Genomic DNA, 143554 nt, shown 5'->3' on the forward strand with positions numbered 1-143554 from the left:
AGAAAAATATGAATTTTACATTTAGCCCCCGAGTTTTTTCATTAATTGAGCGCAATCCTTGTATTTTGTTTAGGCCACTAGTGCTATCGCAGCCACAATCCTAACTTCAACCTCGACCTCATTCAGGAGGGGGTTGCGGTAGTCGAGCTGTCGGAGGGTGAACTCCTCAAGCGGGGATCCGGAGGGACCCCCTTTGAGATTCGGCCGGGGGGATGATTCTGAATCCACTTCGTAGGTGAAATAGATGGGCGTAAATGAGATGCAGGTGGAATGGAATGATCGGATCCAGGAAGTAGTAAATGCTCAGGGGATTTTTAGACAGGTTCGGGCCGTACTGAGCGTAACACCCTACTCCTATGTGTATGCTATAAATGCTCTGAGAATGTTTCTTTGAGTATCTGCTGAGTTACAAGGATATTTGTCTAGTCTAGAGCTACGTGCTTCTTGTTCTTCGGCTGATCTATGCTTCTGGCTTGTGTTCTTTGAGACTTGTCCTCAGCTCAACCTTGACCCAGTTCGTACTCCACAACTTCACCTGTCTTTCTTCGGGGAGCCCGCCCAGCTTAAATACCAGCCGGGGCGATAGCGTGCCTAGAAAGGATGGCGCGAGTTCTGAGACGCCATAAATGGAAAGCAACCATCATGTGCTGCTGTGCGAGGTGACCGGGAGGGTTGAAAATGCGCCCCCCGTCCAGTCTTATTCGTCATCATGCCGTTTTTCAACGGGCGCCGTGGGGAGGGCCCACCGGGCAGCCACCGAGCAGCCCGGCGTGCCCGCCCGGTCAGAGCAGGTCTGACACAGCAGGGCGGCAAGCGGGGCGCCTCGAGCTCTACGACGTTATCCCGAGACGCGCCGGATGACGCGCGATGGGACCCGTGCATTAAATGTCCCCACGCCTCCCTGCCAGGCTGTGGCAGGGACTCACAGCAAGCGTGGGGAGAGCAGTTGGAAGTGACAGGCCACGCGCCCTCTTAAATGCAACATTGGGTCTCTCACCAGCTAGCACCTCATCGCTGGGCCTCTGTGGGGACCACCGGCGAAGGACCTTTCAGGCCCTCGGGGAACCGAGTGCTCGGAGGCCACTGTTCGCTGCCCCGAGCACTCTCTCCCGGTTATGCCCTTTCTTGGCTCTCGGGGAACCGAGTGCTCGGGGGCCACTGTTCACGGCCCCGAGCACTCTCTCCCGGAACTGACTGTTCGGGTCCTCGGAGAACCGAATGCTCGGAGGCCACTGTTCATGGCCCTGAGCACTCTCTCCCGGAACTAACTTCCCTTGGGTCCTCGGGGGACTCGGGTGCTCGGGGGCCACTGTTCACAGCCCCGAGCACCCTCTTCCCGGTACTTAGCTTTTCTTGTTGTCGGGGGACTTGAGTGCTCGGGGGCCACTGTTCGTGGCCCCGAGCACCCTCTTCCCGGTACTTGATCTTCTCGGGCCATCGGGGAACTTGGGTACTCGGGGACCACTGTTCATGGCCCCGAGCACCCTCTCTTGGGACTTGGTCTTCTCGTACCTCGGGGAGATAACCCCCACGGGAAGGTGCCATGTGGCACTCTGCTGTTCTGGCGTCGGGACTCGGGGACCCCTGGTTCCTGTGTCACTAACACGAGCCCATAACCAAGGAGAGACTGCAGGAGGAGTGCCAAAGGGCGGTGAACTATGTGGGATCCATCTTTCGGGTGGAGGCCGCCGAGGAGTAAATATCAAGCTGTAATTTAGGTTATATATTATGTTTGGATGAAATTTTTTTATTTCTCTGATGAGTTTTGTTGTTGTCGCCCTAGTCGCAAACACCCTAAAATGACTGAAATTCCCTCCCACTTTGAGCTCCCGATCGCACCTACCGACAACGCCCAAGACCAGTACAGGCTAGAAGAGGCATGACCAGAATTGGTCGACCCACCTGCTCACCCTGAACCCCTGACAACGATTATTGAAGATTCCATTGACCAGCGTATCCAGGAAGTGGTGGCCGAGTGTGAGCTAGGATTTGCGGTCGAAAGAGAGAGAGAGAGAGAGAGAGAGAGAGAGAAACTGCATGGTGTGTCGGTCCTACCACCACGTAGTCAAGCGTTAGTGCTAGGCTAGGTGGGTGAGACCCAATCGTCTAGCTTCTGTGTTATATGCGACCTATTTTCTTGACCAGCTTGCCGAGAGGAGCAGCTCGTGGCGCGGAGAGACCTGTAGCAGATGGTTAGAGAGAGCGACCAGCGGTGAGAATATTTCTATGATCACCTCATCCAAGCTTTTACACCTTTCGACTCGTTGATGCAGTCCACAGATGTATAGGTTTGTCCAACACCTAGAGGCACAATGACTGGTCATGCCGGCTAGTTTCTGATAGCTTCTGAGGAGGCGAGTGGCCTTAAGGACAAGCTATGCGTGGCGGTGGGCGACCATTTGTTGTATGTTAGAGCCACCGGTGCCTATCTTGCCCTAGCCTGTGTCCACAAGCACATTCCGGATACAGACCTCATCCTAGCAGTCTCCAAAGGCTTTGTCGGCGCCACGAAGACCATCGAGGAGCTCCATGAACTCGTAGACTCATATTTGCCCACTGTTCGCTCCCTTCTTTGGTCTATCCAGTTCAATTCACTGCCATATGTTTTTGGGTCTCGCGTGTACTGAGTAGACTATTTAGAGATCCATCCCCCAAGAGCTGCCCGGGTAGTCGCTTTGTAATGAAAGGACCAGTCTCCATGTAAACTTTTCTTATATTTGAGTGGCGAGTAGGTTCAGGGTGCTTGCTAGCAAGGTCCCTGCCCCTTAGGATGACCCTTAGATCGATGAGCCCTTCGGCGGCGACCAGCACTCAACTCGATTTAGGACTCGTGGCCTCGTGGTCGTCATCCCCCGGATGCTCATACCTTCGATACTGCGCAAGTAGCAATTTTGACTCCCATCCCAACAATATGATCGATCGGGTAGAACCAAACTTGTACGCTACACACAAACAAACTATAGATCCTAAAAGCTCTAGCCCCCGACCGTCTAGGTTGTCGAAAAACTACCGACCAGGCGGTCAATCTTGTGAATCAGAAAAACTTACAAGTCATGTTCCATGCTCGTCTAGAAGATCCTGCAAAATAGAAAAACAGGCTCGTATTCGAGCAGCCTTACACATAGAAACCATGTTCCACGAGTTTGTGTAATTTATGGTTGGCCTTTGTCCATGTCGACCGTGTCAGGTTAGGAAAAGCAGACCACTTTGTAGGACCCCTCCCCCTTAGGGAAGAGCTTGTCATGACCTGCCCAAGTCCTGGACTCGTCAGAGGTCAGGGTTGCCTATGACCAGTGTCTGCTTCTGCACCCTGTGGTCGCGGTAGATCCTGAGGCTCTGTTGATATCAGGCTGCCCGAATTTTGAGCACGTTCACGAGACTCTTGGCTCAGGTTTGTATTTTCCTCTCACCACGTCACCTGGTCGTTGTCCGAGTAGTTGGTCACTCAGGACGATTGAAAGGTGACCTCGGAGGGAAGCATTGTCTCTACGCCAAAAAACAAGGAAGAAAGGGGGTTTTAACCGTAGCCTTACTAGGGTCGTTCGCATCGACCATAATATTGTGGGTAATTCGTCCATCCAGCATCTTGAATAGCTTTTAAGCCAATCAAAGACCCGGGTTTTAATTCCTTGTAGTATCATCCCATTAGCCCTTTCAACCTGTCCATTGCTCTATGGGTGTGCCAATGGCGCATAGCAAATTTTGGTCTTGATCTCTTCGCAGTAGTCCTAGAAAGCACTACTGGCGAACTGAGTCTCGTTGTTCGTGATTATGTGATTTGGACTACCAAACTGTACTATCAGCCCCCGTATGAACTTAATCGTTGTTGCGGTGATGATCTTCTTAACAGGCTCAGCCTCTATCCACTTGGTGAATTTGTCGATTGCCATGAACAGGAATTCAAAATAGCCCGAGGTTTTTAGTGAATGGTATCATGATAACGAGGCCCCAAACAGAGAAAGAACAAAAGAGTGGTATGATTGTTGTGCTTGGGCCGGTACTTTGGCATATCGACCATGGTTCTGACATGATCTACACCGTTTCACCGGCTCGTAAGCATCCTCAGGGGTCGTGGGCTAATAGAATCATTACCGGAACGCTTTCCCGACCAGAGTGCGGTATGAAGCGCGGTGAGCACATATGCCTCCAAGAATATCAAGGAATGTTGTGCTCCCCCCTTCTTCAGTGATGTATTTTAGTAAAAGGTTATTGCTCCTTTGGCGGTAGAGGTGTGTCACACCCGATTTTAACGGCCAAAACTAGATGTGATTTATGTGTGCCCAAGATGTTCAACACACATAAGGACGTCACAGGTGAAGTAACAAAAGCAATACTTTTATAGAATAAACATTTAACTCTTACGGCAATTGACATATATTGTCTACTACGAAGATATCTACAACAAAATAGAAGCACTAGTGCCCAACAACACCGCAGACAACTGACCGGGAGACACACGCGTAGAACATGACAACCTCATCTTGACAGTCTTCAACATCTTCACTCATTAAGCAGCACCACATATGTCACATGGCATAAGAAAAATAGCAAGTGTGAGCACATGACACGCTCAATAAACATACATGAGAATAATGATATGCATGCTTATAACAAGGACAAGCTGACATAAGGGTTTATTTGCATAAATGTGAGTAAAGAAAACTATGTAGCTTTAAAAACATTGAGCAATTATTAAGCGAATTAACCCAATTAATCCAACCATTTAACTTCACCTAAGGCCAACCCTCTTGCCAACTATAATCACCTAGTACCACCAGTACTACCATACCATAACCATAAACATTCCATCATCATACCCAAAACCAACTAATCATGTGAGGATCCAAGTCTCCTATAACCGCAGGCACGATCGTTATAACAGTTTTACACTCTACAGAGGTGGTCCAACTTTCCTCACGAGTCGTGATTTCCATATTGCCATGTTTGCAGGACACTTAACACACGCTAGTGGTGTGCCGTCTGGAGATCACTATGAAGCATTGACCATTGGTTAGGTCCTGGTACTCCAATGAATGACAGTCAGGTGTCTAACCAATATGCTAAGCCTTACCCATATCAGCCTCATGGTTGGTAGTTCTTGGATTGTCGCTTCATGAACCGATCCTTATATGTGATACTTGGGCAAAGACTATCTAACCGGAAAATAACCAACAAAACCTAACACCACTGCTTGGAATGTATCCACAAGCCCACCACATGAACCACCAAATCAAACCAACACCATACCTAAGTCCTAGGGTTCCATGTTACTAAATCAAGTTCATCATCACCATTGCACAAGTCCACTAATCTAGTAAAAGAAACTTTCCAATATGCTGTCAGCATGGCTAAGCAATCCTACATAAAAGACCAATACCAACTACCATCTAGGCTTCAAGGGATGTGAAGGAAAAATTAGGACAAACCCCAACATAGGTGACTACCCATCAAGTTGACACTGCATGCAATTTTATAAAGCAAAATATTTAGGAACATAGGTTCAAGATGATCAAGAAGAACACTTGCCTTTTACCCAATGCTGCTCAGTGATGTCGAAATCTTGGTGTTGAAATCCCTCGAACAAATCCTAAGCGTTATCGACTAATTGCGGATTCTATTGACAAACAAAAGCAACATAAAATAAACACCCAATAAATTCCAAATTGCAAACACAAGAGAAGTAGAAATAGAATTAGGATCTTAGTTGAGCTAGGCAAAGAGAACAGAATTAACTGGACTTCTTTCGAAAAAAAATGAAACAATAGGATCTAGGGTTTCACATGAAATGATGGAAAAGAGTGACTGAAGCATTAATATGTGTGTCCTACAAAATAATATATTATTTTGATTATCAATTTATATTTGTAATGCAATGACATGTAAAGCTGATCAGGAATTATATGCGATTGTAACAAACATAAACTCATTAAAATAATCATCATGTTGTAGGGATTTAACGGTTAATAAGGGATAACCACTACAGAGATGTGAAAATGGATAGTTGAAACTAGCATGATTGGATAGATCTTATTTTTAGAAAAAATTGAGTGTAAGAATCACTCAAATTAGAGCTAAAACGAAAAAGATATGAGACTTTGAAGTTCCTGGGACTTATATGCAAATTTTCCTAATTTCCTGGAATTTTTGGAATTATTTTAGTACAGGAAATCCATGAATTATGATGTTGTGCTGATGTCATAAATATAAAGGAATTAAAACAAAAGGGAAGCTGACTTGGTAATGCTGACTAGACTGGCTTGCTGATGTGGCACGATGACAGGATGACACATCATCAAAGTTGCTGACATGGAAGGTTGTGGTGGCAAACTGAGATGACTGGATTATGTGAACACGTGGCAGCATTTGATTGGTGGTTGAAGAGGTAAGTTGATGATCTAATCTAGGCTTTTGATTTTGGATCCAACGGTCAGGAAGAGGTGGTGGCCGGAGAGAGCGAGTCCACGTCGGAGGGAGCTTGAGCTCGGCGGCAAACTCATCGGAGTTGGGCGAAATCCTCTTCGTCGGCCTCGGATTTCGACGGCGAGTGGCGGAGAAGCAATAGGGCGGCACAACCAGCTTACCTAGGGTACACGTCGTTGACAAGATGGCATGACAACAGCGAGGGGCGGCTAAAGATCTCGGAGCTCATCAGCAAAGACGCTCCAATGGCAGAGAGGTGAAGGCGAAAACATGGGCTTGCTCAAGAGGCAACGGTGGATCTTCTGGGTGTTCTAGCAGCGGCAATGCGACTGGAGGTGGCGAATCGGCTAGCTAGGCCAAGGTGCAGCAATGGCGGCGGTGTTCGTGTGCGAGTCGGCTACGACGTCGATTTCATGACGGGATGTTGGGGAAAAGGCCTGTCGTACTTTTGGAAGGGCATATGGCAGCTATATATAGGCGGTGAGGCGAGAAGAGGCCGGAATTAGGTTGGCTAGGGTTATGACGGGGGCGGCTAAATTCGAATTGATTTCCTCGTTCAAACTCGATTCGGTTGGAGATAAAGCCGACAAAAGGTTGTGGGGCTCACAGGGACTTGATTCGGCGAGCTTCTAGATGGTCTACCTTTCGGATGAGCGTGGATTTGGACGGCGGCGCTCAGGCACGGGAAGGAGTTTGGACTCCGAGTTGAGGTAGGAGACGGCCATGACAGGTGGGCCCATCCTGGCTGGTCATGGGAATCCTTTATGTGGTAAGGATCCTGATCGTGAAGATACAGATTGGTTGCACGATAGAATCCTAATCTGAAAAAACTCTTCTATCAACTGATATTGACCAGTATAAATCCTCAGAACAGGGATCCTCTATTCCATATACCGAAAATTGCTAAACCAGCGGAATAATGGTGATGTCACATTGGTTCATCTCTCCAAATGTCTGTGTAAGGCAATAGTTGACATATCAAGGTGATTTCGTCACGACTCAGAAATTTTTCTACACGTGTTTTGCTGGCTCATTTGTACACATTTCAATATCAATCCGTCATTCGAAATGTGATGATCGAGCGGTTAAAACTGAGAGCAAACTAGTACAACTAGCTGATTGAGTAATATCATAACAGTACGGTCAAGAAAACTATACATTTTGACGACCCACTCATCACTTTTTTTTGATAAAGAAAATTATATTTTATAGCAGCCACCCACAGTTGTCCTGTTAGAGAAATCGCAGGCGTCAGGGGTGTTGCAGTTTCCAGTAGGGAGTATTAAGTCTGCAACATTTTTTTAAAAGGAAAAAATAATAGGATGGAATACTATAACAATCACGAAAGTTCAACTAAATTTTAATGCTATAACATTTGTGCAATTATATTTTTTCATTTTTTTCATTTCTGTTTCATTTACAATCTTGTAACATTACAACATTTCACTTGATCAACTAATGCTATATTTTTTTAAAATCATCTTCACATTAGCTAAACTAAAATATGCTGAGAACTGGAGTTATGTTTTCAAATTACATTCATACAAAATTTCTACATATAAGAGTGCAAACAATAGTCAATAGGTACAAATATATTACCAAACATTTACTTGTCATTCTAAAATATTCATAAAGACATGCTTATATTTACATTCAACAAAAGAAATAGGAATATGAAGACAGTTCTTTAGATAAGGATTTTATTGAACACTACGATGACGCTTCCTCTATTTTTAGGATACTTTCCCAATATCACCGTTACACGTACGGAAATTTTTAAATCTAAAAAATAATGACATATATCACCCTTGTTAAATGATTTCGGAAAACTAAACAACCTCTTCTACAAAGGATGAAGCATTGTCACACCCGATTTTAACAAATAAAAATAGATATGACTTATTTGTGCACAAGATATTTAATAACATAAAGACGTCATATGTGAAGTAACAAAAGTAATATTTTTAAGTAATAAACGTTAACTCTTACAGCAATTGACATATAATATCTTCTATGTAGATATCTGTAGCGGAACAGAAGTACTGGTGTCCAATAACACCGTAGACAACCGACTAGGATACACGCGTCTAGAATGTCACAACTTTAACTTGATAGCCTTCAACATCTTCACTCATTGAGCATCACCATACATATCGCATGGTAAGGCAAATATAGCAAGTGTGAGCACATGACGTGCTCAACAAATGTACAGAAGAATAAGGATATGCAAACTTATATTAAGGACAAGCTAACACATAATATATTTGTATAAATATGATTAAATAAAATAGTAATGTAATTAAAAAGATTAAGTAGTTGTTAAGGGAATGTAACCCAAACGACCCAGCAACTAACATACGAGGCTAACCACCTTGCAAACTAAAACCATCTAGTACCGCCAGTATCATAACCAAAACCAGAACCACAACCAAAATCATCTAATCATGTGAGGATCTAAGTCTCTCATGACCGTGAGCACGGCTGATATATCAGATTTTACACTCGGTAGAGATTGTCTAGCTTTTCCCATGAGTCGTGATTTCCATGTTACCGTATTTGCAAGACACTTAACACATGCCAGTGGTGTACCGTCAGGAGATCACTAAAAAGCATGATCCATCAGTTAGGTCATGGTACCCCTACAAATGCGAGCCAGGTGTCTAATCAATATGCTAAGCCTTAAACATATCGGTCTCGTAGTTGGTACGATAATTCTTGGGTTGTCGCTCAACGAATCAGTTCTTAATTCATATAACATTTGGGCAAAGACTACTCAACAAGGTAATAACCAACGAAAAGCAGGAAGGGCAGATGTTATGGCCATCCTAACCAGAAAAAGAAGCATAACGGACGGGGGAGGCAGATGTTACGGCCATCATAACCAGAAAAAGATCTGCTTGAAACGTATCCACAAGCCAACCACACTTGCCATCATTAAACACTTTTAATCATCATCCTACCATTTTTTGCTCAGTCATAGGGTTCCATGTTACTATATCAAATTCACCATCATCGTTGCATATGTTCACTAATCATGTATATGACAATTCCCAACATCCCGACAGCATGGCTAAGCGATTCTACCCAAAAGACTCGTATCAACTATCACTTAGGTTTCAAAGAATGTAAAAGAAGAACTAGGGCAAACCTTAGCATAGGTGACAACCCATTTAAGTTGACATTGCATACAATTTTGTAAAATAAAATATTTAAAAATATAGGTTCAAGATGATTAATGAGTACACTTGTCTTTTACCCAATGTTGTCTAGTGTTGTCGAAACCTTGATCTTGAAGTCCCTTGAACGATTCCAAAGCGTTATCGACTAATCGTGAATTCTATCGATAAACAAAAAAAAACATCGAATAAACATCAAATAAAGTCCAAATTGCAAACATAAAAGAAAGAGAAAGATGTACTGGGATTTTGGTTGGGCTAGGTAAAGAGAATATAATTGACTGGAGTTCTTACGAGGAAGGATAAAACGATAGGAACTAGGATTTCACATGAAATTATAGAAAAGATTAACGGAAGCATTAACATTTGTGACCCACAAATTAATATATTATTTTAATATCATAAACTCATGTTTGTGGTACAATTACATGTAGTTCATGACCTATATGGTATTGTGACAACCATAAATTTACTAATAAAAATAATATCTTCATATTACAGGGATCTAGATGTTAATAAGGAATAACTACTATAAAGATGTGAGAACTGATACCTAAAATTGATATTGTTGGATAGATCATGTTTTAAAAAAAAATAGCGCAAGAATCACTCAAATTAAAGCTAAAACGAACCGGACCTAATTGCAAAATTCCATAATTTCCTGGAGTTCTTGGAATTATTTTCATACTGGAAAAGAGGAGTTATTCATTAGGATGACTTTTGATGATGTGGTAGGCTGACTGGACATGACACATCAGCATCTTTACTGATGTGGGACAGACATGGCAGGTGAGGTGGCAGACTGACGTGGTTTGGTGCTGACTCGTATTAAGATGGACACGTGTCGACTTCTTACTGGACACCAAAGGGGTATGAAATAGATCTAATCTCGACCATTTAGATTGGATCCCACGTGGCGAAGCTCTGGAACTGGCCGGGCTAGCTACGACGGTGGCGGGAGGGGAACGAGCAGCGGTGGTCTTGGGACATGGTGGCGGACTCACCGGAAAACAGCGCGAACCTCGTTGCCAGACTTAGGATGCAACGGCTAGTGGCGAGACACAGAGAGGAGGGAGAGGGGAGTCTGATTGGGGGGGTTACCATAGGCAATGCGGCACGGAAAGGTGGTCGGCGATGAAGGAGGTGGCGAAGAATCACAGGAGCTCGTTGGCGGGGACACTCTAGTAGCTAAGAGGCTAGAGCATGGGTGGAGGAAGCTTTCTTGGGTATTGACGGTGGTCCTGGATGCCTCGGTGGTGGCAATGCAGTGCAGAGGCGGTGAGTCAGCGAGCTCGGCCAAGGAGCACTAATGGCGGCAAAGCGGAGCTAGGATTTTCAGAGCGGGCAGCTCGGGAATCAGTCGATTGGGGCAAGAGGAAAAATAGAGGGCAACGGCTTGATTATGTAGGCGGAGAGAAAAGGGTCTCATAGCGGAGCAGGATTTGAAGGCGGCGGCAGAGTCCGAGTTAGATACGGTGGTGGGAGGCGTAGCCAACTTGGAGACGATGATGGTAAGATGGACCGGGGCACGAACGAGCTGGCCTGCGGCGCGGGAGTGGGCTGGGGTGCGGCCTAGGTGGAAGGGAAAGGAGGGGGAAGGGAGGGGAAAAGTCGGTTGGGTCGGTTGGCCAGCTGGGCCAAGGGGAGGGAGAGCAAGCCAGGCCAGAGAGGGAAAAAAAGACAGGGGGGAGAAATGGGCCGGTCGGTTGGGCTAGGATTAGTTTAGGATTTTCTTTTGCTTTGAAAATTTCTAGAAAAGAAGGAAAGCAAATAAAATACCAAATAAAGCCTAACGGAATTCAAGAAAATCCTAAGAAGCTTTTGAAATCATTTAGAAGCCAAATAAAAATATTTTGAGCTTATGGAAATATTTTGGTATTTTGGAAATAAAATATAACTCAAATGAATTCAAGTAAACTCCAAATGAGCTCGAATAAAATCCAATAAAATTCAGAGAAAACCAACAACTCAAAATAAAACCTAAATGCCTATTATTCAGCATGAATGCATTCAAACAACTATAACCTTATTCAAATTTGAATTTGAATTTAAAAATAAGATTTTTCCTATTCTAATTATTTAATCTATAATCTAATCTTGAAAATTTTAAATTTGAGAAATTTAAAAATCAGGATGTGACAAACATGTATGAATGCATGCCCCGGTGTACAAGATCTTTGGCCCAAGAGATAGCCCCACAAGTCCATCGATGCCTGCTCAATATTCCTGTTGGGGGAAATATTACATGCCGCAGATAATACTAAGGGGACGCCATCAAAAACTTCTCTGAAGCTCTCAGGCTCCGGACTCTATGCAGAAGCTTAGGCTTTCGAAGGTTGTGAACCTCTCAGTCCACTGCCTCTCGAGACATGGGAAGAAGCTAGCCTCCGGAAAAATATCAGTAAAAGAAGAACACCAAAGAAAATTAGCTTAACACAAAGTGACCAGCAGTTAATATCGGTGCAAGTGGTGACCACCCTGACCTCCCGAGCAAGTGAAGATCACTCTGACATCCAAGACAGTGCGATGTTGTAATTAACAAACGGCTGAGTAACACATCCCTAGGATCACTTACACTATTGTATTTGTCATAGCAAATAATGTCTTCTGAGCAGGGTAAAAATATTCTAACTAGGCCCGAGCTGTGCGATTCGGCCAGCCTAGATCATTACGATGTAGTGATAGCTTGTATCACTATCTATGTAGGGGTATACTTATATATTTACACTCTAAATAATACTATAAATACAGATCATTGGTCACCAGATTAGGGGACTCAATCTTTTTACTATCAACACGTTTTTATTCTCCCTCCTTTCTACTTCTTCTCCAATTTTGAGTCTACTATTTAGAAGAGTCTCTCGTCACACTTTATTCGTGAAAGACATCTTCACTTCCGTCAACTGTTCTGTTCTTTAAAAATAATCAAAGGCAAATAGAGTACAATTAAGATGAATCGGACAAGCATGCGGCGGATCCCATTTGCAGCTCTACCATGTCTGCAACATTAGAATGGATATAAAGTGAACAACTACAATCTCAATTTCGTCGTTGGACAACCAGATGCGAGACACTATATATGTACGGACGGGCAATTATACATCATGAAAAGAAACATGTATACGGGGGAAATGGAAGAATAAATGAAAGATTTCTTAGAGTAGGTATCAATGAGGTGAATCAACGATGCATTGAACAATTTTCAACATTTAGTGACAATTACGTTTGCTCATTTGATTTGGTAGGGAGGCAAGTAATGCTCTCATTTTGTGATTGAACAGATGGATGTCCCGCATTTTATGTGGGTCACGAATACGCATGTCCTCACATTTGGCTCTCATTTGATGCATCCCCAAAATGCTATATATACGGAAATGCAATAGATATTTTATTGCTGACGGCGTGCTTCCAGCAGCAACTAGCATTACCGAATCTACTCCGGCCATTAGCGAGCAACACAAAGAGACGAGTAATCATTGCGTCCACAAACAAGGGGTGTCCAACCAACGAGCAACACGCAATCGATGGCAGACCTGCATTCACAAATCGCATTGCAAAAAAAAAAAAAGTATTCACAAATTGACAGAGAAGAGCTAGCACGCACTTTCACTTCGCCGCCCAGTCTCTTTTCCTCTCCCCTTATGCGCGCGTGTGCATTTTCTGCCCTGCATCTGCCTTCTCCGCACGCTGGCGGATCCTCTTCGCGCGAGGCATGTGCGTGCACAGCGACACATGTCGTCAATGGCTTTGGCGCGCATTCGCCTTCTGAACAACCACCCGCCATTACGCCCTCCACCAACACAGGCACCCCCCATCTACCACACTAACTCCGCTGCTAGCTCCTCTCAGGCAACCGTCTATATATACACTTCAGCGAGCAGGCAAGAACATGACAGGGGCACAGTGGACTGAGCTTATTTCGAGCTTGTACGGATCGACGTACCTCAGCTCAGATCCACAGGCAGCTATCTATAAAATATAATGTATAGTAATCGCCACTGTGATAGCTGATGAGATTTGAGTTTATGACAGTGAGTCCGAGCTGAAGTGAATGATCGGACGAGCCATCACCGACGTAGGGCATGCTGCAATCCATCTCACCGATCTGGCCAACCAACCACATATACCATAAATGAATCAGCTGATCAGCTTACCAGAAAGATTGGAGATTGCCTGGCTAGCCCATCCGGCCGGGCTCAATAGATTGATGGTTGTGCATGCTTTCGGCGAATAAATAGCATTTGCACATCCAAATGAGTACACGCGCGGGGAAGATGCAACTCAACTGTGCCATCGCACAACATGCGAGAGGATGACCACGAGAGGCCGGCCGATCGATGGACGGATCGACCTACCCGTCTCGATCCTCTAATGGCTGCATCACATCAAGCATGTCAGATGATCTTGTTTGCTTGGTGGTGAAAAAAACCCTAAAAATAGGAATTATTCAGTTGTTGCTTCGTACTGCCACTTATATCAGAGGTGTTTCTGTCGGAAGGAGTGATGGGCCACTGTAAGTGCCCGAGGTAAATGAGCTACCCCAACTGGTCGGCCATGGTCATCGAAGACGCGACATGTGGTAAGAGCAACTCCAGCGCTTGCCTTATTTGCTTCCCTGTAGCTAAAAATAGAGAATATAGAAAAAAACTTACCTCCAGTAGCTTCCTCATCCGCTTTCCTATCCTCATCCTCCCATTCCCCAAATCTAGCAGATGAAAGACATTCCCTATCTCGCCGCCTCCACCTCCAGTGCATCGCATCCTCCACCTCGCGCGTGTGCTACCACCCCCATATGCGGCGTACGGTGCCATGACGGGAAGGCGACGCGGCTCAATGGGTGGGAAGAGGCGGGGCGAGTCGACGAGTAGGCCAGAAGAAGAAACGACTCGATGGGTGGGGCGGCTCAGCGAGTATATAGGTAGGCGACGCGGCTCGGGCGGGAAGAGGCGGGGCGGGTCAGCCAGCAGGCCAGGAGGAGGAGCGGCTTGACGAGCGAGGCTGGTCGGCTAGCAGACGGGTAGGCAACGCGGCTCGACGGGTGGGAACAGGCAGGGAGAGTCGGCGAGCAGGCCAGGAGGCAGAGCGGCTCGGCAAGCAGACGGGCAGGAAGAGGCCCGATGGGTGGGGCAGGTAGGTGGGGCGGCTCGCTGGGCGTGGCTGGTCGTGAGTAGGAGGGCAGGCGACGCAGCTCGACGGGCGGAAAGGGGTGTGGCGGGTCGATGAGCACATTGTTGCGATGGGAAAATGCTCGGTGAGAAGTCCTGCTCCTTGTGTCTGCAATTCATCTCTGAATTTGATGCTAAAATTCTTCAATTACTGAACTACTTTATGAACTTGATGAATGAGAGCAACAATCTTGATGACCTTGAACTGCGTAGTCCAATTGGGGAGCAAGAATCCCCGATTGAATATGCATCTCCCCCGTTAAAAAGAGTCAAAAAAGATCAACCAATTACAGTGAGAAGGAAGACGAGGCATTGGTGTTGGCATGGCAAAATATTAGTCTAGTTGCAGTCTATGGCAATGAGCAATCTCGTGCAACTTATTGGAATTAAATTCATGCTTACTTTCATGAGTGCAAGCAGTGTGAGTCTGAGCGTAATGTAAGTTTTCTCACTCATCGTTGGTCTATTATTCAAGAGTGTGTTAACAAGTTCGTCAGATGCTATGAGAAACTTGAGCGTGGGAGACAAAACGGGGTGACATTGCAAGATAAGGTAGTTCATATCTCTGTATTTTGCTTGTAAATTTATATGTTGGGTAAATTTATATGTTGACAATATATTTAATAAAATATATGCACTTGCATTGTTGGAATTTGTTGAAGCACAATGAAAAATGGATTAGTATGGCATCTGAGATGAATACAAAGAAACAAAAGACAACTACCAAGTCATCTCCTGATACATCTTCTCCTAGTAGTAATTCAAATAGTTGTGAAGGCCATCATGATGCACTAGATCTTGAGAATGAGACTGTGATTATGAGAAGACCAACGGGCAGGAAAGCGGAGAAAGAAAAGTTACGGCAAGACTATGATAACTTGTACAAGGAAGGTCTAGATCATTTATAGGCAAAGAAGATAAATGCGGAGGCCGTGAAAGAGAAGAAAAAAAAAGAGCGCTATGAACGAGCATATGCACTAAAATAAGAGAGGTTGGCAATTGAAGGAAGAGCTTATAAACTTGATAAAGAGAAGGTTGCAATTGAGGCAAAGGAGCCCTTTAAAATGTAGCCATCGGAGAAATATCCATTTGAATTATAGCTATTTGAATATTTGCCGTTTGAATTTTTATTGTTTAAATTATAGTTGTTGGATACAAATAAAATAGAGAACTCTAAGGGTGAGTTTTAGAGAAGCTGCTGGAGACTGGAGAGATATAAACTTGATTTTTTTTTATATTTCCTATATAGGAGATACAGGAAATATGATTTAAGGAAGCTGTTGGACTTGCTCTAGCAATGCATTTGGACATATCCAGAGAGGTCACCAGACATGGGCACTGCTGCAATGCAGCCTTTAACGTTTCTTCACTAAATCTTCCATGGGCCACCGCCGCGTAACATTCATCAGCCGATGCCAGCAGTAATCACTACCGGAAATGAGGCTTATGCCGAGTGCCTACGTGTATGCCGAGTGCATTATATCGGGTACTCGGCAAACAGCAACCTACGCCGAGTTCCCAACGAAAGCACTCGGCAAACAATATGACACTCGGTAAATTCATAAAAAAACACTCGGCAAAAAATAGCACTCGGCAAAAAGAGAAAAAACACTCGGCGAATTAGGACACTCGGCAAAACACGTGGCACGTGTCCCTCCGTTCGGCGTCTGACGGCGAGTCTCCACTTTGCCGAGTGTCGTCTAACGGACACTCGGCAAACATGTATGTTTGCTGAGTGTCCGATATTAGGCACTCGGCAAACTAATTTTTTTTCTTTATTTTCTTTTTGGTTTCCTTTTGTTCTCTTTTCTTTCTCGTAATAACAACCGACCAAGGGCCGCCACACATCGATTCCGGTACTACTGCAGTATGGTTTTAGGATGATATTGTTATGAACTTAGAGTTAGAATTCAGTCGTGCTTCAAGATTGAGATGCAGCAGATGTGGACTCCTGAGAGCGGCCCTTGGAATCAGTTGTGCTCTAAACATGTGTCAAAGATGCTACCGTGTGAAGAGTTGAGCTCACAAACAAAGGAGAATGACAATTCTTCTTGCTTGCCTTAAAAAAGGAATTTCTCTGCTATATATTATCATTCCAGCTGTCATCCAGACAAAGAAGGAATTTTCAATGCTTGCCAAGTGGAAGAAGCAAAAGCTGTCACGTACGATGCTTAGAAACCGAATCATCTACGAAAAAGAATCGTGATTTCGAGAGGGAACGGATCAGGTTTGAAGCCAAAGTGACGGTTGAATCATCATTTGACCTTGAAACTTTTTCTACATTTAACATACAACATAGAATATTTCATGTTAAACTTTGTTATTTTTCTGGGTCCGTTTACTATTTTTAATTCATTAAGTGCATTTCCTGGTTTTTAATGGATATAAGTCAAATTTGATCTGCAAGCACATGAAATAATGAACAAAAATGGGTAGAAAAATCATATTCATGTTGTTGAGTCTATTTTTAGGCCTTACCTAAGAAATGAAAAGAAATTTGAAACATCTGGGCGGCAACACTCAACCACCAACATGTAGCTTATTGGTTTTCTAATTCTAAAAAAAACAAACGAAGTCTGAAAAACATGAGACTTGCCATAGTGTCATAATATGATACGTAGAGGCTGTGATAAAAATTTGAGAAGGTTTCGCAAAAATTATCACGTACGACGCTTAGAAACTGAAGCATCTCCGAGGAAGAATCGTTGTTTCGAGAGGGAACAGATCAGGTTTGAAGCCGAAGTGATGGTTCAATCGTCGTTTGACCTTGAAACTTTTTCTACACTCAACATACAGCATAGCATATTCGATGTTAAAATCTGGTATTTTTTGGGGTCCGTTTGCTATTTTTAATTCATTAAGTGCAGTTGTAGCAGGAAAACAAATTCAGGTGTTTGCCGAGTGTTCTTGCATTTACACTCGGCAAACAAGCGCTTTGCCGAGTGTTCTATATTTGACACTCGGCAAAACCAGACACTCGGCAATTTCACGAATATAGGGTTTTCCATCCCGGCCGCGCGCGGGGACAGATCTACTCCGATTTTTCCATCCCGCTCCGCTGCTGCCGCCCGCCTCGCGCCGCCCCGCCCGACGCCGCCGCCCGACGCCGCCCTGCCCGCACCGCCCCCCTCCGACGCCGCTCCGCGCCGGCCGCCCGACGCCGCCCCGCCCGACGCCCGCCTCGCGCCGCCCCGCCCGACGCCGCCCTGCCCGCACCGCCCCCTCCGACGCCGCTCCGCGCCGGCCGCCCGAGGCCGCCGCCCGACGCCGCCCCGCCCGACGCCGCCCGACGCCGCCCGACGCCCGCCTCGCGCCGCCCCGCCCGACGCCGCTGCCCGACACCGCCGCCTGACGCCGCCTGGAGCCGCCCCGGCCGCGCCGCCCCCCTCCGACCTCCTGCAAATCAGCAAGGTAAGTTGCTTGCCGCTTTGCTAGCTCCGACGTCAACTTTGGGGTTTTGTCAGAAGCAATCCTGTAATTTCTTTTTGTCTCCATGTCAAAGTCCCCGAAGACCTGCGATTGACATTGTGGCATGGTGGTTACAGTGTATTAGTGTCTCCTGATCTATTTAATTGAAACTAGCAGTTCATTTCAATCTTGGATTAGGACTTAGAATACCCACATTTTGGATGATTTTATCCTCTTGAAGCACATAAGCTAGCTAGTTTGGGTGCTAATCCTGACAATATCCCAAATAATGTAAGTTCTCTTATGGCAGCAGACATTGTATCACCTTCTGGTTGATGGAATCCTCTATAAACAATTCCAGCGCCTCCTCTCCCAAGCTCTTCTTTGAACTTTCCAGTTGCTTCCCTCAATTCTCGATATGTAAACCGCCTGAACTGGTTTGTGATAATCCTGTATCCATCCTCCATTGATTTGGGTATGTTATGCTTCTTGAAGAAAAAGTACCAGCCTGCCACAATAACAAGCAACTCTAGACCTCCCAATATTGCAGCAAAGACGTAGAAGTATGTCCAATTTATGTTGTCCTTTTTTGTTCCATACATGCTTGCTGATCCTAGCATGACCTCAGAACCTGGGGGTCCGCAGGCGAGGCTTTCTTCTTTGTAGATTAAGGATGCTGAACTGTTTGAACTCTTTGGTACTTTCATATAGTTATCTCCAGGGAAATACGGGTATACCTGACCATTGTAGGGTAAATCTTTAGTGTAACACCAACCATCCCCACCCTTGTATGTGAAAGATAAGCAGGTGCTGCTGTTCAAGCAAATGTTCCAGCATGCTTCAAATGAGATGGATTGATTGGAGGACAGATCAAAGCCATAATAGTCAGCATGAGGTTGCTTGACAAATGTAAAATCCTCGTGTGCTCGGTTTTTGTCAATTGAGAACGTTGGTCTGCATCCTTTGTTCCAATTTGTTGGATCAACCATCACATATTCTGGAGGACACCTACATCGTAGACCACCAGAGTAGTCACAGAGCCCATTCTTTCCACACAATCCATGCACATAACACATCTAGAGTGGTTTAATCTTAATCACCATCATTTTACCTTCTTTTATTCAAATGTTTAGCCTAATATATGGATGACAAAAACTGAAACATTACGGCATTCTAAACTTGAGACTAATATATATGGCATTTGTATTCTATCTCATTTAGCATATTTCTTCCATTAATCTTTCATGCTTACAATGCTAAATATAGGTGCTGTTTTCCATGGAAATATGAGACTCTAGAGTGGTTTAGTCTTAACCACTATCATTTTACCTTATTTTAATCAAATGTTTAGTCTAACATATGGATGCCAAAAACTGAGATATTATGTCATTTCTAAACCTGAGACTAAAATCTGGTTTGCATGTACAACTACTCTATATTTGCAGCTGGGGCCTTGGCTGGGGCAGCTGCTGTCGTCGACAAAGCTGCCAAGAAGCTTGTTAAGGATATGCACTACGAGGCGCGCGTCCAGGCCGTGATCAAATTTCACGCGGAACACCTTGGAGCGAAGGTGACAAAAAAAGACGCTAGGACCATATCTCTGACCCGGGAGCAGTACCTGCAGGTAAAGTACATTAAAGCTTATTATTCCTTAGATTACTAACACTTAATTTCTTCTTCTTATATATTATGTACTTGATTATTTAGGTGCCTCCGGGGTGGTGCGCAGGAGACCTTCCGTGCTGGACGGTGATCGTGGAGAAGTGGTGCGCTCCCGAGTGGGAGGAGAGTCACAATGCTTGCCGGGAAAGGCGATTGTTGATGCCTGGCGCGCCACACCATCAAGGCAACCTCAGCCTGACTAGTTTCGCGGCTAGATGGGTATGCAATAGCATCTGTTGTTCCCAAGCTCAGTTCTCCTTAATTTCTATGCAGGCGTCCTCTTTATGAATGTTATTGCTTTTCTGTTGCAGTCGGCAAAAAATGATGGTCAGCCTCTCTCCCAGTTCAAGGCTTATGCTTTGGCCCATAAGTCAAAGGCGATGCACGGGGTTGCATATGACCCGAATGACCCGGCCTCAGCGTACAGCAACGAGAACGTCAAGGCTCGCCTGGATGGATACACATCGATGGCAAAGGAGGTCCACGGCCCAGACTTTGATCCGAGCGAGCATGATCTTGATGGGGAAGTGGTTATGAGGGCGGGAGGAGGCAAGAAACATGGCCGGTTCTGGATTGGCGACGGCACACTCGATACGGCCACCACTCCCTCTCTCTCTCAGCTTAGAGCTCAGAGCACGAGCTCAGGTCCGGGTATACGTCCTCGCCCAGAGCCTACACGGATTGCGATGAACGAAATCCAGGTTAGTTCTATTTCATTCATCCTCGACGATCTGTACATGCTTTGCATTGGAACGATGATGAGATTGCGATGACATACTGTAGGCCCAGCTGGATGAAGAAAGGAGGCTCCGGCACGAATTAGAGAGATCGTTCGAGGAGAGGATGGCGGCAGAACGATCCCAGTGGTACGCGATGATGACACCCCTTTATGCTGCAATGGGCCAAACTCCGCCACCGATGCCAACCCCTTCTCGTCCACTTGCTCCACATGCTCCACACACTCCTGTGAGTTAGTTTATAACCTTGTAATCACCATTATTGCCATTCCTACAACCATAGAGTGTTGTGCTAACTATATCCTCCTTTGTGCAGTATCCATCAGAGGGATCGAATACGCCTGGAGCTGGAGGTTCGCACATTGGTACTCCACCTCACTTTGGTTTGTTCTCCTCACTTTGAAAACTTACTTTTGTAACCCCATATCCATACTTAGCATTTCTGTTTACTTTCAAATGCATACTTCTTACTTAGTGTTTTTGCTCCTTGATTGATGCAGGTTAAGGTGGTAATCAAGTGTGGAGTCTGTTACAGCCTGCAACATTTCCTTTTGTTTGGACTATATTTTGCTATCTTGTCTCAACAATTTGTGATGTTTGTGTCACTTGCGATGTTTATGCGACAGTTTATGTGATGTTTATGCGACAGTTTATGTGATGTTATGCGACGGTTTATGTGATGTTTATGCGACGGTTTATGTGATGTTTATGTGAATGTGGTAATATGTGAGATATATATAAATTGTTTTGAATTGCAGCGACAGTTTTGAATCTGGTAGGATTAATTGGCCGTCTGGTATAGAATAGGTTGCCGAGTGTTACACTCGGCAACCAAGGATATGCCGAGTGTTACACTCGGCCAACATGACACGTGTCACAAGGCTGTTTAAACTGGCATTTTGGATGCCAGTTTGCCGAGTGTATACACTCGGCAAAGAGTGCTATCTCGGCTTTATTCTGTACTCCTTTTGCCGAGTGTATTGGTGGGTACTCGGCAACGTCGCGAGGTTTGCCGAGTGTATACATTATACACTCGGCAAAGCGGCGGCCGTTACGGGCCTGACGCCGTTAGGTCGGTTTTTTGGCCGAGTGTCGTATTTGGCTCTCGGCGAATATGTTTGCCGAGTGCTCGACATAAAACACTCGGCAAACAGCTGTTTGCCGGCACTGTGTATGCCGACAGTGTTATGCCGAGTGTTACACTCGGCAAACACTTTGCCGAGTGTTTTTAGCGCTTTGCACACGGCAAAGTATCAAAATCCGGTAGTGAATATCACCTGCAGCGTAAACAGCAGGTCGACATGGGTGTGGAAGTTTTGAACGGAGAGTGGTTCATCTCCTGAAGTGGTTCTATCAGATCAGGGGGCACACCCAAAGCCAAAGCAGACGACTCACGCGTGCTTACGGAATGTGGAGACGGCTACGGCAGAACCACACCACGGACACGAGGTTTTCTTCGGCGCCGCTTGGAGGATGTAAGGTACGGCTATATGAGTATGACTCTCCAGCGCTTCGAACGGTACCAAGTTCACGGAATAGATTGTTTATCTGCCTTGACTTCACCTCATGTACGGACCCCTACGATCTAGTGCTGTACGCCTGTATAACTGACAATCAGGTTTGGACACGTATAGCACTACTGAAAAAGGCTGTAAGTGTCCGGATGATAATTATTATGGGTCCGTATTCGTCATTATAAATACCTCGTTAATAACTTAGTAATAAATAATAGGTAAAAATACGATACCAATAAAATTATTGATAACGGGTCATAATTTAATCAGCCATTAATAAAGATTATAAGTGACGGGTCATAACAGTAACATATTACTTATAAAAAGTCATAAGTGACAGGTCATATTTACGACACGTCACTTATTACTGATGAATATTATTTTATATTTTTCATATATGAAAACAGTCAAAAAATATATTTTTTCACTCGAGTCATCAACATAATAGCCATCATCACTCACCACATGTCATATGCTATTTTCACATTATTTTTAAACTCTGTGTTTCATAGGAATTGAACTTGCAACCTCCGCTCGTAGTGTTGCTCATTACTATATCTCTTGTGTGTTCTGAAGGAAGCTGGATATTTTATTATTTTAATATTTTTTGTCAAATGTCATAAGTGACGGGTCATAACAGTGACTTATCACTTATGATTGCTTTTTTTTTATATATCAAAATGTAATTTGATAGAGACTCGGAGTGACCTTAGGTAAAATAAGCATAATTTTTACATACGAGTTCCGATTTTAACGTTTTTTTTACTCTACGGGTATTTACAGAAAAAGTTACATCCATTTCTCCTCACTCTACCGGGTTCGACGAATTTTTTTGGCCAAAAACGGCTTGAACGCCCATTAAAGTTTTTGTACTATTTTCGGAACGCATGTCTGTGTTCATAACCGTCACCCCGTACGATAAACTTGAGCAGAGATATATGATGGTTCACATTCTAGTGTTGCTGAGGTGAGAAAACATAAGAGAAAAAAATTATAGCATGATGTTGTATACATATTTACTATATAAGAAAAAAAATTATATAAGTTATGATAGAAAATTGATTGATTAATACATATAATGATTGATTAATTAAAATTTCTTTACTGCTTGTTTCATCAAACTAATCATTAATGACGGATCACAACTTAACCCGACTCGTCACTATTATCATAAGCGATGAGTCACATTACGATCTATCATTAATTTTATGTTCGCTTTGTTTATTTTTCACGTAGTATAGCTGCCTAACAGCAACTCACAATACGTACTTCGTATCTATCAACATTGTACCGGTGTCTGCATGAATAAGGAATACAAATATACAGGAGTAACAATTAGTGGAATAATAAGAGGGTGAAAATTGTACGCCTGACCTTTCATTGAATAACATGGGAATAGCAGTATAGCACTGCTTGCAATGGACCACTCCGTAAGGTGAATGATCTATACAAGTCCAAACAGATCGTTAATGGTTACTTTCACGCACTCAATGCGAATTCCAGGTCCACGTAGGGTACGTACGTACGTGCGAGACATCAACCTCTCGCTCGACAGTAGAAAGAGACGAATGAAACGGATACTAGTAGCAAAACCGACATGGAAACCTGAATTCCTTTCAAGTTTTAATCAACCACTCATGTATGCATATACATGTGCACTAAAAAGGTGACCAACCTGCTGCACAATATCTACTCAGCCGGAGTCCGGCTTTTCTGTATCCCCCTCGTCGGCATCAGTCAAGAAACCAAAAAAAAAAAAAGATGAAAAGAAACAAAAGCTACATCGCCTACAGGCAGATGCTCGATCGCTGCATGGTCACTATATTAATTGATCGGGTTGATTAGGTCCTCAGATCAGAAACATCTGGAGCCCTGTTACCACCTACGAGGTTAGCTAAGCGGGCAAGGCATGGTGTCCTTACTGCGGCGGCCGGTAGCCTCCCGGCGAAACTGCGCGACCGCGCGTAGAGGACGGCGCAGAGCAGCGTGCCGACGGCGCACGTCGAGCCCCAGATCACGAACGTCTCCTGGTAGCAGCTGGGGCCGATGCACCGGTGGCTGCCCCTGGCGCCGCGCTGGTAGAGGAACGCCGCGAAGTAGCCGAAGCACAGGGAGCCCACGGGGATGTTGCCCACCACCACGTTGTGGTTCACGCCGAAGTTCTTGGTGCCGAACAGCTCGCTCGTCGCCGAGACGGCAACCGACGTGATGGCGCCCGTGCACGTGCCGATGATGGCCGTGCTCAGGTACATGAAGAAGTCGCTCGAGTTGAGCAGCAGGAAGAAGGCGCCGGCCATGGGCGCCATCAGCGACGCCATGGATCCCGTTCTTGATATGGAGTAGCCGCTTCTGCACACCCAAATGAACAAAAGAAATAGTTAGCACACGTATGAGAGTAAAAAAACAGAAGAACCAGCTCTATATGTAGCAAGAAGTTCGTTAGCACGTCAATTGAAAAGACATCATCGATCTTGAAAGTTGAAACAACCAGGTCTTTGTCGACTGACTCCAAGATCTCAGGATACTAAATCAAACAAATAGACATACACTACTACTAAATTTCATAGTGTAGTTTTTAATTGCGAAGTGGTTTGAGCAGAATGCTTGATTGCTTACTTCGCGGAGTAGTAGTCCAAGAAGGCCGGGAGCAGGCGGCCGAAGAATCCAAACGAAGACGACAGGGAGACCAGCGTGGAAGTCTGCCCGAGCCCTCGCGACTCAGCGATCTGTCCCAGGTTGTTCAAGAAGACGAGACCCAGGGTGCCACTGAACATGTAGCTGAAGAAGTAGAGCCAGAAGTCCGGCTTCCTCAGCAGCCGGAGGCCCCCGACCTCCTCTTGCGGTTTCTCCGTGACACCTTCTCCCTCCTTGCTCTCGACGTCGGGTGCGACTACGACATCGATGGCGACGACCGTCTCCATTGCGTCGGCCTCGTCGGTGCCAAGATCGTGGATTCTGTTCTCCCGCTTGGTTTCCCATATCTTGTTCATGCTCTCCCGGACCCTGAGAGCCAGCGGGATAAGTATGGGGGTGGCCAGTAGCACGCTGAGGCTGATCATGTGCTCCCTCGACGACAGCCCGTTGGACGTGGAGCCTATGCTGCCGACAACGGCGCAGGCTCCGGTCGCGAGCGTGATGGAGAACATGACGAGGAATGCCGCGTCCGTGCTCGCCTCACTCTTGAGATCGACCACCCTGAGAGACGGCGCCACCACGACGGTGACGAGCATCGGCACGACGGCATTGAGGAGGAGGTACGTCTTCGCCTTGGAGTTGGCCAGGCCGGGTATGGAGTCCGCCAGGCTCGTGTAGACCTTGGCGCTCAGGCCGAGGTAGCTCGTGGCGAGGCTCACCGCGACGCGGCTGCTGGAGCCGAAGTTCCGGATGCAGAGGAGGTAGCAGACGGTGTTGATCCAGCAGATGCCATTCCCGGCCAGGGAAGTCAGCACGAACAGGTGCCAGTACCGGAATCCAGCACTGTCCAGGAACAGGTACTGTAAACCGTAGCCGACGAGGCCGAACGCGGCGCCGATGAAGGCCACGAGCCACAACGGCAGGTACAGGGCCGCCACCCCGGAGAACCAGCCGAAGAGCTTGCCCGCGTCGGAGGCGAAGGCGAGGAAGTTGAGCTGCACCTGCGTGATGTGCTTGAGGTCCTTGAGCTGCGACGAGTACACCGGGAAGTCGGAGTTGGGCCCGTTGATGGTCTGCAGCCAGATGCTCCCGACGAGGCTCAGCCAGTGGGCCGAGGAAGGGGAAGGCATGGTGAGGAGTTGTGTCCCGGTGGTGGTGGCACTTGAGCTGTAATGCCTGCGCGCGCTAGGTACTTATGCAGCTCCGGCAGTTAAACCGGCAATTAATGACCGATTAGGATGGCTGTGGCTGCAAGCCAGATATGTGGTTTGTTGTTAGCCAGTACGGGGTTAGCCTAAAGCACGATTAGTACCAAGGCCGGCCGAGATGTAAGTACCTTCGGCCGGTGTGAGAAGAACGTAGTAATTCAGTTCAGAGTTCAGGCTGCTGGTTGCATGTGAGCTGTTAGAGTAGTCTAGTCTAGCTTGTTATACCTATGAACTAGAATTCTCAGTGTATGTTTTAATAGGTCTGCTAAATGAGTAAGGTTAACCGGAGCGACGACTAAGATCATGAGTTAACTCGATTTAAAAGACTAATATTTAAAAAACTAGCCTAATATGTGAGAGACACTCCACCATTTAAGTTGTTTTTCTCCATCATCAATTTCTGAGGTGAGACTCAATTCAATAATCTCCCCTGTCACATAAGATCCAAACAATATCCCATATCACACACAAGACATATGACCCTAGAGACATTCCGAGTTTAACCGTAACTGTGTGACCCTAGAGATATTCTGTATTTATCGATCTTATATTCTAATACCACTTGATAGGGTTTAATAAAAACATCATCAAGATCAATAAGGCAAGTGTAAGATCAACATATCAAGATACGATGTTTCAGTCATATTATCCACATCATCAAGGCATAACTACAGACACCCATTTCCATATGTATCTATTTGTCATCGTTACGATTACATGGTAGTATCTAATATTATAGTCTGACTATAACTCTATCTCAAATACCATCTAATTACAAAATCAAGTATACTTATAACTGACTCCTCTATATATATGTTCAAGACATATCCCATCCTCTATATATATGTTCAAGACATATCCCAATCGGAGTCTTTCCTCTCTATATATATTCAAGACATTTCCTAACAGGAGCCTTTCAGCCCTGCCGTAGCGTGACATCTGTTGCTGCTTGCTTACTGAAAACTATGACCAGTTGCTGTATCTATTTCCTGGCCGGAAACATTTAAGCTGGTTATGGTGACCCTGCAGCCACGATGGATCAACAGGGGAATCGCAAGCACAGTCATTGCGATTTTCTTGTCATCAGAAGCTGCAGCGAAATCAGAGACTTCACTGGCCAAGAACACAAGTACAGAGTTGGACAAACCAGCACGTTAAGTGAGAGAAACCGACTGTTTAGGCGTTCAGCACCAGAACTAGAAGTTCCCGATCTGCGACGCCAAACAGTGTACAGCCTGCACGCGTATATAGCAGGGGTTCTTGGCCTAACTCAGGTGATCTGATCCGAGTAGGAAACGATAACGGAACCTGAGATAAACCACTTGTCCTAGTTCTGACCGGACCCGGGCAACCGGCAAACCTAACCCTGATCGGATTCGATCTCAACAAATTGCAGGAGAGGCATTCGTTCCGTGCTGCCGCAGGAAGATGCAGAAGTTTCTGGTGCCTAGCAGCAGTCTCTCAGCAACAGTTTCGCCCGGCAGCGCAAAGATCGTTTCGTTTCCCGGCATTTCAGCTCGGTCTGTCGACGTGAAGCGTTCCCCGCCGTTCAGCTCACTCCAGCTCCATGTTTAGAATATAGATACAATGAATCAGCTGCAGTGCCTGCTGTGACCTGTTCTCCGGATCTGAATCCATGGCTCGTTATGCTCTGACGGTCACGCTCAGGCCTCTTTCTTCTCGCCATCTCGCCACATGTGGCATTAGGCAGTTATGAGCCGTGGCGTCACGCCCCGCGTAAACAAGGCACGGTTAACTCGCCCTCGCCGGGATGCTCACCCACGTCTGGCCACCCTCACCGCTGCGGTTACTATCAGCTCGCCTTGGCGCCATTAAAAACAGAGACCAGATCACCACGATCGACAGCAAACGGAGATGTTAGGGTGCACAGAAACAAGCATGGATTCGTGTACGCATTTCTAACCATGTCTGCAACAGAAGCCCACCAGCCGGCACTCGCATTCAGACTCTCAGGCCGCCTTCAACGTGAAGCTGAAATGCTGAATTACCGTGGCCATAAGGTCACGGCGACATCATGCGGCGCAGCAGAGCAGGAGCTGATATCTCGGACTGCTGTACGGAGTGCAATCTGACCATACCTGAGACCTAATTCTCTGAATCCTGCATTCAGACCGCTGCCTTGGAGTTGAAACTGAATCGCCATTGTCGTTCGACAGATGGTGGCATCATGCCGAGTCTGACTTGCAAATGGAAACGTATACTCATGCCCAACCACGCTTTCCAAGATTCCTGAAGCCGAGGACTGGCGTTCAGATCGATCACCTTTAAGTTCAGATATGAACCAAGATCACTCCGAGGTAATGCTGATTTCATCTTATGCAAGATTAAGATCACTATGCTGCTCGTATGTATACTGTCATTTTCTTCTTTCTGTGAAAAAGATAATGGAAAGGGCAAAAAGGAGACCAATAAGTTCGATGCCACGATTTGTGAAACACATGCACATGATAACACCCGAAAAAGCAGCAACATATTCTGCTCACTGTCATTTGAAGAACTGGTTAGCAGTCCTGTCAGTTGAATCTCCGATTAGGATCCATGTGCAACCTTAGAGGATGCAGTGATGTAGCTTTGCTCACAATGTAACACCACGTTCAGAATTCAGAAGTTAGGCAAGACGAGTGTGAAATTGCTAAGATGCTCTAAAGTGAGCCACTGGCTCAAACAGGCCTGTGTTTAGCCTATCTATTATCTCCATGCTGCTAGCATGAAGAAACAAAACATATTTGGAGATGCCAATTATGTGTGTCGAATTTAAAATTCAATCAAAAGCTCCATGGAAATTGTGATGTGACCGGCTCCTCTTTCACATATTGCTTCGGTCTAGGCAAAAAAATACCAACGGTCAGACCGGAGTGCGTGTGACCGTGAGACTCTTGGAGGCCATCGATGGTTCAGACCTAGCCGAAACCTTGTGGCGGTCTGATCGGTGTGTTGGGCGATCGGACCGCCCGAGCGTAGAGGCAAAATGCCTTTGGCGGTCTGATCGGGACTTTGACGGTCTAACTGTTGGAACATGCGATCTCCAGACTTAAACTCGAAGGGGTATTCTCCCGACGAGTACGAGTTCATTTGCAAAAAGGAGAGTTCTTGTGTGAGAGAGCTAGGGTTAGAGAGAAATGAGGAGAGTGTTAGATCCACCAAATTCAACCACTCATGAGTGAGATTTGTGGGAAATTTAGAGCATCCTCTCTCTTGTTGGCTCCCACATAAGGTAACCATGCATTCCGGTTTCGGCCAAGTGTGAACCATTTCTGGCCTCTAGGAGTCTGATCGTCACACGCACTTCGATCTGACCACTGTTATTTTTCTGCCTTGATCGAAGAAAGATGTGAAAGAGTAGTTGGTCACATCATAATTCTCCATCTCAACGACAATTGAACTATAGAGCTAACACATCAAGTGTCTTGATGTATGGCTAGTTGGCATACGAGGGAGGATAGTGTTTTTTTTTTATATGTTGATGTTGGGATCATATGGATTGATGTTCTAGTGAGTTAATTGATGCCGATGTATGTTTGTTGATGTATTGGATAGCTTGTGGTCGAGTAATTTGAAGCTTAGAGTTTTGTTCTTGTTTATGCACATAAGGTGTTCGATAAAATACTTACGACACATTAGCTCACCAATTTGCCGCACTTCCTCTGCCTCTCCGCGCTCACAGAAATAATCTGCAAACAGAGCTAAAGGAATCGTGTCACCCTGGGAACGGAAACTCAGATCCCTGAAATAAAAAACTGCTCCATAAGAGTCCCAGGGATTGATAAAAGATGAGAAATTGGATACACTGCAACAGCTAATTTCTATGTGACATAGGCTAACACTTTTTTTTTTTGAGCAGATGATATAGCAGTGTACCTAACTATGCATCGCTTCTGCATGTGGTCTTAGCCTAACTTCTGTTTCTGAATTTTTCGCGCTCGCCTAGCCGTTGTTAGGCAAAATGCTCCGACTTGTTGCCGTGCTACTGAGCATTGTTCATTCGTTCCAATCTAATGAGATGACGCTAACATTTTGCGTGTTCGAAAGAAAAACTACGCATCCATCCTGCATGATCTCATTCGCAGACGAGCTTGCTTACGCGACACGACGTGCCTCTTCTGAATACTAGAATTTCAGTTTCATGGAGAGAAGGACACGGTGTAATATGATGCCATTTCTACAAGCAGGTGACAACTCGAAAACTCATCGCGTCCGTTCACCGACTGACAAAAGTCCCGGCAGTAGGGAAGCGATGAAAAGTTCAACACCAAGTCGAAAGCGAACAGACATTGCAGACATAACGAGGAATTCACCGGGGTCAAAAACCAAAAAAAATGTGTGCTTGCGAAATGACATCTCGAAGGCAGCGCCCGAGACGAATCGGCCTGTGCGCAAGGAGAATGCCACTTACTGCGGCTGCCGGCAAGAAAGGGGAAGCCCTATCCGGCTGCCGGCGGCCAAAGGCAGGCGGGGAATCCCGGATCGCCCGGGCGACTCATCTGCTCTGCGCTTGCTTGGGCAGTGGGTCCGTAATGTCAGAAGCAAGGAGGAGGAATTCGAACAATTAATTGGTCTGGGCCCACCTGCCCAAGAAACTAGCCAGGGTGGCTGTACTAACTGGGCTTCTGCTTTTTTTACTCGTATTCGGCCTGTCTAGCACAGTTATTGGAGTAGATGGATCTTTCATGAGCTTTTCTCGGCCTGTCTATGACATCTTTCACCGCTCGGCCTGTCTATGACATCTTTCATGAGCTTTTCTCTCTCTTTCTTTTCTACACACTGTCATGGCTAGCCTAAGTATCTAGAAATAGATGAACTGCAACATTTTTCGATAAAGGAAACTTTGTTGATTTTTATTGTTATATTAAGATAATATAATCGAATAAGAATTCACTCTTGACTTATGCATAACTAGTATGCACACGGCCCAAACATTAAACAACATAAAAAACAACGTGCAACATTCCTGAAAAGAGGAAAAAAGGAACAATGTAAATTATGATGGTGGCTTAATCCGGAGCCTAGTGCACACGGCCCAAACATTAAACAACATAAAAAACAACGTGCAACATTCCTGAAAAGAGGAAAAAGGAACAATGTAAATTATGATGGTGGCTTCTTAATCCGGAGCCTAGAACCCTATTTATGCCCGATAAAGAACTCTTTAACCACCTGATCTAATTGCGTGCACGCTGCTAATACCATCTCTCGAGACTCCTACTGCTAAAGCACAAGACCAAGTATGAAGCTAGTGTGTATATGTATAAATAATATGTAAGGGAGGACAAAATTTTCTCTTACGAAATATAATGTTGTTTTTACCTAGCTACAGTGACCAACACAAAGCTACTAATCCACCCAGTACATAACCTTTTAGACGTTTGCTAAGACCACGGAGTCAGTTTCCCATTAGGTGTGTATGCAATTTGTTTCTAAGAATAAGATCTTCACAATGTAGGATCGAGAACGGTGACTAGAGAGAGATGAATAGGAGCTTACAAATTTCTTACAAAATAGATGGCTTACTCCTTGTTCACCTAATGCCTCTAACAAACGTACAAATGGAAGCATAAATTTTAGAGAGACAAAGAGAGAAAGAAAGTTCCAAAACAACATCACTCCATGAATGAAATATAAACCATAGGCTCTATTTAAGATCATTACATTTATCTTTGTACACAAAATCTTGAAACTTGAATGAATAACAAAGCAAAAAGACAGTCACTGAAAGAAGCAACTCTCCAAGTTGATGGTCTAGAGACAAGGGGATTCAAGATTCTTTCAAATACATGAGTATATGAATGTTTATATTTCTAGCAACAAGAAGAACAACTTCCTAAGGTTGAAAAATCATAGCTCAAAGACAAAAATGAAAATTAACAAGAAAATCACAACCGAAAAAAGGAAAACTTGCAAATTTACAAGGGAAACAATAGAGAGAGATTAGAATGATGGGAATTCAAGAATATGCAAAAGCATAAACTTCATTACTAAAAGAGATCAGCCCTATTTTAGACGAATTATAAAGATTTTTCTCTCAAAAATTCTCACATATTACGTATGCTAAGCACTCATCTTCATCTCTTCTAAAACCATAACATTAAGCTCTCAAATGGGTGGCACAAGGGGCTCAAGTGGCTGATTTAAACCCTCCCATGGCCATATACTTCCTATTTATAGGCCTTCCTAGATTTTTTTTCTAAAATACCCCTATCTTATAGTACACTTCTACATACTACTGAGGGGATTTTGGTCCATTTTCTTCTCCATTCATCGGATGATCGCGACACCTTCATGACCTAGTTTCACCTCAACGCAAGCTTCGTGATGGTGCCACGTACTCCTCTAGTCCTCCTACGATTTTGAGACCAAACCGCGAAACCCTAGTACGCTTCTCAAAGCGTGACTAGTTGTCACTTGCTTCCACCTGAAGTGAGTGTTCTGATGATGATGCGTGTCCTCCGTCTTGTGATCTTGACCGCCGGTAAGTCTCTTCCACTCTCGATCCCTCGTATCGTCTTGTCACTTGCACCAACATCCCCTTCACTTGACTTTGTCAACACGTCGTCTTCATCCTCTGTTTCATGCTTTGCTTGATCTCCACGTGTACAGTTAGGATCATCCTTGACTCCGTCTGACCTCCTTGATCGTCCAACACCAACCCTACTGCTTGGGCCCAATCATCCCGCCATCAATTTTCAAGTTGCATTGTCGGTGTATTCAGAACCAGGGGTCCCTAAGTCCCGAGGCCAGGCCGGCTATCCACCACATGTCACCACCCTGCGAGGTAAGAAAAAGCTAAGTCCCGGGAGAAGGTGCTCGGGGCCGCCGCCTCTGGTTCCCGAGCACCCTAGTTCCCCGATGATCTGCAGGGTCCAAATACTAAGACCAAAGTGCTCGGGGCTGCACGTGGCAGCCCCCGAGGACTCGGTACCCCGAAGGTCCCACCGAAGTGCTCGGGAGAGAGTGCTCGGGGCTGCACGTGGCAGCCCCCGAGGACTCGGTGCCCCGAAGGTCCCACCGAAGTGCTCGGGAGAGAGTGCTCGGGGCTGCACGTGGCAGCCCCCGAGGACTCGGTGCCCCGAAGGTCCCACCGAAGTGCTCGGGAGAGAGTGCTCGGGGCTGCACGTGGCAGCCCCCGAGGACCCAGTGCCCCGAAGGCCCCACCAAAGTGCTCGGGAGAGAGTGCTCGGGGCTGCACGTGGCAGCCCCCGAGGACTCGGTGCCCCGAAGGTCCCACCGAAGTGCTCGGGAGAGAGTGCTCGGGGCTGCACGTGGCAGCCCCCGAGGACTCGGTGCCCCGAAGGTCCCACCGCAGTACTCGGGAGAGAGTGTTCGGGGCTGCACGTGGCAGCCCCCGAGGACTCGGTGCCCCGAAGGTTCGCGCAAGATCATTCAACGACCCGAAGGGTCCCGTCGTCAGGGTGTCATCCAGTCAAAGGCCCAATGCCGCATTTAATAGGCACGCGCGGTCTGACATCCTGACATTCTCAGCTGCCCACGCCCCAGTGTCAGACCCTGCCATGCACTAGCAGGGGGCCGTGGGTCCATTAAATGCACGGGTCCCGTCCCGTTTTTATCCAGGTGCCTCGGGATAACGTTGCCAGAATCGAAGCACTCCGCCTGCCACCCTGCCCTGGCAGAAGAACAAGACAGGGTGGGCGCACTGGGCACCTCTGAGGCTGACCGGTGGGCCCCTTTTAGGGCGCCCCGAGGCTTCCGCAGCGGCTGGTGGTCGAATGCGCGCCGCATTTCTCCACCGCCCCTGTCACTTCGCCAAAATGAAATGATTACGCCTTTCTCCGTGGCACCTTGGCATTCGTGTCCCCTCTTTCCCATTCAGGATATGTTGAGGTCGGCGCGCCTATAAAAGGAAAGGATGGAGAACACTAAAAGGAAAGAGAGAAAGACTTCGACCACCAGACGACCAACAATCTCCGACGAACCAGGCCAAAGATAGATCGACAGACACTCGAACCAGCTCGAGTTAAGCTAGAACATAAGAGCCTCAAGCTCTTTGTAAACAGCTCTCCCCTTAGAACCAGATACCTCCTTGAAGAATTCTCTTCAAGGATAAATATAGTGTTCATACAGGAGTAGGGTGTTACGCCTCCGTGCGGCCCGAACCTGTCTAAAACCCGGCGTACCCACCTTTTCTTGCATTAGGGTGATCGTCTCCCGCCAGCCATCGCATTTATTTCCGTTCCCGCTTATTTCCCAAACAAGTTTTTTCAGGATCATCCCCCCGGCCGAATCTCTAAAAAGGGGTCTCTCGGGATCCCTGCGACAGGAGTTCACTCTCCGACAGCTGGCGCGCCAGGTAGGGGGCTTCTCCCCGCCTGAGCAGTCTGAAGGCTTCGCCCCGTGGGGTAAGTCGATGTCACCCAACCTTGTAAATATTGCACATTAAGTTTTTCAATAAGCAATCGCTATATCAAAATACTTTTTCTGGATTCCGTATGTTTAATATGTCTGGTGAGGAGCTCGGTTGTGCGAGAAAAAGTTCGCTCTCTCTTTTTTCCCGTTGACAAAAGAATCCCGATCGGTATGCATGCGAGCAGTCGCCGCTGACCCACGTCCGGCATGGTAGGCTGTGGTGTTCGGTGTCATGGCAGGCTCCCGGGCACTACCAAGTTTCGGGGTGCTCTGGGTAATCCAATCGCTCGAGCTGCTCGAGTAGTCCGGAGCTCGGGCCCTCGGAGCGGGCTGTCGGTGCTCGGTCTGGTCTGTCGTACCCGGACGCCACCGAACCATAGGACCTCTAGGTTATGCCTCTGTCCGCTCTTGTTCACCGGTTTGGGTATTCAAGAGGTCTCGGGTCAAAAACGAGAACAGTCTATAGCAAGTACCGCACTAACAGAGCGCACCAGACAAAGAAATTCTATATTCTCTCTCAAGTCACAGGCTGGCAATCACAAGCAGTTCGGCCGCAAGGGCTTCAATGCCCCGGTCTCTGGTCGGCCCCAAGGGTCTTCGGGTGGTCCTACCACTTAGGCTTGGGTGGTCGAGGCCACCCGACCCTAGGAGCCTCGTATGCCTCTGGGCCCTCGGGCGCTCCGTTGAAAGAATCAAGTCCCCGGGCCCCCGAGCTCGGAGGCACACCCCTCCTGGATCGGTTGGCCGGAAGGACGACAGCTGTCCGGTGAGTGGTTATATTCAGACAAGTCTGCTTTCAGTAAATTTATGTTCCCGAGTCATTCTCGGGGGCTCTCGCGTTTTAATCTGTTCGGCGAGGTGGTCTCCTTGCACGCAAAAACCCTGCCGCGTGTCTACTTTTTCCCAGAACGACATAGCGGTTTGTAGAAAGGAGTACTGTGCTTACGATAATGTCTGACCGAAGCCCTTCGTGGTCGTCGTGGTGTTCGGTCTGCTTTTATGGACCCCGATCACTACCGAGTCCTCGGGTGCCCTGGGTAATCCTATCGCTCGAGCTGCTCGAGTAGTCCGGAGCTCCGGCCTTGGGGGCGGGCTGTCAGTGCTCGGTCCGGCCCGTTTTGAGCCCGGGCACCACCGGACCGCGAGGACTTTTGGTCACATTCTCGCCCGCACGCGTCTCCCTTCTACTAACTGAGTGGTCGCAAAGTGAAAAAGTGTTCATTAGGCACGGCGTGTTCCGAGCAGGATCGATCTATCTCCCGGGCAAGGGAGTCTGTGTCTTCGTTTCTTAACCTAGGTAGTGCGGACTCGCGAGAGCTTGAGGGCTGGCTGCGCCAACGCCAGCGACCGGAACAACTTCATTTCTCGGGGATGGGAAGGTCGGGAACGGCCCGACTGAGTACTCCCCGGGACTTCCAGGCAGAGCACCAGAAGAAACATCAAACACACAGAGAAATTGGAGTTGCGAGCCCAAGGAAAAACTGCCATTATATTCACAAGACATATACAAGGCGTTTTCTAAGGGTTCACTCCTAATATTCACTCCTACATCTACAACAAAAGAAGAGAGGGCACAGAAGGCCTAGTCGGCGGCAGAGGCGTCGGCTGAATCCTCCGAGTCGTCCCCGGGGGCTGGCGGCGGCGGCACTTCTCGCCTGAAGCCGGCCGCCACCACGGAGGCGGTACTCCTAACCGCTGCCCGGGCGGCCTCCTCCTCAGCCTCGACTACTCCCTCCCGCGCTGGCTCCAACGGGAAGTTCGGGTCCCTGCTTCGGTAGCAGGCCAAGACGTGCTCGGCCACGGCACGTGCCAAGCCACGTCCCTCCCGGGCGGCAAGTTCCTGAACTGCCCAGGGCAGGGTCTCGAGGCGCTCGCAGACCTGCTGCAGCCCCAACACTTGTCGTGCGGGGCCGTCGCCCTTCTTGTCGTCGACAAGCCGTCCGAGACCACCCTTCTCCACGGCCCGTCGCATCCGCCGGAGGATGTCCTCCAGCATATGCTCAAGGTTGACCCGCGAGACAAAGGCGGTCTCGAGCTTCTCCTTGGCGGCCCGCAGCTGTGCCTCGAGTCCCTGGTCCCTGGCCGGACCAGAAGAACCGCCAGCTGCGGCGGGGACGGCAGCCTGCTTCGCCTTGGCCACCATCTCGGACAAGGCGCGCTCACGGGTGGCCAGTTCCGCCTCGTGCTTCGCATTCTCTTCCGCCCTGGTAGCCGCGGCGGCCACCGCAGCAGCAGCTTCGCCCTCTCGGCGACTCAGTTCGCCTTCTCGACGCAACTGTCAGACGAATCTCCCGCCGATCGCACGATGTCAGCGGTTGCCAGGCGTATTTTCCTCGATCTGCGCGGCGACCGCGCGTGCCGCCCGTATGGTTATCATACCCTTCGGAAGTTGTGTGGACACGCGTCCACTCATTTTCCCGTTGGAACGTACTTAAGGTCTAGGTCCGCAAGGGCCACCTCTCGAAAGCTTGCCACATGGCGTCCGCGCTAGCCTTGGCCTCGGTCGCGACGAAGGGCCCATTCGCAGTCTCCGTCCCATCGGCTACCAACGGGCCCGGGGGCTACTGTCGGTGTATTCAGAACCAGGGGTCCCTAAGTCCCGAGGCCAGGCCGGCTATCCACCACATGTCACCACCCTGCGAGGTAAGAAAAAGCTAAGTCCCGGGAGAAGGTGCTCGGGGCCGCCGCCTCTGGTTCCCGAGCACCCTAGTTCCCCGATGATCTGCAGGGTCCAAATACTAAGACCAAAGTGCTCGGGGCTGCACGTGGCAGCCCCCGAGGACTCGGTACCCCGAAGGTCCCACCGAAGTGCTCGGGAGAGAGTGCTCGGGGCTGCACGTGGCAGCCCCCGAGGACTCGGTGCCCCGAAGGTCCCACCGAAGTGCTCGGGAGAGAGTGCTCGGGGCTGCACGTGGCAGCCCCCGAGGACTCGGTGCCCCGAAGGTCCCACCGAAGTGCTCGGGAGAGAGTGCTCGGGGCTGCACGTGGCAGCCCCCGAGGACCCAGTGCCCCGAAGGCCCCACCAAAGTGCTCGGGAGAGAGTGCTCGGGGCTGCACGTGGCAGCCCCCGAGGACTCGGTGCCCCGAAGGTCCCACCGAAGTGCTCGGGAGAGAGTGCTCGGGGCTGCACATGGCAGCCCCCGAGGACCCAGTGCCCCGAAGGCCCCACCAAAGTGCTCGGGAGAGAGTGCTCGGGGCTGCACGTGGCAGCCCCCGAGGACTCGGTGCCCCGAAGGTCCCACCGCAGTACTCGGGAGAGAGTGTTCGGGGCTGCACGTGGCAGCCCCCGAGGACTCGGTGCCCCGAAGGTTCGCGCAAGATCATTCAACGACCCGAAGGGTCCCGTCGTCAGGGTGTCATCCAGTCAAAGGCCCAATGCCGCATTTAATAGGCACGCGCGGTCTGACATCCTGACATTCTCAGCTGCCCACGCCCCAGTGTCAGACCCTGCCATGCACTAGCAGGGGGCCGTGGGTCCATTAAATGCACGGGTCCCGTCCCGTTTTTATCCAGGTGCCTCGGGATAACGTTGCCAGAATCGAAGCACTCCGCCTGCCACCCTGCCCTGGCAGAAGAACAAGACAGGGTGGGCGCACTGGGCACCTCTGAGGCTGACCGGTGGGCCCCTTTTAGGGCGCCCCGAGGCTTCCGCAGCGGCTGGTGGTCGAATGCGCGCCGCATTTCTCCACCACCCCTGTCACTTCGCCAAAATGAAATGATTACGCCTTTCTCCGTGGCACCTTGGCATTCGTGTCCCCTCTTTCCCATTCAGGATATGTTGAGGTCGGCGCGCCTATAAAAGGAAAGGATGGAGAACACTAAAAGGAAAGAGAGAAAGCCTTCGACCACCAGACGACCAACAATCTCCGACGAACCAGGCCAAAGATAGATCGACAGACACTCGAACCAGCTCGAGTTAAGCTAGAACATAAGAGCCTCAAGCTCTTTGTAAACAGCTCTCCCCTTAGAACCAGATACCTCCTTGAAGAATTCTCTTCAAGGATAAATATAGTGTTCATACAGGAGTAGGGTGTTACGCCTCCGTGCGGCCCGAACCTGTCTAAAACCCGGCGTACCCACCTTTTCTTGCATTAGGGTGATCGTCTCCCGCCAGCCATCGCATTTATTTCCGTTCCCGCTTATTTCCCAAACAAGTTTTTTCAGGATCATCCCCCCGGCCGAATCTCTAAAAAGGGGTCTCTCGGGATCCCTGCGACAGGAGTTCACTCTCCGACATGCATCCATCACCTGCACACCATGAAATAAGCAAACATGTTTCTCTAACTCCAAAGCAAGTTAGTTCAAAACCAAAATCACAATTCTTCAGTTCAAAATACATTATACTGAAAACGTGAACACCGAATAATCCGACATATTTTGCCTCTGAACACTAGACTATCAAGTGAATGTAGCACTATTTGTTCTAGGAAAATTTTGCTCTCTGCAAGAAAAGGTACTCTTACCTACTACCGAGGACATTTTAGTCTATTTTTTTCTTCATTCATCGGACGGCTGCAGCGCCTTCATGACTTAGCTTCACCTCGACGCAAGCTTCACGATGGTGTCACGTACTCCTTCAGTCCTCCCATTGTTTTGATGCCAAACCGTGAAACCCTAGCACGCTTCTTAAAGTGTGACTAGTTGCCACTTGCTTCCACCTGAAGCGAGCGTTCCGATAATAACGTGTGTCCTCCATCTTGTGATCTTGATTGTCGGTAAGTCTCTACCGCTCCCGATCCCTCGGGTCAACTTGTCACTTGCACGGACATCCCCTTCGCTTGACTTTATCAACACGCCGTCTCCATCCTCCGTTTCATATTTTGCTTGACCTCCATATTTACAACTAGGATCACTCTTGACTCCGTCTAGCCTCCTTGATCGTCCGGCACCAAACCTTTCGTTTAGCCCCGATCATCCACCAAGTTGCATCCATCACCTACTCACCATGAGATAAGCAAACATGTTTTTCCAACTCCAAACCATGTTAGTTCAAAAATAAAATCACAAATCCTCAGTTCAAAATACATTGTCCTAAAAACGTGAACACCACATGATTCGACATGTTTTGAATATGAATATCGGATCATTCGGTGAGTGTAGCACTATTTATTTTAGGAAAATTTTTCTCTTTGTAAGAAAAGGTCCGATGGAAGCTTCCAGTGATCTCATGTTCATCACCGGATAATTCAGCGTGTGCAAATCCACCGAACCACCCTTCTGCAACCTCTCTACAACAAAAGATCTGATAATTTTTTTTTGCAAACCCACACACCGGATGTTCCAGTGAGGTATTTTTTTGGACTCTGAAACAGTCTGCTCCAATCCAAACTTCGGTTGGCTATAAACAAGAACACGCACAAATAAGCTCATGCCAATTAAAATCATCTCAAATCCAATATTGTCAATGACTCATCGTACGCAAATTAAGACACATTTTAACTTAGTATCTCACACGGTTTAAAGGACCTGTGGGAATATGGCTAGTAGTGCAGGTGTTTATCTAGGAGGCTGGAGCGATAACAGCAAAGAGCTACACGGTAGGCAAAAAAGAGAAATGGCAACAACAAAGGCCGACACAAGTAGAATAAAAATGCAAACAAGAATATGTTTATCCCATTTTCATGAATGTTCTTTTTCTATGTACACAATAATATGTTTACCACATTTTCATGAATAGAAATGTGTGTTAGAGGCACTGCACGGCGGCGTGGCCACCGAGATGGAAGTCTACCGATCAGAGGGCCGCTTGTTGGAGGTGAACGACCACGGGGAGCGTGGTAGCTGATGGCCATATAGCTCTCGCGGTGGTTTGGAGAATTATTTTCTCGGTTCAATATGGGAAAATGAAACTAAAATGGATTCAATTTATTTTCATCATGGGTATTTATTTTCGGTCGACACGAGAAAGCATGTGAATGGATAGAAACACCTTTGGTCTCCTTCCTCTTACTGTGGGGACCACCACACCTTCTCTTTCTTTCTCCACTTCTCCTCTCATGTGCATAAGCAGCCGACCAATGAGCGTGGTGACGAGGTTGCTGAGCTTGGGGTTCTTGTGAGCCCAAAGGCCGAGGAACGGAGCGACAGAGTAGAGGAAGTGATAGATGACAAGGGAGGAAACCCCGCGGCGGAGAGACAACCAAGAGGATGTGGGGTGGGGAAGAGAGGAGGCGGCGGCACCACGCCTTGCTGGAGCCTCCGGCGGAGAGGACATCACGGGGGCGGTGGAGAGCATAAAGAGGTCGTGATGTTACAAATGCATGAAGATCGAGGCAAATACGTCCTCTAACAGCGAGAGGATCAGCTCTGTGCTGCCCCCGCACACATGCTCATCCTCGCCACACAAAACGAGTGTGAAGCAGGTGGATGGCGAAGAAGACCATCTCTCTCTCTCTCTCTCTCATATCGAATTTGGGCATCCCTAAGTAGCAGAGGAAAGTGGCGTGTGCGGACGATTAGGGAGAGGCAGGCTGCAAAGTAACCGAGGTGGGAGAGCGTCGAGGCTCGAGAGAATGCACGGAGGAGGAGGAGGGCACCGGTGGGAGGCTCGGCAAAGATTACCTAATATATGGGGCTTGCCACATATGGGGAGGGGTGCCACGGGTATATCAATCCATTCACCACGTTCCTTTTTGTCCCTCTCATGAAAACTGGCAATTGCACACGTATATTTAACGTTTAAGATATGATAATATATGAAAGGTAAATATTTAATGTTTAGGTATAGAAGGCAAATAATAAGAGATTGAATATATTTTTGGAATGTGTAAAAGATAAATATTGAACGTCTAGATATAGAAGATAATTAATATGAGATTAAATGTATTTTTAGAGGGAGAAACAGGGAGAATTTTTGCACAGTAATTGTTTGATCAATTCGGGTGAACGATAAAGATCATTCGGTTCTGTCATAACTCGTGTATTTTATAAAAGTATAGATATAGATGAATATATTATTATTACGATGTCCTCCATCAAATTGTCACAAAGGAATGGTCCACCAGCTAAACCAGAGAGGAACGGTGACCTCCCGCAAAATCCACGATTGAGTGACGTTCTACAGCAAATTTTGCCATGAAAAAATTAGTATTAACTCGTGAAATAGTTAATTTATTGTACAATTCTTTGCCTAAGACCCAGTTGATTCGCTTCTCTCTTTGCGCATGGTCTGGCTGTCTGATTCGACAAACATTTGCCAGCCTATTGGCTGATACAGCTACAAAATGTTTTTTTAAGGAAATACAGGTATAAAATATCATGGGCTAGGTCGAGGAAAGAGTCTCGAATTCACTTAGTAGATTAGGATGGCCCTTTTAAGCCTGGGCAGCCATGCCCAGCACTTGCGAGTCCTGACTCTGTCAGAGTTTTTGCATTTTTGTATTTTCGAAATATAAAAATAAAAAAATCTCGCTGTCACAGCCCAGCGTCCAGATTCCAGAATCTTTGCGCGTTAATGTATTCTGTGTTTGTGCCTTTGTGTCCAATTCCCTACCAGTCGTAGCGTACAACCTGTCAACCCTGAGATAAGGGACTCGGGTGGTATATGCAACAGCAACTCAAGAGATGTGGAGAATGTTATATCTTTCAGAAATTTCACTGTTGGACTGTTTCCAGGGAGCTGGTTGGGTCGGCCTGTTTCTCCTCGCCTGTTTGGCCCGGGCCCTCTCATCGTGTTACAAAAGGAGCAGCTCAGCTCTAGGGTGTTCAACCGGGGGGGGGGTCCTCGGGTGGATAAGGATGAGGCTGGCTGGGGAGATTGCGACGGCGGCGGTAAAACTGTCATGCCCGGTTCCCTCGGGTAGGCGGTTCGGTGAGCCTCCCCTTCTTATGTGCTTCCTCCTCTCCTCTGGGACACCTGATTTTTGTGTGTGATTTTCTCACCCCTCACTGGTTCCTTTCCGGCCTGCTCTGGGGCGATTGAGTCCTGATTTGTTGGGTGCTCGATCTGATTTTTTGGAGCCGGGAAGAGGAATTTGTTGGTGTCGGAGCTGCACGGCTGAAGTTCATCCACGCGTGCAGTGGCAGTGTGGAGAGGCTTTGTATCTCCGATCTCCTTCTCTCCGTCGGCAACGGCGGGTGCTAGGTTTTCTGGGACAGCGGCTTTCGAGTCTTGCCTAGCCTCACTTCTTTTCGACTTTGATCGAAATTTCGCTGTGAGTAATCTTTCTCCTAATCCCTTTGACTGTTCCTGCTCTGTGATGATTGATGTAGTCTGAGATTGGGCTATTAGTCAAGAACAATAGCAATAGGGTTGTGGTGCTCTGGATGTATGAGCTGCTGTGATGCACTGAAATAGTGGGCTGCTGATGGTAGTCTGATGTTTGTTATTAGCTATACAGAGATGGCAATGAACTTGCGGGCTGCTGATGGTAGTCTGATGTTTGTTATTCACTGTATAGAGATGGCAAATTCTTGTCTTTACTAGATGAATATGGTGATAGCAATCTTTTGTAGGGTTCACTACCTGCATACTTGTGTTAATTCTGAAACTACCGAATACAGTCAATGGGAGGCCCTCTGTACTGTTGCAGCTCATTGTCCAGTGCTTTACTTTGGTATTATATCCAAACTCTATTTGCTAGTTGAGATTTTAACTATAGCCTAATCAATGATGAAATTTGTAGAATAATTTGGGAGCAAGACTGACTTAAGGGCCAATTGTTATGTAAAAATCTGAGAGCAAATGTTTACCTTTTTATATTCTGCTGTCAGTCTATTGAGATAATTGCTCATATGCTCAGCAATTCAGCTATTTAAGATACACATGTTGAATAATGTAGTTGCTGTCTATTTTCAGTTATGCAATTACTTTATTGTGTGTATAGATAGCTCATATTACTGCTATAATAATTGCCTCTATGGAATAATATTCATGCTCTATTTATCGCCTATATTACAACAGAGAACTCAGATACCATCAGATTTCGTCACAACCATCCGCCTCAGAGGAGCAAATATGTTAATCATTTATATACATGAACAATCGTCTACATCTCTCTTTTAACTTAACAGTAGCACCCACGAATCAACCAATGTTACCAAACATGTCAAACGAGGGAACGGTGATATACAGCAAATGTACATCGAACCCAAGAGATAGATATCAAGAAAAGAAACTACTGATCACCACCAGTCATATTGACACAAACCTATTTCTTTCCACCAATCATAGGTTGACCACCATTTGAGCTACCCATACTAGTGGGCCCACCCATCTTATTTCCACCACTGAAACCCTTCAGGTCAATCAAATCACTGAATAAATTACCAGGTATGTAGTATGGTTTGTTAGCCACTGCAGAAGAAGCTTTTGGTTGTTGATTCCCATTCATTTGAGCTTGAGTCGCAGTCAGTCCATTGGTTGGTGGATAATCCACAGAATTGTAATGTTGAATTGGCTGGGAGGTTGCAGGGGGTCCATAAGGCACTGGAGAGGCATATGAAACTGGGAGAGGTGCATAGGTGGTAGTTTGGGCGGTGGAAGCAACAGGCGAGTGTAGTGGCTCTTGGTAAGCGGCCGAAAGGAAAGGATTAGAATCAACTGTTGCAGGAGTAGACGCCCATGGTGCTGCTTGATAGCCAGATGCATATGCTGGAGGCTGAGATGGATATGCTCCTGTGTGGGCCCAAGTTGAAACGTAATTGCTGTTTTGTGGAGTATATACCTGGTTTGTCGTCTGAGGGTAGTTCGAAGGATATTGTTTCACAGCAGAAGGATATTGATGTCCATTTGTAACTGTAGGTTGCTGAGGTTCATTTTGATTCTGTGTTGAAGAATCTGTAGAAGTTTCAGGAGTAGGGCTGCACAAGGTGAGGCTTAGAAGGTCGATCATATCCAGCTCTTTAGATTCAGTGCTACTGCTGGGAGCTGGGTCAAGAGGAACCAATGCGTTGCTTGCAGCAGAAGATGACGACTCTGAACCTGCTGGATCAATGGGTACAAGGGCAAGGTCCCCAGTGCTTGATGATGCATCATCGCTACTTACCACAGATTTATTTTTCCTGCAGATGCATAAAGCATGAAGCATTAACATACTGTGCCGGGAAGTAAAGCTGGCATGCTACAGGCTACTCAGAAGTACCTTTGCGCCAGCTGGGCGAACTCATCTTCCTCTTCATCAGCAACGTTGATATGTTCAGGAGGTGCAGATGGCTTTACTGCAGGAGCCTCTCTAGGAACCTCAACTGTCTCTCTCGCAGGTGCTTCAACCGCCAAAGGAGTACCAGTGGCCATGGCATCATATTTTGAAAGTACACTTTGTAAGAGATCGTTTATTTCCAGTCCTTGCTTAAGTAACTGCTCGTTCCTAAACAATGTTACAGAAGATCTCAAAAGTCAAATGTGTGCTACACAGCAGACACAGCAGTGCTTTGATGCCTGCACATAAGCTACACTGGATATGAAAGAACGAACATAGGGGAACCATGCAAGACTATTGCAGGTCAAAGAGAAAGGAGCAGCAATATTTACAGAACCAAATATTTACCCTGTTGAACTGACAAACTGCAAAAGCTTTTGTTGATTTGAGCGACACTGGGTCACAAGATCTGTGATAATTTCATCATTAACAGCCTGGGTCCAAAATAAATTTAAGAGGTCACTCATCCACAATTACAGTAAAACCTACTGCCAGTAATAACAGATGGTCATAAGTAAATAACTTTCAGAGAAGATAAATATTTATACCATACGATCAGATGGGTTCAAAGCATGCACCATATCATTCAGTAGGTCTGTCACATTTCGAATTTTATTCAAGTCCCCTAAACTGTAACCCGCAAAAAAAAGAGAGACTGAGATGGGTAAACTGGGTGAGAACAAGCCAAATGAGTCCAATGCACTATGGAAAGGGGCATAACCTCAGAGTCTCAACATCTGAGGACATTCTGTCATTAAGACTTCCCGCGACATATCTGGGTGAACCATAGGTTTGAGAATTATGTGTAGCAGGAGGAGTAAATATTGGTGGGGCATCTATAGGACGTCTTGGGAACACCACACCTGTCGTCTGTAACAAAATTTCACAATTAGTAAAGATGGTTGCAACCGAAAGGATTATTTCCAGAAAGAAAAAAAAAACAGAGAGTAAAATTGAATTTGTGCCACTTCAAAACACAGCATTTGAAAAAATGCTACTCAGTTTTCTGTACTGGGGAAGGTGCCACTCAAGTTTCCTGTTGCTTTGAAGTATACAATTTTCTCTTCATCATCTCATTTCCCATCTTTCTCTCCTATTTTATGACATGCTAAACTACTCCCTCCGTTCTCCTTTAGATGTTGTTTAACCCTTGGCACATAGAACAAGGTAGCAGTGAATACTCCCACCCATGACATGTTTACCACCTCTTGATTGTTGCTCTTGTTAGGAATATCTACTTGTATCCAATAGTAGCCCTTAGGGCCAATATATAGAGTACATGATAAGGACTATAGTAACCTATACGTAATGGATAAGGACTTTATATTCCTAACACCCCCTTCAAATATAAGGCGTATGCAATAGCATTGAATTTGAATGAGCTGACACTAAGTAATAAACTTAGACTAATACATCCAAAAAAGTCTCTTCAAAGCCATCGTAGAGTGGAGTCTTGGTAATCCTGTCGAATCAAACCAAAGAAGTGCAAAACGAAACACAAGAGTAGAGTCGTGATGACGACAACAAATGGATGTCCTTGGCCAAGAATCGCAACAAAGCGACGATAAGTAGCAAGACAACAAAAGTTGTCGCTAAGGCCCCGAAAAGACCTAGATGACACAGTTGCATCAATAACGACGGGAAAGGATTAGCCAACAAAGAAATATGTAGCTAACCACAAAAGAAACTGACTAATTGTTGAAGAAATATGTGGATTCGCACGGCATAGATGAACTCAGGGAGACTAAGACTTGGATGTGGACGCATCGGAAAAACGACGGCTAAAACTAGATGCAAACGAAGCTAGCAGCAGATAGCACCAAAGCACAGCCTAGCACAACAACATGCTACCACACCTAAGACGCAACAGACCATCATGAAATTTCCAGCAAGAGGTCTTGCTGCCCACGGCCCAAACATAGAAGAGTAGAACAAGCTATGCAACCAGAAACAGGAGACCAAATGATGGAGAGAAGCCTCGGGTATGGATGTGAGTAGGAGTGTGGAGCAGAGCAAAAGCGAGCAATATGCCACTAGCAGGCAACAACAAAGACTCTAAGACGAGACTAAGACACTAGCAGGAGCAAGGATACTAGCAGCAGTGGAAAACGATGGAAGTGTACTACTTCGTTATGAAGGAAACAGTGCAGAGCAGCTAAGTTTTTTCTTTTTTCTTTTTGAACCGATCTACTACAGCCTTTTTCCCACCCGTAAACAGAGCAGAGCAGGCAGGGACGAAACAAAGACTAGAGAGTCAAGACCGTAGGGTGAAGAAGAGATCCAAGCGATTGTTGCAGTGGCGTCGACCAAGATGGACTTGAAGCAGAGTAAGTCTAGCTGAAGGCTTGATGGCGGATCCTAGCGTTGGATCTTAGCGGCGATGAACGGCAAACAGATCCGCCTCCTTCGGGGCGAAGGCGTCCGCACCGATCTTCCCGACGTGAATGCGCACCCCGAGCGAGTGCCTCGTGGAGCTGGGCATCTCGGCGGACCACCCGCTGAGGCCCGAGGAGGCGGCAATGCGGCTAGGGCTAGTAGTGGGTGGGCGAAACCAGTAGCGGGCAGGAGAATCCGGTTGGGAAGGGGAGGGAGGGTAGCATGGAGTCGTCCAGATCAGGGCAGAGTGGTCGAGCGAGCTCGCAAGCAGCAGAGCGAGGGGAGTGAGGGCGTCCAGCAGTGCGAGTAAGATCGTCGCTAGAAAACAGCGGCGGACCGGGGGGACCGACACCACCACCGCTTGAGATAGCGTCGGATCGAGGGATGGAAGAGGAGCCAACGGGGGAAAAGTATATCCATATTTTTGGACGAGTTGCGGCGCCCCGAGTAAAACCTAACTCCAATACCATGTTAGGAATAGTAACTTGTATTCGATGGTAGCCAAGAGGGGCAATATATAGAGTACATGAGAGAGTATAGGATAAGAACTCTAGTAACCTATATGTAATGGATAAGAACTCTATATTTCCTAACAGCTCCCACATCCAATTAATGGCACCCAATCCACCACACTAATTCAATCCAAGCTCCAGTTTCCAGTAGATTTTTATATGAGCTATTTAGGAAACACCGCCTAGAGAACCTAAAATGGCATATATTTAAGAACAAAAACAAATTCCTAAAACAACATCTATTTGAGAACGGATGGAGTATAATCCTGCTTTAATGCTTAAACTCCTATTGCCTACATATCTTGTTTGGATCAAACCCATTGTGACCAAACGACACAAGGCACAATGACACAGACCTGTTCACTTTCTCTTTTGCTCAGTTGGTTGAGCGTCCTGGGAATGGACAGCTGCATTGATTGTCGGATGAGAATAATGGGTAAATAGGAGAAAAAGAGGGGAAGAGGAGAAAAGTGGAGAAATGGTATATTTGAAAGCAATAAGAAACTCTAGTGACATTCCCAAATAAAGGAAACTGGGAGGCGGTTTTTTTTTTTTTTCAAATGCCATGCCGTGTTTTGAAGTAGCATAAACCCAATTTTGCCTGAAAGAAGGGATGATTTGGCATGATCACATGATACATGCATGTTGAACAGAAGACATGCTTCTGAAATCATGCACAGTGGGAACAATATATTGGTGACGACAAATAACATAAAAAGATATTTCCATTTCCTTGGGAACAAACAGGGATCAGTTGCATACCTTTACTTCAAGATATGCCCAATGATATTGCGGGTATTTACTTCCAGGTCCACCAAATGCCTCTTGCCAGGAGTCTAAAAGTAACAATATCTTATCCCTTACTCGCATATCATTCTGAAAGCAAATTCCAAAAGAGAGAGTGCTTAGAATCCTAGCACAGATATGTCCAGTTATTAGAGCTAGTAGAACAACAACATAGGAATGGATCACCAATAACTTGAAATGGATCTTCCCATAACCAAATACTATGGCATGTCACATGATCCAAATGAACATAGTGCAGAAATAAGCAATTGATGTTGTAATAGTTAAAGAGAAGATGCTCTAACAATAATGGTTCGACTAACCAAAACAATAATTGCAAAAGTGAAGTTGGAGCACGAGATTATGGTTTATCGGTGCACAGGACTTCGAAAAACAAAGGCTATTACAAAGGAAAAGGTCTGTTCTGGTAACTGCAGAATATGGAATTGTAAGCAGGGTAGAGCAACTAACATGAAAGAGCTCTGCACACCACTTTAGTACTCGGATACTAATAATGATTCATCAGTGTAGTATTTAACAGAATAACAGGAGCAATGCGCTCACAACACATTCGCTGCCACAACCACCGGGATGATGGGGAGAATCATACATTTGACTTTCTTCGCTTTATTAGATTTTTAGAGAGAGAAGAGGTTCGACCACATAAGACACACAACAGTTCACGAGTGCTGCAAATAACCATCTAACAGTTCATGAGTATTGCTGGCATCACCCATGAGGTTCTAAATTTTTCAGACCAAAATATTTGTGGGGATTAGAGTGCTCTCCAATTATGCAACAAACTACTTCGACACTTACATTGCCATTGAAAATACTCAAGGCTATAAAGAATCTGCTTAAAAATTGTACTCTATGTACAACTTTTAGTAAAGACAAAAGTAAAGTAAGGAGAGTACTATATTATATACCTTCTTCTGGATAATTTTAACCATTTCTTGCAGAACATGCTGTTCAGAAACTTCGAACTGAACATATTCGCCACAGTTCTTCATCATTGTCTCCAAAAGCTGCACCAATTTTGTAACTTATATGAATAAAATAATTCACAACTTGGATTCTTGTTGTAAGCTATGATTTTCACAAGAGAAGTAATGAGTGATAACATTTGTCCTTTGTCCAAAAAATATAAAAAATGATGTAAAAATAATAATTCTCGCATGGTTTGTCATGGTATAGTCTCTATAATGAAAGTGCATACCGTCAAAGCATAGAATTGAACCTTTGGGTCCTTGTTCTGCAATCGTTTCTTCACTGCCTTTACCACATCCTTTGTTTGCCTGATTTGGATGTTCAGAAATTAGAACGATAAGCAGATAGCTAACTGGACCGCAAAAAAAAATGTCATTTCATTGATCATGACAGTATATGTGGAACCCAATTATCCACTAATTACTGAGGGAGCAGATAAAAATATATTTAAAAAACCATCCAGATTCCTCCAAGAAGGAAAGGCTGAATGGGATGCTTAAGTCCAAAACCCACGTGCCATCCTTCAAACAAACGTGGGATTTCAAGCTGGTTGTGTCTGCATCCCAACAGCATGGAGCCTAAGTTTGTCCTTATCATGAATAACCATTACGATGCAGCCGAAGTTGACATTGTTAGCATGATTGGTTCAGCTGATGGAATTATCATGAAACAGAATGCTTTACACACTTCATTTTTTTAAAGGATGGATGCCACTTACTGGAGGCAATTCACGCAAATCTCTAAAAGCTCATATCGTAGACTCCAGTTATGCCCCTTTACGAATTGTCACTTTTTATTGCCTTCTCCACACCAGACCCACAGTCATCCCATATTCCCATGTATGCAAGCAGAGTTCATGATCGAAAGGGCTGTCAGAGACAGCATGAGAGAGGGCAAAAGCCGAGCTCATGCTAAATGTGTCCTTTTTTTTTCCACACACACTTAAGGTTTAAGCAGCGCCATACTCACCATAAAAAGCATCGGATTCTATTTAAAATATGCATGAAGTAGTAGTGTTTTTTCATCCTATTGTCAAAACCGACCAAATTTTAGCCAAAACACGGCAATTGTGCCGGCCAAAACCCACTAAAGCCTAAGAAAAGACCAAAATTTTCCCACACCGCACCAAATCCCCCCACGCAGGCACGACGAGGAGGGAAGGGCCGCGCGCTCACCAGACGTCGGCGTTGATGATATCGCAGATTTCGAGGTTGACGGCCCAGTCGGGCCCCATGAGCAGGTGGCTCGTCGCCTTGTCCACCCGCGACGCCGCGTTCGGCGCCGCCGCGGGCGCCGCCCCCACCACGGCCCCCGCCGGATACATCGCCGCCGGCGGAGAGGGCTAGGGTTCCGGCTCCCCCGAGGAGACGCGCGATAAATTATCCCACCGCCCACCGGTGCCGTTGCTAGCAAAGAGGGTTTGAGCAAGAAAATCCGGGGGCTGTTTGGCTGCGCAGCGCCGGAAGCATGCCTACCTGTCACGCTCTCGTGATCTGTCCGAGTCATGACGGGTGGCTCCTACTCCCTCCAGAGTAAAAAAAAAAAAAAAAAAACTGGGTAAGCGCTTTTGGTCAAACTATTCAGGTTGTGCACGCACGCTATACTTACATTCGAACAAATTCATGTGAATATGTTCGAATATATATTTAAATAAAATTAGAAATATAATTTCTCTTAATGCAGATATACGTTTTAATCACTCAACGCGCTCACATATGCATGTATTACTTCTTTTAAGATCTAATTCTAAGAAATACGAGCACATACATCGGATCTAAAACTCGAATCCGGTTAGCAGAACCCTAACTAAGTGAGCTTTGCTCGGCTCGCAGATATTAAGGTTAATTTTGTGGTAATCAGGTGTCATCTTATCATGTTGCTTTTTTATAAAAAAAGAAAAGAAAGCTAGATTCTTCTTACCCGAAGCTTTCTTTGAAGCTAATTAACGGAGGTGTGCGACCCTGAATCCCCGTGGGCTCGGCCGCTCCTCGTGGTTTGTCAATTGGGTCCCATGTCTGTTCGTATCTCGTTATGTTGCTTCATAATTTTTTTTCCAAACAATGAAAACTTAGAAACCTCAACATAAAAAATACTCGGTGTGGATATGATTTCACTGGATTTGTAGTGAAATCTCGTAGGGAATTGTCCATAGACATCACTTGTTGATTCTTTATGCTGGATATTTTGTTACTGTACATTCCTAGTCGCCACTTGCCACCCACGAACCTTAAAATCAGTGCAGTGGCCCGGTGACATAGTTTTGCATAGTGATTGAATTGGCCGGTTCATTTGGAGCCATTCTTGTCCTATTTATTATCCATTTGGATGATGAAGTCCATGAATGACAGGATGAGCAAACTAAATTATTGTTGTCGCGTGGTCTCCTCTAATGCAATTATACGACAGCTAACCACACCTTCATAGCGGTAGCATCCAGAGCTTGCTGATGATAATGAAAAAAATATCAACTAATGGTAGTTGGCACCGGTACTACAACTTGATGCGGCATGAAAATGGGTCTCACGAACTTACAGATCACGAACGAATGATTGAGTGACCTATCTGATACTTCAGAGGACACCAAGGACATTAAGATTTTTTCCCAGATAGGGCTAGGGTTATATTGAAAGGGGGAAATACATCCCATATTACATAATGATCCCTATGAAATAAAGAATGTACAAAGACAACACGATCAGGTCCTTCACCTCAGATAACCTCCGCCACCGTTGAAGTTTTTGCTTCCAAGGATATCATGATTTCTCAAGTACACTACAAAGTCAATTAAAACTAAAAAGGAGTAAAATACATCGTTGGACCATGAACTTAAACTTATTCTTAAGTACATAAATTCTAATACATTGCGATGCCCTTGAACTCGCTAAATGCACCTTTGACTTGGGGGAACACAACCATCTCTCCCGTTTATCTTCCCCTCTCTCCTTTCTCAATCCATTCAACCTCATCTACCACCGACCAAATCTTTGGCCAAGGGCAACGCAATCACCCCATCCCTCCCTAGCTCCTCAAACTCCACTAGGTCAGAGAATGGGCTATAGACATGCGGGGCTTAGAGCCACGTCAAGATAGAGGCAGAAAAGGTGGAAAACGAATCCTCTGATTTGAGGAACCAAAGTCATGGGATGAACAAATGCTATGATCTTACTCTGTTGTGAGCCGTTTGATTGAAAATCAACGGACGAGATTTATCGCTACAGTACCCATTTAACATCTCACATAATATTGTTCACGACACTGTTATCCGTGACTTTGCTTCGGCAAGTCAGAGGATCCGTTTCCGAAAAAGGTGGGGTCAGAGGCAAGGTGGTGGCCTAGAGATGATAGGAGGGGCATCCACGACGCGCCGGGGGAGCTTGGCATGCCGCATCAATGGTCAGGAGGGGTCCAAGGGGTTTTGAATCTCCGATGATATATTTAAAAAGTTTAAATGTTTGTTTCTACATTTTAATAGTTTAGGGATTAGCTGACAACATGAAATGATAGCAAGTTTAAGTGTTTGATTCTACATTTTAATAGTTTAGGGATTAGGTGGCTGCATGAAAAGTTTACGAGTGTCTATGTATTTTATTTACTGGATTAAAAACACACTTTCTAATCTTTAGGCATCTGAAAATGACAGGTGTCGCTCAGGCGACAAAGAATGGAGCATCGATGAGGGTTAGGGGAAGGGGAGGCTTCCTTTGTCGTCAGGCTTAGAAAAGAAGATGGGGGAGGGAGGCTAGCCCAATGGAGGAGATAGGCACGGTGACAGTGCGGCGAAGGACCAGCCGGATGGGGCAGTGTCGAGGCGGGGAAGCTTTAAAACAGAGAGACTAGTGTGGCAATAGACTATGAATGCAAATTCGACGATGAGGCGCTGCCAGAGATGGTGAAGGAGGGTGAGGCAGGGTTGAGTGACGAGACGATTCATAAGCGAGCACAAGCATCTGGAGGTTGAAGAAGACAATTCATTCACCGTTAAAATGACATCTGACGGCTGAAAAATCTTGGGTTTTCATTGAAAAACGCACTACAGCCGGAAGTACTTAGCCCAGCCTAGCTAAGTAGCTAACCCATTAGACAGGCCAACGGAACGAAAATAATTTGCAAATGGGCCCAACCCGAACGAACTCGCTTCGGCCCGTCGCTGTACAGCCTGAGAACAACACAGCAGTAAAGAACCAGTTCGTCGCCATCACCCCCACGAAACTTCGCAAAAGGCTTCCACTTCCTCTCTTCCTCCTCCCTCTCGCCGCGATCTCTCGACCACGGCGATGGCCGCCGCCGCCGCCGCCCTCCGCTCCTCCCACGCCGCGCGCTGCTTCCTACGCTTTGCTCCGGCCGCCTCGTCGGCGCTCTCCGCCGCCTCCCGTGCCGCGGCGGTGGCGCCGCTCTCGCGCCCGATCGCCGCCGTCTCAGGTCCCCCACGCGCCACATCTTGTCGGCTGCTTGATGATGACACTCCACATGTTGGTGTCTGTATAAGGCCGATCTCTAGTTTGGATGCTGCTGGGGTCGTTACCGATTAGGATGTTTCTAGACTCGTGATTAGCGTGTCGATACGGGAGCCCTTATTACTAGAGAGATTTTAAAGCTCTGGCAGAATGCAATTTGGGAGGTGTTATTGTAAGGCAAGAAACTATTACTCCGTATGCAAGGGTGTACGTTATTATACATAATTTTTTTGCAAGATTTTATGGTTGATAGCAGTTATGTCATAGACTTGGGAGTTGCCTGAACTCCAGCGCATATTTTGAGTGGTCATGGAGTTTTTTTCCTTGGCTCATGACTAATCAAACTATTGGATGCACACACTTTCTTATATATAGAAATACATATTTTGAGTTATGTTGTTTGAAAGCTAGAACAGCTGGTTACATGACAGCGAGTCTTTTGCTTCCGAAGCAACCAGACAGAAGATTCTCTAGTCTTTCTTAAGGGCCTGTTTGTTTGGGCTTCTGCCTCTCCGAAGCCAGAAGCCTAAACAAACAGTCTGTTCCTACTGGCTTCTGATTGTGGCTTTTGAGAAGCAAAAACAATCTTTACTACTATAGAAGCCACAGAAGCCAGAAGCAGTCTTTTGCTGGCTTCTAACAGCAGCAGACTTTGAGAAGCAACAGCTTGCAGAAGCCCAAACAAGCCAGCCCTAAGTATATGGACTTTGGGAAAACTAGCAACAATGAAGTGGTGTGTGTGTGTGTGTGTGTGTTGGGGGGGGGGGGGGTGTTATTAATTAAAATGAGGATATAAAGGGTTTTTATTCCGTGTTATTGGTGGAAAATTAGATGTTGGTTACTAGTTATCTTTCATTCAAATATGTGCTGGATTTTACGACCGAAATGGTAGAAGTTGCAGCATACAGGAGATTATGGAATGATAAAATCTGATTGATATGTGGCTCAAACTGGTTAAAATACCTTTTACAAGATTGTGCAATTTTCTGGGTTTTTTTTTTTTTGTAAATTTGCTGCAGCTGTCAGAATTTTTTTTTATCTTTTGATTTTTTTTTCAGTATTTATGGTTGTACATATGAGAAGAGCCAATGATGCTTTATCAGTTTTCATTTTTCTGTGATGCTAATATTGTACTTTACTTCAAACTTCTCATTGTTGATTGTCCATGCTATAACTCAGGTGAGAACAATCCTATCTCATGGAACCCGAGGCGCTTCTTCAGTTCAAATGAGAAGCATTTGCCAGCGATATCTGACCCAAAGATAGAATATGCATTTAAGGATTTGATGGCTGCTAGTTGGAATGAACTTCCAGATTCTCTTGTAGAGGAAGCAAAGAAAGCAGTATCTAAGGCTACTGATGATAAAGCTGGTCAAGAGGCTTTGAAAAATGTATTTTGTGCAGCTGAGGCGTGTGAAGAATTTGGCGGAGTTTTAGTTACCCTAAGAATGGCCCTTGATGATCTTTGCGGTTTGACTGGTGAAGTCAGTACTTGTTGTCTCTATCTCCTCATGTTTCATTTTTGTGCTTATATCAGTCTGATCAAGCCTAGCTTTTGCAGAATGTCGGTCCCTTGCCTGGTTATGTTGAAGATGCTGTTAAAGCTGCATATAATCGCTACATGACATATCTGGAGTCCTTTGGCCCTGAGGAAAATTATCTACGAAAGAAGGTGGAGACTGAGTTGGGGACAAAAATGATACACCTCAAAATGAGATGCAGTGGCATAGGTTCTGAGTGGGGAAAGGTACATTTCTCTCGAATGTTACTTGTCCCTGCAAAATTTATTGTTCACTGCTTGACAGATTTGTATCTTTATTTTTCATGCTTGCTATTTCTCCTTTCCACAAGATAATACCTGTCTCAAAAATACTTGAATTTATATTTTTCCCTAACCATCTGTATTTTCATACCGAGGCCACTCAGTAATCATTAAACCGGTGTTTCTTGGACTCTGGTATCGATACTATTTTGCTTTATACAAGAGAAGATAGGTAGCCTGGAGTGGCTATAAATACTTCATCCTTGTCAAATGATCTCATATCGTTGAAGAATCAGCTATGGCCAACAATTCATCATCTTATTCACCATTTGGTTCTGTAAAGTAAGGATAATAGTTAATACACATAACCTGCCATAGGCCCATAGCTGGCTGTGAACGTTCATGCACTGAGTGTCATACTCTCCAAACATCCTAGGAACATGTGGCATATTGGCTTGTTTAATCAGTTTGTCCTGTATAGAGCTCCTGGTACCAGGAAATGCATGCCTTGTCCTGTTTCTTGCACTTCCAATCGAGCACTGACAGACAGTTCACATGTGAAATCTGAAGAACGAAGAATGGTTTTCCCTTTTGTCTGTAATGAGGTAACAAAAAACAGCTGTCTGATTTCCATCAGGCACCATTTAATGTCAATACTCTCTGCGGGTAGGATTTTGAGAATCACAGTCTGAGACATTTTGGAATTTGTGTGATATGTGAGTTAGACTGGGTTATATTGAGTGATGGGATAACAACTACAAAAAAGCAAGTTGGGGTAGGCATCCAGGGTAAGTTTGTTATTTCTGAATTGGTAAGTGCTTTCCCTTTCCCCCAAGTTTCACCAGAAACCAGCAAAACAAACTTGCATTCTGGCTGATTCATGTCAAGTGTTGTCTGGTTTTCCTCCATGTTCTTTCCCTCGTGACAGTAAAAGCATAAGAATTGTATGGGTACGTTTTTTCAAACACCTTGTTCACATGATTTTAGTTACGCCTTCATGGGGGAAGGATGTGTTCCATGTCATTGTTACTACCAAAAGATAATAAGTTTTCTTGTAACATTTTAGTTATCAATTGAATTATTTTCTGATGAAAATGGATGAGATCCTGCTCAACCTCATACCATGTGTGGAAATGTTCCCATTTCGACGCACAGCTGGTTTGCTTGTTTTGCCAGGACTGAAGCTAGTGAATTTGCTTGTATTCAGGACGGTAATTGTTGTATTTGCAGATCACCCTGATTGGCACCTCAGGGATCTCAGGTTCCTATGTTGAGCTAAGGGCATGACGGAAGTCTGTAGCCATGGAATCATTGATGGGCTGAGGAAGTCTGTAGATCCGAATCGGCTCTTCCATTTGTTTCCTGTTTCCTGTTATCATGCCAATAACAAGAAGATCATCAAACAGCTGTGCTCCAGTCTTTGTCGCTGTAATAAGAGCGTGCTTCTGAATGTTCACATTTTGCTCCTGGATGCATGTGCGTGGAACCTGTCAGTTCTGTTCATTTTTAGCATGCGCCTGACTTCTTTTTTACCCGTGTGAAGTATACTTTATTCATGAAGTTATGTTATACCTTGGTTTGCAACTCGAGGAGTCTTATAAACATTGCAAAAATACGGTGGCCTGCATTGTTTTTATGTGAGGGTTTAGCAATCTGAACATGCGTGTCTAATCATTATTCACTATATACGGATGCTACCATGTTAAATTCAAACCCATTCGAAAGTGCTTAAATTCTGAATCCGTTATATTACTGAAATGATGTTTTTTTTAAATGAACACAACGAGCTAGAGCTTGAACCGAGTATACATTAAAAAGAGGAGGAGAGAGTTGGACCTAATTTTTAGAGGAAATCGAGTCCGAAAATCTTAATAGATGTATGGTTTTAGAGAGAAAAACCGGTATAAAATCTCATGACGATAATACGACCTTAGCTCAACAGACAACGTTCACACTAGAAGGCATAAGCAGACAACAGATAAGATCAATTTAACTCAACTCGCACGCTAACCGACCAGACAATATACATCCTTACAAACTCGGTTGGCGGAGTCCTGCTCCCACACCGCACCTTTCTACCCCCTCTCAAACTTGGTCGGTGGAGCCCTGCTCCCACACCGCACCTTTCTACCCCCTAACAAACTCGGTTGGCAAACCCTGACTCCTATGTCGCACCTCTCTATCACGCAAGTCGACAACATGTCACTTCTAATGAGCGCGTATTGGACCAAATCGCTGTCGTGAAGCGCCAAAAATGAATGAAGAGTCACCGTGAAATAAGGACGTAGGAGTCAACTTACAAAAGAAACAGATGGACACCGAAAAGTGCGGTGGGCATCCTATGTGACACCTTTAGGAAGGGAGCGACAATGATACCGTCGTTGCTCGACTAGAGAGCTGGTCAAGATTTTCACAAAGAAGAGCCGTAAGGGAGGGGAAGATTTTCAACCCAATGACACCTTCAAGATTTTCAACCCAATGACACCTTAAAGAAAAAGATGACACACGGGATACCAACATTATCAGCAATAGTACGCAACTGAGCGACTTTCGCCCATGACTCCTCCACTCAAAAACCGTATATGATGGCAGAAGCCAAGCAAGACCACATCCTCCCTAGGTGTTTCCACATTTGTTCGCTTACGAGGCTAATGCTAGACGGATAAATTCTTTGAATGTCACTGATGCTAGAGAAATCACTCGTCCCTTTGACACTGTTAGTAACATAACACGTGGCATATAAGGAATAGGTGCATCAGTGGTCTGGGAGTCCTTTTAAATGGTTTATTCAGTACTATCTTATATTTACTAATTAGAGATTTTTTTCTCCACGTTAATCTAATAAAATTTTAGAAATTTTCATAAAAAAACAAAATATCCGACCGTCGAATTAATTGATTGGCTAACTGTAACCATAGATCAACAAACAGACGAAACAACATAAAAGATTAAAAAACAAATCATAGAGTCTAGCCCCAAGACTACTTCTTGCCTTGCATTTTCTTTCTTTTTTTATTGTAAATACCATTTATCCAACAAGATTACGTTAGCAAACTCCAACTTAGTTACGTTAGCAATCAACACACTTTTCCAAATCAATTATAATCAAACATTACAAAATTAAAACAACAGAACACAAACATATTACGAATTATCACACAAAAATAATATCAAAGAATTTATAATGTATTTTAAAAAAATATGAGATACGGTGACGACATTAATAATACTAATAATTTCAAAAAATCAAGAAACAAATAAAAATCAATTTGCATAACACATAAAATGAAAATTATAAATTAGATCTATTCACAAATAATAAACATGATTCCAATATTATGAACAAAAATTACATTTATATTTTGCATTCTAATATTTAAATATAAATAGTTAATGTATTTTAGTATACAACTATTATTAATACAAATATCTACAATTTAGCTGTAAGCTAAATTTTTAGCCTGTGCAGTCGTACGGATTGATACGCTAGTTATACACAGTAATATATCAGTCACCGGTACAAATACACAACAATGGCAGGCCGGTATTTCCTTGCACACATCTACTACAACATGACGGGGCACGGTCTAAGCTCATGAACCGAAGCAGTCTCTCATTCTTCTAAGAACAAAACCTGAGAGAAGAGAGTTGCACGCGCAGCAATCTTCAAGCTTATGGGCTGCAAACAATAAAGCATTTTGATTGATATGAACTATTATTCGCTAGCTACACGACCTCCTCGGACTTTGTCGCTGATGGAGCTCATGATGTTTGAGGCAATGGCGATGCTGCTCGTGATCACAGCCAAAATGATCATCGTCGCTGCCAATGCCTTGTCCTTCCGCTTTGCTATTCCATGAACATCCCTGTGAAATTTCGAGTAAAAGATTCTAAGCAAGCATAGCATTAACAAGGAAAAATGTGTAGCAGGATTTCTGAAATGTTCTTGTGCAAAGCAATTAAGCAATGGCGTACCTGAGAACAATGGAGCCAGGGAAAATCAACGAGATGGTGACCGCGAACGTCGATCCGGTGTACTCGAAGAGCGTCCAGATGCTGGGTATGGCGATGGCCAGCGCGTACAGCATCGCCATAATCACGGCTGTCAGGGACACGAACCGGCACGTGTCTGTGGCAAGCGGCCGACGGCCCGGGAAGAGGAGCTCGTCGACGTTGATCCGGAGCGAGAAGAGGAGGAGCGGGAACACGAGCACGAGGTGCAGCGCATAGCTGAGCCGCGCCGCGTCGTTGAGCGCCTGCGGGACCCCCGCGCCGGAGCTGTGGTCGAAGTTGGCGAGCACGTCGGCCATGGTGGCGTCCCCGAAGAGGAGGAAGCCGACGAAGCCGACCGCTGCGTAGATGGCAGCGCAGAGCACGAGGGAGATGCGCACGACCTCCTTCATGTCCGACGTCTTGCTCAGCTCGGCGCGGATCGGGTGCACTGCAGTGCAAGCGGCATGCGTGTCAGGCAAACTTCCGTTGAGCCACCCGCGCGGCGCGGTGCACGCACGGGACATGTATATGTTAGGGCCGCACAAGAAATTCGGTACCGTTGAAGTGGAAGGTGAAGGCGAGGACGATGACCGGGACGGCAGTGAAGAGCTCGAACGGGGAAGAGAGCCTGGAGAAGTCCGGGAGCATCCGCGGCATCGTCGCGGTGCCCCTGAAGAGAGCGTACACCGCGATTCCCAGGCTGATGAGCATGAACACCACCGCCAGCAGGATGGAGATGGCCGATGTGTACCTCAATGAATCTGCATGTTGGAGCAAGTTTGTGAACATCCATGGGCAACCACAAAACGATTTTCGTTGCAGCTGCTGAGATAGAAACCCCAAAACAAGGGCAAAAACACAATGTTATTAGCATAGTAATAAAATCCTTCTTGAATGAGAAGTGAGATCTAACATAGTTAACCAAAGATAGATCATATCGACACGCAAAGGTTTTGCAAGATCATCATATGTGGTGCCACCCGGAAGTGCATCAGTACATGGGGCGCACCAGTCGAAGCACCCTCTTCACAGCATGCTACAGAGGACAAGGCTCAAAAGATGATGGAGAAAAACAGATGTAGTATCAGGTGTGGCCAAAGTAAAGGGAGGAAGTATGTCGATGGTACAGGTGATAGCCGAGCTTGAGCGGTTGGTACGAAGGAACACGAGGGCAATACTTTCTTAGTTTCTTTTCCAAACGCCATGGAATTACATAGAATGGTAGAGTTTGGGGAAATGAATATGAAGATTTGTCCTGGTTTTAAATTGGAATTTGACTACTGGAAGGATGAAGATGTAGCCAAGCTTAGGTTACCAGAGGTGTGGGTAAAGGTTGGAGGTATACCAAAGGACCTCACACAATTCATGACACTTTGGGCAGTGGGTACCGTGCTTGGAGCAACTCAGATGGTCGATATGGTGTTCACACGTCACAATGATTTGGCGAGGATCAAGATTGCAGTGCTGGACCCAAAGTTAATCCCTGAAACACTTGACGTGGTTTTTGGTAAATATTTACATGTCATTTACTTTATAGTGAAAGATGCGGAAGGGTCGACATCAAAGTTGGGAAAAGCTATGAACAAAGACCATATGGACGAAGATGATGAATCGGATTTGCTTGGAGATGATAAGGACATGGTGGACATAGATCCGAAGAGGAGCAAAAATGGTGGGAAAGACACACACCCAAACCATTTCTATCGCAAGATGGAAATGGGACAACACCTCCTGGGTACATCTCGTGCACTTAAACCAAGTGAGATGGAAAATACAATTGTTATGTCCCAATAAAAAAATTCACCCGACATGTTAGGGAAGTACCTGAGGAGTTCATGGAGGCAATGGTAGATGAAGTGATTGCGTTTGAGCAACCTGATTTGCCATTGCTAACAGTAGATGTCTGTGGGAATCATGTAGATGGTGTGTTAGGCACCGAGGAGAAAGAGGAGGGCAGAGATGGTCAACTGGAGAGTGACATTGCAGTGGCCCACGTGAAGGACTCGGTCCTAGGACGAAACCAAGCCCTGGCTCATTCCCAACTCATGGCTACTAAGGTAGCTGTCGGTGATATGGGAACCGGGGGTTCCCGAGTCCCGAGGCCAGGATAGCACAGTGCCACGTGGCGCCATCTCTCGGAGACCATCTCCCGAGGACCCGAGAAGAACCAAGTCCGACAAGGGGTGCTCGGGGCCAAGAACAGTTGGTCCCCGAGTACCCAGAGTTCCCCGAGGACCCGAGAAGAGCCAAGTCCGGGAGGGGGTGCTCGGGGCCTAAAACAGTTGGTCCCTGAGTACCCAGAGTTCCCCGAGGACCCGAGAAGAGCTAGATCTGGGAGGGGGTGCTCGGGGCCAAGGATAGTTGGTCCCCGAGTACCAGAGTTCCCCGAGGACCTGAGGAGCTCCTTGCCGGTGGACCTCGCAAGGGCTCCACTGTGAGGTGTCAATCGGTGGGAAGCTCGATGCTGCATTTAAGGGGGAGCGTGGCCGGTCACATCTAACCACTTCCCCCTACGCCTGTTGTACTGAGTACGTCAGTCCCTGCCACCGCCTGACAGGAAGGCGTGGGGACAATTAATGCGATGGGCCCCATCGCACGTCACCCTATGGGGCCCATAAAGGAAGACGGCTTGAAGATATCGTCGATGGGCTCGAGGTGTATCGCCTGTCGCCCTTCCGCGTCAGATCTACTCTGACCGGACGGACATGCGGGGATATTCAGCGGCTAGCCGGTGGGCCCCCCTGCACCTGCTAAAGTTGAACGCAATGATCGACGGGACCGACCGAAGGGCGCATTTTCAACCCCCTGTAACATCAAACTGTAGACCCATGATGGTTGTTTTCCATTTATGGCTTACAGAAACTTGTGCCCTCGATCTGGGCACGTCGAGCCTCCCCCCGATAGGATAAAAGGGGGGGAGCACTTCGTAGAAAGACAAGTTATAAGTTGAGGCGAAGTTAGAGGTGGAAGCAAGGTTCAACAAGTGAGAAGTTCAGGTTGAACAAGTTTAGAGAGACCGACACTTGAAGACCGAAGCTCAAAACTTAGAACAAAAAACCTTGTAACACAGAGATCCAGATAAAGACATTCCAAGAGCATTAATAGCATACCAGACACACAGGAGTAGGGTATTACGCCTCCGTACGGCCCAAACCTGTCTAAATCCCTTATGCATTTACTTCTACTAGCCGATGATCATCCGTCCCGTCTAGATCCCATACACTCGCATTAATCCCACATACGAGGTAGATCTAGAATTAGCCCCCGGCCGAATCTCAAAGGGGGTCCCTCAGGATCCCCGCTTGCGGTGTTCATCCACCGATAGTAGCGCCAGATGGGAATGGGGCCGAGCTGAGCTTTGCACTCGGCGATGCTGGTGCTGCAGCTGATGAATCGGCCACCATAAACAAAACCAAACAGCAGGCTGAGCGTCAAGCATCTGAAAAGTCTGATGAAGCTTTTGAGCCTTGGATCAAGACATAGGCAAATGAGATTCTAGACAAAGTTGTGCATAATTTACTTGAGGAAGCGGCTAACAAAATAATGGCAGAAAAGGATGAGGAGATAGGATAGCAGTGCAATATGATGGAAAATGCTCAAAATGTAGTGGAGGCAACACAACTGCCACCATCCAAAAGGTCCAAGTTGGCAACTCCAATTTGATGGAGCAAAAGGAGAGAGGCCACTGCGGATGAACACTTGTAGGTCCGTGCAGAGAGGTTGGTGGCAGCGCGCAATTTGGAAGGCCCATCTTTAAATGGTATGTCTTTAAATAATTCAATTTTGTCATTGTCTGATCAGCATGTTTCCTCAGGTATTAAAGCTTTAGGGATAGATTTGGGACACAACAGTGATGATGTTATAAGTTCTATTAAAAAAAATTAAAAATACATAATGTTAAACCAAAAAATATTGACGAAAATGGGGAAAGTGATTCATCGGAAGATGAAAATGAAGAGATAGACAACATTACTCTAGGACATTTGTGTAGTGACCTAACAGAGGAAGTGGATGAGGAAACTGACCATATTGATTGTGGTTCAAAAAATGTTTCCTCAAGAAAGACACAACACAAATCAAAAGTTCAGAAAGTCCGAGTTAATAGGGCAACTTCAATAAAAAAAAATAGGGGCTCTAAATGAAAGGAATTTTTCCATTTTGATACTTCTGTAGAGCAGAAATTGGACTTTATAGCAATCTTAGAGACACGCAGATCCTCTTTTTTGCATTCTTGTGTAGATCATTTTTGTGGCAATAAAGATTTCCTATGGCATTGGACAATCCCAAGGGGACAGTCGAGGGGTATTCTTCTGGGGGTAAATATGTTGGTTTATGATATCAGCTCAATCTTTGAGGGAGATTTTTATGTAAAATTTCGCCTTAAAAATAAAGTGGATGGATTCCAATGGGCTCTTATGGCTGTTTGTGTAGCAGCTCAACCATAGCAAAAGGGGAATTTTACTTACTGAGCTGGTTCATGCATGTAGTAAGGAAGAACTACAAATGATGATAGGAGGGGACTTCAACATTATAAGGAAACTAGAAGAAAAAAAGAAATAATAGATATGATGATAGATGGTCGTTCCTGTTTAATGCAGTAATAGAAAGTTTAGAGTTAAGGGAGCTTCATTTATCAGGTCCTAAATTTACTTGGGCAAATTCAAACGATACACCAACTTATGAAAAGTTGGATAGAATTTTAATAGTACATACTAGGAGCTTAAATACCCTATGGCTACTGTAGAAGCTTTAAGCAGGGATATACCAGATCATACGCATTTACTTATTGATTCCAAAGAACAAATCGTCACATAGTAATCAGCAACTCTTTATATTCGAGTTATGCTGGCTAACTCGTAAGGGTTTCTTTGAACAAGTAGCTAATATGTGGGCTAATGAAAATAAGGGGCACACGTTGATGGAGAAGTAGCAAAATAAAATTAGAAGACTTATAAAATACTTGAGAGGCTGGTCAAAAAACCACAAGGGTAAATATAAGAAAGAGAAGGAGGAAATCACAAAGGTAATAGATAAGCTAGATAGAAAGGCCGAAAGTAATCCTCTCCTGCCTCATGAGATTGATGTTCTGTGTGTCTTTAAGGAATGTTTGTCAAATTTGTTGAGGGAGGAGGAGATAGCTTGGTTTCAAAAGACAAAATCAACTAAGCTGTTACAGGGAGATAGAAATACAAAGTATTTCTAGCTGATAGCGAATGATAACATCGAAAGACTAGAATTTATCAGGTGGAACATAATGACAAAATTTTTAGAGGAGATGAGGCGCTCAAAGAACATATCACAACTCACTACAGAGGATTGTTTTGCACCCCCCCCCCCAGAGTAGTCATTTTGCTATGACAGAAACTCGAAGGGAGATATTCCCCAAGTAACAGATATGGAGAATGAATTACTCACTCAAGTATTTACTGAAAAAGAAGTTAGAGATGCAGTATTTCAAATGGAGCACAATAAAGCTCTAGGACTCGATAGTTTCCCAGCAGAATTTTATCAAGTGTTTTGGGAAGTTATAAAAGCCGATTTGATGTCTCTATTTTATGACTTCCATATTGGTAGTTTACCATTACATAGCGTTAACTTTGGGATCATTACCTTACTACCAAAAAGCACGGAGGCCACAAAAATACAACAATACAGCCCAATATATTTGCTGAATGTTAGTTTCAAAATCTTTACCAAGGCTGCTACCAATAGATTAATAGGGGTAGCACAAAAGGTGGTCAAAACCGACGCAAACATCGTTCATGCCAGGATGATATATATTGGAGGGAGTTGCGATTTTGCATGAGACTATCCATGAAATGAATCGAAAGAAACTGAATGGAGTTATTCTTAAGGTGGATTTCGAAAAAGCATATGACAAAATTAAATGGTCTTTTCTTCAACAAATGCTGAGAATGAAAGGATTCTCCAATACATAGTGTTCCTGGGTGGAACAATTTATAACAGGAGGGAGTTTTGGAATAAAGATAAACAATGACCTAGGAAAGTATCTCCAAACTAAGAAAAGGCTCAGACAGGGTGATCCTCTCTCACCAGTTATGTTTAATATTGCAGTATATATGCTAGCAATCTTAATTTCGCGTGCAAAAGAAGAGGGGCAGCTACAAGGTGTTGTGCCTCATTTGGTAGATGAAGGGTTATCAATCCTTTAGTATGCTGATGACACGATTCATTTTATGGGACTAGATATTGAGCAAGCCAAGAACATGAAGCTCTTACTTTGTGCATTTGAGCAACTGTCTAGCTTGAAGATCAATTTCTATAAAAAGTGAATTATTCTGCTATGGCGAGGCAAAAGATTATGAAGAGCAGTACTCATAAATCTTTAGGTGTGAGATGGAAAATTACCCCTTTAGACATCTCAGAATACCCATGCATCATAGATGAATTAGTAATAAAGACTGGAAAACAATAGAGGAGAGAGTTCAGGAAAAACTTAGCTGTTGGAAAGGCAAACACATATCTGTAGGTGGCAGTTTGGTGTTGATCAATTCAGTCTTAAGCAGTCTAGCGATGTATATGTTGTCCTTTTTTTATGTACCACGAGACATATTAAAGAAGTTAGACTATTATAGATCAAGATTTTTTTGGCAGAGTGATCAACATAAGAAAAAGTATAGATTGGCCAGATGGAAAATCTTATGTAGACGCAAGGATCAAGGTGCGTTAGGGATCCAAGATCTTGATGTTCAAAATAGATGTTTTCTTAGCAAATGGTTGTTGAAGCTCGTTAACGAAGATGGATTATGGCAATAATTACTACGAAACAAATATTTGTATAATAAAACAATAGGAGAAGTGCAGTGGAAGGCAGGTGACTCTCATTTCTGGTATGGCCTTATGAAGATCAAAGACAAATTTTTGACGTTAGGAGAATTTAAAGTTAATGATGGAACTCAAGTTCGTTTTTGGAGAATAAATGGATAGGTATATCTCCTCTTAAAGATCAATTCCCAACACTCTATTACATAGTTCACAGAAAACATGCTACGGTAGCTAATGTCCTAAGTACAGTTACCTTAAATATATCATTTCGCTGGTCTTTAATAGGGGATAAATTGATGAAATGATGTGAGTTGGTTGACAAAATAGCTATGGTTCAGCTAATCAATCAACAAGACACCTTTCTTTGGTCACAACATAAAAGTGATAGGTTTTCTGTTCAATCTATGTATAAAGCTATTATAATCATAATATCATTCCAACAAACTTTGTGCTCTGAAAACTTAAACTTCCTTTAAAGATCAAAATTTTACTATGGTATTTGAACAAAGGTGTTATTCTAACCAAGGACAACTTAGTGAAACGAAGATAACATGGTAGTGAGAAATGTTGTTTTTTAATAACAATGAAACTATCTAACATCTATTTGTTGAGTGTCATCTTGCTAAATTCATTTGGAGAACCGTTCAAATATCATTTGGTACACAATGCCCGCATTCTGTACAACATATTTTTGGTTCTTGATGTCTGCAGTTAGATATCAGATATTGGTTAGGGCATCTGCTTTATACTGGGCTATATGACGGAGTAAGAATGATATTGTGTTTGATAAAGTAAAATCAAACTCTTATATATAGGTAATTTTCAGGGGATTCATTGGATAGTTCCTGGCGTTGCTTCATATCTTTCTAGTTCTAGTCTCCTTACTGCAGCTTTGTCCCAAGCACGACCAACCCACACACAAAAAAAAGGCAGTAGGCTTGCGTACCAACACGCTTCCTGAGCACAAGGGGCAGCAGAATCGCCGCGGCCGCCACCAGCACCACCTCCCGGCTTGTCCACCAGTGCTGCCCGAACCACTCCGGCAGCACCCCCGCGTGTGCGTTCCCGGCGCTCGCCGCACCGGACATAACGTCCCCTGCAGGACAAGTCTAGTCACTCGCACCAGCCGTCTCGCACGTACGCTAGCACAGCTGTGTGGCCATGGCGTTAGGCGTTACCGATGATGACGAGGTAGACGGTGAGGGTCCCGAAGGCGTTGAGCGCGACGAACACGTTGAGCAGCGCGGCCCCAGCGCGGCCGAACGCGTCGCCCATCAGCGCCGCGTACGACGGCGCGCCGCGGGTGTACCGGAGCATGAAGTCGACGGCGGCGTCGGCCAGGACCGCGACGGCGGCGATCAGCGCCACCGCCGGCACCACGCCGAGCACCCGCATGGCAGCCGGGATCGACATGATCCCGGCGCCCACCACGCTCGTCGACACGTTGAACACCGCGCCGAGTACCGATGCTGAGCCACCGCCCGAGGGGCCCGCGTGCTCCGGCAGCAGGGGCGCCTCAGCTGACCCCATGTCGCCGCTTCCAGCTTCACCGGAGGACGGTGGACTCTTGGACACCATGGCTAAGTGGGAGATGAGTGAAGCAGGGGAGAAATTTGGTGCTTGACTGCTTGAGTGTGTGTGTGTGTGTGTGTGTGTGTGTTTTTTTTGGACTCGGCGACTCGAGAGCGTGTAAACGTGGCGAGAAAACGATGGGAGAGCTGCATTGAGATAAGAGCTGAGTCACATGAGGTGGCCGACTGGCCGTGCAGTCGTGTGCAGTAAGCTTCCCAGTGGCCATTATTGGACTGGGCCCACTGACAAGTGGGTCTATAGTGATCGTTAGCTGCTTTCCTCACGTGGTCCGTGTGCGCTACTTAAGTCCTACAAATCTCTAAGATTTTCTAGTGGAAGTGATCTACAAATAATGGCCAATAACAATGTCTAAGAGCCATTTTAAAAAAAAAAGCAATAATGTTCAGTTTTAGCGTTGTTTATTCTCAAACCAAGGACGGCAACAAGTAGGATACTATTTTCCTCCTAAGTGCATGTTTGGAACAATTGGAAGGGGAGTTTTGGGATTCAAATCCCTAGCATTTAATACAAACTTAGACTAAATCCTGGAAATTCCTAGAGCAATTCTCTTGTTCCAAACAGGGCCTAAAAGATTGATTCTGTTTGAACTTCGAAGGCCAGTAGGTAAGACACTCACAACAGTAGTTTACTCTAATTTAAACTTTGGATTAGATCCCACAAGTTTTATACTGCTAATTTTCCACATGTTTTATACTGCTAATTTTCCACATCAATAATTAGAGACCATATTTTTGAAGCAAATAATTAGAGATCATTATCAAACGTCAAATCAAAATGGATCAGAGTTGGTAGCTCACCAGTCTGGCTGTCACACACAATCTCAGCCAAACTATTGCTCTGAAAAAAAAAATCAACCAAACTAGCAAACTGTGTTTGTGTTGTACAAACGAAACATGGACTTACCGACGCGGCGGCGGAGCACGAGCGGCAGCAGAACAAAGACGGCGGTGACGAGCAGCACAAATTCCCTCCCCGTCCACCACCGCGCGCCGAAAAGCTCCCGCAGCACCCCGGCGTGCTCGTCTCCGCCTCCTACGCTCCCAGACACCACGTCCCCTGCGCACCACGTAGTCAACGAGCACCTCGTCACGATTCGACCTGAATTATTCCCGATGGTATTGCAGCGCTCCCGGCTCGCTCGCGCTGTAGCTTACCGATGATGATGAGGTAGACGACGAGGGTGCCTGTGATCGTGAAGGCGATGCAAACGTTGAGCACGGCGGCGCCGGCGCGGCCGAACGCGTCGCCCATGAGCCCCGCGTACGAGGGCGGGCCGCCGCCGGCCCACCCCGTGTACCGGAGCATGAACTCCACGGAGACATCGGAGAGCGCGGCGACGGCCGCAATGAGAACGAGCGTGGGGACCACTCCGAGCACCCGCATCGCCGCCGGGATCGACATCATGCCGGCGCCGACGATGCTCGTCGACACGTTGAACACCGCGCCGGAGAGCGACGCCCCGCCGCAGTGCCCTCCCGAGAACTCCGGCAGGAGAGGCTCTTTCAGACCGCCGGCGTCGGCGCGCTTGCCCGTGCTCGCCGGCGGCGTCATTTTCGCGGGGCCTTCGGGCGTGGGGACGGCGTTCGTCGACGGCCGCGAGTGCTTAAAATACCATGCCGCCAGGTGTTTAATCGCGAAATGACTCTTGTACCCTCCCGTGGTGAAGAAGATTACGGGAGAGCCAGGCCAGCCGTCGGTCGAGGGTGTAGTATGGTAATTCCGGGCGGGAGATGCACGACGTGACAGGCGAGGTGGTATGATTGGAGTAAAAGGGTTCCGGCAAAAAAAAAATGATGGAGTGAGAGGAGCTGGTGCGGAAGAGGCCTGCGGCTCGCTGGCGTACCAGGACGGAAATGCGGTTCACGTTCGTGTTTCGCGATGAGAGTAGAAAATGGCGCGCCAAAATTTTGCCCGTCGCTGAGTCCCACTTCGACCGATTGGTGGAACCATTATAGATAAAATAAGTTATTGTTACGCTGCACCGCATTATGAACTTTATCTAACTTCATAGTTATCTTGCTGCATACAGGATCATGTAGTATCTTGTTTGATCATTTATGCATCTAAAATATTACAATTTACAAAAGGGCGTTGATGCTCAGTAGTGTTTAGAATATATCAAAAGGTTAGATCTGGTTATCTTTAACCTTGTTTTCTACACTGGTTCTAGGAAATATATAGATCCGCACATAACTATAAATGTAGCTGACTATTTTAGAAAACCGAATTGTAGTAGTGATAAGTTTTTAGGCAGCAACAGAATACTGACGTAGTTAATTTTGCTGTAAATATATGATATCAATTAGTGGTATACCTCTAGGAAGATCCACATCTGGAGATGGAGCTCAGTCTCGGGCTGTCGTTCGGCGGCCAGTTCGGGCTGGAGAGGAGGGTGGAGAAGGTCTCCCGCTCGCGAGGACGAGCTCACTGGCGGCCAAGGTAGAGGTGACGGAGGTGGGGAAGAAGCTGTGGCTGAATGGTTTGGGTTCCTTCTAGCTGCGGAAAGGCTGCCGGCGAGCGTCCTCGGGCTCATCGGACGGCGAAGGGCAGAAACTGCAAGGTGCTTGTGGCTGTTCTCCATGGGGGTTTATACTATCTTTAGTATTTTGATACCCCAAGGAGGTAATTTTAGCTTTTAGATTTCATGCTTAGCAATGTCGACTGCAATTTCTCTGGTAGATGGTACTACCTGCGATCGCTTTCGTAAAACTACGACAATTAGGGATAATATTTATTGCGATAATTAGGGTTCAACTTGCTTGACACGATTGTTGATTGCTTGATGACTAGGGTGGTGTTGCTATGACCACACACCCAAGGTTTCACGCCAGGATCTGTCACCAGTTGACTTGATTGATGTCCAGCAATTTGCACAAAGGGTTACGAATCTGTCTGAAAATCTCATTAAGCAAGCTTCGAACATGATCAGTATGTAGTATGCAGATTGGATACATTATTCTTTTAGACTTCAGACCTGTCTGTTTTGACTTCAATTTAGCTCACTGCTTCATTTTTTTTTATTGCAGAATATTGGAAGAAAGAAATTAGCAAGGAGAAAGAACTCAAGACTTAGAAGGGAAGATCATTGCAAACAGGTATGTCCAGGACCCTTTCCATTAAGTGTCACGTGGATTCTACCAATTTCAGCATTCCTATTTCAAATGTAATTTGATTTGGATGCAACAACTAAGGTGATCTCCTAAAGACGTGAATTGCTTATATTATGTTTGATGCATAGATAAACTGCAGCACCCTGCCTTGCTACCATGATCTTTCATACGCACTTTTGTATCACTTTGCGTTTTCGCTTGTATTTGGTGAAATATTACTGCTTTTCAATTCAATATATACTGATTTTTAGCCTGGCATTGGGCATTCTTATGACAACTTAGCAAGTAAACCTGACAAGAGATCTTTTCCCATCTCGTTGACAGTCATGGAACCGATTTGCACTAATAACTTGTAGATCTTCCTAACCAGGCAATTATATATGTGTATTGTTTGATAAAGATACCTATTCTCTAAATTGATCTTTGTTGATGAAATCCGTACCATTAGTCACAATCAGACCATAGAAATGTGACATGGACATATTTGAAATTTTAAAAATGCAGTTCCAGTTACACATACTACGTATACATAGAGATCAGCATGGCCCCCAGTGCATGTACATTGCAAACGTCCCTCCTGCTTTAGCAGCCTGCAAATTTCACATGAATAGAAGCACGCAAAAACACAGGTGTACGACTACACAATAGTCAGATAACCACAGTCAATTGGAAACCGCAAATTATCCTTTAAATAGGCCATATAAAGAAACAAAATTTTTTATTTTAATCTTTTTTAACTAATATTTTATTAACAACACGGAAGCAACTAAATTTTCAGAAACTAGTCCCTTTTACACGCCAAAGAACTTGGCGTGACTCCCCAACACAGTCACATCAATGTATATGATGTGACCAATTTGGTCACACTGCCGTCCACCCCGGCGTCTTTACATATGGGGCCGACGTGGCAGCCTGACTCACCAAATAGTTTGATGTGACTCAAGATAAACAGTGCCATTGAATGAACATTACCAGATAGATTCTCATTTTTCTCCTTCCCACTTTCTCTATTTTGACAGTGGGGTTACCGTGCTTTAAAATTATTCTTCTCATGTGACGTAATAATTTTTAAAATTATTTTTGACCCTAGGTGAAATGTAACACTCCATTTATATACATTTTTATCACTTCATACTATTTAGCCTTATAAAGGGCCTCTAAATAATTAGCAATTGTGTTCAATTTTCCTCCAAATTTTGCTAGCACTTAATGCAACATGTACATATCCTATTTGCAAACATGCATATCTAATAGAGTCGTAGAATTTGAATGATTCAATTTCGAATGTTGATATATGTTACAGTTTGTTCTATAACAGTAATACTTAGGTGACTTGTGGAGTCAAAAAGAATTGTCATTTGCGGCCTAAACCTTACTAAATTTGTTGTATGGACAGTTTAGAAAATACTTTAGCTGAACCGCACACATGATTTTTAGAAAGACTATTACACTTTAAATTGTGCATGTTCAAACATAGCTATGTATTAAGACTACCCCAACCTTTTGAGACTACCAGGTGAATTAGATATTTTGAAATGGACATTAAATTAGCAAATAATTTTCAATTTTATCGAAAGTTGGAAATTGATATCATTAATATTCTTAGGTTTAAATCATGAGATATGTTCATCAAGAAGCTATACATAATTTAGGTTACATTAAATAAAACAGTGGTAACCATTATCTATGTCTAACAATTCATTCGATTGCATAACATGAATCGATTGCATAACATGAATTAACAACACACTCATAAACTACAACTACTGATTCTAACTAATATAAGATTACATTTGTAGGGAAAATAGTTCTATCATGCCATGTTTGTGATTTTGATGATTAATGATAATATAATCAATGAGACTAATATGTTTATCAAGAATATATGTTAGTAGGTCTTATGGATGCAATACATGAAGAAGCAACCGAAGTAGGGATAAAGTTTGGTTGAATTGGAGAAGTCATAAGAGTTTTGTTCTCACCAGATGGTCCGGTATTGAATGTGTTGCACACACTGAAAAATAAATAGTGCATACAGACAGGCAATTTTGCCTCACCGGATGGTCCGGTGTCAAATGGGCTTAAGCATCGGAGCAATTCCAGCAGAGGCAGTTTCAAAAGTTGAAGTTGAAGATCAACTAACCGGATGATTCGATGTTCAACAAGCAATACAAACCGAAGCATTTGGTTATGGGCAGAAGATTTTGAAGGTATCAGATAGTCCGGTGATGAAGTAAGAGTACAACGAACAAATACACCGGACAACGAACAATACAAAGAGGCAAGCGAAGCTTGTCCGGTGATGAAGTCATGTGTACACCGGAGCATATTTTTCAGAGAGGGTTGTATTTGTCTTGGATAGCTGAGGATTGCTCACCGGATAGTCCGATGATGAATTAATAAGCACCGGAGAAGGCACCAGAGCAATTTACACAGAGAAGATGTTAGCTCGGATGGCTAAGGTATACTCAACAGAATATCCGATGATGATGTTACAGTATACACCAGAGTGTCCGATGTTCATAGTAGCTTGAATGGGGTTCTAACGATTAGTTTGTGAGAGTGTACTCATCGGATGATCCAGTGTTAGTACTATTGTTCTCACCGGATCATCCGGTGTTAATAACTTTTCTGAACCGTTGGGTTAATGACTAGTGTGCGGGGTTGAGGCTATAAGTAACTCTCCACAGTCCACTCAGTCATTTGAGGGTGCTGAAATCTAGAGAATTTCATATGCACCTGAGAAGACATATAAGCCACCAAAGTGCTTAAAGTGATCATCCAAGATAATGAAGCACAAGATTAGAGGGTGATTAGTGCTTATAGGCCTAGAGAGTATATTGTTAGGTGATTGCTACCTAGAGAGTGGATAAAGGAGTGATCCAAGCTTGTACCTCTTGGTACGTCGACGCCTTGGAGTCTTGGTGACTCTCTGACAACTTGAGCCGGAGTTGCTCAAACTTGTTGACCCTCTGACTTGGTGTGTAGCGGCGACGAGAAACGTGTACGGGGACATGAAGACTCTTGTCTCGGTGGCTCAAGTTCTGAAATGATCACGACAGCAAGGAATCGGAAGAGAGGCTAGTGGTGCGACCTTGCCTTGGTGGCTCATCCGGGTGGATGTCTTATCTTTATGACTTGGTGGCTCAAGAGTCATGATCGGGTGCTGATCGGGAGCATATCCTTTATAGAGTTCCTACGTGGAGTAGGGGTGGCATTCATGCCATCGATACCACGGGAAAAAAAAATCCTTGTGTCGAGTTTTCTCTCTCTATCTTATTTACGTTTCTGCATTTACTTACTTGCAATTTACCTTCTTAGATAGGTTGCAAGCGCCTTGATCGGTAGAGTAGACACACTAGATAAACCTAGAGCATATTTACATAAAATTGATATAGGTTTATCTTGTGTTGTTTTCAGAACCGAAATAGCTTTAAGTATCATAATTTATCTCACTCTTAGAACGTCACCGATCCCTACAACATCTCAAGTAGAATTCTCAGTTGCACCCAATTTGATATGTGAGAGGCCGATATTTTAGTATTTAAGTTTCATTGTTCCACTGTAATATGGATCGTTCATTTCTTGTGAACACAATAAATTCTAAACAAATTTGCCAAAAGCCTAAAACATTTTAATACTTGTGTAACAATACATTGACCTAGCAAAAATTTCCTGTACATCCTAATTGTAATATTATTGTTTCCTGATGTCGTAAGAGTTTTTGCTTTTAAATTCAATGTTTTTTTGCTCTTATCATTGTAGACCATACCATATAAATTTGCTCGGCGTTTTAGAAAGAAGATGCAAGGAACGATCAGAATCAAAGCATGTAACGATACTTGCATTCATATAGTACAAATTCCTTTAGTGTGTGTTTGCAATTAAGTTGTGTGGTCACTTTATGTCTGAAACCTGAGTCAGGACAGAGGTGTTGTCATGTCATTGTTAAAGCTGAGTCATATAGTCACTTTATGTCTAAAACTTGATTCACGATAGTAGTGTTGTCATTTCATGCTTAAAGCTCTGTCGTATGATCACTTCGTGTCTAAAGTCTAAGTCACGACAGAGATGTTTTGTTGCTAGCAGTGTGTTGTCATTTCATACCTAAAGCTGAGTCGTGTGATCATTTCATGTCTAAAACCTGACTCACGACAGAGGTGCTGTGCTAGCAGAAGGATGTGGTTGTAGTGGTGTGTGTTTGCAATTGATGTTGTGAACGACTATAAAAGATAATGTTGAACTGCATATGTTATCCCTGCCTCAAATACAAGACGAAGTACATAGATGTCGAGCTTTGATATGCCTACGTTTGCTATACCACCGTCATTGTACAAGTGTGGTACTGCATGTGAAATGAAGGTATCCTATGAGCTCAAAAACTATAAGAGGAGATTCTTCCGGTGTTCAAACATTGATCCTTCATCTGTGTGTCATAGGGTATTTAATTTATTTCATATTCGCATGATTTATCAGCTTTTGTTCCGGATAGTCACTAAATCATGCGTACAATCATCTATTAGACTTTGTGACCTCATAATGTGGATCGATTTCGATATCAAAACCGAGAACAAGGAATGAGTAAAACTATTGAAAAAATAGGACATGAAAGATCTCAAGATAAAGCGACAAGCGAAGGAGACAAAGGAGAGGTTGAAAAAAATGGGCGAGGAAGTTGCGAGGTTAGAGCCAGAGAAAGAGAAGTCGTCTCACAAGAAGGGCGGTTCAACAAGTGCAGACTATTGAGTTTGTTACCGCCAATGTATTTTACGTAACATTTATGTATCGTATGCTACGTATATCGTACTTTCGTAGTTGCAGTTTACGAGGATGTAAACTCATGCTATACAATCGAATGAATTGTGCAAGTCATGGATAATAGTTACTACTGTTTCATTTATGGTCATAGGGTGTGGCTGCGCCCACCAAATTCGATTTTCGGGTATCTCACACCCCTGATTTAGCCTCTAGTATAGGCCCCGAACAAGGGACCTAGATTAAAAAAAAGATAGGCACTCCACCACAGCCAAATCTGTTGGGCCAACACTTGCATATACATACTTATCTCAAGTTTGCTGGAGCATGGTGCATCGAATTGTTCATCTTCATAATCAATACTATATCTTAATGGTGGCGGAATCGGCGCCCTCTCAGACCCCTGCTGCTGTGTAGTGGGCCCTGTGTATGTATATATGTATATATGTATATGTGTATATATGTATATATATAATATAGGTATACATGTATATAGGTATATATATATGTAATTTTCTTTTTCAAGAAATTCTAGAAAAATATCAAAATGAATATTAGTTACATTAATAAATCAGCTGAAAAAAAATCTAAAATGCAAAGAAAAATATCTAAAACTCAAAAAAATATGAATTTTTTTTAGGTTAGTATTACTTTCACCTACATGTTAAAACTATGTGCATGCATAAAAGTACTATTGTTTTCTCTATAATTAATTTAATGTGTTTAACATTAATAATTTCATAAATATATTGAAATGTACAAAATTTGTGAACTTAATTTTTTAGTCTTCTTTTGTCGTATTCAACACAGTAAAATAAAATGGGCACGGCGTAGACGCGCCAATCAGACTAGTTCTTCCAATTGTTGAGAATACTGGAGCAAGGCTATCTCCCAAATGTGGAGCTTGTTCGAGCTCAAAAAACATTTTCTACCAATTAGAGATGCAAATTAATTAACCTAACTACATAAAGGTACCCTACTTTTTATCAAATTAATCAACCAATAACATTACTTTTATCAAATTGAGCATTTTTTTTAGAAAATTAATGTTATTAGTTGCATTAAGGAGGGTTGATAGATACCCTTAGATCAATTAATTTGCACCTCGACTACCAATCCTGCAAGTACATAATTTTTCACCCATGCTGCAAGTACAAGTTGAGTAGAGCATATATCCGCCGTCTGCATCCTAATCCAGTCAATCTAAGCCTTCTTTGTTTGAGCTTAGACTTATAAATATGGAGCTTATGGCTAGTTTTTCTTAAAAAGAGCTAATCCTATCTTGGTTTAAAAGCATAAGTTACGCTGTTTGGTAAGTCGACCTTTTTCTAGGGCGAGTGGCAAGCTTAATGCTAAAATGAGTTAATAAATGATAGTGGTGGGTAATTTTTATTAACTTTAGTGGCACTGGGCTAGTCCCAACCTGTAAAATCTTAGAAAAGCACCTCTAAAATAACTTAGGCTTATTAGTTATAGAGTGACTTATGCTTTTTAAAAAGCTCAGTTGAAAAACCTCCCATTTATTTGGGTTTATAATTTTTTAAGCTGAAATCTAAGCCCAAACAAACAGGCCTAACCGAGCTTAACTAGACTTTACCGGTTTTTTAGGTCCGACCCAAGTTTTTTACTCTGCCGGAATTACTAGGCCTTAATTGGAGTTGAGTCTAGAAGTAGTCTGGCCCAGCCCACAATCGTCGGGAAGGGGATCCCGAAATTTTCTTGCTTTCTCCGGTCGTCCCCTTCGCCGTTGCCCTGCCAGTGCGGAATCCGCGACCATGCCCACTCGTCGTCGAGAAGACCAGCAAGATTCAGCCGCGGAGTGCCGGAGACCTGGAGCCTTCGAGGTGCGCGCATGTGCCCTAATCCTCCCGTTCTCTCAGTTTTCTCTTCGGTCTCGTCCACAGCCTCTGTATGACCGTATCCCTTGACTTGTTTCTCTGTCTCTCTCCTCACAGCGATAGCTTGTTGAGATCATTAATGGAACCAGTGATCTTGGAGACGCGTGCTCTCTTCCCTTCCCTGGTAGTGACCGGTAGCCAATCTTGTGGTGCCGGCGTGCCGCCTCGGTGCCCTCGTGCACGCACGGTGACCGCCGGTTTCGTCTGACCGGGGAACATTGCTTCGTGAGCACACTGCGCAGCTCACTAGCAATACACCACGCCTCCCAACATTGACTGGTTCTCTCTGGTGTACATATCTTGGGCAGACACTAGAAAGTTGCTTTGGAGTGATGTCAGCTGTGTGAAGCTGCCAAAGTAACTGCTTTGCTCGTGGACTAGACTTCGATGGCGAGATGGTGCCGTCCAATAAATCAAAGTCGACAGCTTCCGGCCTAAGGAAAGCTTCCGTTTCCGTTTCTGAAGTCAAATTATCTGACGCCGGTGTCATTCGTCAGGATTCGAAGGTCAGGTTGTTGTCCTGCCCGCCTCTTTCCCCTGTCTCAGGTTATCCAGCTCCATTTCATCACAAGTTGCGTGCAGGATACTTCGATTCTGCTGGGCTCCGGGTTCTGACCAATCGAGCAGCTTTCGATCGAAATCCTTCTTGGCGCTGCTTGATCTGGTTCAGTTTTCTGCCTCCGAGAGGTATTTTCGTTCTATGACTTGGGTATGTTTTCTGGAGTGTATGTGTCTGTGAGACTCATGGATCTGGTATGGTTTCATTTGCGCCTATGCTTTTGAGGCAATTCGTAGATATTGTTTAATTCAAAAGGTTTCATATCTGGAGTTAAAATGGATTTGCTTGTATGCCGAATTAGGATTTGTTTTTAAAAAATCACTTTTGCATCATATATTTAGTTGAGTCACATGAAATAATTCTGCAATCATCAGTGTCGATATTTACTACCTGTCTTCTCATATGCATACAAATCCAGAATAAAATGGATGGCATGAGCGTGAGTATGAATTTGCGGAAATCATTGAATCTAGTAGTTCACTGGGTTTAAATTAAAAGCCAATTCCATATTCTGCTCTAGTCTCATAGGCACATTCTAGTTACAGTAATTTATGTGATGTGTCTGAAGCTGTCTCTCCATGATATATGCAGTTACATTTTGCGCATATTCGAACTACCTGAAATCAGAAGTCGAGGGCTCTAACTCTCTTTTTTCACATATACAACAGAATGCTGCAATTCTTTTGACAGTCAGATCCGAGTTGATTATATATGTCCTTGCGTAAGCGAAACTACAAGTGCAAGTTTCAGTCATGTCAGAAACGGTTCAAAATATCATTAAAGACGAGATAGAAGATATGACATTTTCAGATCCAAATTCACCTATTTTGACTGAATATCATATCACGGTTCCTACTCTTCATGATGGGCTAATGGATGGGACAGCCCATCATGAGCGACGGCTCCTCAATTTCCTGAAAGCCACTCCTTCGGTGCAATGGCTAAAGAAAATCAATCTTTGTTCCCCACTGACAAATGTTCAGCTGCCATCTACTGGTGTCCATCGCTATCTTCATGTTCACTTCATCAGAAGAATAAACTGGAGTTCAGTCTTCACCGTATGCAGGAAATGGCTCAAGCATCCTCTGAACATTGCTCTCCTAATATGGCTGCTCTGTGTCGCTTCCTCTGGTGCCATGTTAATCTTGCTTATGTTAGGGCTCCTGAACATGGCATTCCCTTCCAAGTTCTTGAGAAACCACTGGATAGAGATTGACAACCAAATCCTTAATGCCCTCTTCACTCTCATGAGCATATACCAGCACCCAAATCTCATCCACCACATTGTTCTCCTTTGCCGGTGGCAGCCAGAGGACGCAGCCGAGCTCAGGAAAGTTTACTGCAAGGATGGGGTGTGTCGTCCCAATGAGCGAGCACACATATCCTTTGTGGTGGCTCTCCTTCACATCACTTGCATATGCCAGTATGTCGACTGTAGCCTGTACTGGGGCTACCCCAGAATATCACGCTCTGAGTTTGCTGACAACTTCTTCTTCATCCTAGGCATCGCTGCACCGGTCTTTGCCGGAGTGTACACAGTGTACAGCCCTCTTGGCAGAGACTCCGATGCTTTGTCTGATGAAGAAACCAAAGAACCAGACACGGTTCAAGTCTTGTTGACAGAAACAAGAACTGTGGTAAGCAATCCCGCGTGGGCAGGGGGACCCTTTGACTGCAGTGAGGACCCCACAGTATGCTACCTATCTTTTCTGTGCACGTTCTGTGTGTTCGGTTGGAACATGGAGAGGCTTGGGTTCAGCAACATGTATGTGCACACCATCATGTTCCTGCTGCTGTGCGTCTCACCATTCTGGGTGTTCAACATCACAGCGCTCAACATCCACGACTACGTTCTTGGTGATGTCATCGGTGCTGCTGGCATCATGTTGTGCTTCTTTGGCCTGCTGTACGGGGGTTTCTGGAGGATCCAGATGAGGAAGAAATTTGGGCTGCCCAGAAGCAGGTGGTTCTGTGGATCAGCCTCATTGACAGACTACATGCAATGGCTGTTCTGCTGGCCATGCGCGCTTGCGCAGGAGGTGCGCACAGGAAACCTATATGATGCAAAGGATGGCAACTTCTATGAGAAACCAATGGACGGTGGTGATGTGGAGAGTGGGTCAGGATCAATGGTTACGACGGAATTGCTGGTCTCTATGGGAGTAGAAGAGGGGAATGGTACTGGTGTCGAACTCTCGGTGGATGGTGAAATGATCCCACCCACTCAACCTTTAATAGAGTTTGAGGAGAGGGAATGCACTGATGCAGAAATTGTGGTGAATGGTAGCATCCAGCTCAAAAGCTAACCCATAGCTGAAGGATGATTTGATTTTATGGTATGTAGAAGTAGCCGAATCAAGCTTCCTTCTTCTTTTTGGTTGACATCATCTTTCGATATTATTCTCTTCTTTTGCCAATTTCTGTTCAGTTGGCATCTATTAATCCATTTTTTGCAATTCAACTAATGTAATAGATGTCATTTTAGCTGTTGTATGTTAAACAGAAAAATGGAATGTGAATTGTTATATTGATAGCAGAAGTTTAAACTAATGCAATAGATGTCATTTTAGCTGTTGTATGTTAAACGGATAAATGGAATGTGGAGTTGTTATATTGATGGCAGAAGTTTAAAACCGACATATTGTATTACAGCTAACTAGAAAAAAGAAAAAGCTCCAGTGTGCAACGTGAATAATATCGAGGAGATTCTTCTTGAAAATAATCACTCGGTAAAGAAAAAGCTCTAAAGGATCTGGGAGATCTGCATTATTTTCTCGGTATAGAAGTTGCCAAGGTGCGAGATGGCATTGTTCTCACTCAAAGCAAATATGCTTCTGATCTTCTAAAAAGAGTTGGTATGTCAGATTGCAAGCCTGTTAATACTCCATTATCCACTAGTGAAAAATTATCATTACATGAAGGATCATTGTTGGGACCGGATGATACATCACGGTATAGAAGCATTGTTGGTGCTCTTCAATATCTAACCCTCACTAGATCTGATATAGCCTTTTCTGTTAATAAAGTCTGTCAATTTCTTCATGCACCTACCACAGTACATTGGGCAGCAGTTAAAAGAATATTACGGTACTTGAAGCAATGCACAGAATTGGGCTTGAAAATACAGAAGTCTCCTTCGACTTTGGTGAGTGCATTTTCAGATGCAGACTGGGCTGGCAGTGTTGATGACAGAAGGTCTACAGGAGGGTTTGCTGTGTTCTTGGGTTCTAATCTTGTATCATGGAGTGCAAGAAAACAGGCTACTGTCTCAAGATCTAGTACAGAATCAGAATATAAAGCAATTGCTAATGCTACTGCAGAAGTTATGTGGATACAAACTTTACTGCGTGAATTGGGTATTCCTAGTCCAAAGGCAGCAAGACTTTGGTGTGATAATATTGGTGCAAAGTACTTGTCTGCTAATCCTGTTTTCCATGCTAGAACAAAACATATTGAAGTTGACTATCATTTTGTCAGAGAAAGAGTTGCTCGAAAATTACTAGAGATTGAATTTGTTTCATCAGGAGATCAAATTGCAGATGGCTTTACAAAGGCCTTGTCTGTTCGGCTGTTAGAAAATTTCAAAGTCAATCTGAACCTAGAGCGGTTAAGATTGAGGGAGGCTGTTAGATAGAAAGGTTAGATGCATGTGTATTTACCTTACCATATTGTGCCAAAGCCAAGAGATCTAGATTGTCTATGTATAGGAATAGATCATCTATGTATAGAAGGTTTATATTTAGAAAAGATCTCTTGGCTTAGCCCTCAAGTTGTAACGCCTATATGTAACTGCCACATGTGGGGCTATTCCGCATCCAATCAACACGCAATCACCGCACGACCCAGATAGGGCGTCGGTGTTCTTCTGCCACGGACCAACAGGTCCTTAGCTACCTCCTCGCGTCGGTCACCAAGGATGTCCTCACACAGGTGGCCACCAGCGCCACCGCGGCGGACGCCTGGAAGATCATTGAAGACATGTTCGCGTCACAGACGCGAGCGCGATCCGTCAACATGCGGATTGCTCTGGCAACGACCAAGAAGGAAAATTCGTCCGTTGCCGAGTACTTTGCCAAGATGAAGGCTCTTGGCGACGACATGGCGGCTGCAGGACGGCCCCTAGAAGATGAAGAACTGGTGGAGTACATCATCACCGGCTTGGGCGAAGATTTCTCGCCCATCGTCTCTGCTCTATGCGCTAGAGTGGAACCCATCTCCGTTGGTGAGCTTTATTCACAACTTCTCAATTTTGAAACTAGAATGGACTTGATCTATGGAGGCAGCCCTGGGTCTGGATCGGCAAACTCGGCATCTCGTGGTCGTGGCTCGTGGCGCGGGAAGAATCAGGCGCGTGGGAGAGGCCCCTCGCGTGGGGGCGCGCAGTCTGGCTGCGGCGGGTCCAGTCGCGGGCCTCCTGCAGGAGGTCGTAGCTCCCACAACAACAACAACTCCCGCGGCTTCTACAACAACAATAGTCGCGGGACATCTGGTGGTGCGCCCGATTCAGATGACAACAGGTGCCAGGTGTGCTTCAAGAAGAATCACTCAGCCGCTGAATGCTGGCACAGGTTCGATGAGAACTTTGTGCCAGATCAGCGTCTTGTTGCAGCAGCTACAAACTCGTATGGCATGGACACCAACTGGTACACTGATACCGGTGCTACGGATCATGTGACAAGCAATCTCGAGCAGCTGTCTCTCAAGAAAAAGTATCATGGTGGTGATCAGATCCACACAGCTAGTGGAACAGGTATGAACATTAGTCACATTGGTCGTACTACAGTTCGTACCCCCACTCGTAACATACAATTAAATGATGTTCTTTACGTTCCACAAGCCAAGAAAAATCTTGTTTCAGTTCATCGTCTTACCGCTGACAACTCTGTCTTTATAGAATTTCACCCTGATTTCTTTCTGATTAAGGATCAGGAAACGAAGAATATACTCCTTAGAGGAAGGTGTCACAGGGGTCTCTATCCTTTACCTGCGCCAACAATAAAGCAAGCCTACAACTCCAACAGATTGCCCCTGTCTCGATGGCATAGTAGGCTGGGTCATCCATCTTCGTTAATTGTTAAGCAAGTTGTCAGTAATAATAGTCTCCCATATATCGATGAGTCGTTGAGTCAGTCAGTTTGTGATGCTTGTCAGCAAGGGAAGAGCCATCAGTTGCCCTATCCCAAGTCTTCTAGTATTTCCAAGTCTCCTTTAGAACTTGTGTTCTCTGATGTCTGGGGTCATGCACCAGAATCAGTTGGTCGAAAACGATATTATGTTAGTTTCATTGATGATTTTAGCAAGTTCACCTGGATTTACTTTCTTAAGCACAAGTCTGAAGTATTTCAAAAATTTCAAGAGTTTCAAACTCTTGTTGAACGCTTGTTTGATCGTAAGATTCTTGCCATGCAAACTGACTGGGGAGGCGAATATCAGACACTTAATTCCTTTTTTAATAAAGCTGGCATCGTTCATCTTGTTTCTTGCCCACACGCTCATCAGCAAAATGGATCAGCTGAGAGAAAACACCGTCACATAGTTGAAGTCGGTCTCTCTCTCTTATCTCATGCGGCTATGCCCCTAAAATTTTGGGATGAAGCCTTCCAAACAGCAGTTTATCTCATCAATCGTGTACCCAGCAAAACGATTGGTCATGCTACGCCTCTAGAGCGTCTCTTTAATCAAAAACCAGATTACTCCTCGATGAGAGTTTTTGGATGTGCTTGTTGGCCTCATCTTCGTCCCTATAATAAGCACAAACTAGAATTTCGATCCAAAAGATGTGTCTTTCTTGGTTATAGCACCTTGCACAAAGGCTACAAGTGCCTTGATGTCTCCACTGGCCGTGTTTACATCTCCAGGGATGTGATCTTTGATGAAAATATTTTTCCCTTCACTGAGCTGCATCCCAATGCCGGTGCCCGTCTTCGCTCCGAGATCTTATGTCTTCCTTCTGATCTTGTTTATCCGTATGTAGGGGGCGAACATGCAGTAGATCAATGTGCTAATGGTTCATCTAATTCTTCTAATGTTTCCTCTGAGTTGCATGATGAGAATCAGGGAGACGCCGGTGACAATTCGGAAGGAACCGGTGTACACGGAGCAAACCAGACAGGCGCAAACTCCGGAGGCGATTCGCATGCGGGCTCGGGATCGGAGTCTGGTTCGGGCGCGTCCATTGGCCAACCGCCGGACGCCACGCTATCTCCGGTTTCCCCTCTCGCGACGGCGCCCGATCCGGACAACGCGCCGCACCAGCCAGGCGCGGCCACGTCTTCTTCCCCGCGCGCGGGAGATTCGCTAGGCCAGGCGGGCCAGACTGCTGCTGCGTCAACAGATCCGCATGCGAGATCTGCGGCACCTCCAGCTGCAACCCGACATGTAACCAGACTTCAAAGTGGCATACGCAAGGAGAAAATATACACAGATGGTACTGTCAGGTATGGATTTTTGACAACTACAGGGGAACCTAGTAGTACTGATGAGGCTCTAGCTGATAGTAATTGGAAAAATGCAATGGATCTTGAGTACAATGCCTTAATGAAGAATAAAACTTGGCACCTTGTTCCACCTCAAAAGGGTAGAAATATTATTGGTTGCAAATGGGTATACAGAATAAAGAGAAAATCTGATGGTAGCTTGGATAGATATAAAGCTCGATTGGTAGCAAAGGGTTTTAAGCAGAGATATGGAATAGATTATGAGGAAACTTTCAGTCCTGTTGTTAAAGCTGCTACTATTCGTATTATTCTGTCTCTTGCTGTTTCTCGAGGATGGACTCTCAGACAACTTGATGTACAAAATGCTTTTCTCCATGGCAATCTTGAAGAAGAGGTATATATGCAACAGCCACCTGGTTTTGAAGATCCTTCAAGACCAAACTTTGTTTGTCGCCTAGATAAAGCCTTATATGGTCTGAAACAGGCGCCCAGAGCATGGTACTCTAGACTAAGTGCTAAATTGATATCACTCGGTTTTCAATCTTCAAAGGCTGATACCTCTTTGTTCTTTTATCGCAAGAATGATGTTAGCATGTATCTCCTTGTTTATGTTGATGATATTATTATAGCTAGCTCTACACCACATGCTACCACAGTGTTACTTCAAGATTTGCAGGGGGAATTTGCTCTAAAGGATCTGGGAGATCTGCATTATTTTCTCGGTATAGAAGTTGCCAAGGTGCGAGATGGCATTGTTCTCACTCAAAGCAAATATGCTTCTGATCTTCTAAAAAGAGTTGGTATGTCAGATTGCAAGTCTGTTAATACTCCATTATCCACTAGTGAAAAATTATCATTACATGAAGGATCATTGTTGGGACCGGATGATACATCACGGTATAGAAGCATTGTTGGTGCTCTTCAATATCTAACCCTCACTAGACCTGATATAGCCTTTTCTGTTAATAAAGTCTGTCAATTTCTTCATGCACCTACCACAGTACATTGGGCAGCAGTTAAAAGAATATTACGGTACTTGAAGCAATGCACAGAATTGGGCTTGAAAATACAGAAGTCTCCTTCGACTTTGGTGAGTGCATTTTCAGATGCAGACTGGGCTGGCAGTGTTGATGACAGAAGGTCTACAGGAGGGTTTGCTGTGTTCTTGGGTTCTAATCTTGTATCATGGAGTGCAAGAAAACAGGCTACTGTCTCAAGATCTAGTACAGAATCAGAATATAAAGCAATTGCTAATGCTACTGCAGAAGTTATGTGGATACAAACTTTACTGCGTGAATTGGGTATTCCTAGTCCAAAGGCAGCAAGACTTTGGTGTGATAATATTGGTGCAAAGTACTTGTCTGCTAATCCTGTTTTCCATGCCAGAACAAAACATATTGAAGTTGACTATCATTTTGTCAGAGAAAGAGTTGCTCGAAAATTACTAGAGATTGAATTTGTTTCATCAGGAGATCAAATTGCAGATGGCTTTACAAAGGCCTTGTCTGTTCGGCTGTTAGAAAATTTTAAAGTCAATCTGAACCTAGAGCGGTTAAGATTGAGGGAGGCTGTTAGATAGAAAGGTTAGATGCATGTGTATTTACCTTACCATATTGTGCCAAAGCCAAGAGATCTAGATTGTCTATGTATAGGAATAGATCATCTATGTATAGAAGGTTTATATTTAGAAAAGATCTCTTGGCTTAGCCCTCAAGTTGTAACGCCTATATGTAACTGCCACATGTGGGGCTATTCTGCATCAAATCAACACGCAATCACCGCACGACCCAGATAGGGCGTCGGTGTTCTTCTCCGCTCCTCTGAACTTTAACAGACCTCCCTCGCCAACCGCCCAACTAGAACGAGCTGGACAACATGTTCCTTCTGCAGCCGCCCTCAGCCATCAACGGTTGCCTACTTCACCCTCCCGATCTAGCCCAAAACCATACTAATCCACTTCCTCCTGACCTCCAGCATTGCCTCCTTCACCCTCCTGAAACGGCAGCGCAACGGAGGCGAGGTCGAGTGCGATAGAGAGGAGGGCCTCCTTCACCCTCCCAAAAATTTCGCTTTCCCGCGTTCCGCTTGCTCCTGAGTCCGCTTGCGTTCTCGCCTTTCGCATTTGCTGCTCTGTCTGGGTGCACCAACAAACCTCCGCGTCGTACGCAATGGCAATGGCCCCCGCTAACTGAACTACACAACCTCGGCGCCCGGCCCCTCCCCATGCTGTACCACCTAACGCTGCCTTCAACTCTGCCTCTCCTCCTAGCCTGGTGCTGCCCAAAGCTGCGAGATCCTGAGCCCATGGTCGGGCAGCATAGCAACCGGCTCCGGCACGTGCCCTCGCGCCCCATCCATTTCTTGTAAGATCCCAGTTTTTAGCCAAAAACTAAATTTCAAATTTTAATTAAAACTATCTCAAATATATTCTCAAATCAATTTTCAAAAGCCTAAATTTTTTTCCTTCTCCTTGGGCTCAATCTCTCTTTCCTCTCAGTCCAACCGATCTTTCCTTTTCTTTTCTTTCCTTCCGACCAGCCCATTTTCCCAGCTCAGCTCGTCTCTCTCCCTCTCCCTTCCTCTTTTTCTTCGCACGAGCCAGCCCAGCCTGGCCTGCCGCTCCTTCTCCTTCCTCACGCCCGCGTCGCGCCAATGCTCGTGAATGCCCGAGCTCACGCGTGGCAGCCGTACCCACCGAGCCCCATGCCTCTACCACCTCCTGTCGCGCGATGTGCGCCCTCACCGTCGTGCTTCCTTTACCCCCTTCCTTCTCTGCCAGTCACCGCGTGCAAAGCCAGCGACGACCGCAGGGTAAGGCTGACCGTCGGTCTTTTCCAACCACCATCATGTCACCCTCTCTCTGTCTCTCCCTCCCGCTCCCGCCATACCTACATGTGCGCGTACGAAGCCACCATGGCCATTAACACCGATAACTTGCATTCACACCGCCTGAGCCACACCATACCTCGCCGTCCTCGTCGCCCATCTCTACACCGGCGATGTCCGCCCTCCTCCACCTATAAAGCCAGCGCTTGAGCTCCGTAACACCTCACCGCAACCCACTCAAGCTTGAGGTACTATGTTCCCTTCCTCTCTCCCTCCTCAATGCTCCCCTCCTCTGTCGTTTGAGCTCAATGTCAATCAACCTCGAGAAGCTGCCGCCAACCAAATGGGCCTCACAACAATCTCCACCAAACCACCCTTGACCTCTCCAGCCCCTCTATCCCGCAGCTCCTCCCCTCTCCCAAGCCAACATCAAGCCGCCATGGCTGCAAGAGCACCTCCATCGTCACCGGCCATCGTTAGTGCTCCGCTGGTGAAACCAAACACACAAAAGGATTCCCCACACCGCATATTGCTCCCAAAACCCAAAAATCCTAGCCAAATCACCTTCCCGTGCGATTCCTATATCAACCACCTCCGCCGCCAACTCTAACGTGCTATTGGCACTACTCCGACCATCGCCGTTGATGACGTGTACCATCATCACCTTCACCGTGTCACGAGGATCACCAAGAGCCTTTCCCCGTCCCCAGCCGAGGCCAGGAGCCACCGACGGTGAGTTCTTCGGCAATCTTCCACCGTGGGTCCTCCCAGCACCGCTATCTCGTGCAGCCCCAGCAGCCCCACCGTCTTACACCGTCAGCTCGAGTCACTGCTGTCATCTCCTCTCTATGTGTAAACCTAACATGTTGGCCCACCTGCTGACGCCATCGCCACCCACCGTTACCGATCCTCGGGCTGGTAATGGGCCACCTCGGCCTAGAATCTGGCCTATCAGTCAAAGCCCACATAGAAGCCGAGCTCATATGCAAAGTGTCATTTCTCCTTTTCTCGAAAATTGGATTTTCCAGAGAATATTCCTTTTTCTCGATTTAATCTGCCGATAAACTTTCGAAGCCTGTATTTCCTCTATTTCAACTCCGATTTCGACGATTCTTTCACCGATATTTGTCTAAATTCAAAATATATCTTTTTCATACTAGTTTCTTATTTATTTTAAATTTATTTATTTTTATTTGAACTTAATTGTGTGTTTGCTTTGTTGTGTGCAGTGTTTAGAAACTGGAGAGTTCGTCGAGGAGGAGCTAGGAAAGCAGGAGTTCAAGCAAGACCCTCTTGAGGACTTCAACGAAGGTAAGTGTCAATCCATTTCCCTTTGATCATATTGAACCCAGTTTTATCACCACAACACATAGCAGCCATTTTACCCTAAATTCTTGCATGATATATTGCTAGTTGGCATATTTTAAACTGTTGAACTAATTATGACCTAATGTAGTTTAGCCAGCCTTTTGGGATCAACTTGTATACTGAATCTTGGTAAACCTAGGACTTTGTCTTGGCTATTTTACTTATTCTTAGACGATTACCTTGCTACAAGTACGCTTAGGTTGGTAATTCGTAATGCTACTTCATGCTTAATTATACTTAGCTTTTAGAATGTGTAAAGCTTGGTGTTTGGTGCTGCGTGAGTTGTGGGATGAGAAAAACCTTGTTAGACAACAACAATGATAATAGCAGCAAACCTGTTAGAGTTGGGACAAATCAACATTCTATTGGAAACGCCTTAGGAGTCTAAGTGCTACCTGTGTGGCAGGCTAAGTGTTGAGGTGCTGTCTGTGTGGCAGGCCTCTTGTGGATATGTTTGTCTTGGCTCCGTTTTTGGAAAGTTGGGTCCGACCGTGTGCCGTGGGTTGTCATGGACGAGATGTCCGGCAACAATAAAACTCAGGCCCTGGTAACTTTCCATCACGATCGAAAAAAACCCGCTTCATATAATGATGATGATATAATATTTTCATAAAAAATGCCTTATGAAAAATGAACCTTGCATGAGTAAAATTAGCTTTTCCGCAAAGATAACCTTACAGCTTATTCCTTGTCTATCAATATATATGTTTTTATACCCCTGCCGTAGGGTAAGGGTTGAGGCTTGCTGAGTACTCCTGTACTCACCCTTGATTGTGCTTCCAGAGGATGATCCGGACTTCACTGAGGTAGATAGTAAGGCAAACGAGTGGGCTTGATTGTATCCACACCCGAGTTTCCTGTGGAGTGACGTGCCCCTCATGCGGTCTCTACTATGTACTCTGATGTCGTGAACTTTATTATTTATGCACTATTACTTAGTGCTCTATGTTTTATTAGGCTGGTGGAGTTTATTCACCATCCCTCATGTTGTATGACTGTAATAACATCTATTATAAGACTTTTATTTACTATCGACTAATTCAGAGACTAAAATAATAATGGTTTTAAGCACCGAGAATAACCCGAAGCCCTTCACTTCTCTCATTCTCCTAAATCCAGATCGGAGGAGAGTACAAGTCAGGCAACATGGGCATGGTCACCGAAGCACAACAGCGTGTTGGGTTGGGGGCCTGTCGAGGGTAAATCCCTGACAATGATTCCGGGGTGTATCGGACGATGGGTGCGTGATCTTTGTTCGGAATGTGCCTACTGAATCTGTTTGTGTATGTGCAACTCAAGAATATCGAGGATTATCTAGGTTTAGGCCCCTCTCAGGGTAATAGTCCTACATCCTGTGTATTCTTTTCTTGTGGTCTAAGTTGGTTACAGATGATATTCTTGCCAAGCCTTCTTCTCGGCCTCTTTTGCCTCCAGGCTTCTCTTCTTCAGATCCCTTTACAAGCCTGGTACTCCTCCCTTTATATATCAGATGGAGAGAGTTTTTACACATGAGTCAAGACATAGACCCAGGCCTAGCTAGAGCTTCCCACCTAGGCCTATCATTACTAAGAGCAAACATATCCCATTTGCTCTTCGGCGCTACAGAGCCTGTCCTATCGCTCCACCGCCTGCGTCATCCCGGTCACCAGGACTGCCCTGTCCCTTCCCCACGCGCCGCCTGCGCACCTGCAAAAAACCTCCTGACACGCCTGTCAGGTCGTCTCGTAGCATTTAATATTATGGGATGGGACACGGCAGCTCTGCATCGACCATGCCTTGGATGACCAAAAAGAGAACCTGAGGAAGGGAAATACTCGAGTGAAAAAGCATTTATTGTGATTAGATTGTTTAGACATATACCTGCCCCACGACTAGAGGAGATTGGTCGAGGGGTTTGCTCCTATGACCTGGTGACTGGTCGCGGAGCTTGGTCGAAGAGCTTGGTTTCTTGGTCACTGGTTGGTCGCGCGGTCGCTGGCTGGTTGCGTGGGGTGGCCACGGTTTTGGATAAATGTGGCATACAACACCTGCTGATATCTTACCGATGTGGGTCCGCTTGCGAGGGGACCCCACTATTCTTTACACCGACAGGGCTGTCATCCGCTTCATGGGGGAACAGTCCAGGTGAGAGGTCTCAACATATTGCTTGAAGCAAAAAAAAAAAAAGAGGATTTTTCAGTGGCAATTTCATGGGCCAAGATCTGAGGGAGGAGCTGGAGCATATGGTCTATTCCTTTAAATTATTGCACCTGCGGGAACTAGAGGAGGACGGGGAACAATTGGATCCGAGTACTTGCCGAGCACCTCACCTTCGCCTCATATGAAAATTTTCATTTGGAGCAATTGGTTTGACTAGTCAGAGCTACATCATGGTTCGTTTGTCCTGCAAATGTGGGAGTGTATGTGTCTTGCATCCCAAAATTGAGCTTAGGTGTAAGGCACCCATCCCCATCATGTTCTCTGATTATGTTTCTTTTTTAGATTTCGTTCATCCAGAAATGCATTGATTGCAGCACACTCGATCCATAACTTCATCTTGCTTAATCGTTGATGATCTTTAAATAACATGTCGGTGTTACTCATTTGGGAGGATGAGTGCTTCTAGATGGGTTCTCTTTACTTGTTCTTCTCATGTAATTATATACTATTTGTTCTAAACAAATAATTATTGTTTTTTCCTTGTGGAAATTTCAGGATGCAGGGCACTTGATCATATAGTCGGGGTCCATGACAATAGTCGTAGATGGTCTTTTGCAATTTTCAGAAAGATGTCGTTTACTTTGGATTATATCATTAGATATCTCATTATGAAACTAATTTTCCTGCTTTCACATATGCATGTTTAGTTAACAGGTGATCCTTACTTCTCATTAAGGAATGACTAACTAAATTGGTCATGTTGGAATAAATTGTAAATTGTGCTCGTTCTGAATTTTGTATTGTCTAACTCCTAGAAATTATGCATGAGATGTTTGTATGCAGGCTTGAGCGATTATTAGTTCTCGCTCATCATGGTTGAATGTAGTGTGAGCACAAGTATAGCATCGGCAAGGACACCAAGCTGTTCATCATGATGGACAGTTGCACTGGCGGCAACCTCAGCCCCTCAATTCCTTCTGACTAGGTCTAGCATATAGATCAATATTAAAATTGAGATGCCTAAATTTGGCCAAGGAGAGTCTTTGCAGTTCATATGTGCGTGCATTACTCATTAGCATGTTTGGGCAGGGTTTTGCTTTGGGCAAGAATAGACTGCTGACTGAATATAAATTCTTGGAGCAGCTTCTTGAACAACATGTTGACATGTTAATTTGTCTTTTGTAGCCTAAACATGTAATTTCTTTTTGTAACACTAAAAGGAGATTATTTCTTACTGTTGATGGACATTTGTTTTGAAATACAAGATTTGGGTGCAATCTTACATTAATTACTACCCACCTATACCATATTCACTCTTTAATTATACTATTCCATGCATATATACACCCTTGTTCTCAATAGTAGGAAATAGGCTACCTCCTTGAGATCACCATGTTTATTTATTGGGGCAATTTGATGGGTACCATCGTAAAAATTACAAAAGTTGAAAAAGAACTCATATGTCATCCTCACAGACGATGTTATTTTCCAATATGGACACTTTTGCGATGGTATCTACCTAATTTTGCCTTATTCGTAATGCTCCATAAATCTTGGATTATTGTGAGGTTCTAGCAACAACAGCAAATCCGTAATGGATGTAGCTACACAAATGGTATGCAGGCATGCAGATTGTGCGTCCCATAAATTGATATTTTAAATTCAGTTTTTGGCTTTGGCTAAGATGGATGAGGACAATGTAAGCATGAAGATGTTATTCAGACATGCTCCTCATGGGCGATAATATAAGGTGAAGAATGAAGTGACACCCTAAGATTTGGTTTCTGGAATGTTCATTTTTTACTACATTGCTGACTTCTTAGCTTCATGCATGAGCTTTTATCTGAGGTCAAAAGTCACGAGCCCTGGTTGAAAGAACATCAATTTGTGATTAAGGGTGACTACACTGCAGAAACAATATGCTTATTTGCGTTGTCTCTATTTCTTATGGTTTGAAACATCTTTTCTGTGATCCAGTTTGGACTTGCAACTTTTGTGATTTAGCTCATAATCATATAGCGATGATTAACACCTATGGATGAACACCTGTGGCAAATGTACAATGTTACATGTGCATGGCTTGCATTTCCATTTCAATGCACAAACATTCACCTAGTGATTATATATATGCACAGCAATCTTGAGTCTGAACGCTGATATGGCCGCAGGTTGTGGAGCTGAAGGTTGGAATGCACTGTGAAAGGTGCATTTGGGCGATTAAGAAGGCAATAAAAATGATACATGGTAAACCCTTTCTCTACCTAATTGTCCTTCCTCTACGCTACAAATTACATAACCATCACCTTCAGCACTTCTATTGTTAACCGTGCTTCTATTTTTTTCAATAACGGGGACACCCCATTTCCATTACTTGCTTAACGGAACATATTAGTTCTTACAACCACTAAGAAAAGACAGAGGACAAGGTTCAAGTAAAAGGACTAAAGCCTGAATAGACAAGTGGAAGAGCGAAGTGACTAGAGCACAACCAGCCACAAAAGTACTAAAGCCTGAGCAGGAGCTAAAGAGAAATGTAAGTAGGAAAAGTTTAACAATAGAAAGTAAGGCCATCCAGCACACATCCTAGGTTCAGATCAGCGACAGAGAAACTAACATAAGCGAACTAAAAGAAAGAGGCAATAGAACTTCACCTTCATTTTTCAACATCCTCATCAGAGGGGTCCTGATCATCTTTAGGAGGAGGAACTCTAGGAAGCATTAGCATATGTCTAGGTGGGGGGGGGGGGAGGCGTCTGAGCATGGAGCTTGGAAGACAACAGTTGGTTTACTATCTCCAACCGTCATTGAGCACCCCGAAGAAGGTCATCTTTACTCATATCCTTTAAAAGCTCTGCCCAGATTGTCAAAAAAGAACAATCATGACAAAGGATGTTAGTAGGATCACAAATAAGCTTTTTATCAAAACATGCCTTGTTCTGGGCCCTCCAAATAGATCAATAGGCAGCTGCTAAACCAATTGTAGCAAAAGATTTCTCATTAGGAAAATTATCATTAATCCACTTGTAGTACTGAGATAAGGAATTTGGAATAGTATGAGCACCAATAAAGGTACCAATGATTCCTCAAGCTACTTTGGCAATAGGACATAAGAAGAACACATGTTGAGTAGTTTCCTGCTGAGTGCAAAAATAATAGGAGGGATCTCCACTCCAATGTCTTTTAATGAGGTTATCCTTAGTAAGTAATGCATCTTTTCTATAAGCCATAAGAATAGCTTAATTTTCAATGGAATATTGGCTTTCCAAATATGATTGTAAGGTTGATGAAGAGCATCTCTAACTAGCTAGTTATAATTGGATTTAACACTAAAGATGCCTCTCTTATCTAAAGACCAAGAAACAATAACAACATCAGAGTATCCCTGATTTACACCAGCCAACCAGCTACGGATTAAATCCAATTGAGATTGGAGATCATGAGTTAGCCATCTTATAAAAGTAAGATCACAATGTAAATTGTGACACTCATAAATAGAGATATCTTTTTATTACAGGTAGAGTAAAGAGCAGGGAATTTTTTTGCAAGGGAATTGGAGGCCAGCCAAATATCCTCCTAGAACCTTGTATTCATACAATTACCCACTAATATTCTTCTTTCCTTGAGATAAACATGCTTAACTTTGAGCAAATTAGCCCAATAGGGGGAGTCACTGAACTTATGCTTAACAGCAGGAGCAAAAGTATTGTGAAGGTATTTCTTTCTGACTATTGATTGCCACATGCCAACACCTCTTTAAATTCTCCACCATATTACAAAGGAGGGCAGTATTAAATTTGGACAAAAATTTTATACCCAAGCCACCTTTTTTTTAAGATAGGCAAATTTTGTCCCAATGAACTAAGTGGTACTTCTTTTTGGTACCACCACCTTGCCAAAAAAAATTCTTTCGAGCAATATCAATTCTTTTAATAATAGTTTTTGACTTTATGTACATTGATATTTTGTAAATAGGAACATTAGAAAGACTGGCATTTATGAGAATGAGTGTCCCTCCCATGGACATTAATCCCCCTTGCCAGATGTCAAGTTTTTTATACCTTTTCTTCCATTTTAACCCAATCAATGAGGTGAAATCTATTAGGACTCACTGGGACTCCCAAGTACTTAATAGAGAATGATCATATTTGGTAATGAAAGATATCAACATATCTTTCAGCCAAAACATGATCACCCCCAACATGATCACCTCACTCTTTTGAAAATTAATTTTGAGACCAGACATTAATTCATACATATAGAAAAGCAACTTGAGATTGTTGGCTTTGACAAAATCACGATTAAGGTAGAGAATTGTGTCATCAGCATATTATAAAATAGCAATACCCCCTTCAAACAGGTGGGGGACAAGACCGGTCACCTGTCCATTGCTCTGAGCAGTTGTTATCATTTTAGCCAAGGAGTCAGCAACCGGATTAAAAAGGAAACAAGACAAAAGATCACCCTATCGTACCCCTTTATGGCTAACAAAGTAAGAACCTATAGTATTATTTAGCTTAACACTTAAGGTGCCATCATAGACCACTATTTTAATCCACATTTTCCATTTGGGGATGAAACCTCTCATATCCAGACATTTAAACAGGAAATCCAACATACTTTGTCATAAGCTTTTTCAAAATCTAGTTTCAATACCACTCCAATTTGTTTATATCTTTTGGTTTCATTAATAATTCCATGAAGGGACATAACCCCATCCATAATGTTCATATTCTTGATGAAAGCATTTTGACAGGGGTTTATAATTTTGCCCATAAAAGGTTCCAGACTATTAGTCAAAACCTTTGTAATCCATTTATAGGAACAATTCAAAAGGTAAATGAGTCTGAACTACAGCATTATCTCAGCCCCACTCACTTTAGGGAGGAGTGTAATAACCTCATATTTGAGCCTTTTTACAACAAGAGACCCCATATGGAAATCATTGAAAAGGTTAAGAAAATCATGCTTTATAATATCCCAACATTTTTGATAGAACTTAGCAGGGAACCTATCGGGTCCAGCAGCCTTGTTTGGTTCCATTTCAAAAATAGCTTTTTTTATTTTAGATTAAAAAAAGGGGCTGACAAGGATATCATTATCATCAAGGTTCAAGTTTCCTGCCTTAGGTTAAAGATTTGGGCTCAAAGAGATCAAGTTACACGAAGATGGCCCCACTCGATCCTTATAATATTTAGTGGCATGTGCAAGAAGAGCACCATCACTAATAATTCTCTCATCATCTTTTAACTAATAGAAGATTGTATTTTTCCTTTCTTTTGCCATTGGCAATGATATGGAAATATTTAGTATTGTTATCACCTTTGAGAATCCATCTAGAGCTAGATCTTTTATACCAAAAAAAATTCTTCATCAGCAGTGACGGAGCCAGCAAGCAACCCAAAGGGGGCTCATCTTCGTCTTCCTCCTCCACGACCCCCTTCTTCTTCCTCCTCTTCCTTCTCCACATCATCTTCCTCCTCTTCTACTTCTTCTCTTGCAAAAAAGTGGAGGAGGGGATGAAGGGGGGGGGGGGGCTCCATGGCGTAGCGGGCAGTAGGGGGCTCGAGCCCCCCTACTGCACTGTTGAATCTGCTCATGTTCATCAGTAAGGATCCTTTGCAATCAATTGAGTCTTCTTTACAGCTTGATTTAAGCTAAGAGGGCATTCCTCTTCTAGTTTTTCAATCAAATCAAGTTCTTCCCTCAACAATCTTAAGGTTTTCTTGATATGCCCTGCTAAGTTTCCACCACAACCTTTCAAAAATCTTCTAAGATTTTTAGCTTACAAAGGAATCTATCAAGAATATTTACATTTCATCCCAAATCATTTTCACCTCTTGATAAAAGGAATCATGATGAAGCCAGGAAAGTTCAAATCTAAACTCAGATTTAGAACTTTTGGTATCATAGGAAGTGGAAAGAATCAAAGCATTATGGTCGGAGGCATCCCTTGGAAGCTTATAAACATTAGCTAAGGAATATAAATGCGCTCAATCATTGGAAACCAGAATTTTGTCAAGCTTTTCAAAAGTAGGAGAAGATCTATTGTTAGACCAAGTGAAATAACCACCACTCATATGCAACTCCCTCAACTCAAAACAATGGATAATGCTATTGAAAATATTGGAGTAGATAGGGAGAATACTAGGTTGATTTTTCTTAAAGGAATATCTAAGAATATTTAAATCATCCCCTAGAATCAAGGGCTATTGAACATGGGAGCAAAAAGCAGCAAGTTCAGAGAGGAAATGGTGTTTCAACTCATCCTGAGAAGCACCATAGACATTAATCAAAGACCAATGTTGATCAAGTTGTTTTCCTTTAATATCAATTTGGAGCAAATAATTACTTTTGGACATTAATGATATCAAAGATATCAGAATTAATGCCACTAAGCAGACCACCTGATCTACAACGGGAAGGGATCCATTCCTAGCGAAATTTAGCAGATGGGTCAACTTTCCTGAAGCATTCGTGGTAAAACTAGATGTAATAGGGAGGTTGATAAAGCTCCCTCCATCGACCAACACGTGACCCAATCGGATATTCTGTATGGTGGGTTCGACCACAATAGGGTAGCGACCAGGTCGCTTGACACTTGTGGGGTGGTCTACCTAACTTAAGGTAAGGAGCACTTCTGACCACTTCAAACGTGGGCTTGGGTCTAGCGTGGTCGCCCACACCTCTCTGACCACTGACTCATATTCCCTTTTTGAGGAGTACGTTGCGGCGCCTCTGAAGATGTGGTGGACCATCTGATCGGCTTGCTAGCACCCCAGTGCCAACTGGTCGTGGTCGGCCTCATCCTCACCATCCTCGTCGGGCCTGGATTTACCCTCTCCAAGCTCCTTATCAATGATGCCCCGCACGACCTTACACTCGATCAGGTCGTGGGCATCGGTGCGATGGATCGGGCAGTAGCCATGGCCCTTCTTCCCTCTTTTTTCTTGAAGCGCTAGCGTGGTTGGTCAGTCTGCTCGACTGCCATGACATCGGATGGTCATTCCTTGTGTTTGTTCTTCCTCTTCTCCTTTTAGCCGACCCCTTTGGAGGGGAGGGCTGGTTGAAGGTCGACCGTGACCTGGCACCAATGTGACGCTCTCGAGCCTCGGTGGCCTATACGCACTTGCCATCGAGCTTGAAGAGCTCGGTAATGTTTCGGATTACCTTAGTGGCTAGCTTCTCGACTATCTTTTGGTCTTTGACCCCTCTCTTGAAGACGATGACCATGGATTCACTCTTGATCCTTAGAATGGTGTTTCAGTGCTCGATGAATCACCGGATGAAATCTCACAATGACTCACCTTGTCGCTACCTGACCTAGTACAAGTCATCCTCAACCCCTAGTCTGGCATAGGTCCCCTTAAAGTTGGCGACAAATTGGTCGCACAAATCCTCCCAGAAATGAACCAACTCATTAGGAAGGTTCATAAGCCAGGACTAGGTTGAACCGGTCAAACAGTCGGGAACTAGTTGCCCATGACTTTCCCGTGGCCCCCCACGGCCAGCACCATGGTGGTGTAGATTTGTAGAAACTCCCCAGGTTGGTCAAGCCATCATATTTTTCAACTAGGACTGACTGGAACTTGTTCCGCCAGTGTACCTCTCGCAGCAGGGTTGATAGGGCATTACACCTCGTCATGTAACGGGGAGTCACCCACTGATGGGCGACAGAACGTGCTCATGGAGAGAGGCGATGATCACGTGGTCTAGGGGACAGGATAAAGGAATCTGACGTCTCCCTGCGTGAGGGAGGCGAGTGGTAGGGTTGTTTGCCCTTTTCTTGCTCTCACTGGGCATGGTCATCCTGCACACGGGTGGCCATCTGGCTCTGATGGCCCTTCATCTTGAACTCAACGGTGAGGGAGGTGCTCACTAACCTGTTGAAGTCTGTGAACTCATGAGCCGACAAGCGGTCTTGCATCTTGAGAGAGAGGCCGTTCACAAAGCGGTATTGCTTTCGCTCGTCAGTGTTGATCTCGTCTGGCGCATATTGTGCAAGGTGGTTGAATACCTGTACATACTCCATAACAGATCTGCCCCGTTGTTGAAGATCCAAGAACTCCCGCTTCTTTATTTCCATTATCCCCTTGGGAATATGATAATCACGAAATGCTTGGCGGAACTCTGCCCAAGACACCCGGTGGTTGGCAGGGTGCATGGCTAAATAGTTGGACCACCACGCGCCCGCCGCACCCTGAAGTTGATGGGTGGTGAAAAGCGCCTTCTCGTGGTCTTCACATCTGAGGAGAGCGAGCTTCTGCTCAATAGTCCTAAGCCAATGGTCTGCATCGAGTGGATCCTCAACACACGTGAAGGTGGGTGGCTGAGTCCTAAGGAAATCCGAGAAGTCGTCTCGGCGTCCGGCTCCACCTCCTCCTTGTGGGGCTGTGTTACGCACAAGAGCTTCGAGGAGTGCCGTCTGAGCTTGACGGTTTTGTTCAATTTGCATAAGCACATCCGCCATGCTCGGCGGCGGAGGCGGTGGAGGGTTGTTCTCGTTAGAACCCTCGGGAAGGTCTCCGAGACTATGGCGGGTTCTCATCCTGATGCAACGACAAGACGCAGAAGGGAAAGTCAAACTCCGACACAGCCTAAAAGCATTCGCTAGATATCGTTTGCTTAGACCCTTAATACGTTATATATGGAAACATGTATGCACATGACCAATAGTGAACAATGAATGCATGCTCGGTTCCTAGTTACCGTTTCTTTCTCGAGTTCATCATAATGCGAAAACAAACAACTCAAGCGTCGCTCATATCCACGGTTTATACTAGGGGTATAATATAGTGTGTTCATACATATTTGCAGGAAGAGGCACAAGTAAACTTTAGTGAGTTGCTTAGTGAGGTGACATACTTACTAAACAACGTCTTAAGCGTTTTTACGCTACTTCATTAAACCATGCTCTGATACCAAGCTGTGAGGAAAACCGTCCAAACAGTATTCTAATTAATCATTAGGAGGATCATTATTCATAATCACAACCTCAATGATTAACCAGAATACCATTCCGGTAGTCCCGGCACGTGTTTATGCCCAAGATCGGAACACATGCCTTTCCAACAAGTATACCACAACATAGCTTAAGAAAGAGCGAGTAATTAAAGTTATATTACAAGTTCTTAAGTATGCAACCATTTGCAATAGTTCTCAAGAACACTGGGGTTATCCAAGTCTAGCCCTTCCGAAGGATAACAGTCATAAGTCCTGTATATTTTGTTATGAGTAATTGTGAATCGGTTACCGATCCTCCCTTTACAAACCAGGTCCTCCTCTCTTTATATACTACAGAAAGGGAGAACTTATAAGTGGACCCTGATTAACAGACCCATATCTAACTAGATATTCTACTCTTGGATCATATCTTGGATTATGTCCTGGGGATTTCAAACGGCGCTTTCCGCAGCGCATTCGGTAAGGCGCATTTTCTCATTCGGCGTGGGTGCCAGGCGAATCTCCCTCGATCCGTGCGGTTGCCAGGCGCACTATCCTCGATCTGCGCGGTTGCCATGCGCGCCGCCCGCCTCATTATCACGCGCCTCGGGAGTCAGATGGACACGCGTCCATTCGGTTCCCCGATGGGCCGTACTAAAAGCCTGGGCCAGAGAGACGAGCGCCTGAGAACAGGCCACGTGGCATCGATGCTGGGATCGGCCTCGAAGAAGACGAGGGCCCCATTCGCAGTCTCTGGGCCATCGCCTACCAATAGGCCCGGGGGCTGCTGTCGGTGACACAGGAACCAGGGGTCCCCGAGTCCCGAGGTCAGAACAACAGAGTGCCACATGGCGCCCTCCCTCGGGGGATATCTCCCCCAGGTCCGAGAAGACCAAGTTCCGGGAGAGGGTGCTCGGGGCCATGAACAATGGTCCCCGAGTTCCCCGATGACCCGAGAAGACTAAGTTCCAGGAGAGGGTGCTTGTGAGGAACCGTCCAAACAGTATTCTAATTAATCATTAGGAGGATCATTATTCATAATCACAACCTCAATGATTAACCAGAGTACCATTCTGGTAGTCCCGGCACGTGTTTATGCCCAAGATCGGAACACATGCCTTTCCAACAAGCATACCACAACATAGCTTAAGAAAGAGCGAGTAATTAAAGTTATATTACAAGTTCTTAAGTATGCAACCATTTGCAATAGTTTACACAAATGGAAACTACGCAGCGGAAAAAGAAACCTTAGCAACAACAAAAGGAGAGTGGAACCATATGCCCTTAGGCTCCACCTCAAAAGCTACGCCTCACCAGAGTAGGATGGACTACTCTTGCCCACCACCTGCATCGGCGGGCACGAAGTAGCCAAACAACGCATCACCCTCACCAGCAGAACCTGAAAGCGCAGGCATGAGTACGAAGGTACTCGTAAGACTTAATCCATATAGAGCACATATACTTAGCTCGACTCCAAGGATTATGCATTGAGCTGTTAGCAAGAGTAGGCCACAAAGTTAAGTAAAACATATGCGGTAAGCAACCTAGACACATATGTGTGAGCAGCTATACTTAACTCCAAGAACAACTACCTGTCTACTCTGTAGACCACAACTTGAACATGTATGTATAGTAACCATGGTACCTCATCGACAAACCACCAACCAAAACCATCATACCATAACCTTATCCCACATTCGTAAACTCTACGACCGATACAAGTGAAACAATAGCATGCTCATGACCGAGAGCGCGGCAATTCGAATTGTTCTTACACCCTGCAGGGGGGGGTACAACTTTACCCACATGACTTGAGGACCATTCGGCTTGTGCTACTCACGAAAGCACACACAAGGGGGTACTCGAGTCAACCTTTCTCATACCCGGAACCACCCACTTGCAATGCCCCTATGGCACCGGGGTTACCGCGAGCGTGTCCCGGACACCTCCAGCTCCCCGCCACCTTGCTTCTCCTTTTCTTTTTCTCTTACGCGTCATAGAGCCGCAAGGCAGGTGTCGGCACGGCATAAGATAATCGGCTTACCTTACCATTAGATCAGCATGTGGTGAGTACGGTAAGTGCTAGAGCCAACTGTACCGACGGACGGCCTTAAACGATACAAGCGGTCTATGGCATCCGGGTTCCTCTCCCGAACTACCCAGAGGACTCCTCCTGGGCAGAAGATACCCCTAACACCGCCCACATCTCGTCTCAATCTCACATCTCAACCATTCATCTTAACCTTATCTTCGCATCTGTAAACAGTGATTGAGCCCTAAGCTCGCAAACAACGGCAGCACCGTCGCTCGACTTCTACCGAGGACCTAAGCTTTGCTAAGCATTTCGAATAAACCTTGAAGCTAGACACCGACTATATCATCAAGGCTACAAGGATAAGGATTTATCAAAAAGTCAAGGTAGAGATAATGCATCAACATAGGTTCTACCCATATTAATCCGACACTGGACTCAACACATGCAAACATATATAAAGCATAATTTATCAATTTTAGACTCCATTTAATTTGAACAAAGGGTGCAGTATGCTTAGATGCTTGCCTTTCTGCTCTGGAGTTCGCCTGATACTTCCCGAACAGAACTCGCAGAAGTGGGGTGCCTCTGTGTCACCTTCGATCACACTCGCGTCACGCTCCGATTCTTCGTTCACTACTGAAGAACGCATGCAATGATGAGCACGAATGACATGCAATGAAGGATGCTCCACAGTGCATGACAAGGTGGAGATGAATTGCATCATGACATGAGTTCAAAGCCTCAAGATTTTCTTCACTTGGATTAATGTTAAGCATCTACTTATTTCCTGGATTAATTAAGCCTAACACAAAGCTTAACCCTAATTAGGTATTTAATCATGTCTAACACGAGGGTGATTATTTTTAATGAGCAGGGAATCAATTAATAAGATTTACCAAATTGATTTCATCAATTTTGGAGTTACCAATATTTAGTTATGAATTAATGAGGCTTTAAACACATTACCTTAATTAAGGAAATTCCAGCACATATTTCATGGTCACTAATAATTTTAACATGTAGAGCATGAGCATATAAAGCTAACAAAATTTGTTTCACAATTTTTAGAGCAGTATTTATTTTTCTACACATTAAACAATGTCTCAGCCGATTTATCAACTGAACAACAAATCTATTTCGCGATTTTTGAATTAACCGGATTATTAAATGCTCTAAATCTTTTTTTTTTACCCACGGTGAGCTAGCCACAGCCATAACTAGTGGGGTCGGACTAGTTGACTCCGGTCAATCATGACCTTTAGGCCATGGCGCACGGCCAACTAGCTCGGCTGGGTTCGCCGGCGGCGAATGGCGGCGCTATCGGCTGGCCGAGGACTCCAACACGACCAACGCGTGATGACGAATCTGATTGGATAAGGCTCGGCTAGTGGGCTCGTCAGAGCATGGCCGGCGGCGAGAGGCCACGGGCGGCGGCGCTCGGTCCGCGCGGAGTGCTGCGCTGTAAACAGGCCAACCATGAACTAGCGCGGGCAAAAGTGCAAGGAGGGTCCCAAGAAGCTCACCGTGCTCTCGGTTGGCCGGGGGATGCATTGCGGTGGCGGATCGACATGCGACCGAATCTTGCTTGCCGGAGTTGGAGAAGATGACGGCGGTTCGGGCTCACATAGGCGATGGAGGAGCTCTGCTGCGGCACTGGGCTATGGGAAGAAGGTCTCTAGTCCAGGCTGCACGCATTGGCTTGAGAGGAGGAGCGGCAGCGAAGCTCTCTGTGTTGATGCCGGGCGCGGGGAAGACGAGCGCACGCGCGGTGGTTGTGGAGCTGCGCGCCGAGGCCTGGGCGTCAGAGCTAGACGGGAGCATGGACGTGAGGGAGCCGTAGGTGCTGCTCTAAGCTCAGCTAATGGAGGAGCAGAAGCTCTGCTGCTACTGGTTGGATGAGAGAGAGCACGAGAGAGTGAGCTATGGCTGCTGCTGCTCTCTGTGCTGTGCTCGGCTGAGAAGAGAGAGAGATAGCATGCTGCACATGCTGTGCAAGAAAACATGAGAGAGAGAGAGAGAGAGATATCCGGCAGCCGGCTGGGCTTAAAGTCAAGGAAAACGGCACCGTCCATGAGGTGGCCGAATCCACTGGAAGGAAGGTCGGTGGCAGCTGGGATGAAGTCGCTCGAAGAACAGCCGTAGCCATGAACAGTAACCAAGAAAGAAGAAAGCTAGCAAAGTTTTGTGTTAGTTTGTACTAGTGTCTTCATTTTCTCATTTGTTTTCTCGAATTTCTCTAATGGCCGAAAAGTCATTGTAAAATTTGAGGATCAATTTTGCTGGATTCTATAATTCATGTGCAACCCATTTTAACTTGTTTAACCCATAATGCCTGAGCCAATTTTAAACTAAAATTCCCCAAACATGCTAGCTTTTCTAACTTGTGTTAATTTTCATGCCTTCAAAATAATTCTCAAAAATTTGGGAAAATTCATTTATATTCTTCGCATGCCATGGAATAATTTCTAAAATTATTTCCAGCTCTATGTTGTATAGTAATATTGTGAGTTCCTTAACAATGCACCAATTAACATTGATTTTCACAATTATGTTTAACTGAAAATGCAAGCTCATAAATCACCAAAACAATTAAGCATGATGCCAATGATGTTTATGATGCTTAATGACATGATTAAGTCTTTTGGGCTGTTACAGTGCTCGGGGCCATGAACAGTGGTCCCCAAGTACCCGAGTTCCCCGATAACCCGAGAAGACCAAGTACCAGGAAGAGGGTGCTCGGGGCCATGCCTAGTGGTCCCCGAGCACCCAAGTTCCCCGATGATAAGAAAACCCAAGTTTCTGGAGAGAGTGCTCGGGGCTGCGAACAGTGTGAAAGGACAATGATGTCGCCTAGAGGGGGGGTGAATAGATGTTTTTACAAAAATTCAACCCTTTCTACCGTTGACCTAAACTTGCAGCGGAATATAAACTAACGAGTTTTTCACAAGAGAAAAACCTAAATATGCTAGGCTCAACTAGTGCACAATCACCCTAAATAAGTGTGGAAATTACAATCCTAAGGTGACAAAAATTACTCAATTATAGCAAGAGATATGCAATAAAACTTAAATTGAAAAAAAGCTAAAAAACACTGTTCATATGCCTGAAATTACTGTTCATCCAGAGTCTCCGGTGTAGTCCGGACACTCCGGTGTGTACAGGTCCGGAAACTCCGGTAAAGTCTGGATTCTCCGGTTTCTGTACAGAACAGAGTCCGAAACTGAATAAAATTAATGAGTAGAGAGTTCTAACTCAAACCAAGTGATGTCGTGTGTTCCCGGAGATGATTCCAAGTAGATTCACGAAGAACCTACACTCAAATACACATAAACAAGTAGATCGAGCAATATACACAAAGATTTGAGCAAGAACTTAAAAGTAAGGAAACAAGAGAGGAGACACAAAGATTTGTTTCCCGAAGTTCGGATTCACCACCGTGAATCCTACGTCTCCGTTGAGGAAGCTCCAACGAGCCGGGTCTCTTTCAACTGCTTTCCTCGATCCACTCTTGATTTCTTCCCTTGCGGAGGTGAAATCGAGCCTTTCACAAACTTCCACGGCAACCCACAACCTTGGGTGCTCGTCGACGACGCCTAGCCGCCTAGGAGGCTTCACCTCCAAGAGTAACAAACACGACAACGAACTTCTTGCCGAGAACTCAAGTGCTCAAGAATGGATTTTAGCTCACTTGCACTCAATCTTCCAATCTCTCAACCCAACTCACTTTTCATCTCAAATCACACACTAGAATGGAGTGGGAGAGGTTCTTTTGGCTCTAAAAATGTGTTCTTTCGTGCCCCTTGCAGCAGCCCCAAAGGATGGGGTGAGTGGGGTATAAATAGCCCACTCCAAACAACTAGCCGTTACTGTTTTTGTCAGAACTGACCGGAGTATCCGGCCCTAAATCCAAATATGGCGTCAGAACGGTTACAGAATGTGTCAGAACTAGCTGTTATGCTCTTTTCTGGACTTTTACCGGAGTATCCGGCCTATACCGGAGTCTCCGGTCGGCACTTAACCCAGAAAACAGTCCCGGAGACTTCTCGGAGTCTCCGGCCACTCCAGGTACCGGAGTATCCGGACTTCACCGAAGTCTCCGGCCTTTCCAGGTACCGGAGAATCCGGCCTACACCGGAGTCTCCGGCCACAGCACAGCTGACCTCCGAAAAACGACGATAACTTTTGATCCCGGAGTCCGATTTCGACGATTTTGGACTCTATGGAAAGCTTATTCAGAGGGCTACACATCCCAACTGAATTCATGACCTAAAACACATAGGATCAAATTAGGAACACTCCTAAACCCATTTTGGACACTTCCGCACTTTCCGCTCCGGACTCTTAACAACAAACTCTCACTTTGGGTTTGGTTGGGAACTTTTGAGCACTGAGACACGACAATTAGCTCACGTTGCATCCCTCTTAATATGCGGCATACCTATACTCAAATTCAAAGATAAAACTCGTTTGAACCACTTTGAGCTTTTGAAAAACTTTCAAGTACCGCTTCTTTCTTTCAAACCTTGAGGGTTGCCATTTCATATATTCTTCACTCCATCTCATCTTGATTCTTCATATGATTGATGTGAATCATCCATAGCTTCCCATAGCCTCACACGGTCCATCGGCGCAAAGCCTTTACTCACTCTTCACCACCGCCTTGGTCCTTCGGCGCCAAGCCATTTGCTTGCCCTTCACCACGGATGGTCCATCGCAGCCGAGTCTTGCTTGCCCTTCACCGTCTTGCCATAGAAAACCATTTTGTATTCGACATCTTCAAAGAATTTACTTTTTCATATATGGAGTCCACTCTTGTTCTTCACTCTTGGCATATATGATTTCAATTCAACTTATGCCTTCTTATGAATCCTAACCCCAACTCACTCTCAGGCACAAAGCACATGGGTTAGTCCATAAAACATAAATGACAACATTTATACCTTAAGTTACTTGATCTCCACAAGTAACTTATTAGCCTTCATGCATATTGTAAATCTTCATATAGAACCCAGCCCCACTCATTCTTAAACACATAGCACACGGGTTAGTTCATAAAACTCTATTGACAAGTCATACCTTTAGTTACTTGATCTCCACAAGTAACTTAGCCTTCAAGCTTATTGCTAATCTTATTGAGCTCCTTCTTCTTCTTATGAGCATCACTAAAGTCTTAATAACTTTTGATGCAATTCTTTGAACTCATGGCATTTCTCAAAGAATCCATGCCGAGCATCACCTAGAGCTCATTCATCTAGATGCATTTTCAATCTCCCCATTTACCTAGAGCTCATGTACATCTCTCATCCATGCATCACCTATGGAACAACCTACTAACAAACTCAACACCATTGTTAGTCCATAGGTATTGTCATTAATTACCAAAACCACACATAGGGGCTAGATGCACTTTCACAGTGTCCCCCGAGAATCCGAGCCCCCGAGCAGTCAGTTCTGGGAGAGAGTGCTCGGGGCCGTGAACAGTGGCCCCCGAGCACTCGGTTCCCCGAGGACCAAGAGAGGGCATATCCGGGAGAGAGTGCTCGGGGCTGCGAACAGTAGCCCCCGAGCACTCACAGTTCCCCGAGGGCCTGAGAAGTCCTTCGCTGGTGGTCCCCACAAGAGCTCGCTGGTGGTCCTGTCACTTCCAACCACTCCCCCACGCCTGCTGTCAGTCCCTGCCACGGCCTGGCAGGGAGGCGTGGGGACATTTAATGCACGGGTCCCATCGCGTGTCATCCGGCGCGCCTCGGGATAACGTCACAGAGCTCGAGGCACACCGCCTGCCGCCCTGCTGTGTCAGGCCTGCTCTGACCGGGCAGGCACACGGGGCTGCTCGGTGGCTGCCCGGTGGGCCCTCCCCACAGCGCCCGTTGAAAAGCGGAATGATGACGAACAAGACCGGACGGGGGCTCATTTTCAACCCTCTCCGTCACCTCGCGCAGCAGCTCATGATGGTTGCTTTCCATTTATGGTGCTTTGGAACTCACGCCATCCTTTCTGGGCACGCTACCGCCCCGACGGGTATATAAGCAGAACGGGCTCCCCGGAGAGAAAGAGGACCAAACAGAGGACAAGTCTAGGAGCCTTAACCAACACCGAAGCACAGAAGACAGATCAACCGAAGAACAAGGAGCACGAATCTCTAGACTTAGACAAATATTCTTATAACACAACAGATCCTCAGAGAGACATTCTCAGAGCATTTATAGCGCGCACACAGGAGTAGGGTGTTACGCTCAGTGCGGCCCGAACCTGTCTAAAAATCCCCTGAGCATTTACTCCTTCATGCATCCGATCATTCCACCTCCACCTACATCTCATTTACTCCCATTTATTTCACCTACGAAACGGATTCAGAATCATCCCCCGGTCAAATCTCAAAGGGGGTCCCTCTGGATCCCCGTTGATAAAAACGAGCCGGTCGGTATGCGCGCAGGCAGCAGCTGCTGACTTAAGTCTGTTGTGGTAGGCTATGGTGTCCGGTTGCATGGCAGTGCCCCGAGCATCACCGAGCCTCTGGTGTTCTCGGGTAATCCTACCGCTTGAGCAAAGAGTGGTCGGGACTGCCTAGACCCCAGGGGCGGGCTGTCGGTGCTCGGTCTGGCCAGTCCTACCCTGGGCGCCACCGAACCATTGGACCTCTTGGTTATGCCTCTGTCTGTACACTTCACCGGTCCGGGTATTCAAGAGGTCTCGGATAAAAAATGAGAGCAGTCTATAATGAGTGCCACACTAACAGAGCGCACCAAACAAATAGTCTTTTCCTATTTTCTTAAGCTTATAGATCAACAATCAAGAATAAAGCAGCCTGATCGCAAGGGCCTCAGTGCCCAAGGCGCTGCTCGGGCCTACGGGGTCCTCGGGTAATCCTATTACTTGGGCACGAGTGGTCGAGACTGCCTAGCCCCTGGCTCTCTGACTTGCTTTCCAGTGCTCGGGCATTTCATACGAGGGAACCAAGTTCCCGGGTACTCCGAGCTCGGGGCACGTACCCCTCCTGGATCGGTCGACCGAAAGGCTGACAGCTGTCCGGTGAGTGACTAAAGTCATATGATTTTCCATTCTTCCAAACGCAGTAAACTATTGTTCCCGAGTTATCCACGGGACCCTCGCAATCTAATCTGTTCGGCGAGATGGTCTCCTCGCGCACAAAACCCTGCCCACGTGCTCGCTTTTTCCGGAACGACAGAAACAGACAGTAGTCAGGTGTACCGTAAGAACGGCGATGGCTGACCGAAGTCCTTTATGGTGGTCGTGGTGTTCGGCCGGCTTAGCAATACCCCGGGCACTACCGAGTCTCTGGGGTTCTCGGGTAATCCTACCACTTGAGCAAAGAGTGGTTGGGACCGCCTAGACCCCAAGGGCGGGCTGTCGATACTCGGTCTGGTCAGTCCTATCCCAGACACCACCAAACCGTGGGGACTCTTGGTCGCATTTCCGCCCGCACGTGTCTCCAGCCTGCTTGTTTGAGAGGTCGCAGAGTGGAAAAGTGTTCACTGGTTGTGGCGTGCTCCGTGCTGGATTGACTTATCTCCCGAGCAAGGAAGTTCGTGCCTTTGTCTCTTGACTTAGCAACTGCGGACTCGCGAGGGCTCGGGGGCTGAACGCTCGGTTGGTCCCACTACTCGTGCGATGAGTGGTCGGGGTGACTTCACTCTCGGGGAAGGAAGGTCGGGCTCAGTCCGGCTAAGTACTTCTCGGGACATCAAGTGAAAAGCGAAAAGCATCAAGACAAGCAAGTGGAGTTTCGATCCCAAAGAAAGGATTCTATTATATTTCAAAAAGAACCATTCTGGAGGGGATCACTCCCATATTTACAACATTCAAAAAACAGAAAATCTAATCGGCAGGCTCTGAAGGGGGCGAGGACGCTTCGCTACTACTGTCGCTGCTCGGTTCCGATGGTGGCTCCCGCATAAAGCACGCCGCCACCTCGGTGGTGACATCCCGAACAGCTTCCCAGGCGGCCGCTTCCTCGGCCTCGACCACTCCCTGCCGGACCGACTCCAGCGAGAAGGAAGGGTCTCGGCTACGGTAGTAGGCGAGGACATGCTTGGCCACTGCCTGGGCCAGAGCACGCCCCTCCCGAGACACTAACTCCTGCACAGCCCTCGGGAGAGCCTTGAGGCGCCGGGTGATCTCTTCGAAGCCGAGCGCTAGGTGGCCGATTGTCTCTTTGTCCAGCCCCTGCTCGCCCACACTGATGCGCCCAAGCCCGACTACCCTCACGGACTTCCACGCCTGACGAAGGACGTCTCGCATCATTAGCTTCACGTTGGTCCGCTCGTTCATGACGGTCTCGAGCTCGTCCTTCGCGATCTGCAGCCGCTCCTCAAGGCTAATATCCTCGGCTGTGCTGGTCGGGACGCCCCTGGTGGCCGGGGCCTCAGCTTGGGCCCGCTTCACCTGCATGGCCAAGGCTGCAACAGCCTGTTCCCGGGCGGCTAGCTCGGCCTCCCACTTGGCGACCTGCTCCCCCCGGGCAGTAAGTGCCGCCGAGGCTGAGGCGGTCTCCGCTTCGCGCCGTGCAATCTGCTCCTCCTGGGCATCCTGAGCCGTCGTCGTGATCTCAACGTCGGTCTCACGGATCGCGACCTCCTCCTCCCGACGAAGGACTTCGGCGCGGCTCCGCTCGAACTCGTCGTTCCGGCGAGCTAAGTCTGCCTGGGTAGACTGCACAGACTTCTCGCGCTTGCCGACCACCTCTTCCCGAGCAAGGAGCAGCTGCTCCCGAGCGAGCAGCTCCGTGGCTAGCCTCTACGAAGCCTAGTCGTGCTCAGTCTCCTGCCGCTCCATGCGGCTAGCCTTCTCTTGCGCAGTGACAGCCTCGTCGCGCACCACCTCCAACGCCTCCCGCTCCTCAGCCACTGTGCGCATCGACATCTCATGGGTTGCGCGGGCCGAGGCGATACGGGCCTCCAGGAGCCTGCCGACCTCTTCCAGCCGCCCCCTCTCTTCAACGAGGGTGGCATGGTCCCTGTCGAGCTCGGCTCGCTATGTCGCCACGGCCGCTTCAAGCCGCTCGATGACCTCCCAGACGCTTTCGAGCACATCCGGGAGGGGTTCCAGGGCCTGGCTTGAAAACGGTCAGGTGCTGGGTCCCCTGCAAGCCTTCTCTGCGGAGGCGCTCGGGGTCTCTGACAACTGCCACATCAGCGCCGCCCTCGCCGCGACCACCTCCACCGCGGCCACTTGCTCCGCCCTCAGAGTGCTCGGGGCGGGCTCAGACGGCGCTGGCTGCTCGGGTGCGGCCGCTGCCCTCGGCTCAGGGCAAGGCGGTGCCTGCGGCTCCGGGTCCACCAGCGCACTCGGCTCTGGGGTAGGCGCGCTTGGCCCGAGAACGGGAGCCGACCTCAGCTCCTCTGGTTGCCTCTGGCCTCCGGCGGGGTCCTTGGGCGGCCTGAAAACAAAAAAGGTTAGTACCCAAACTAGTATCTGGGCAAACACACTCAGGACAAGGAAAGAACTTACATGGACTTCGGTTCGCGGTACTGCCACCGGGACTCGGGGATTCTGAAGTCCGGGCCCTGCGGCTTCGGCCCGGGATCCGCCTTTCTCCTCTTCGGCGGAGGTCTCTGGCCCCCGGGGGGTTGAGGGGTCGCCGTGGAGCCTGCCTCTGGCGGCAGGTCGGCTCGGGCGCCCACTGTCGCGCCGCTGGCCCGGCCCTGGTCCTCGGGCTCCCGCGCCCTGGACCTGGCCTCCGTCCCGGACTCTGCACCCGATGATTGGCCGCCCCGGGCTCCCTCCTTCGCGTCGCCCGTCGCCGGTAGTTGTCGTGGAGGCGACGGCGACGACGAGGATGACGGTTGGGGCACGAACGACCGGGTGCGTTTCCCTTTGTCCCCCGGGGCCTCCGCTCCGCTGCCGGCGGTGCCCCTGCTGCCGGCTTGATGGCTGCTGCTTGCAGCATCTCTACGGCCAGCCTGCTGCCTACCGCTCGCAGCGCCCCTGCACCTGTCTGCGGCCTGCCGCCCGCGGCGTCCCCACCGCCGGTCTGCTGTCCGCCGCCCGTCTCTTCGTCCACCCCGGGGATTTGAATAGTCCTGGGGTTCCAGCGCCCCGAACGGTGCACTAAACCCTAGGCGTCGAACTCCGGCAGCGTCGCTTGCAGTGCCACCCAGCCCAGGTCCGTGCAGAGCACCAGCTGCTCTTGGGGAAGAACCGCCCGGGTGAGGTCCTCGACGCCGGTCACCACCCTTAGCAGGGTCGCCAGCGCTCCCTCTTCCAAGTCCCCTTCGGCGCCAATGTGGGTCCTCGTGATGTCGTTCGGGCCCATGTACATCCAGGCGAACTGGGCCCGTTCCCGCAGGGGCACTAGACGGCGGCGCAGGTAGTCGGCCACCACCATCACCGAGGTCAGCCCCGCCCGGAGCAGATTGTCGATGCGGTTCAGCACCGGATGCATGCGCTCATCCTCCACTGGGGCCACCTCCCAGGTCAGCCTGTGGGGATCCACTGCCATCTCCGGCAGCGTGAGGCGATCATGGGGGCTGACGTCGACGTAGACCCAGTCGCGGTGCTAGTCCTCCCACTTGCTCCGCAGCACTTGCAAAATGTACAGCTCGGTGAGCCCGTACCACAGCCGAAAGTTGCAGCAGCCGGCGACGTCCACGCCGGAGGATCCTCTCTTCCTCCCGGCCGCTCGCAGGACGAAGAAATGCCGGAACAAGGCCACCGACGACAGCACTCCCAGGAACATTTCGCAGAAGTACGCGAAGATGACCAAGATCACCACTGAGTTCGGACTCAGGTGGACGAGTTGGATGCCGAAGGTGTCCAGCACCTGGAGGAAGAAGGTGGAGAACGGCGGCACCAGCCCGGCGGCGACGAAGGAGACAAAGATGACAATGCGCTCAGGCCGGTTCGTGGTGGGCGGAAAGCTCACCGGCGACACTACCGACGCCTCCCGCTGGCCATCAGGCACCATGAGCATGCAGACTTTCTCCGCCCCCTCCTCGTTGATGATCCGTGACTCCGGCACCACGCTGTCGGGGCCCTTGTCTCGGCGGCTGCTTCCTGCCCTCGGCATTTTTCGGGGGTGGGGAGTGTGCTGGAAAGGGTGGGGGAGAGAATGCGCTGCGGGCCAAAGGAAGGGTGAGAGCTCTCGAGTGCAAGGAAGAAGAAAGCAGAAGCAATGATTGCAAGAATGGCGTAAGGGGGCAACGGTTCGCGCCCCTCTTCTTTTTATGTCCTAGGGATTTCAAACGGCGCTTTCCGCGGTGCATTCGGCAAGGCGCATTTCCTCGTTCGGCGCAGGTGCCAGGCGAATCTCCCTCGATCCGTGCGGTTGCCAGGCGCACTATCCTCGATCTATGCGGTTGCCACGCGCGCCGCCCGCCTCGTTATCACACGCCTCGGGAGTCGGATGGACACACGTTCATTCGGTTCCCCGCTAGGCCGTACCAAAAGCCTGGGCCAGAGAGACCAGCGCCTGAGAACAGGCCACGTGGTATCGATGCTGGGATCGGCCTCGATGAAGACGAGGGCCCCATTCATAGTCTTTGGGCCATCGCTTACCAATGGGCCTGGGGGCTGCTGTCGGTGACACAGGAACTCGGGGTCCTCGAGTCCCGAGGCCAGAACAGCAGAGTGCCACATGACGCCCTCCCTCGGGGGATATCTCCCCGAGGTCCGAGAAGACCAAGTTCCGGGAGAGGGTGCTCGGGGCCATAAACAGTGGTCCCCGAGTACCCGAGTTCCTCGATGACCCGAGAAGACCAAGTTCCGGAAGACAGTGCTCGGGGCCATGAACAGTGGTCCCCGAGTACCTGAGTTCCCCGATGACCTGAGAAGACCAAGTACCGGGAAGAGGGTGCTCGGGGCCATGCCCAGTGGTCCTCGAGCATCCAAGTTCCCTGATGACAAGAAAAGCCAAGTTCCGGGAGAGGGTGCTCGGGGCTGCGAACAGTGTCCCCCGAGCATCCGAGCCCCCGAGCACTTGGTTCCCCAAGGACCCGAACAGTCAGTTCCGGGAGAGAGTGCTCGGGACCGTGAACAGTGGCTCCCCGAGCACTCGGTTCCCCGAGGACCAAGAAAGGGCATATCTGGGAGAGAGTGCTCGGGGCTGCGAACAATAGCCCTCGAGCACTCACAGTTCCCTGAGGGCCTGAGAAGTCCTTCGCTGATGGTCCCCACAAGGGCTCAGCGGTGAGGTATCAACTCGTGAGAGGCCTGATGCTGCATTTAAGTAAGCGCGTGGCCTGTCAATTCCAACCACTCCCCCCACGCCTGCTGTCAGTCCCTGCCACTGCCTGGCAAGGAGGCGTGGGAACATTTAATGCACGGGTCCCATCGCGCGTCATCCGGCGCGCCTCGGGATAACGTCGCAGAGCTCAAGGCACACCGCCTGCCGCCCTGCTATGTCAGGCCTGCTCTGACCGGGCAGGCACACGGGGCTGCTCGGTGGTTGCCCGGTGGGCCCTCCCCTCAGCGCCCGTTGAAAAGCGGAATGATGACGAACAAGACTAGACGGGGTCGCATTTTCAACCCTCCCCGTCACCTCGCGCAGCAGCCCATGATGGTTGCTTTCCATTTATGACGCCTTGGAACTCGCGCCATCCTTTCTGGGCACGCTACCGCCCCGGCGGGTATATAAGCAGGATGGGCTCCCCGGAGAGAAAGAGGACCAAACAGAGGACAAGTCTAGGAGCCTTAACCAACACCGAAGCACAGAAGACAGATCAACCGAAGAACAAGGAGCACAAAGCTCTAGACCTAGACAAATATTCTTATAACACAACAGATCCTCAGAGAGACATTCTCAGAGCATTTATAGCGCGCACACAGGAGTAGGGTGTTACACTTAGTGCGGCCCGAACCTGTCTAAAAATCCCCTGAGCATTTACTCCTTCCTGCATCCGATCATTCCACCTCCACCTGCATCTCATTTACTCCCATTTATTTCACCTACGAAACGGATTCAGAATCATCCCCCCGCCCGAATCTCAAAGGGGGTCCCTCCGTATCCCCGCTTGAGGAGTTCACCCTCCGACAACCGGCCTCGCGACTAGCCTTACTGGTCGCGGGATCTCAGAATATCGCAAGGAGACTGGTCGTGCAAGCCTTACGTTGGTCTTACGAGCTTGGACCTAGTTGCACGAGAGGCCAGGGTTCAGAAAATATCCCCCGTTGGTCGTGTAGGATTGACAGTGGCGACTAGAGTGGGGGTAAATAAGTGTCTCAACAAATTTCTTGCGAAATAGATGGTTTCTCCTATTTGATCACCCAACGTACCTCTAAAAGAGAATCACAACAAAGAGTAACACAAACACACAGTGGAAATTCTTCACCCAACACAGAAGTTCTGGAGGTTCCAGAGAATTGTCCAAAGAGTCCGGAGAATGCGAAGATTCCGAAGTTTGGTCTGGATGCTTCGGATTTTGCAGAACAACGAACGAAAAATTAAGAATTGAACTTGAAGACCCAACAAGAAGTGATTCTCATAGTTGGAATAGAGCACAATGTGTCTTAGCAAATCAATCCATGACTCAACCCCACATAAATCTCGGATCTTGAGAAGAATCACAAAAAGATTAAAGAGGTTCACCGGGTGAAGATGCTCCCCATGTTGATGATCTAGATGTAAGGGAACTCAAGACCCTCTTATATACATGAGTATGTGATATTTATGCATCTAACAATAAGAAGAAGAACTACACCAGATGAAAAAGATCGATGCTCAAAGGCAAAAACAAAAATCAACTTGAAAAAGGAAAAATTTGCAATGAAAATAAGGGAACTAAAAGCAGGACACTAGAAGGAGATGAGCAGGAGCATATGCAAAAGAAACATCTTCATTAAGCACAGAGATCAGCCTTATTTTCAGCAGATTACAAAGATTTCTCTTACAAAAGCTCTAACCTATTACAAAGATTAAGTCTATCCTCTCTTCTCCTCCAAAACCTATCTCTAGGCACTCAAATGGCTGGCTCACCCTCTACCACTCTATTTATAGGCTTAGGGAGGTGCATTGACCCTTAAGTTTTCTTGTTCCCAAAATACCCCTCATCGGTAATGCACTCCTACATATCACCGGGGTATTTTGGTTCATTTTTCGCTCTGTCCATCGAACGGTCACGACTTCTTCACAACTTGGCTTTGCCTCAACGCAAGCTTCACGATGATGCCACATGACCCTCCAATCCTCCCGCGGTTTTATGGCCAAACCACGAAACCCTAGTACGTTTTTCAATACATGACTAGTCGTCACTTGCTTTTCCTCAAGCAAGTGCTCCAATGTTGATGCGTATACTCGGTCTTGCGATCTTGACCGCTGGCAAGTCTCTCCCGCTCCCGATCTCTCGGGTCGTCTTATCACTTGCACTGACATCCACTTTGCTTGACTTCATCAACACGCCGCCTTCATCATTCTTCATCCCATGCCTTGCTCAACCTCTATGTGTACTGTTAGGATCATCTTTAACTCCATCCGGTCTCCTCGATCGTTCGGCACTAAGCTCCCCGCTTAACCCCGATCATCCCGCGGTCGACCGCTAAGTTGCATATATCATCTACACACCATGAGATAAATAAACACATATCTTTAACTCTAACTCTAGTTAGTCCATAATCAAAATGTTCAATTGAAACCTCAAATCAATTCAAAATACTTCCCCAAAAGTTCCAATACACAGAAGTTCATAGCTAAAAACACTATTTATCATTGCTGAAAACACTGTTCAAGTGCGAGCTCTCTGCAAAAAAAATATTCAGACACTCTACAAAAGTACGGACTTTCCGTAAAAATATGTGGACACTCCGCAAATCCCAGTTAACCCCAATTATGCGGATTATCCGAACAAATGTGCAGAGCCTCCGCACATCCCAAACAATCGAAAACTCAACAAACCAAATTGATAACCTTGTCAATCACTAATCACATATAAACTAAGGTATATGTTAACTTGATTTCTGAGGTCGATATATCCTTTATAGGGCCCGTTAGCTAGGATGTCCCCTTACTTAATACTCCGACAATCCTCTTACTCAATAATTCGACGAAGCCCAAGTTTTGAGTAGCAAAACCAAAATCTGAATCTTCCTAGCTTTTCCAGGGCTGGTGGCGCAATCAACCGTTATGTGAATAGCTTGCTTACACTGATAACATACTGGCTTATTAGTGTAATCTGGCTGATAATATCCTTCTAGTTGACATCTGAAGCATCTAAACAGCTTTAAGTGGTTTTTCTTGGTTATCTTTGTGGGTTTGATGGGATGAACCTATCGACGGAATCCACTTGTTTGCCACTCCCCAAAAGCTCCTTCCTACCTATTTTTCTGTCGACCTTGCTATCGCATAGCCAGCGTTAGATCTGGAGGAGTCGCCTCCACCAAAGACACGGCCTCCATGGTCAGTCGGTGTTCTTGCGTTTCCCAATCCCCCCACCTCGGCCTCTATGGCCACGGTGGGGAAGACCCACCTTGGCGGCACACGTGAACTCGCTTGATCTTGCTGAGCGCCCATGCTCCGCTATGCCGCATGAATGCTGTTGGTACAAATAGCAAGAACCATGTCTGGCGACTATCTCGAAGTTTCCAACTTTTCGCCCGTTTAGCAATCATTTAGGATATCAGGTAACGATTGCCATATCACAATTTTTCACATAGACCGGCCGGCATACCAAATATCGAAGTAGAGAAAGCTACCGTTTCCTCTGAAAATTGAAGCGAGACACGCGTTTCCAGCAGTAGCAGTAGCAGTAGCAGGTGCAATCCAATGGCAAACCGGTGTGAGAGAGCAGAGGAGATAGTAACGGCAGTCTGCACCTGCTTGCGCGAAAGAAACAGGAAACCGCTGGCAAGCATCAGTCGGTGCATTGACGAAGATGAGAGGTTGGAGATAGACATGGATCCATGACCACGAGGGCTGGTGCTTGCTTCGATCAATCGCGCGGGACCAAAGTGACAAGACGACACCGACACACCGTTCGTTCTGATGCTTCTGTTGTCGGGGGAGGAAGAACTGAAGAAGCCTGCAAACACCTAGGCTGGTGCTGGCAATGCCATGCTTCGTTGTTGCTGTCTCCGCTCGGGAGGCATCTTCCCAGAAAGTTTTCTCCGCGCCGTCGCGAAGAAAAACCAACCCTGGATTTCTGTGGTTGATTGGGATTCATTGCCACAGGATTGAAACTGCAGGGTTCAGAGTTCAGACTAATTTTTAGATGGAAAAACCGATGTTTATTGTGTTGTGATATCACCATTCAGAATAGTGAAACGAAGAATTAAAGCAAACACCTGGTGTTTAAGAGAGAGTTGAACTGAATGTTCACTTCACCGGGCTTTAATATATTACCGTGTTAAACGGGGGGTCTTACTGTCTTAGTCCTATTCAACATGTCAGCAATTACGTTGTCCCAAGGAAACACGAACGTAGCATGAGCAAGAACAACGCGTCAGGACTCAGGTGTTGTTGTATACGGCGGTGCAGAAAAGCAGAACCGATACAACTGCCACGCAATCCTACATTCCTACGACGCACGCGCTTGCATCGGCGTGCGCAGGGGACTGGGGAATAACAACAGCTACTGCTGACTACTGGCACGAATCACCTGGCATCGTGCCACTACTGCATTCAGGTTTCTGATCTTACTTTATTCCTGTTTTTTTTAGGATCGGGTTTCTGAATTCTGACAAGTGAACGACAACCACCGACTACCATATCGCTGTGCCACTGACTTGAGATTTTTGGTTTTATTTTATTTTTGTGAAGTGTCAGGATTCTGAATTCTGACGAAGTAACGAAGAGTGGTTATACTCCAGAATTTAGAGGCATGTAGTATGTCCTCCAGACACTAGTCCTAAAGGGTAACGGACCATAACCCTCTGACTTCACCCCTTGAAATCATTCAAACCAAAAAATATTGTATAACTAATTGAAAACTATTACATAACTAATTGAAAAATATTGTATAACTAATGAAAAAAGTTAAACTCCAGTGAAGTTGAGATTTAATCTTGAACATCGATTATAGATTGGATGCCTCTTAGAGTGAAATCACACCGAGGATCTTGATGCAAAGAGTAACACCTTCCAAGAAAGATGGGGAAGCAGCAATAAATCTTCCTTTTTTCTAGGAAAGAGACGAAGGAGAAGTCTGTCCAAAGGATTGGGTAGCACAGAACTAACGGGGCATGGAAGAGCGGTAGTATTCAGCTATGGCTAAGCAGAGCAGGTTCGCGCAGAATAGGTGGTGCTCAGTTGCTCACCAAACACCGTATAGGAGCGTCAGCCCGTGGACCCATCAGTCAACGGCCACAGAAATGCAGTGAAGAATAAAGAACAGCAAAGGATTGCGTTTTTAGCATCTGCAGTAAAAAGACTTGCAGATAATCACACGTAAGACCTTGTGTCAGTCACTGGAAAAGGTGCAAGTCGGTATCGTTAAACAATTCATAAGTGAGTGAGATATCCGGTGTTCTTCGTTCGCCGGGGGTGTAGCTGCAAAGTTACGTGAAGAAAAGCATTTTGTCCAGGTGGCTTGGTCATGCTGAATGGTCTGCCAAGAGCTGCTCGCCAGCAGTGACAATCACGGGAAGATTTTTGCAGCGAAGGCTGAAAAAAAATCACGAGTTCGACTTAGGATAAAAGCCTTGCTTCTACGGATGCAAGTTTCACTTTTTTCGCTAGGTCGACCTAGAACTTTATCGATTGAGTTACAGATGTCATTGCCACCTAATTACTATGATGAGAAACATAAACTAAACGATGCCGCATGTATCTCTACTTGCTTCCTAGATTTCGTTGCAAGTTCATCGGATGGATTTCCTATCAATCTGTTACTAGTGCAATACTGCGAGAGAGAGGAAAAAACATATAATGGGCACTGAATTTCGAGTCCACCAGGATCCCAGGAAACACATGCTTACCAATTAAAACCATGCCGCCGGAGAAGAATTTTTGTGGAAACAAAACGTCTGCTCTTGCGTCCTACACCATGAGATCACATGTGTAGCATCCATTCTCAAGAATCACATGGCTGTTGAATTGCGCGATCATTTTCAAGGAGATAAACGATCCAATCCTTGGCCGCGCGCATGGCAAACAGGCACCTTAATTTGTACTACCTATTTGGTGTCCAACTCTTGAACGCATTAAAAAAAACTCTTGACTGCGTTCTAAACAACTAGGGATGTAAATTTTATGCTTTTTGAGTCATTAGATCGATCTAAAAGTCAAAAAGTTAAATTAAACATTCACTCCCACCTAAATAAATTAAAGAAAAAAAATGAAATAAGTGATAACCCAGAACTAAATATTGGTACCCACTTGTATCCTATAAACAACATCTGTATTAGATCAAATCACTTTACGGTATCATTGGTTCTTCCACGGCTACTGAATCCCATTGCATGCCAACATAATGCATCCTTAGACGAAATCTTAGGTTCAGAAAAGCTTACTGACCATACGTATACGCTCATTGTGGCAGTTTACCACGTAGTAAACAGTCGGTAAAGGGGCCAAACAGTTCACTTCCGCTCGACTTTACTAGGGATCAATTGGGTTAGCTTGCCTTGCAATAAATACATATTACATAAGAAAAATGCTGTTTTTCCTCAAAAAAGAAAATATTGTTTTGGATATCACCGTCACCAACACACTACTTTGATAACTAATTGCTAGTGTTAAATATATGTACAAGTAAAAAGTTATAAATATTTGAATATAGCAAAGTTGTTACATTATCAAACTGATTTTCAAGATAAATCTAAATATATCATTTTCAAAAGTTCAATTAAAACATTTTGAAAAATATTGATAGTTAAAATTTAAACATACGTAACTCAAAATAACATTCTTTTGTAACGGAGCGGGTTGATTAAGTCAAAATAGGAATGCAAATGTGCAACTATGCAAAGGAAGTGAAGGAGGAACCATAAATGGCAGCCAAGAAAGCAGAGTCATCGATCATGCACAACCAGTACTCCTTGTAACATACTAGCTCCAATTAACTAAAGCTAAATTAGTACAATAAATCGTGTATTTTGTCACGTAATAGCTTAGATCATTTACCTCAAATATCAAAATATGCCCATCTGATATAGAACCCCTGTAATACCACTGGAAGTTTTGAGCAGGTCAAAGAAACAATTCCTGACCACCAATCCCTCCCGTTCACCCCAATCATACCGGCGTGACACAGGCAGCCGCCACGTTTCCACCATGCAGTGACGACTGACGAAGTCCGTTGCTACTGGTGGGTATCCCGCGCCAGCCCGTCGGGAAGGCTCTCGCCACTGCGCCGCCAGTCAAACCCCACGAGCTTTGACCCGTCAACAGTCAAAGTTTCAAACCTCTATATAGCCCCGCGCAACTCCGTCCAGACTGACCGACATTCCAAAGCAGCTCGTGTCCCTCCATCTCATCCTCTCTCACCTGATCACCTCCATTTGCCTCCTCCTCGTGCCAGCCCGAACGTACACGCCGGACGTCGTGTGGCACCATCACAAGACCGGTCGTCGCGCGCAGCGCCGGGGGCTTGATCCCGAGCTGTGACTTCCTTCTCTTGTCCGGCCGATAACCACCTCGTCGTCCGGGAGCATCGAGACGACGGCGAACTCGAGGCCCGGCTCGTTCTCCTTCGCGAGCACGAGCTACACGGACATGCTGGGGGGCTCCGCCGCGGCCGGCAGTGCGGCGAGCGAGGCGTCGAGGTACAGGGCCATGACCCCGCCGTCCCTGCCGCTATCGCCGCCGCCAGTATCGCCGTCGTCCTACTTCAGCATCCCCGATGGCCTGAATCCCGTCGACTTCCTCGACTCGTCGGTCCTCCTGACCTCCAGTGTAAGCACCAACTCACGCACCCGCACGAAGCAACCCCACTAAGACCATGCTGCCGTCATTGCCTCGCCATTTCTTTGCGCAGCCGTGGGTCTTCGACTTGTCGCGAGCGTCGTGCAACTGCACGCATCACGTGTGATTCCGTGGAATGCTAATGCGCCCGTGCGTTTTGCTCGTTTTCAGATTTTTCCCTCGCCCACGACGGGCGCATTCGCCTCGCAGCAGTTCAGCTGGATGACGACCCAGGGCATGGAGCAAGGCGGCAAGGACGAGCAGAGGCAGTCGTACCCTGACTTCTCGTTCCAGACGGCACCGACGAGCGAAGAGGCCGTGCGGACGACGACGACCTTCCAGCCACCGATTCCCCCGGCCCCACTGGTAAGATCAGCACCCACCGCTTTGCTTGTATTTGCTGACTTTGTCCAAAAGGAACTACTCTATTAGCATAGTATATATAATTTTTTGAAATGAACTGGTTGAGGGCTGTTTGTTATACGAGTAAATTTATAAAACCTATTTATATTATTGTAATACAGAATTATAATTTTTAAGTCTATTTTACAAAACTATACTATCTTTACCAAATCCTTAGTAATAACAGACTATAACTTTTTAGCACATGTGTAGTGGACGGTGATATCTATCAACGTGGCACATGTGTGACAGATGGATAGGATTAAATTAAAAAATTATAATTTTTTATTAATAATATTGAAAGTAGTTGTAGTTTTGTAAAATATACTTTAAAAACTATAGTTCCGTATTACAATGATATAAATAGTTATAGTTTTATAAAATTTACTCTTCTTATATTGATATAAGAAGAAAAAATCCAACGGGCTAATAAACCACACATTACTCAGTTAAAGAACACTTGTGTTAGTGTCATGCATGATCTCGTTTTCTTGTTTCTACTATAATTGTCAAAGACAAAAATATATTTTAAGAATCTCTAATATACTTTGCAACACGTCAGGGTGAAGACGCGTACAGAAGTCAGCAGCAGCAGCCATGGGGCTACCAGCATCAGCCATCCATGGACGCGGGCGCCAACCAGGCGGCCTTAGGCGCTCCGTTCCAGGCGACCTCGTCGGACCCCACGGCGATGGTGCCGCACGTGCATGGCAGCGGCGGGTACAGCCAGGTTCACTCGCAAAGGCGATCGTCGGACGACGGCTACAACTGGCGCAAGTACGGGCAGAAGCAGGTGAAGGGGAGCGAGAACCCGCGCAGCTACTACAAGTGCACCTTCCCGAACTGCCCAACCAAGAAGAAGGTCGAGAGGTCGCTGGACGGCCAGATCACGGAGATCGTGTACAAGGGCACGCACAACCATGCCAAGCCGCAGAACCCGCGCAGGAGCTCCGGTGCGGCGGCGCAGCTCATGCAGAGCGGCGGCGGCGACGCGTCAGAGCAATCGTTTGGCGGGATGTCGGGCACGCCCGTCGCGACGCCCGAGAACTCCTCGGCGTCGTTCGGGGACGACGAGGTCGGCGTAGACTCGCCGAGGGCCGGAAACGCCTGCGGCGAAGAGTTCGACCAGGACGAGCCGGATTCCAAGAGATGGTGAGTACTTAGTTACAAAATTTTTGCGCCAATTAAGTTGTTTCTGTTGCATTCTTGGAACAAGTGGAATTGAATTATAGTTATGTTGCTCTTGCAGGAGGAAAGACGGTGACGGCGAGGGGATCTCCATGGCTGGCAACCGGACGGTGCGCGAGCCAAGGGTTGTCGTCCAAACCATGAGCGACATCGACATCCTCGATGACGGCTACCGGTGGAGGAAGTACGGGCAGAAGGTGGTGAAGGGCAATCCGAACCCAAGGTAAGAACCAAAATAATTCAATTTTTTTCTCTGTGTTGAATGAAGTAAGCTTCTTGCAAGTGTGAGTTTGTACTTACAAAAAATGTTGTCTTGTGACTACAGGAGCTACTACAAGTGCACCACGGCCAGTTGCCCGGTGAGGAAGCACGTGGAGCGCGCGTCACACGACCTGCGCGCCGTGATCACAACGTACGAGGGCAAGCACAACCACGACGTGCCCGCCGCGCGCGGGAGCGCCGCGCTCTACCGCCCCGCGCCGCCGCCCGCGGACAACGCCGGGAGCAGCAGCCACCACTACCTCGCCGCGGCCAGCGTGAGGCCGCCGGCCATGACATACCAAGGCAGCGTTGCGGGGCAACAGTACGCCCACGGGTTCGGTAGCCAGGACTCGTTCGGCCTCAGCGGCGCACCGGCACAGAGCGCCGCGGGTGGCAGCTTCGCGTTCTCCGGTTTCGACAACCCGATGGGGTCGTACATGAACCAGCACCAGCACCAGCAGAGGCAGAACGACGCCATGCACGCGTCGAGGGCCGAGGAGCCGAGCGAGGACGTGTTTTTTCAGCACTCGATGCTGTACTCTGACTGAAGAACCGCAGACAGAAATTGCAGAAAATGGCAAGACATGGCACGATGTCCATATAGCAGTTTCTTCTCACAGGTTGTTGTGATCTAGGGGAGTTGTATCTAGGATAGACTTAGACACATTTCTTTATTTGTTCGGGGGGCCAATGTTTGCACATGGTTGCCAAAAGGCCTTCCTTAACACGTGGATAGGAAAGAAAGGATGTAGTAGGATACTAGGATACAGGGCAAGTTAGAAAAGGGTTTCAGCAATTTTGCTCTGTAATTTTATTTCACATGGAAATGTTGTATTCAAAATTGAATTGATTTTTACATCACAAAGCATTGTTCAAGATTCATATTGGCCGATTTGTGATACATTGGTGTGTATTAGTGGTTGTGTTTTTGCTCTGTAGAAGTTTCAGAGGAGGAATAACCGATCACCATCTTGTGATCGCAGATTGATTAACTGAAACATGTTTGGCAATTCCATAATTGCGCATAACCAATGTCTCTTTTGACAAACTCTGTTGGGAAACAGTCAGAACTGGTCAGCTTGCTGGTCCCTTGTATTTGAGTTTTCAAACGGGCACAAGGATTCGACCGTGGATTTCGACCACAGTTCCTCCTCCATACCTAACTAGCTGAAGTTTCAACTGACCGTGTGCCCAAAAACAAACGGGCAGCAGACTCTGTACGACGCGACGCCGGTCAGCCATATTTGCGACACGAGTGAATCAAAGAGGACGTTGCACTTAATTGTACGCGGTGAGAGCGAGGTCAAAAATCTGTTCAACACACACACTGACGATAGTACTCTGTTTTTTTAGATCCACCGACGCTAGTACTCGCATAGCTAGCATTGCTCCCTGGAAGCAGATGCAGGTTTGACTGGGCTGATCTAATGACTCACTATCCAAAACATAAAACGTGGTGTAATTATCCTATAGGGCCGACCTATAAGTCCAACATTGACGAACTCATCTCGAGACCTTGACTCGACCACCATTGCGCCGCCATAGCCGCTTCCTCCATGACCACCAGCGTAGCGTCACTGTCGCTTCCTCCTTGAATGTCAGTGCAGTGCCGTTTGCGCCTCACCCTCCACTGACTCATCACCGCTCCTCTCTCTCTCTCTCGATCTAGTGCAGCTAAGATCTATTGGACGTGGATTGTTCAATCTTTTGTTAGTAAGTTCATCATAGCTTGCTTTGATGATTTTCCTTGGTCGAAGAGTTTGATCCATTGCTACGACATCTTATTAGTCCATCTAGTGCACCATTCAAGTGGACGCATAAGCCTCCCACTGCCCCAGTTGATCGATCGTCTGGTCTTTAATTCTAGATGAGTAGGGCTCGCCACGAGAGACACCAATCATCGGGCTCTTTTCCTTCGGGTAATGCCTAAAAAAACCATCAATGAATGGGACTCGCTTCATAGTAAGTCCAGTTTCTTCATGGGGGAATGATATGAAATTATTATTACTGTTGGAGAAATGTTCAGAAATTATTGTTAGAATTTAGAAGTGTTATGAAGTTATGTTTAGAAATTGTTCTGTCTGTATTGTTTGAAGTCACAAACTCAGTTCAAGAGTCAGGACTCGAGTAGTTTAGGAATCAAGAAGAGCAAGGCTTGTCTTGGAGATTAAATCTATCATATAGTAGTTCAGCAATCAACAACTAATTTACAGGTTGAGATTTTGCAGTTTTCTCTAGTAAAATTTATAGGACAGCTTCAGCTCAACCTGAACAAAACACCTAGTAGATCATCTGATGAAGAAAACATCTATGATCATCTTATCAGATTGAACAACCAATGCAACATAACAGCATTAAGGCTGAACTTAATAGTACTCAGCAAACTCAATTTACCTATGCATATCTTTTATGATCTACATGCTTTCAAATTTTTTTTCGTTTCCAGATTATTGATATATAGTCTTAGATTTGGTACAATATTTTTCCTTTGATGTTGCAAAGTAGTAGTTTCTTAATTCCATGTGACTAGAACCAAAAAGAGTATAACAATATCCGCTTAAAAAAAAAGAGCATAGCAATATTTGTGTGCTTCGTGTTAATGAAGCTTATATGAATCTGTGCAACTTATAGGATGCATACACCTTCTACGATTGTGATGGAGAGTTCACCTATGGCTACTCCTTAGAAAATGAGGACGGTCAATATGGAGTTGATGAGTATCCTAATGGTTCTCCTTCAGTGAGGACTCCATTAGTGAAAGTAGTGATGTCTATACCTAGCAGTCCTAGAATAGCCAAGCGGACATGTGTTTCTACTTCAAATGCAACAATAACTGATCAGGGGAAATGAGCAAGGTGCGCAGTGGGTTCTCCAGCAACAAGATTCATTCATCAAATAGTGATGTCTCATTTACTGATAGGGACTAACACCAAAGAGATTTACTGAGGAATCAGGCATCCAACGAGCTCGATGCATATTTGGCAAAAAAACACAATTCCCTGAACTGATGATTTTGATATTTTAGGATGGTGGCAGTCAAACTCGACAAAATGGTCAATTCTTTCTTGCATGCCATGTGATGCCCTAACGAGACCGACATCAACTGTTGCATCTGAATCAACATTTAGCATGGGTGGGAGGGTGATCAGTGATTTCCAAATTAGATTAAGCACAAAGACGGTTGAAGCACTGATTTGCCATCAGGATTGGATGCGAGTAGCAGGTAGAGTACTACTAAATATTTTTTAATGTTGTATTATACTTATTATATTGTTTGTACTAGTTAAATATTTGTTGGTTTATATTTTACTATAATAATATACTAAAAACTGTTTGTTAATGTCGTAACTTCTTCTCTCAAGAAGATCATATTACAAGTAGTAGCATAGTAGGTCAGTAACATATTTGGTCTTGCTATCTTTCAGGAATTATTCTCACAGGACAAATTTATCCTTGCATCAGCCTGCTGCATATTTGGTCCTGCTATCTTGAACTCAGCCACTCATGTTAAATTATTCGTTCACAACTTTCTGTTACAACACTTTAGCATTTGCCAGGCTTAGGAGAGATCATTCAGGTGCTCAGGAGATATCATAGATTATTCAAAATATCATTTGCCGGATAGTGCATGTTGTCCTTATCTTAGTTTAAGATAAATATATTTCATTGTGTATTTGTATCCCTCTTTATATGGTTTATGGACTTTAGCAGACAATTTGGCATGGAGGGGCCACTGGTACTTTGGTAATTGCATAATAGTTTCGATTTGACATCAGCTACTGCTGTGCAACATAATTTGGATCACTTATTTGTGTTGGACTTGTTTGTATTACAGTACATATACAAAAGTCCAAGGCATATACATTTATAGCTAAAACTGAAATTGCATGACTTAACTGTCTTATTGTCTGACGACCTGCCATGTACATTCTGATTCAGCATTTTAATCCTACCTGCATGTCTCTCCATGTTAAATGGACATCAAAATGGATATATTCATGTGGCAGACATGGCCACTTTGGTAGTTAAAACTAGCATAGCCTATTGCAGTATAGCTCGCATCAGTTCTAGTTAAAGTGCGCAGCAACCCATGCACTCACATCTCTTATGAGTATACGTAAATACGTGAGGGCATGCGCACAGAGCGAGCGAGCTAGCGCGATTGATTTTTAAGTAACCCAGTGGGTTATTTGGGTCAGCGCTTTTCAGGGTCAAGCCAACCCATTACTCAAACCCAATGCGACCCACCTGCATCCTTACCGGGAGGCACACGTGACACTAGCCCAGAACCACTCGATGAAACCAGAAACGTTACGAACCCACCTATCAGTGGCCGTTTCGCGTGTTTCCCCTGCGCCAATGTACCAGCGTCACGGGGCAAACAGGGCGCCCGTTGGATGGGACGGGCGTGGTGGCACGGGCGCACGGCAAGCAGGACCGGATCAAACACAGAATGGCAGAAGAGGTCGTTGCTCCTTTCTCCTTCCGACCGGTCAAAATCTAAAAATAGAACATTGATAGAATTATATTTATTAAAATAGATAATATATTACTGTATTTATAAATCTATCATATATATTTAATACCTTATTTAAAAAATATGATTTCAGCATCTCAGGTGTTGAATACTGTACTGTACATATAGTCGACATATAAGTGATGAAAACTGTTATATTTAACACATAAGATATCAAATACGATGCACAGTAATGTATTCGTCACCTCACGTGCCGAATACAGCTTCCTGTGTTGTGTGCCGTGCTCGCGATCGAAGAAGCTAGAAGAAGCCATGCCGAAGAAATTGAATACAACCGTTTTTAGTACCTCGTGTGTCAAATATAGTGTACATTATCGTATTCGGCATTTGAGTGCCGAAATCACGTTTTCAGTAAATAAGATATCAAATATGTTAAATATAAATATATTAATATATTATCTATTTTAATAAATATAATCTCATATGTAGCCTATTTTTGAATTTTAGCCCTTTCCCATCACGTTGATGCGGTCAGGTTCTCAGCCCCTAGAGCGTGCAATTGAGGGAGCCTGTAAATAATAGTAATAAACTAGGAAGGTGTTTTAAATAATAATATAATATATTGTAAATATGTTTATAAAAAATATAAAATAAGAACCTGCAGTGATAGAAATTGCATACGTCTATTTTTTTCGAGACTTGTGACTTCCTAGTATATGCTTTATTATAAGTACAAAAATGAATGGAACTTTAATTATTCTGCAATGTTATAGGTCCTTATTCCAAATTTATTGTAAAATTATGGTATATGAATGGATGATGAAACCGTATATATATGATAAACTACATGTGAATTGTATGTGATATATGTGAATAATGAGGTGTATGTGTTACGCACGAATGTGATGTGATGAATGAACTATGCTTATGTATTGTTGTATGGTGTGTTTTTTTTTGTTTCAGATGACTAGTAATACTTAGATGCTAGACTATTACGGTTGGTTCACGTCATAAATCGGAAGTGGTAGGTGTTTTGTGGCAGTGCACTCTAGTAACATATCATCAAATAAACCGTTGAGGTGGATTATGCGGACATATGTCTTTCTGCAACCACCACGACTGGATGTGTCTTTGTGATGTGAGCCAGGTTAAGTTGATTTATTTGGGTAATTGCATCTGTTCCCTCTTAGAAAAGTAGAAAACAAAAAAATGAGTCAAAATCAGTTCATCTTTAGATATTCCGCGCGGCGTGCATATCAGAAGATAAATAATCCAAGAGAGATACTACTATTTGTCACAAGCGCAACAAAGCTCCTGGGCCGAAACAGCCCAACCTTTCCCCAGTGTCACAACTTTCAAACTTCAAACTGCTCTTACATCGACAATACTCGCTCTAAGAAAAACTAATCCACCAAAGTCAGAAAAACGCATCGAATCTTTATGTAATTATGCATATGTGCTAGGGAGCACACCGAAATGGCCTGTGAGAACACACTGGGCGCACCATGCTGTGTTCATTTCGTCGAACCAACCCAAGGCATACCACAAATCAGAGGCGAAACAATGAATCACGTCCTTACAGATTTTTAAATAGTTTCGCGTAATCTAAGGAACATATACATCCATTTCCATTTCCTGGTCTTAGATCTGTCTTTGGTCTAACACCGGATACTTTCTTGTAGTAGTGTTATATGTAAACTAAAGGTTGCACATCCACCAAAGAGTATTTCGGTAACGGAGAAATAAGTGAATATGATTGTTAGCAATGCACTAGTAGTACTCAATTTGCTATTAAACCTGCATGTTCACTTTTGCTTTAAGCATTGAGACGCCTCCTGTTAGTTTTTCACGTTAACTAAATTTCAGACGCTGAAATTTAGGAGTTGAGATTAGATGATAGATTCTGACGGTCAGCGTCAGGATTAGAGTTAGAGATTTTGGGATTTAAGTTCTTCCATGTCTGTCGGGCTTTGAGGAGGTTAGGGAAAGCAAGCCAGCCTGGCAGAGGAGGCGGTCACGGGGGCGGTGTGGCAGGTCCCGCCATCGGCCACGGGTGATGGAGGATGACTAGTGGGTGAGGCCGAGGCGATGGTGAGCGGAGATGAGAGGTTAGCGAGGGAGGGGCGGTGGCCATGGATCCGACGATGGGCCGCCGGTGGAGAAGGGCGGATGCGGGGGAGCAATTTGGCGGTGGGTGCGGGCAGCGTGAGGTTGAAGACGGATGTGAGCCGTTGGATGTCCAACCGTTGTCTGAAAAATAAAAAAAATCAGGCATAAAAAAAATCCCCTTAGTTTTCTATTCGAGTAGAAAGAAAACAAAAAATATATAGTAAAAGTGAACAGAAGATAAATTTGTTTGAAAAAGTTTTGATGAACTCAACCAAATCTCTCTGTACAGGTTGGGGCTCTTACAAATTTTTTTGTCTCAACTTTCCCCTCATCTCCCGAGCTAAAGACCGCTCAACCCTGGACATCGCAATACAGTGTCGTCAGGGGATCTAGAGGCGAAACACGTTCTCGTGGTATTCACATCGGCAGATCAGAAAGAAAACCAAAAGAATCGGCGAAACCAAAGATGAGAGCTCTTCGAGCTCCCTAATCCGAGGCCTCCTCCACAATGCTCTCGAGCTGCGGCCGCCACACGCCAATCCGGGCGCCGCTGCGCCGTCTCCGGTGGCCGCCGCCCGACGCGGTCTTCTCGGAGAGCAGCTCCCTCAGGTAGTTGTCCTGCTCCGCCGTGTCTTTGGCGCTCTTGGCGTGGTGGCGGCTCGGGCGCTTGTTGCTCTTCTTGGAGCCGCCCTTCTTCGTCCTCCTGTCGGCCGGCAGGGTGGCCGAGGGGATGAGGAAGTAGATGCGGCCGCGCTTGAGCTCGGAGTCGGGCGACACGATGACGAGCTTCCTGGAGGCGCACCCTGGCGCGCCGGATGGGGACCACGCGGTGGTGAGGGTGTGGTTGGGGTGCGCGGCGAGGACGGAGGCCGCGGCGACCGGGCCGCTGAACTCGTCTACGTGCCCGCTGAGGTGCACGATGCGGACGACGTCGAGGGCGCCGCAGGGGATCATGCAGGCCAGGCAGCACCTCAGGCTGTTGCCCATGTCGTCGTCGTCGTCGTCGGTGGTGTTCGACCGCTGCGGCGCTGCGTGTGGGTTCAGCTGGGTTTCTTGATTGGTTCGCAGCTTTGAGATGGGAGTGGCAGAGACTACCTGCGGGTATATATAGCGTGCCCGCCAAGTGGACCTGGGGTGTGCCATGCTGCCATCTCAAAGTCATAACTATCTTTGCTGTCTTTGGGGTTGAATAATGCTAAATCCATAAAAACATTGGAATAATGCTACGGTTATAAATTTTTTTATACTCTTATAATAGATGAACAATTTTTATTGTACATTTTACACGATCAAACGATCCATAATCAAAATTAGTCTCTGTCTTCTTTCCTTCCTTCCCTGATTATTTCTTTCTCTGCCTGTCAAATTATTAGCAACTAATTTGAAAACCTTAATCAATGTGCACGCTAATTGGAAATCCATGTCAATTTGGTGTAATACTAATTTTCTATGATTTTGTGGCTTCCATCACAATGTCATTGATTTTATGTGTCTGTAACACGGGTGTGATTACTAAGTGAATCTAAAGAGTAAATTTTAAAAATTTATAACTATTTTAATATATGTTGCAGAAAATTACAATTTCTGATGTTAATTTCAAAAATCTATAACTATTTTAACATATATTGTAAAAAAACTATAATTTTGTCACCGTAGACCCACCTGTCATCCTCTACGATATGTAGTAGGAGAATTAACTGTTGACACACTTGTTGCCAGAGGATGACAGGTGGACTCACGGTGAGAAAGTTGTAATTTTTTGTAACATGTGTCAAAATAATTATAGATTTTTGAAATGAGTATTAAAAGTTATAGCTTTTTAAAACATATGTCAAAATAGTTATAAGATTATAAAATTTACTCGAATATAAAAGGTTGAGCTGAGGTCCGCAGTCTTGTACACCCATTTGTAGAACTTTCTAACGGTGTGGTGTGTAGACTATGGCCACATTTGGAACACGATCACTGATTCGTTTCATGCATGTAAAATTCCAGGAACTCAGTGAAATTTCAACATTCCAAATGAACACTAAGGAGTATATGTCTATACAATATTCCTCGTTGGCAATCATACCATGGATGATGCACCAAGTTGCATAACAATTTACTTGAACCTCAGTTTTTTTAGTAGTTTTACAAATAGCATAACAACCAGTCACCAGAGTAAGGCTAAAACGAGCTGAGTATAATCACTTAGCCTTCTAAAATCCAAAGCATGAATCGAGAAAAAAATCGACTAGGCAGTGGAGCCATTTGTAAAGTAGCATGGAAGTGGAATATCGTTTTCTGCTTAGCTATACTGGCCTGGTGGGCGTAGCATTTTTTTATGGAATGGAATATACCTAAGCTTTTTCTCAAATATATCTACTTCATAGAGAAAACTATATTTACGCTGCAGGACAGAGAATGGTACCGTGCATCATGTTCCCTGGACCACGCTTGATTCATCCAGGGCTTCTATTTTAGTGTTCTGCTTCACTGGATAGGTGTTTGTCTGGTTTCCAATAGATTCCTTTGGACGTATCTCTAGTAGTTTTCGCTAGCGATCCAAAAACCGAGATGGAAAAGCGTTAGATAATTAAGTCAATATGAAAGGATTGAAAGTTCTAAGAGATGAATTGAGCTTTAAAAAAATACTTATATTAAATTTTAGAACAACTAATAACTTACTTAGATGAATTGAAATACGACTAAACGATCAAACTATATATAAGTTAAAAAAATAAACAAACTAGAATATAAAGCAAATACGGAAAGTAAAGCTTGCAAGTAAGTAAATGTTCAAATGTAAATATAGGAAAGTAAGAAGATGGATAAGAAAATATTAATTTTTTCTCGAGATATCGAGAAGTTAACACTCCTCCTAGTCCTCGTTAGACTATTCACAAAGTATATCGCTCCCTCTTAAGATACTAAGTCTCAAATACTCACTCATAATTGTCACTTTTTTATTTCTAAATTGACGGATATCAAACAAAGCACACAACTCTTCTTAAGTCTCCCATAAGAACTCTAAAAGCTCATAAAGACACCTCCAATCACCAAAGACTAACTAGGTGTTACCAACCACCAAGAATAACAAGCCAATAGCTTCACTTAACCAAGATCAAACCTAGACTAGAACTAAATGCACACTTACTACTCTCTAAGCACTAAAGATGTCCTTAACCTTTAATTAAGAACTTTAAAATTCACTCAAGTGCACTCTTTTGCTACTTAATGTTACACACAGTATATAAGCTCTTCTAGGGTCACAAGAGATTCATATGAGACTAAGTGAGGAGATATTTATAAGCTAGAGATTCAAATTTAACTGTTGCCTAATAACCTATTTTTTTCTGTTAACACCAGATGATCTGGTGAGCATTTTCTTACTTACACCGAATAATTCGGTGAGTAGGAAATTCAAAACCACACTGTACCAGTTGTCATTAGCCGTTACTGCTGAGAATAATTCGGTGTAGACATCTGGTGAGGATACCTTTATCACCGGATCATCCAGTCAATTGACCTTCGATTTTCAAATAGCTGCAACTTCTCTGTAAGAACTGCTCCGATGCTCATTTTGTCTATCACCGGACCATCTGGTGAACTCGGCAACTTTAAACTGTTCGAAATAATCTCTCTGCAAAAATTAGTCTGATGACCTCACCTTTTAATCACCGGATAATCCGGTGAGTTCATCTTCATTTTACCTAGATGAACACAGAACCATTCGGTGCAACACTTCAAAAAATTCAAGACACATGTCACCAAGAAAAGGTCCCGTGATACCTACATGTTAACTACCGGATCATCCAATCAACACATGTGATTTCTGTCTGAACCAAAAAGAATGCTCCGGTGAGAACAAGAGTCACATCATCGGACTATCCGGTGGGGTTAACTTAGTCCAATTTAATCTATTCTTGAGCTCTAACTTCACAACATCTCAACCATAGACTTCTACAAACTATCTAGTATTAAAATTTTATAAGTGTGCATCAAACCAAGTCTAGACTCAACTAGATCAAATCTACTACTCTTAGTTACTCTTTATAGTACGGTCAAAAACTAAGAAAGAAAATCTATACTACTCTAAATGTCCTCCATCTCTCTTATGACATTTAGAACTAAAAGATCCTTAATCTTGATGCACATCTCCTTCGATTGTTCATATAATCAATTTATGGAACAAGAATATCTACTCATCATTGTGAACTAAATTTTTTATACTATTTAAAATAAATTTATTAGTCACAATGATATAGTTACCATTAATCATTGAAACACTTATCACTTACCTACGGATCTCGATGCTAGACAATAACTTGAACAACTTAGTATATTAGGATGATTATGGCCCTCTAATCTAACCTGGAAGTTGCCACGAAGGAGCCCTCTGCAATGATTAGGGCTAATATATCCTCCTTGTGTTGGAGTACGTTATGATTCATTCTCAAGGAGAACAATCCTGATGGCTGGCAGTAGCATAGGGAGGACATAGGGTAGATAGAGATAACAGAATTCTAAGTAAATTCAGACGATGATCTTATGATAAGCATGGTGATTTCTTCCCCTTAATTCCGTGTGTGTGTGGAACGAATGGAAAAGGAACTGCATGAAATATATACTCACCGTGGCATTCCCCAAGATTCGAGGCATGTCGAAAACGTTCGGGGGCTGGACGCTGCTGTGTGGGCATGCAACATTGGCACGCCGACCCAGCTGCCGACTCGGGTATCGTACGTACATGCTCTGGCGAAACCGCCCAAATCCGCATTTGCCCGAGAGCCGAGGGCGTTGTGCTCTGGTGCCCCAACCCAGCGCGACAAGTCGGCGAGCATGCTTCGCTTGGCTCGGCACGCCTGCCGGCAGGTTCCGCCTCCACCAGGCGACAGGCCGTGAGGCTTTTGCGCGAACCGCACGCACGTCTGCCGCGCCGGTTGCACGGGCTGCTCGCGTCGGCCGTGCGCCCCTGTACGTTGTCGCGATCATGGCTTTGGATTTTGGGCGGGCGGCGTGCCGGCGTGCGGCGGCGCGGGGGAGCAGCCGGATCTTTGGGGAGCACGCGATTTCGGCGGGTTTGGACGCAGCCGCGTCGGAGTGCACGCCTGCGGCCCGGCATACTCGTGTTGCGTACGAAACTCCGGTGCGTGCGTGAGACGTGGATGGTGCCGTATGTAGACACCTGGAAGTCTCCACGGTTCCACGAACCATGGTCCGATGCATAGGCTTGATTTTATTCCAAGATGAGATACGGGTACCAACGTACCAGGCTGGTCCGGAGCCGAGATACGGATACCACCGTACCATGCAATAGCTGAATGCAGAATTGAATGTTAACGTAGATTCGTATACGTAGCTACTGTAAGGAGATTACAACGAAAGAACTGTCACGCTGGAGGGCGTGATAGATTCTGGTAATTTAAGCAAAACATAAAGTGTGCCCGTAGTATTGTCCACTAATTTGAGGAAATCTTTTTCTACTCAAGTTTCATGCACAAAGTATCCCGGCCCAGCTATTGAAGAGCTTTCTCAATTTGAATTCATGGATGAAGAAAATTTCCTTAATGCAAACAAAGCCAGTAAAGTTTAAATTTAGGTTGAGTTGGAAAAATTGTTACTGGACGAGGAAATGTATTGGTTCAAGAAATCCCATTCTACTTGGTTTTTTAAGGGTGATAATAACACAAATTTTTTTCACAGTGTGGCAAATGGCGGAAAAAGAAAAAAACTATTTTTTCTTTTACTTGAGGGATCTGAAAATTTTGGTGATGAAAATTTATTACTTCATGCTATAGATTATTATAAAGAGTTATTTGGCCCTGTTGGGATAGCTTTATCAATTTTGACCATCTAGTGTGGGATGATGATGATAAATTGAATGACAATGACAATGAATCTTTAGATAGACCTTTTGATGAAGAGGAAATCAAACATGCTTTATTCTAGATGGAGGCAAATAAAGTAGTTGGTCATGATGGCATACATGCTGAATTTTTTCATCGCTGCTAGGAGATCATTAAGGGTGACTTTTTAGTCATTTTTCAAAAATTTCATGAAGGTGTGATTGATATTAGTAGGCTGAATTATGGGATGATCATCCTTTTGCCTAAGGTTCATAATGCTGAAAGAATTCAACAGTACAAACCCATTTATTTGTTGAATTGCTCATATCAATAGATAACCAAGGCTCTTACTTTGAGAATTGAGCCTTATATAGATAAAATCATTAATAAATGTCAGAATGCCTTTATAAAAAATAGATATACCATGGATGGAGTTCTATCCTTGCATGAAATCCGGCATGAGACTAAAGACACCATCAAATTGGTATAGTCTTGAAACTAGATTTTGAGAAAACCTATGATTAAGTAAATTGAGAATTCTTGTTTCAATCTCAATCATGAGAGGTTTTAGTAATAAATGGACTCATTGGATAAAAAGTGTTGTCAAAGGGGACCTTAAGTGTTAAGTTAACAAATAAAATAGGGCACTATTTTACTAGTCATAAAAGAGTGAGACAGGGAGATCCCTTATCACTTTTCTTATTCAATCTTACTGTTGATTGTTTAGCTAAAATGATTCACATGGCCTAAGAAAAAGGTGATATTGTTAGTTTGGTCTCTCAATTGTTTGAAGGAGGAATTGCAATCTTACAATATGCTGATGACACTATCCTTTGCATTCAACATGATATTGTCAGAGCAAATAACCTCAAGCTCTTTTTTTATCTTTATGAGATGATGTCTGGATTGAAAATTAACTTCTAGAAGGGTGAACTCATTTTCTTGGGGTGATGATTTGATTGCAGCCGAATATGCTGGCCTTTTTCACTGCTAGATTGGTCAGTTCCATTTAAAATACTTAGGGGTTCCTGTTAGTCCTAGTAGGCTACATGTTGTTGATTAGACCCATGTAGAGGAAAAAATAATGAAAAAGCTTGATGTTTAGGAGGGTGGTCTCTTATCCATTGGGGGAAGATTAACTTTGATTAATGCAAGTCTTTCTAAAGTATCTATATATCATATATCAATTTACCTTCTCCCTAAGACTGTTCTGGAGCATATTGGTTCAGTTAGAAGAAAATTCTTCTAGTAGGGAGAATGTACTAAGGAAAAAAAAATACCATCTTGTTGCTTGGGATAAAATTTGTAAACCCAAGAAAAAGTGAGGCCTAGGTATTAAAGGCCTGATTAAAATGAATTATGCTCTGATGTGTAAATGGTGGTGGAGGCTTGAAAAAACTGACGGTCTTTAGCAAGATATTGTTAGAAAGAAATACATCAGTAATACATCCATTGCTCTAGTCAAACATATGTTTGATGGCTCTCCTTGTTGGGCTAGTCTTTTGAAGGTCAAACCTTTATATCTTCTTGTTGGTAATGGTTTTAATACCAGATTTTAGGAGGATGTATGGATCCAAGACAAACCTTTATCTACCATCAGTTTATGAGGTTGCCATGAATCAATGGCATCTCTCTTTCAGAAGATGATTAACTGGTGATCTACGTGACCAATGGGAGTTGATACTAAGCTGGATCTCCTAGTATCACATGTCAAATGATGAGGATATAGTGATTTGGTATTTTAATTCTAGTGGTAAATTCACTGTCAAATCTATGTACAACTGGTTGATAAGAGATACTCTCAACCAGCCTTACAAATATATTTGGAAGGCTAATATCCCTGAAAAGATAAAAATCTTTCTCTGGCTCCTTGAATAAAAAGATGTTCTAACTAAAGATAACATGATTAAGAGAAGATGGCCTGGTGATGGCACCTATTACTTTTGTACCCAACCTGAGAGCTGCAAACATCTTTTTTCTTTCTTTGCCCTATTGCTAAGGCAGTCTGGGTTTTAGTGGCTAACTGGTTAGGGGGTAAAACTATTCCTAGCTCCATGTCTCAGTACTATACCTGGATTGAATTTTTGTGAACATTGATAAAAACCTTTTACACAATGGGTTTTGCAGCTATATATTAGGCTATTTGGGAAGCCATCAATACTGCATATTTTGAGAAAAAAATTAATTTGTCACCTTAGTGAAATAATCTTGTGTACTTGCTCCTCACTAACTCTTTGGGCAAATTTCCTTAAAGATATGATCAAGAAGGATTTGATCCACGGTGGCCGCAGATTGCTACAATCTATGTCCCAGATGTTGGCTCAGCATCAACCGCCCCAAGCTCCCCCTAGTGGTCACTTGTTGCTTTTGCAGGACAAAGATCAGTTCAACAACGACCAGGAGAATGAGGAAGAGGAGGAGTAACTGGGTGCTTATGTAGTTTCTATGGTTATCTGGCTACTTTGGTTATGCTCTAGTCTGTTTTTGCTGGTCTATCACTTAGTATGTGTTGAATAAATAGCACTTTTAGATTTAATTTAATTCAATTCCTAATATAACATGAACAAGAACATATTATAATCAATATCGGCTTGCACTACTAGAGAAATAATTTGTATAGACAGTTCGTAAACTTCGTACGGGACGTTTTTTTTATTGTCTGTGAAAAATGATTTGCACGGTAAATTTAGTTCTATAGAATGCAAATTATAATGGTAAATTGATGTGCGATGCAAGAATTATTACTGCGAACTTACGTTGATGGGTCGCCAAGCGTTTTTCTCTCCGTACAAGCCCACCCATCGAAGCATACTTCATTAACACCCTTGTCAGCAAATCTGTCAGATCTGAATACCTCTCTGTGTCGTAGTTCCTGGGGTCGAGGTATATACTGTGTTGATTATATGTATATATACAAACTAGCATCCAATGGTATCGGCAATTGTACGGTAGAAGAATAAGGTCCTTTGATCCATAGAGAGCGATCATGGCCTCTGCGACATATTTCTCGACCTCCCTTGGAGACTAAGTGATCGTTGGCCCACATATGACCTGGGGTCGAGGAATTCAATTCTCATATTCTCTCTCCATGCTTCTTGAATCATGTGTCTACACATAAGAGTAATATAGATGAATGAGCGTATCAATGAGTTAGACAGTTTATTAAGCATAGACTGTGATTAATAATACGTACAATGTCTAGCATCTCATTAGACCGACGTTCAGCATGTCACGACAGTAGAGGAGGAATAAATCATCGAAGGTCACGAGGAAGGTTCCAGCTAGTTTTAGGAAATGTTGCTGTTGGTACTTGGCACTGAAACCATAAGGAGAAGATGTTTCTCCTCATGGATCATCTTCATGTATAGGTCATGCAAAATCATATTTGCCCAGCCCAATTGCTCTAATGCTTTCTTGCTCAGTAACGGTTGTCCTGCCACATAGGTGTTTGACAAAGTTTCTTCTTCTACCTTCTTGCTCTTGTCCAACTGCTTGCTGGCTCTACGCTTTCCAGGAGATACCGTTTTGGTGGACGATTGGCCAGATTTGCTGGACAATTGTTGTTGGTCATGTGGTGCAGAAGGAGATTTGACCTTTGATGGAGCACGATGAAAATAGAAGTCACTATCGTAGCGTACTGGAGATAGAAGCTGTGGAGGCAATGGAAGGACAACCAGTGTTATGAATTTCTTCACCCATTGGATGATAGAGTGGACGGCCTCTCCAAGTGTTCTGACATCGTTCTCTGGGGGAATAAGAAGTGGGAGGGACATACAATTCATATATACCATACCCACTGAAACCCTAGCGTAACCAGACTGTAGCGGGACTCCGTTAATCGTCTATTCTCCACCACATGGAAACACCAATCCCCTGCCAACCTTAATGATATTATCGGAGCCAATAGTGATCGGCAGTATTAGCTTGCACTTGGTGGCCGCCTCAATGTCGTCGACAGGGTATCTCTCACTAAGGATCTCTTTTGAAATGTCGTCCAAAGGGGTGGTCACCTTCAAATCTGTTGATAGGGAAGTCATGTTGATCGAGCATGTTCTCTGTGGCGCTAAGTTGCGCAAATGTGCAGCTACTCCGATGCCAAGTCGGTAGAGATTCAAGTGTCGTGGTTACATCATGCTGCCTTTTAGCCCGTACTCGCTCCTCAGCCCGTTGTTCTATCCTTTCTTCAAGAATATCCATCTTTTCTTTCATCCTTGCTTTGACCTTAGCGACAATCTCCATTCTCATTTGTTCACGCTCAGTTGCTTCACACTGGGCTTTGTTTCTCCTTTGTCTCCTATATGAATCGACGTCGTAAGGGAATCCTAACTTCCATGGAATGGTAACACATATGCCACGCATGTGACTCGGGTGCTCTTTGTTTCCCAAAGCCGAGGTTAATATGTCTTTTTCCCGAGATGGTTGGAATGATTCTTGAGTGGATTGTTCTGAAATTGCAAGATCCTTTGAGCCACTTGTTCGATTTCTGGCTTCCTGAAGGGTGACAGAACCATCAGACGAGCATATGACCCTTCCTTAGAATTCCTCGAAACTAGTTCTGGGCCCGTCTCTCTGGGATATGGGAAAATGGTGTGGAGCGGTTCTCCTGAGTTGCCTGCTCATCCTCCTTGTCCCAGTCTAACTCTTTGCGCACATACCCACCGATGCCATCTCCAAGAGGGTACCCATCAAATTGATTGTACTCTTCTTCATCTATGACATTCTTAACTCTGATAATCCTTCTTTTTTTTTCGAAGGACTACATGAAGGTTTAGATTTGCCGGGTCTTGTACATAAAAGACCTGGACAACTTTCTTAGTGAGTACAAATGGTTCGTCTTTGTATGCAACATGTTTGAGGTCGACAGTAGTCATTATGTACTTGTCTACCTTAACACTTGAGAATGCGATCCAACGACATCAAAAGAGTGGGATCTTGAAACATACATATTTGAGTTCCCAAATCTCCTCTATGTACCCATAGTACACACAAACTCTACATTTGTCATGGAAGATATCTATGTGCACATTGTTGTTTTGTATCGTGCTCTTACTATCCCGTGCTTTGGTGTAAAAAGTGTACCTATTTATGTCGTATGCTTTAAATTACACGACTGTGTGACTTGGTCATCTTGCTAACCAGCCAATATTATCCTATGTTGAACTATTATTACTGAATCTCACTGCCAACCAGTTGTTGAAGCTGTGGTTGTGCTATTTTGTGATTCAAGCCTCTGTACGACATGAATTTCTTTGTGTAGCACGTCCTTATGCATGTCGATATGCGGGGATACTTCGGTCATGTGTTGTGAGACCGTGAAATGGGCTTTAGATAGCGTGACAAAGTCATCAATGACTGATTTTCTACCTATGGTCCCCTTCCCATCCAGTCTCCCCTTATGATGAGACAAGAGCACACCTATTGGTTTGAACTGCTCCATGTAATCGATGCAGAACTCGACTACCTCTTCAGTTGTGTAACCTTGGACGATGCCACCCTCCGGACAAGATCGATTTCGTACATACTTCTTAAGAATTCCCATGTACCTCTCAAACGGGTACATCTGATGTAGGAATATTGTGTCACATATTTTTATCTCTCTCACAAGGTGAATGATAACATGTACCATGATATCAAAAAATAATGGAGGAAAGTACATCTCAAGAAGACATGGTGTCTTCACCACATCGGCCTATAAAACATCAAGTACTTCGGGATCGATGACCTTCTGAGAAATCGTGTTGAAGAAGTAATACAGCTTGGTGATTGTGTCTCGGAGATAGGTCGGCTGGATATTTCGGATTGCAACAAGAAGCATCTATGTCATCAACATATGGAAATCATTGGACTTCATGCCAACTAATTTCAAACCTTGCATCGAAGCAAGTTTTGAGATGTTGGTAGAGTAACATAATGGAACTTTCACACCATGCAAGCACCAACACAGTTCAGTTCTCTCGGCCTTTTTCACATTATAGCAGGCAAGAGGAAGCCTTGTTCTACCTTTTTTGGAGGGCTCAGGTGCCAACTCGAGCCTGATCTTCATATCAACCAAGTCAAGTCTTGCGTTGAGGTCGTCCATCATCTTTCTTGGAATATTAAGTAAAAGACCAATAAAGCTTTCACACATGTTCTTCTCCATATGCATGACGTCGATGCAGTGATGAACTTCAAGGTGCTTCCAATACGGTAGCTCCCACAATATCGATCTCTTCTTCCATATGCCACCAGCATCCTTAGATTTTTTACTCTCCTTTACAAACACAACATCGAAATCTTTAACCATATTATACACCTCTTGACCACTGTAGTGCCTTAGACATAAATATCTCTCTCTCGTTCCATCGAATTATTCCTTCATATTGCGGTACGGGCGATACCTATTAAGGAACCTACGATGGCGCATGAACACCGTTTTGCGCGAGTGGGGCAACCACATACTCATGGTACCATCTAAGCAATGAGGGCACGCTGTGTCTACTTATTTACTCTAGCTCGAAAGGTTACAGAGTGCAGGCAAATCAATGATCATGCAGAATAACAAGACACGTAGCGTGAAATTCTCTCTTTTGTACGCATCCCATACTTGCATCCCTTCGATCCACAATGTTTTAATCTTCCACCAATAGTCTTAGGTATACATCAACATCGTTCCCAGGTTGTTTTGGGTTTTGGATAAGCAGCGACGTCATCAAGTACTTCCGCTTCATACACAGCAAAGGAGGTAGGTTGTAAATACTGAGAACAATTGGCCAAGTATTGTGTCTGTTGCTCATGTTCCCAAAAGGATTCATCTCGTCCGTGCTCAAAGAAAACCTTATATTCCTCGGTTCTACACCAAAGTCATCAAAGCTTGTTTCGATATTTTTTTCACTGTAGAGAATCGACAGGGTGTCTTAGCTTTCCATCTTGCTTGCGAACCTCTGAGTGCCAGCATAACAATTTGGCCTCTTTTCGATTCGCGAACAAACGCTTAATATGCGAAATTATAAGCAGATACCACGCCATCGTAGTAGGAATTCCTTTCTTCACCTCGTCGTCATCTGATTGACTCTTAGGCTTGTATCGAGATGCTTTGCACACTGAACATGAATGCAAGTCTGATAAATCTTTACGGTAGAGGATACAGTTGTTCGGACATACATGTATCCTTTCTACATCCATCCCCAATGGACAAAAAACATGCTTTGCTTCGTACGTGCTTTTGGACAGCTTGTTTCCATCTGGAAGCATGTCCGATAAGAGTTCTAATAGCGATATGAAACTCTTGTCTGACTAGCCATCACTTGCTTTCAATTTAAGAAGTTCAAGCACATGAATAACTTTGTATATTCCGGTTTGCATTCAGAGAACAACAGTTTATCTGAGTCCTCAATCAAGCACATGAATTTATTAAAGTCTCTCTGAATACTCAAGTTCACGTCTACATCGCACAACATCTGATCCAACCTATCATCATCGTTTGCCCCACCACAATCATCATCATCTGCACCAAATTTCTCATCATCTTCTCTTCTTATGTCGACTTTGGGTCTTCGATGATGCCAACGTCTTCATGTAATACATTATGCTCTTCACCATGTTTAGTCCAACACGTGTAGTCCGGTTTGAAGCCCTTAATAATCAAGTGCACTTGTATCTGTAGGGTTACGTTCTGTTTAAGAAAGGATCTTTCGTTTCTACAATCACAGCAAGAACAATATATAAATTTAACAACCTTCTCCAAACGATCCTCC

At 45.4% G+C, this 143554-nt stretch overlaps 7 protein-coding genes, 1 non-coding gene and 1 pseudogene across 16 annotated transcripts; 4 read left to right on the forward strand and 5 right to left on the reverse strand.

Moving 5' to 3' along the window:
* Positions 1-23676: 23676 nt before the first annotated feature.
* Positions 23677-25907, reverse strand: LOC133923566 (protein NUCLEAR FUSION DEFECTIVE 4-like). The gene is made up of 2 exons (XM_062368852.1): positions 24699-25907; positions 23677-24431 (listed from the first exon to the last, which is right to left on the reverse strand). Exons 1-2 carry the CDS (start codon positions 25844-25846, stop codon positions 23924-23926), a joined length of 1656 nt encoding a protein of 551 aa, XP_062224836.1. The 5' UTR covers positions 25847-25907; the 3' UTR covers positions 23677-23923.
* A 17351-nt stretch (positions 25908-43258) lies between these two features.
* On the reverse strand, positions 43259-50568 carry LOC133923578 (TOM1-like protein 6). 3 transcript variants are annotated; one of them, XM_062368866.1, is made up of 10 exons: positions 50282-50568; positions 49357-49414; positions 49046-49144; positions 48093-48206; positions 47687-47737; positions 45164-45312; positions 44991-45072; positions 44791-44876; positions 44386-44610; positions 43259-44305 (listed from the first exon to the last, which is right to left on the reverse strand). In XM_062368866.1, exons 1-10 carry the CDS (start codon positions 50428-50430, stop codon positions 43453-43455), a joined length of 1866 nt encoding a protein of 621 aa, XP_062224850.1. In that variant the 5' UTR covers positions 50431-50568; the 3' UTR covers positions 43259-43452. The 3 variants fall into 3 exon arrangements, with proteins under 3 accessions (XP_062224850.1, XP_062224845.1, XP_062224858.1); XM_062368861.1 differs by having other exon boundaries at positions 49336-49414; positions 50282-50567; XM_062368874.1 differs by lacking the exon at positions 47687-47737 and having other exon boundaries at positions 49336-49414; positions 50282-50565.
* Positions 50569-53282: 2714 nt separating this feature from the next.
* Positions 53283-55275, forward strand: LOC133923601 (succinate dehydrogenase subunit 5, mitochondrial-like; annotated as a pseudogene).
* Positions 55276-58608: 3333 nt separating this feature from the next.
* LOC133923611 (amino acid transporter AVT6C-like) lies at positions 58609-69294 on the reverse strand. 2 transcript variants are annotated; one of them, XM_062368896.1, is made up of 5 exons: positions 68849-69294; positions 68598-68750; positions 59873-60076; positions 59298-59763; positions 58609-59188 (listed from the first exon to the last, which is right to left on the reverse strand). In XM_062368896.1, exons 1-5 carry the CDS (start codon positions 69243-69245, stop codon positions 59038-59040), a joined length of 1371 nt encoding a protein of 456 aa, XP_062224880.1. In that variant the 5' UTR covers positions 69246-69294; the 3' UTR covers positions 58609-59037. The 2 variants fall into 2 exon arrangements, with proteins under 2 accessions (XP_062224880.1, XP_062224888.1); XM_062368904.1 differs by lacking the exons at positions 68598-68750; positions 68849-69294 and adding exons at positions 67048-67197; positions 67280-68589.
* A 7950-nt stretch (positions 69295-77244) lies between these two features.
* On the forward strand, positions 77245-80628 carry LOC133923629 (uncharacterized). Of its 6 annotated transcripts, none has more exons than XM_062368941.1 (4): positions 77245-77403; positions 77515-77968; positions 78040-78210; positions 78685-80628. In XM_062368941.1, exon 4 carries the CDS (start codon positions 78769-78771, stop codon positions 80320-80322), a length of 1554 nt encoding a protein of 517 aa, XP_062224925.1. In that variant the 5' UTR covers positions 77245-77403; positions 77515-77968; positions 78040-78210; positions 78685-78768; the 3' UTR covers positions 80323-80628. The 6 variants fall into 6 exon arrangements, with proteins under 6 accessions (XP_062224925.1, XP_062224933.1, XP_062224897.1 ...); XM_062368949.1 differs by having other exon boundaries at positions 78040-78166; XM_062368913.1 differs by having other exon boundaries at positions 78040-78144.
* A 1504-nt stretch (positions 80629-82132) lies between these two features.
* On the forward strand, positions 82133-82271 carry LOC133891414 (small nucleolar RNA Z247). The gene has a single exon (XR_009904213.1). It is a non-coding gene; the product is annotated as a small nucleolar RNA Z247 (small nucleolar RNA).
* Positions 82272-110848: 28577 nt separating this feature from the next.
* LOC133885536 (uncharacterized) lies at positions 110849-112223 on the reverse strand. The gene is made up of 3 exons (XM_062325268.1): positions 111871-112223; positions 111233-111775; positions 110849-111161 (listed from the first exon to the last, which is right to left on the reverse strand). Exons 1-3 carry the CDS (start codon positions 112221-112223, stop codon positions 110849-110851), a joined length of 1209 nt encoding a protein of 402 aa, XP_062181252.1.
* An 8874-nt stretch (positions 112224-121097) lies between these two features.
* LOC133923668 (WRKY transcription factor WRKY24-like) lies at positions 121098-124290 on the forward strand. Its single transcript, XM_062368960.1, has 5 exons — positions 121098-121544; positions 121725-121919; positions 122518-123107; positions 123205-123366; positions 123469-124290. Exons 1-5 carry the CDS (start codon positions 121365-121367, stop codon positions 123950-123952), a joined length of 1611 nt encoding a protein of 536 aa, XP_062224944.1. The 5' UTR covers positions 121098-121364; the 3' UTR covers positions 123953-124290.
* A 5985-nt stretch (positions 124291-130275) lies between these two features.
* LOC133890237 (uncharacterized) lies at positions 130276-131047 on the reverse strand. The gene has a single exon (XM_062330678.1). The coding sequence runs from the start codon at positions 130975-130977 to the stop codon at positions 130477-130479; it is 501 nt and encodes a 166-aa protein (XP_062186662.1). The 5' UTR covers positions 130978-131047; the 3' UTR covers positions 130276-130476.
* Between the last annotated feature and the right edge of the window lie 12507 nt (positions 131048-143554).

This window comes from Phragmites australis, chromosome 1 (assembly GCF_958298935.1).
Source record: "Phragmites australis chromosome 1, lpPhrAust1.1, whole genome shotgun sequence".
Taxonomy (NCBI): domain Eukaryota; kingdom Viridiplantae; phylum Streptophyta; class Magnoliopsida; order Poales; family Poaceae; genus Phragmites; species Phragmites australis.

Bases quoted from the DNA above. Each gene is read 5' to 3' on its own strand.
- LOC133923566 (XM_062368852.1), bottom strand. From the start codon at position 25,846: ATGCCTTCCCCTTCCTCGGCCCACTGGCTGAGCCTCGTCGGGAGCATC. The intron at 24,432-24,698 runs GTAAGCAATCAA...TTGGGTGTGCAG, and splicing joins TTGGACTACTACTCCGCGAA to AAGCGGCTACTCCATATCAA.
- LOC133923578 (XM_062368861.1), bottom strand. From the start codon at position 50,430: ATGTATCCGGCGGGGGCCGTGGTGGGGGCGGCGCCCGCGGCGGCGCCG. The intron at 47,738-48,092 runs GTATGCAACTGA...CAATCAATGCAG, and splicing joins GGGCATATCTTGAAGTAAAG to CTGTCCATTCCCAGGACGCT. The intron at 45,313-47,686 runs GTCTGTGTCATT...ATTTTGTTACAG, and splicing joins GCAAAAGAGAAAGTGAACAG to ACGACAGGTGTGGTGTTCCC.
- LOC133923611 (XM_062368896.1), bottom strand. From the start codon at position 69,245: ATGACGCCGCCGGCGAGCACGGGCAAGCGCGCCGACGCCGGCGGTCTG. The intron at 59,764-59,872 runs GTACCGAATTTC...CTTGCACTGCAG, and splicing joins CTTCACCTTCCACTTCAACG to TGCACCCGATCCGCGCCGAG. The intron at 59,189-59,297 runs GTACGCCATTGC...GAAATTTCACAG, and splicing joins CCTGGCTCCATTGTTCTCAG to GGATGTTCATGGAATAGCAA.
- LOC133923629 (XM_062368927.1), top strand. From the start codon at position 78,769: ATGTCAGAAACGGTTCAAAATATCATTAAAGACGAGATAGAAGATATG.
- LOC133885536 (XM_062325268.1), bottom strand. From the start codon at position 112,223: ATGGCAGTGGATCCCCACAGGCTGACCTGGGAGGTGGCCCCAGTGGAG. The intron at 111,776-111,870 runs GCAAGCGACGCT...GGGTGGACGAAG, and splicing joins GACCTGGGCTGGGTGGCACT to AGACGGGCGGCGGACAGCAG. The intron at 111,162-111,232 runs GTAAGTTCTTTC...TTTTGTTTTCAG, and splicing joins TACCGCGAACCGAAGTCCAT to GCCGCCCAAGGACCCCGCCG.
- LOC133923668 (XM_062368960.1), top strand. From the start codon at position 121,365: ATGCTGGGGGGCTCCGCCGCGGCCGGCAGTGCGGCGAGCGAGGCGTCG. The intron at 121,920-122,517 runs GTAAGATCAGCA...GCAACACGTCAG, and splicing joins CGATTCCCCCGGCCCCACTG to GGTGAAGACGCGTACAGAAG. The intron at 123,367-123,468 runs GTAAGAACCAAA...TTGTGACTACAG, and splicing joins AAGGGCAATCCGAACCCAAG to GAGCTACTACAAGTGCACCA.
- LOC133890237 (XM_062330678.1), bottom strand. From the start codon at position 130,977: ATGGGCAACAGCCTGAGGTGCTGCCTGGCCTGCATGATCCCCTGCGGC.